The 142701-nt window shown below is 38.6% G+C and overlaps 13 protein-coding genes, 1 long non-coding RNA gene and 3 pseudogenes across 17 annotated transcripts; 7 read left to right on the forward strand and 10 right to left on the reverse strand.

Moving 5' to 3' along the window:
* Positions 1–10913: 10913 nt before the first annotated feature.
* LOC126588180 (uncharacterized) lies at positions 10914–12803 on the reverse strand. The gene is made up of 2 exons (XM_050253247.1): positions 12451–12803; positions 10914–11637 (listed from the first exon to the last, which is right to left on the reverse strand). Exon 2 carries the CDS (start codon positions 11631–11633, stop codon positions 11061–11063), a length of 573 nt encoding a protein of 190 aa, XP_050109204.1. The 5' UTR covers positions 11634–11637; positions 12451–12803; the 3' UTR covers positions 10914–11060.
* A 1949-nt stretch (positions 12804–14752) lies between these two features.
* LOC126588183 (purple acid phosphatase 18-like) lies at positions 14753–19074 on the forward strand. Its single transcript, XM_050253253.1, has 5 exons — positions 14753–14960; positions 16326–16998; positions 17863–18051; positions 18136–18224; positions 18604–19074. Exons 1-5 carry the CDS (start codon positions 14827–14829, stop codon positions 18821–18823), a joined length of 1305 nt encoding a protein of 434 aa, XP_050109210.1. The 5' UTR covers positions 14753–14826; the 3' UTR covers positions 18824–19074.
* A 1100-nt stretch (positions 19075–20174) lies between these two features.
* LOC126588185 (CRS2-associated factor 2, mitochondrial-like) lies at positions 20175–32266 on the reverse strand (annotated as a pseudogene).
* Positions 32267–32522: 256 nt separating this feature from the next.
* Positions 32523–34114, reverse strand: LOC126588176 (uncharacterized). The gene has a single exon (XM_050253244.1). It carries the CDS (start codon positions 34076–34078, stop codon positions 32681–32683), a length of 1398 nt encoding a protein of 465 aa, XP_050109201.1. The 5' UTR covers positions 34079–34114; the 3' UTR covers positions 32523–32680.
* Positions 34115–36187: 2073 nt separating this feature from the next.
* Positions 36188–38831, forward strand: LOC126588181 (protein FATTY ACID EXPORT 6-like). 4 transcript variants are annotated; one of them, XM_050253248.1, is made up of 4 exons: positions 36188–36537; positions 37425–37512; positions 37594–37663; positions 38563–38831. In XM_050253248.1, exons 1-4 carry the CDS (start codon positions 36339–36341, stop codon positions 38671–38673), a joined length of 468 nt encoding a protein of 155 aa, XP_050109205.1. In that variant the 5' UTR covers positions 36188–36338; the 3' UTR covers positions 38674–38831. The 4 variants fall into 4 exon arrangements, with proteins under 4 accessions (XP_050109205.1, XP_050109206.1, XP_050109208.1 ...); XM_050253249.1 differs by having other exon boundaries at positions 37601–37663; XM_050253251.1 differs by lacking the exons at positions 37594–37663; positions 38563–38831 and adding an exon at positions 38229–38543 and having other exon boundaries at positions 36189–36537.
* A 569-nt stretch (positions 38832–39400) lies between these two features.
* On the reverse strand, positions 39401–43769 carry LOC126588173 (uncharacterized). Its single transcript, XM_050253241.1, has 7 exons — positions 43362–43769; positions 42424–42564; positions 41958–42323; positions 41289–41534; positions 40630–40722; positions 40320–40520; positions 39401–39951 (listed from the first exon to the last, which is right to left on the reverse strand). The coding sequence occupies exons 1-7, from the start codon at positions 43665–43667 to the stop codon at positions 39736–39738; spliced, it is 1569 nt and encodes a 522-aa protein (XP_050109198.1). The 5' UTR covers positions 43668–43769; the 3' UTR covers positions 39401–39735.
* Positions 41619–41995, forward strand: LOC126588186 (uncharacterized). Its single transcript, XR_007611354.1, has 2 exons — positions 41619–41752; positions 41909–41995. It is a non-coding gene; the product is annotated as an uncharacterized LOC126588186 (long non-coding RNA).
* Positions 43770–50675: 6906 nt separating the features above from the next.
* Positions 50676–52068, forward strand: LOC126588178 (fatty acid desaturase 4, chloroplastic-like). Its single transcript, XM_050253245.1, has one exon. The coding sequence runs from the start codon at positions 50787–50789 to the stop codon at positions 51726–51728; it is 942 nt and encodes a 313-aa protein (XP_050109202.1). The 5' UTR covers positions 50676–50786; the 3' UTR covers positions 51729–52068.
* LOC126588179 (vacuolar protein sorting-associated protein 22 homolog 1-like) lies at positions 52062–54155 on the reverse strand. Its single transcript, XM_050253246.1, has 7 exons — positions 54045–54155; positions 53851–53961; positions 53477–53612; positions 53211–53365; positions 52621–52728; positions 52410–52499; positions 52062–52296 (listed from the first exon to the last, which is right to left on the reverse strand). Exons 1-7 carry the CDS (start codon positions 54093–54095, stop codon positions 52177–52179), a joined length of 771 nt encoding a protein of 256 aa, XP_050109203.1. The 5' UTR covers positions 54096–54155; the 3' UTR covers positions 52062–52176.
* Positions 54156–58872: 4717 nt separating this feature from the next.
* On the forward strand, positions 58873–59446 carry LOC126590380 (probable ADP-ribosylation factor GTPase-activating protein AGD9; annotated as a pseudogene).
* Positions 59447–64047: 4601 nt separating this feature from the next.
* Positions 64048–66381, forward strand: LOC126590381 (uncharacterized). Its single transcript, XM_050255851.1, has 3 exons — positions 64048–64290; positions 64863–64926; positions 66209–66381. Exons 1-3 carry the CDS (start codon positions 64048–64050, stop codon positions 66379–66381), a joined length of 480 nt encoding a protein of 159 aa, XP_050111808.1.
* A 20554-nt stretch (positions 66382–86935) lies between these two features.
* On the reverse strand, positions 86936–90796 carry LOC126590382 (vegetative cell wall protein gp1-like). The gene is made up of 2 exons (XM_050255852.1): positions 90307–90796; positions 86936–87533 (listed from the first exon to the last, which is right to left on the reverse strand). Exons 1-2 carry the CDS (start codon positions 90691–90693, stop codon positions 87084–87086), a joined length of 837 nt encoding a protein of 278 aa, XP_050111809.1. The 5' UTR covers positions 90694–90796; the 3' UTR covers positions 86936–87083.
* Positions 90797–92459: 1663 nt separating this feature from the next.
* Positions 92460–94539, reverse strand: LOC126588317 (uncharacterized). Its single transcript, XM_050253389.1, has 2 exons — positions 94270–94539; positions 92460–92879 (listed from the first exon to the last, which is right to left on the reverse strand). The coding sequence occupies exons 1-2, from the start codon at positions 94430–94432 to the stop codon at positions 92596–92598; spliced, it is 447 nt and encodes a 148-aa protein (XP_050109346.1). The 5' UTR covers positions 94433–94539; the 3' UTR covers positions 92460–92595.
* Positions 94540–113902: 19363 nt separating this feature from the next.
* On the reverse strand, positions 113903–115508 carry LOC126590385 (uncharacterized; annotated as a pseudogene).
* A 1664-nt stretch (positions 115509–117172) lies between these two features.
* On the reverse strand, positions 117173–120362 carry LOC126590386 (MDIS1-interacting receptor like kinase 2-like). The gene is made up of 2 exons (XM_050255854.1): positions 117665–120362; positions 117173–117570 (listed from the first exon to the last, which is right to left on the reverse strand). The coding sequence occupies exons 1-2, from the start codon at positions 120360–120362 to the stop codon at positions 117173–117175; spliced, it is 3096 nt and encodes a 1031-aa protein (XP_050111811.1).
* Positions 120363–121757: 1395 nt separating this feature from the next.
* Positions 121758–124181, reverse strand: LOC126591050 (uncharacterized). Its single transcript, XM_050256582.1, has 2 exons — positions 122201–124181; positions 121758–121955 (listed from the first exon to the last, which is right to left on the reverse strand). The coding sequence occupies exon 1, from the start codon at positions 124090–124092 to the stop codon at positions 122251–122253; it is 1842 nt and encodes a 613-aa protein (XP_050112539.1). The 5' UTR covers positions 124093–124181; the 3' UTR covers positions 121758–121955; positions 122201–122250.
* A 7837-nt stretch (positions 124182–132018) lies between these two features.
* LOC126588583 (probable serine/threonine-protein kinase PBL23) lies at positions 132019–134875 on the forward strand. The gene is made up of 5 exons (XM_050253692.1): positions 132019–132462; positions 133023–133204; positions 133306–133495; positions 133605–133996; positions 134101–134875. The coding sequence occupies exons 1-5, from the start codon at positions 132339–132341 to the stop codon at positions 134323–134325; spliced, it is 1113 nt and encodes a 370-aa protein (XP_050109649.1). The 5' UTR covers positions 132019–132338; the 3' UTR covers positions 134326–134875.
* The last annotated feature ends 7826 nt before the right edge of the window (positions 134876–142701 follow it).

Genomic DNA, 142701 nt, shown 5'->3' on the forward strand with positions numbered 1-142701 from the left:
AAACCCAATCTTATCCTTTCTCGTGTGCCCATACATCCCACGAAGCATCCTCATCTCCGCTACACCCATTTTGTGTACGTGTTGATGCTTCACCGCCCAACATTCTGTGCCATACAACATCGCTGGCCTTATTGCCGTCCTATAAAATTTTCCCTTGAGCTTCAGTGGCCTACGACGGTCACACAACACGCCGGATGCACTCTTACACTTCATCCATCCAGCTTGTATTCTATGGTTGAGATCTCCATCTAATTCTCCGTTCTCTTGCAAGATAGATCCTAGGTAGCGAAAACGGTCACTTTTTGTGATCTTCGCTAGATTGCTCCGGTCATTAGTGTGGATAAGTATATAAATGGATAGAGATAGGAAAGCAAACACAAGATGTACGTGGTTCACCCAGATTGGCTACGTCCACGGAATAGAGGAGTTCTCATTAATTGTGAAGGGTTTACACAAGTACATAGGTTCAAGCTCTCCTTTAGTGAGTACAAGTGAATGATTTAGTACAAATGACATTAGGAAATATTGTGGGAGAATGATCTCGTAACCACGAAACTTCTAAGTACTAGAGTGTGGTATCGTCTTGACTTTCCTTATTTGTCTCATAGGTAGATGTGGCATCTTCTCTGGAAGTACTCTTCCTCCATCCAGGGGTGGTATCTGTAACTGGTGGAGATGCACAAGGTAATGTATCAATTTCACTTGAAGCTTACTTGTAGTTTCAGGCTTGGTCAAGCGCGATACAAACCATGTAGTATGAGTCCCCCAAGTCGCCGAGCTAGGGGATCTGCTGAAAGAGGTGACAGACAAGGTAAGCAATCAGAGCTCCGGCTGATTGTTCACATTCTCCCTATCTTGCAGGCAGCATGAAGGATAAAAAGAAGAAAAATGAGAAGAGATGATATGGGATACTTTTGCTTTTGAAGAAGTAACTTTCCACAGGCTTATTCTTGAACTGGGCTGGAGGGTTTTCTGGTTTCTTCCAGAGATAAGGCCGACTGAAGAATTTGAGGGTCAAAACAAGTCCATCAAATCTAGAGTACGTTCGACCCTGCTGATATGGGATACTTTTGCTTTTGACAGAGTAATGGATGTATCGGCACGTGTGCTGTTACGCTTGTCTCCACATGCTTCCTTGTATCCTTCTCACTTGCCCTATCTGTTCCTCAGGCAGATGCGGGATCTTCCCTGGAAGCATAAGGTGTTGAAGATGAGTACTCGAGAGCAATGCCAGGTAAGTAATCAGGTAAGGGGTTCCAGGCAGTCAGTTCTTGGCTGGAAGCTTGATTTTAAGTGCTGACTAATTGCTCTCTTTCTCCTTGTCTTGCAAGTAAGAACAAGGCCAAAGGAAAAGACAGGGAAAAAGCATGATATGGGATACTCTTGCTTTTAACCCTGATGATATGAGATATTCTTGCTCTAGTATAGCTTGTTTACAGAGGTATTATCGGGGGGAAAGAAAGCTGAATATTTCGAAAGGCTTCGTTGGGAGTGCCCTCTCAGATAAGATGAAGGGTTGAGCATTTTTGCAGGTCTGCCTGTCCGTTGGGGATGGAGGTCGACATATATAGGAGTCTCCCTAACATCAAGTAATAATGTTATTCCTTTACCCTGCTTGGTCATAGCACGGTAGTGGGAGCTGCCAGCTTCACAAGTTTTAACTCTGTCAGAGCACTTTGAAAAAGTGGTCTGTGGTATCTGGAAAGCTGATGTTGCGTGTGAAGATTACAGACAAGCTTTATCCAAGGAGATCCAGCTCTTGAAGTTGGGAAAGTGGTGCCTCTTCGGTTTTCGAACAAGCAATCCTGTCAGGGATCTGGCTCTCGAGATTCGGAGAACGATGCCTCTTCGATTTTTGAGAAAGCAATCCTACTGGGGGTCTGGCTCTCGAGATTCGGAGAGCGGTGTCTTCGATTTTTGAGAAAGTAATCATGTTGGGAGTCTGGCTCTCGAGATTCGGAGGGCGGTGATGCCTCTTCGATTTTTGAGAAAGCAATCCTACTGGGGGTCTGGCTCTCGAGATTCGGAGAACGATGCCTCTTCGATTTTTGAGAAAGCAATCCTACTGGGGGTCTGGCTCTCGAGATTCGGAGAGCGGTGTCTTCGATTTTTGAGAAAGTAATCATGTTGGGAGTCTGGCTCTCGAGATTCGGAGGGCGGTGCCTCTTCGATTTTGGAGCAAACAATCTTGTTGGGAGTGTTTTCTCGAATGTGAGTAAAGGTTGGGCATGTTTGCTAGTCTACCTTGCCACGAAGCATAGAGGTTGACACACAGGGACTTTCCAATTATCCAGCAGTGGTACTGTTCCTTTACCCTCTCTTCGATTTTTGAGAAAGTAATCATGTTAGAAGTCTGGCTCTCGAGATTCGGAGGGCGGTGCCTCTTCGATTTTGGAGCAAGCAATCTTGTTGGGAGTGTTTTCTCAAATGTGAGTAAAGGTTGAGCATGTTTGCTAGTCTACCTTGCCACGAAGCACAGAGGTTGACACACAGGGACTTTCCAATTATCCAGCCGTGGTACTGTTCCTTTACCCTCTCTTCAATTTTTGAGAAAGTAATCATGTTGGGAGTCTGGCTCTCGAGATTCGGAGGGCGGTGCCTCTTCGATTTTGGAGCAAGCAATCTTGTTGGGAGTGTTTTCTCGAATGTGAGTAAAGGTTGGGCATGTTTGCTAGTCTACCTTGCCATGAAGCACAGAGGTTGACACACCGGGACTTTCCAATTATCCAGCAGTGGTACTGTTCCTTTACCCTTGTGGGTAATAATATGGTAGCTAGACCTTCAAAATTTATGTGTCTAAACTTTGTTAGTGTTGTTTCTTTGCTAATCTTTTACCCTTCTTGGTCAGAGCGATGTAGTGGGAGCTGCAAGCTTCACGTGTCTCAACTTTGTCAGAGAACTTTGGCAAAGTTATATGTGGTACCCATGAGCTACTGTTGCGTGTGGGAAGTGGGTGATTGAACAGTACGATTCATGTGTTTTCTACTTCGCCAGAAATCTTCGACAGAATGCCCATAATTTCCGCAAAGCTGAGTGTGCGTGTGACAGGTGCTGACAGGGCTGGAAAAGTAGGTGCCTCTTCGATTTCTGAGATCGGCCCTCGTGGTCTCTGAGCAGCCCAGCTTTTGAGAAAGCAAGCCTCTTCGATTTCTGAGATCGACCTTCGTGGTCTTTGAGCAGCCCAACTTTTGAGAAAGCAAACGCCTCTTCGATTTCTGAGATCGACCATCGTGGTCTCTGAGCAGCCCAGCTTTTAAGAAAGCAAACGCCTCTTCGATTTCTGAGCAGGCGCCTCTTCGATTTCTGAAGCTTCATCGAGTGCAGATTTTTATAGGGGCAGACATTTAGTTCCAAAGCACACTTGAATATCCACCAGTAGAAGCTCCATTCTTGCACTTCTAAGATCTTGATTTGTCCGACCTCTTCTCTCTTCAACACCTTTGAAAATGTCTGGCCCCTCCGACCGTCGTTTTGACTTGAACCTTGTTGAAGAGGCAGCCCCGCCTTCTCCAGACAACATATGGCGCCCATCCTTCGTCTTCCCTACTGGTCCTCTTACCGTTGGGGATTCCGTGATGAAGAATGATATGACCGCTGCGGTAGTGGCCAGGAACCTTCTCACTCCCAAAGATAACAGACTACTTTCCAAACGGTCTGATGAGTTGGCTGTTAATGATTCTCTGGCTCTTAGTGTTCAGTGTGCAGGTTCTGTGTCTAATATGGCCCAACGCCTATTTGCTCGAACCCGCCAAGTTGAATCATTGGCGGCTGAAGTGATGAGTCTCAAACAGGAGATTAGGGGGCTCAAGCATGAGAATAAACAGTTGCACCGGCTCGCACATGACTATGCTACAAACATGAAGAGGAAGCTTGACCAGATGAAGGAATCTGATGGTCAGGTTTTACTTGATCATCAGAGATTTGTGGGTTTGTTCCAAAGGCATTTATTGCCTTCGTCTTCTGGGATTGTACCGCGTAATGAAGCTCCAAATGATCAACCTCTGATGCCTCCTCCTTCTAGGGTTCTGTCCAGTACTGAGGCTCCGAATGATCCCCCTACGGTGCCTTCTCTTTCTGGGGCTCTACCGACTGCTGAGACTTCTCCTAAGAAACCTTTGTGAAGGCTCCCTCTTGTTTGTTTATTTTGACTCAAGTATATGTACATATTTGTAACTTATCGGGGATATCAATAAATAAGCTTTCCTTCATTTCAACGTATTGTGTTAAATACACCAAAGCCTTCTTCGCTAAGTTCTTTGAATTTTCTTTTGTTGAAGCTTGTATGTTGAAGCTTTGTGAGTGGAGCATGTAGGTTGAGGTAGTGTTCCCTTAATTTCCCGAGTGAGGAAAACTTCTCGGTTGGAGACTTGGAAAATCCAAGTCACTGAGTGGGATCGGCTATATGAATCTTAGAACGCCATTGTGTTCTGTCCTGTGTCATGTCCTCCGTTAGATCCAAGTACTCTAAGTCTTTTCTTAGGGTCTCTTCCAAAGTTTTCCTAGGTCTTCCTCTACCCCTTCGGCCCTGAACCTCTGTCCCATAGTCGCATCTTCTAATCGGAGCGTCAGTAGGCCTTCTTTGCACATGTCCAAACCACCGTAACCGATTTTCTCTCATCTTTCCTTCAATTTCGGCTACTCCTACTTTACCCCGGATATCCTCATTCCTAATCTTATCCTTTCTCGTGTGCCCACACATCCAACGAAGCATCCTCATCTCCGCTACACCCATTTTGTGTACGTGTTGATGCTTCACCGCCCAACATTCTGTGCCATACAGCATCGCCGGCCTTATTGCCGTCCCATAAAATTTTCCCTTGAGCTTCAGTGGCATACGGCGGTCACACAACACGCCGGATGCACTCTTCCACTTCATCCATCCAGCTTGTATTCTATGGTTGAGATCTCCATCTAATTCTCCGTTCTTTTGCAAGATAGATCCTAGGTAACGAAAACGGTCGCTCTTTGGTATTTCTTGATCTCCGATCCTCACCCCTAACTCGTTTTGGCCTCCATTTGCACTGAACTTGCACTCCATATATTCTGTCTTTGATCGGCTTAGGCGAAGACCTTTAGATTCCAACACTTCTCTCCAAAGGTTAAGCTTTGCATTTACCCCTTCCTGAGTTTCATCTATCAACACTATATCGTCTGCGAAAAGCATACACCAAGGAATATCATCTTGAATATGTCCTGTTAACTCATCCATTACCAACGCAAAAAGGTAAGGACTTAAGGATGAGCCTTGATGTAATCCTACAGTTATGGGGAAGCTTTCGGTTTGTCCTTCATGAGTTCTTACGGCAGTCTTTGCTCCTTCATACATATCCTGTATAGCTTTGATATATGCTACTCGTACTCCTTTCTTCTCTAAAATCCTCCAAAGAATGTCTCTTGGGACCCTATCATAATCTTTTTATTGCTTTCTAGTGAAAGAACTTGAAAATTTGGGATGAGTTTCATAAACAGTGTTGTACCGTTAAGTTTCATAAACAGTGTAGTATCGTTAAGTTTCATAAACAGTGTAGTAAATTTCATAAATTGTCTAGTATCATTAAGTTTCATAAATAATGTCGTAAGTTTCATAAACAGTTTGTATGAGTGGCGCGCGAGTCAGCTCGTTGGTTTTTTTTTTTAATATTAAAAATATATTTTTTTGTCCTTTTTATTAAAATTTAAGGATTTTTTATTAAAATTTAAATCTTTTTCATTAAATAAAGTTATAACATGATTTTTTTACGGATGTTTTGAAATAGGTACCTCAATTTTGAATTTTTAAAATGAAACATCTATGCCTTTTAGAGATTTGATTAAACTCTTCTTCTCATAATTTTGGTGCCACATGTATTATAATTAATAATTTTTGTACCAAAATTACATAACCTGCTACTGCTCCACAATTCTTAAAACCTCATGCCAACAATCCCTATAATCTAGCATTTTGATTACTCTCTCCCTGTTTGGAGATCATTGTAAAAAAAAAGTAGTTAAATACAATTTATTTTCACAATACTTCCCACAAGTTAGCAACGATTATCTACGATTTAATATTTTTTTTTTTCAAAACGATTTTAAATATTTTTAAATCCAACGAAATCAAACGTACCAAAAATAGGATTGACAATAGTATAAACGTACCAATTGTTGTGGTCTATTTTATCTGACAGAGGGAGTAGGGCCGGCGGCAGAGAGAGAGAGGAGAGAGATGTGTGTTTGTAGAATTGTAGGGGAATGTGTATGTTGTTATCCCTCCTACATTGTGCCTTTATTTATAGTAGTAAAGGAGAGAAGATATTCCTTCTCCTCCAAGTAATACAAGTTGTAATAGGAAAGGATAACTAGAATCAAATCTTATCTAGGATTTACACAATCATACTTAAACTAGGAATGTTTACAACACTCCCCCTTGAGTGGGTAAATACTCAAGGTAGATTCAGCATCATGCAGAAGTTGAGGAAGTCAACTCGTCGGCATTGATTCCAAGGAACAACGCTTATTCTCAATAAGGTAGGAACTTGCATAAGTAGTAAGTCTCACTAAAAAACCCTAAGGCTATGGCAAAAACCCAAGTAGGGACAAAATCCATAGTCTAAGGAAAAATGCGTGAGAAATGCAAAGTCAAAAGAAACGTCTACAGGACGTCATCAGGGATATGACCAGCCCAAGGTGGGTGCCTCGTTAAAACCTAGTTAGGTAGCAAAAACCCAGTGGGAAAAATGCTCCTAATCGTAGGGAAAAAGAGTACATTAAGATCAAGCAAGTATCTAGAAGATACTCCCCCTGAGTTTGACATAATTCCACAGAGAAATAGCAAAGTTACAACTCAGAAAGTTTACGCATACCAATTCCATGAACAAGCTTCTGAAACGTCGCCTTCGGTAGTGATTTGGTGAAGAGGTCGGCCAGATTGTCTTGTGATCGGATTTGCGTGACTTCAATCTTCTGATGCTCTTGTTGTTGATGTGTAAAGAAGAACTTCGGCGCAATATGCTTGGTGTTGTCTCCTTTGATGTAACCCTTCTTGAGCTGTTCGATGCAAGCTGCGTTGTCTTCAAAAATCGTCGTCGGGGCATTAACGGCGGGATGAAGATCACAGGAGCTTCAAATATGGCCCACTACTGCTCTCAACCAAAAGCATTCCCGAGTTGCTTCATGTAAGGCGAGAATTTCAGCATGGTTAGACGAAGTGGCAACTAAGGTCTGTTTAGTTGACCTCCAAGATATTGCGGTGCCTCCAACGGTAAAGACATAACCCGTTTGAGAACGCGCCTTGTGCGGATCAGATAAGTATCCAGCGTCGGCATAACCAACAAGGCGAAAATCAACCCGATGAGCATAGGGTGCGGCATCATTCGAGGATTCGTAGGGATAGAATAAGCCCAAATCCGTAGTACCCTTAAGGTAACGGAAGATGTCTTTCACGCCAGTCCAATGTCTGCGTGTTGGTGCATTGCTGTATCTTGCCAAAAGATTAACAGCGAAGGAGATGTCGGGTCTAGTGCATTGAGCTAAGTACAATAAAGCGCCTATCGCACTTAGATAAGGAACTTCAGGCTCCAAAATCTCTTCATCATCCTCCTTCGGACGGAAAGGATCTCGCTTTGCATCTAGCGTATGAACGACCATAGGAGTACTCGAAGGCTTCGCTTTATCCTCATTAAAACGGCGCAACACCTTCTGGGTGTAGTTCGATTGATGTACTAGGATTCCATCCGAACAATGCTCTATCTCGAGACCGAGACAATATCGAGTCTTACCTAGATCTTTCATCTCAAATTCCGACTTCAGGTGTGAAGCAGTTCTCGCGAGCTCTTCAGGAGTTCCGATGAGATTCATGTCATCGACATATACTGCAACAATCGCAAATCCGGAATGTGACTTCTTAATGAACACACAAGGGCATAGTTCGTTATTCACATATCCCTGACTAGTCAAATACTCACTTAAACGGTTATACCACATTCTTCCGGATTGTTTCAAACCGTATAGTGAACGCCTCAGCCGAATTGAGAGCGTGTTCCGGGGTTTGGAAATATTTGAACCAGTCAATGTAAGTCCTTCGGGAACTTTCATATAAATTTTCGTATCAAGATCCCCATAGAGATACGCGGTTACTACGTCCATCAGCTGCATATCCAGTTTTTCGGAAACTACCAAACTGATAAGGTATCGAAAAGTAATCACATCCATAACGGGTGAGTAAGTTTCGTCATAGTCAATCCCGGGGCGTTGTGAGAAACCTTGTGCTACAAGACGAGCTTTGTAACGCACAATTTCGTTCTTCTCATTACGCTTCCGAACGAAAACCCACTTGTAGCCAACGGGCTTCACATGTGGAGGAGTAGGAACTACAGGTCCAAACACCTTACGTTTCGCAAGTGAATCAAGTTCGACTTGGATTGCTTGTTTCCAGTTTGACCAATCAGCTCTACGTCGACATTCATCAACGGAACGCGGTTCAATGTCATCGCTCAACATGATCTCAGTAGCTACTACAAATGCTAATGCATCGTCGACAATCATCTCATTTCTACGCCACACATCATCTAAGCTAGCATAATAGACCGAAATCTCACGATTCTCGGGAGGAGGATTCGTCTCTTCAAGGACGCTTCCATAATCTAGAATTTCCTCATGAGTTGGGTAAAATGAGTAAGCGATAGTCGGATTCACGGTAGGCTCTTCAGGACCTTGTGCCGTGGTTTTCCTCTTCCGGGGGTGTGAATCCTTTGAACCAAGGGGTCTGCCACGCTTTTGTGTAGGGGCAGATGATTGGCTAGCCGCTAATGTACGTGGATCACCAGAATTGGCGTCCCGGGCTTCCAGGAGGGTAGTCCGTCGTACATTTGGTACATCCATCTTTGCAGGCGTATTCGCAGCTGGAATATGTGATCTTGTCACGCGCGCTAGATCGGTGAAAGCATCTGGCATGCTCTGAGCTATGCTCTGGAGATCTAATATGCGCTGCACTTCAGCTTCAGACTGAGCGGTGCGGGGATCTAAATGAGACAAAGTGGGAGTCGTCCACGATAATTCGCGTCGTTCATTAGGAACGTTGACGTTCTTATCTCCCCCTAACGACGGGAAGACTGTCTCATAGAAGTGACAATCCGCGAAACGAGCGGTAAACAGATCGCCTGTCAAAGGTTCTAAGTAACGAATAATCGAAGGAGAATCATATCTGACATAGATTCTCATCCTTCGCTGAGGCCCCATTTTTGTACGTAAGGGCGGCGAGATCGGCACATAGACCGCACAACCAAAAACGCGCAGATGCGATATGTCGGGTTCGCATCCGGTGACCAACTGAAGGGCACTAAATGGTTGTGTCGCAACAGGCCTCAGGCGGACCAACTTTGCTGCGTGCAATATTGCATGGCCCCAAGCAGCGATCGGGAGCTTGGTACGTATGACCAACGATCGAGCAATCATTTGTAAACGCTTAATGAAAGCCTCTGCCAGGCCGTTCTGGGTGTGAACATGGGGTACAGGATGTTCAACTTCAACCCCAACCGACATGCAATAGTCATCAAAAGTTTTAGATGTGAATTCTCCAGCATTATCCAATCAAATAGATTTGATCGGATAATCAGGGTGGTGAGCCCTGAGCTTGATAACCTGAGCCAACAGTTTGAAGAATGCAGCGTTCCTTGTGGACAACAAGCACACGTGTGACCAACGTGTAGAAGCGTCAACCAAAACCATAAAATATCTAAATGGTCCGCAGGGAGGTTGAATCGGTCCACAAATGTCCCCCTGAATCCGTTGTAGAAAAATGGGAGGATTCGAACGAATCTTGTCATAAGAAGGCTTAGTAATAAGCTTTCCCATAGAACATGTTTGACATGCAATTTCATGGATCGAACCTAAGCTTCGGGTTAGTGGATGCCCGTGTGAAGTTTTGAGGATACGGCGCATCGCTATTCGTCCAGGATGTCCCAAACGATCATGCCAAAGTGTAATTTCGTGCGCGGTCCCTGTGGTAGGGCCAGCCACATAGTGGCATTCTATGGGGCGTATGGTCGTAGTATACAGACCACTCGGGTTACGCTCCATCTTCTCTAGAATACGCTTCTGGCCATATTCGTAGGAAGTTACGCACAGAAATTCAACTCCGTTTTCTACGTGGGTTTCAGCGTGGTAATTGTTATCTCTAATGTCCTTGAAACTTAGTAACGTTCTTCCGGAACGTGGAGAATAGAGTGCCTCAGCAATGGTCAAGATTGTACCATTGGACAACATTATACGTGCCTTACCGTATCCTTCGATCATGTTGGATGGGCCTGAGAGGGTTGTCAGAGGTGCATTCTTAGGTAAGAAGTTAGTGAAATAGATGCGTTCACGCAAAACAGTATGCGTGGTTGCACTATCTGCCAGACAACTAACTTTCCCACTAGTCATACCTAGAATGAAAAATTAATTTGAATCGGTCACATGCATAAAAGTTTATAAAAACAAGTATCAATTCAAAAGAATTTCATTTATTCAAGGAAAAAAAACTTAATATCCAAAATAAATCGCCAACTAATAATCCAAAACATAAAGGAAAATTGTTCAAAATCAACCAAAAAACAAGGTGGGGTTCGGCCACTAGGTGGAATTCGGCCCCAAATGTCTTATTTTAACTGAAAAATAAGTCTATGTCTAAGATTCTAATCTTCCATAGGAGTGGTATCCTCCTGAAAATCAGAAACCTCCATCTTTGTAGTCTCCGGTTCGTCCACTTGTAGGAAGTTTGATTCAAACTTCGTACGACGAGAATGATATGCATCCACAACCTTCTTGGGAGCACGGCAAATACGGGACCAATGGTCCTTGGAACCACAACGATAACACATATCGTCATTCATTGTGGCAGGTGCTTTGCCCTTATTCTTGAAGTTCGGGGCCTTGGGAGCGAGGTTTGGGCGCTTCTGGGCTTTGTTTCCTCCCTTGGATGGGCCTTGGCTCTGTTGACCTTGGTGGGATGGCTTCTGGCCGCCCTTACCACGCCTCTTTTGGCGTTTTGGGTGCTGATTAGTGCTATAATGTGCTTCAGGCACAACAGTAGCCCCAGTAGGTCAAGCTTGATGATTCTTCATCAACAGCTGGTTCTGCTTTTCAGCAAGAAGTAAAACAGAGATCAAATCCGAGAACTTAGTGAACTTCTGAGCTCTATATTGTTGCTGCAGGACAATATTAGAAGCAGAGAAGGTCGAGTAGGTCTTCTCCAGGAGATCCTCTTCAGTCAAAGTTTCATTGCAAAACTTGAGAAGTGATCGGATTCGACAAACTTCAGAATTATATTCATTCACAGACTTAAAGTCTTGGAAGCGCAAGTGCTGCCAGTCGTGTCTTGCTTCAGGCAAGAATATGTCCTTTTGGTGATCGAAACGATCAGCCAAAGCGACCCATAATGCACGTGGATCCTCCTCAGCAAGGTACTCAGTTTGTAGAGCGTCATGGATATGTCTTCGGATGAAGATCATAGCAGTGGCTTTTTCAGCCTCGCCAACAGGTTTATCTGTTGCTTCTTCAATAGCAGGACGCAAGTTCTTTGCAGTGAGGTGGAGCTTCACATCTTGAATCCACTTGAGGTAGTTCCTTCCAGAAACCTCCAAAGCGGTGAAGTCGAGTTTGTTCAAATTCGACATGTTCCTATCACAAAATAGATGGACAAGATGTGGTTAGTGTAATGGAGAAAAATCAATCCATTCACATAGGAGTAGAACATACAGGTTCTAATAGACATGTATTGGTTTAATTTTGCATGAAAAACTTCGGGTTTTCATGGGTGATATATTTAAGTGAAAACTTCGGGTTTTCAAACAAGGCATGTGTAAAAGAAACTTCGGGTTTCAAAGTAATTATGAACTTCAGGTTCATATATTCCTGCAGGCAAACACAAATATATATGCAAACAAATATGCAAAGAATATATGCAGAAATATTGTATAATGATAAGTGAATTAATTTATTTTTGGTCTTCGGGGCCAAATTAAAGTGTGGGTGAAAATATAAAAAAACCCATATTATTAAAAAAAATTAAATAATAAAATCTCGGGGCCTAAAAATATAGGCCAAGAACCCTCGGGTGGGATTACAGGCCCACGGGGTGAGAAGAGGGGAATGGGCTGCTGTGTGCAGCCCTAAAAAATTGTTTTTTCGTTTTTTTTTTTTTTTTTTTTTTTTTTGTATTCAATTATATTATATGCATGTATAATTTTAATGAATCACATATTTACGTTGATGCATATGCAAATAATAGTTTCAATGCATGTACATATGTAGGATTCAATTCATGACAAATATCAAATTCACATAATTGTAGCAATTTTGATTATGAAGCATACACAATTTACGTAGAATCTAAAATACGTAAAACGTAAAGTTGGGTCATGCATCATGGTGAATGTTCATGCTATCAGGGCTTGCAAAATATCGAGTTAAAAGCCGTTGTTTGGAAAGAACCTGATTGCGTGATGATATGGATGAACTGGTTTGATGCAGAAAAAATTTCCAACGTCAGATTCCTAAGCGCAGCGGTAGGAGCGTGCTGATAACGTGTTGTGGTCTATTTTATCTGACAGAGGGAGTAGGGCCGGCGGCAGAGAGAGAGAGGAGAGAGATGTGTGTTTGTAGAATTGTAGGGGAATGTGTGTGTTGTTATCCCTCCTACATTGTGCCTTTATTTATAGTAGTAAAGGGAGAGAAGATATTCCTTCTCCTCCAAGTAATACAAGTTGTAATAGGAAAGGATAACTAGAATCAAATCTTATCTAGGATTTACACAATCATACTTAAACTAGGAATGTTTACAACACCAATAAATAATGTGTACACCAAAACTAAAAATAAGGTACCAATATATACCAAATCAAACGTACCAAAACTGTAAATAAACGTACCAATCAATGTTCTTTACAAATTCAAACGTACCCAGCGAGAATATACACATAACATGTTGTACCTGATAATAGTTTGTCAACAACTATAAGTAAAAAAAAGTGCAAAGAAAAATAGTTTGACAAAAAAAAATGAAAAAATTACTGTGGATCACCAACAATTTAGAAAGAAAAAAAATCCATAAAAACAAACCATTTGGAAAAAGAGAGAATATTTAATGTTTGTAGGACAAAACAATTTATTTTGATCGAAAGAATATAAATGGAAAAAGAGATATTAGATTTTATAACTAATATCCCACTAAATAAGGAAAAAAAACCTTTGGGAAATTTTATTTGAACCCATCTAACCTCTTTCTATACCCAACTTACTCTTTGTATCCATAGTATTTTTAATTAAAGAACTAATATCTCTTTAAACCCAAATTTACTACCTAAATTACCCTAACAAACCCAATTTAAAATGTAAATTATCTTTACACCATTAGAAAATAAAATCTCAAATGAATAATTTGGTAAAGTTTGTACTTGTTTATGAGAATAAAAGCTTTCTAGAGTTTGAATTTTATGGACAAGTTGAATAATTTGGTGAAGTTTCTACTTGTTTATGAATATTCCATATACATAACACTTTGATATCTTGTTTTCTTGATATCCATGTCCCCACAGTTTTAGTTGCATGAACATAAAGTCCCGTGCTTTCATATGCCTACTTTCATATTCTATATGGGTCTTGCAACATTCCTGCTTGTAACTGATAGAGTGCAAAAACCATATCTGCAATTCAGTCCAAATAGATTGGGTCTCATTAACGGCATAAGAGGATACTTGACATCTGATTTCTTTACCACGGGATTTAAGGTCATGGCTCTTCTGTTTGCTGTGTATGTAACCTGGCCAATGCTTGGCTTTCCGCCCTTGGTTTCTGTCATTCCCTTTCTAGTTGGCTGTGTTGCTCAACTTGCATTTGAGACGGGCTTTCAAAAGCATCAATCATCTTGCTAGCCTCTAGTTCCCATTATTTTTTAGGTAGTTATAGTGTTTTTAGATCGATTCATCAATGTTCTTTGTTTTGGAGTTGGATCCAAGGCTTTTGGCATCTATTGGAATTCTTCTTTTGTCAAGCTTGAAGATTGAACTTTACATCGTCGAAATCAACCACCAAAATTCAAGGAAGATTAATGATTTGCACAAGCTAATCAAGATAGGACCAAAGAATCTCTAATGCCTAAAACGAATTTAGTCTATGAGAGCTCTTAAAGTTTTAGCCATAATTAACGTAGGATAAAGATTGCATGATGGTAAGATTTGATTATTGGGTGTGAGTTTATTGATAAATTTTAGTTTTATTGTTGTTTCATTTTGTACTTGATGATAATTATGTAATAGGATAAAATAGACAATTCACATTTAAAGTTTAAGTTGGGTGTAGAAAGAGATTATATGGGTTCAATTAAAATTTCCCAAAACATTTTATTTTGAAAAAATACATAATGATATGTAATTTAAATTAACTAAAAATGCTAAGGTGTTTATTTGTCAAAGCACTTTAATCAAATCTAAAAAAGACACAAATGTTTAGTCTAAAAGATATAAAAAAATTGTCAAGGATTCTAATTTTCTCTTATTTTATTAAAATAAATTTAGTCCAAACTCTTTTTATAAAAGTTCGTTTCATTTTATTCATGGTAGAGATTCTTTTACAGATCTCATAAAAATAATTTTTTTAATTTAACTATTTTAAATTTACAAAATGGTCATATAATTGTTGAACAAAATATTATCTCAAACCTCAACCTCATCCAAATGCTACCGCCGCCAGAAATATAAAAGTTCAGGAAAGGGACAAATGGGTAATTTAGTCATTCCACTACGACAATCCAAAAAGCAACCCAAAATGGAACCTGGGTAATTGATAACGCGGCAGACAAAGCGGGAATCAATGGACCCCAAGCAGATAATCACGTTCCTTTTCTTAATCTCCACCACCGTCATCTCCGCCCATGAATACCTCCGACCACCGCCTCGCAAGGCCCTCCATTTCCCATGGAGTCGAAAATCCTCTTCTCTTCCCCCAGCAGGTGAGTGAATCACCACCTTCTCGCTCCTCTGTTTCTGTCACTTTCTGGAAATGTCAAGATTTTCTGGGGAAAAATTTGGATCCCAACTCCACTTTCCACGAAGGCCGGAAAATTTTGCTCCGTTTTAACTTGGGTTCTGTTTGGTTTGCCAGAAAATACTTTACTTTCTGTCTAATCTTTGTTTTTGTTTACCTTTTTCCTTGGTTTGGTATGTTTGAGTAATATTTTGTTTTTTTTAACCAACGATATTATCTTCTCACTAAGATGGAGGGGATTTGACTTAGTCTCACAATTGACTAGCAATAATATGATTCAAATTCGTCTATGTCAAGAATTAAACCTAATCCCTCTCGCTCGCTTACAATCGTTTACAAGTAAAAATGAATATCACTAGAACGTGCTACTAAGTGGCTGTATGTTGAGTAACTTGATTCTTATTTGTTTATGCTTAGTTAATAGAGGCAGCTAGTGTAAGATTAAGAGAGCATGGTTGGAAATTGATCGAAATCAAGATGGGGTCGTTGTGTTGGTTCGCTCAGTGTAATGGTAGTTCTTGTTTGCGGTTGTGAGCTCTGTGGTAGTGTAAGATTAACAGGTGTTATTCCAAACTATCATTTTTGCAATCGTAGGCGAAATCCAGTTCCACTAAGAATCAAATTCATTCTGACCAAAGCGACCTATCTCGATTTGAGTCATTACCTTTGTCCACTTGATTTTTCTGTTATTTTCACTCAAACACTAGGTACTGAAAGTCATTTTGTGTTGCACCATGAGCTGCAGCACATTTTGTTCCAATGGCTACTTGAACCAGCACCATATAACCTCCCCATTTGCAGCCAATTTCAATACCTTTTCCCAGGGCCATGTTTGCTAATGCCTCTACCCAATTAAGCCTCGTAATTTCGTTTCAAGGCTTTGCCAATTATGACCATAATTCATGAGCCCTCATATAGCTGGATAGGGCAGAAATAAACATACTTCAGGTGAAAAGTTTTCTGGTCGATCAATTGACTCCGTGCGTTCTGTCTTAAACAGAAAAAGTTTCTAAGGTTTTTGGCTGAAGTACATGTGGGAGTGTTCCTTGAATTTCAACAAATCCTCTTTTATTCAATTAATTGGCATGTTAATGCGCATACACTGAATTGAAATTTGGAATTCTTGGATGTTATGATTGCATAATGAACATGATTATCATTGATAGCGACATAATCAACACGATTTGTGCTCAGGGAAAGTAATTTGTTAGGTATTAGGTCTTTGTCTGATATTTTATTTTTATTGACTCCCAATTTTACAGTTTTCTTCAGGGTTTATTAATTATTTACCCTAATATATATACATTTCTGCACAAATGCCTATTGCAGGTGCACGTCTCTTTGGCAGGAGACAAGCACATGCGAGTGACGTGGGTCACTGATGATAAATCTGCTCCTTCAGTTGTCGAATATGGAACATCATCTGGGACATACAGTTCTGTAGCTCAAGGAGAAAGCACCTCTTATACTTATGTGCTCTATAGCTCAGGAAAGATACACCATACTGTCATTGGGCCTCTTGAACATGACACCGTCTACTTCTACCAATGTGGAGGCCAAGGTCCTGAGTTTCAGTTCAAGACCCCTCCAGCTCAATTTCCAATTACTTTTGCTGTGGCTGGAGATCTCGGACAAACTGGATGGACAAAGTCAACCCTAGACCACATTGATCAGTGCAAATATGATGTGCATCTGCTTCCTGGAGACCTTTCATATGCTGATTACATTCAGTCTCGGTGGGATACATTTGGTGAGCTGGTGCAGCCACTTGCAAGTGCAAGGCCATGGATGGTAACCCAAGGGAACCATGAAAAGGAAAATATACCATTGTTAAAGGATGGGTTTCAATCCTATAATTCCAGGTGGAAAATGCCGTATGAAGAAAGCGGATCAAGTTCAAATCTTTACTATTCCTTCGAACTTGCAGGTGTCCATGCTATCATGCTCGGTTCATATATTGATTATGATGAGTATTCAGATCAATACAGGTGGTTGAAGGTTAGTTAAATCCTCTTCTCCTATCAGAAGGAATAGTCTTTTCTACACTAAGTAATAAACAGTATATTAGTGATAATCATTCTGATTCTTTATCAGTAGCTTCTTGGATCTTGTAACTGTTTACGGTATGTGCCATCTGTTGGATGTTTTCTGTAACATTTTCATATAGGTCTTATATGTGTTTATGTGACATATTCTCATAGATCACACTATGCTTTGATTGGCTAATAGTTTTTTGGATGGGTGCACATGGCATGCCCTCCCCCCATGTGTCTTCGTATCTTTTGTCTTTGGAAACTTGAAAAGTTCAATGGTGGGTAGTAGGGATGGGCATTGGGTGCTAGGGATGTGGCGGTGGCGGTAGGTACCTGTGCTCATCCCTAGTGGCCACTAGTATCTGTGTATATGCCCAGTAAGTAAATGAACCCATTCTAACAATCCATCACAAAATAAGTTGGTACAGAAGTTAGGGATGGTCAAAAAATCTTCGGAGCCTCAACTGTGGAAGTAGAAACATATAAAAAGGAAATTTATTAACATAAATCTCGTTCAGGTGTTGTTCCCAGTGTAGCCTTTAGGTGCAGAAGGTTGGTTTGCTGATTAAGAATTGCCAATCTCTATCACAAAGCAGGCCTTGAACAATGAGGGGTCCATATTTGAATATACCAACAAGGCATTGTCTTCAAGTATTATTACTTCAATACCAGTTTAGATGTACTTTTGGAGTCGTTTACGTTCATCTTCTATCTTGCTTTTGGAGCTTTTTGCTTCTTTCACTGCCTCTCTTGTGTCAATCTTTATATAACATAACCAGTCATTCAGCTACACGTGTGACGGTTATTTGATGTCATTCTTGTGAAACAGGCTGATCTTTCAAAGGTTGACCGACAGAAGACACCTTGGCTGCTTGTGCTATTTCATGTTCCCTGGTACAATAGTAACAAGGCTCATCAAGGTGAAGGGGACAGCATGATGGCAGCAATGGAGCCGTTGCTTTATGCTGCCAGTGTGGATATAGTGTTTGCTGGTCATGTTCATGCTTATGAACGGACGGTATAGCTATGCTAATTTCGCATGTTTTTCTATAGTATAAATTGAGGGCACTCAATGTTTAATCCATGACGCCCTGTTTGACAGAAACGCGTGAACAAAGGAAGATCAGATACATGCGGTGCTGTCCACATAACCATTGGTGATGGCGGAAACAGAGAAGGGTTAGCTCACAAGTATGTATCTGTGCTCAAAATTTTCAAATTTCCAATTTTGGAAAATATAATGTTTGCTCGACTTTCATGTGCTTGGAAAAACAATCCTGAAATCGGTTCTCAATGGCATGAGATCTGGACATTTGAGTTTTTAATTCTCTATGATATACTATTATTCAGCACATATGAGTCTCATCGGCATTAGACTCTTTCAATTCAAACGTGGTGCTTGTTTTAACTGTTTTAAGTACTCCAACATTGGCGCTGGAAAAGAACGAAAGCTTGCACCCTTTCAATACAGAGTGGGGGTTTTTTGCAGTATTCTGAATATTTCAGCTGAAACAGCAGTGTAAAGCTGATTATATATTAAAATTTGATCCAATTTTTCACAAATTTACAGGTATAAAAGCCCATCACCTGAGTGGTCAGTTTTCCGGGAAGCAAGTTTTGGTCATGGTGAGCTGAATATAAAGAACTCGACCCATGCCTTATGGACCTGGCATAGGAATGACGATGACGAGCCTGTAAGATCCGATCAGGTCTGGATAACCTCGTTGGTTAGTTCGGGATGCGTTGCTGAGAAGAGACACGAACAAAGGAAGATACTCATCCAACCATAGAAGATGTAATCAAATCAAGTTTATCAAATCAAGGGGGTCTACATTTAAGATGAACTTTGTGCTATTTGGGCTCTCTCTTCTGGTTGGCCTCTTCGGAAAATTGGCTTTCTGCAGTTCGAATGTGCAAGCGCTTCTGTGTATGTGTCAAACCTTATGCATGCATGCATGTACCATATATATTTATGCAGTAGAATTTTCCCTGTATTTGTGTCATATGTAACATATATATAGTAAGATTATCCCTTTATGTTGTTCTTGGTGGTAAATATTATGTATTTCTGGTTATACATACAGAACTGAGGGTTCTGTTATACAAAACTTGGATTAAATTTTTACCATAAAAAAATGAAATTAAAAATTAAAATAGCTATCAAACTGGCTATTAAACAAAAAACAAAAAAAATGTGTGAGAAGTAACGCGAGCAATGATTAGGTCCCATCTTGGTCAAGGGTGGTGCTGTTTACAATAAATACTTGGATAATAAACTATGTCGTTTTAGGAAGAGAGACTGCCTATTTTTGTAACCAACGTGTCTATTTAGTTTAAGTTATTTTGAATACAATGGTATATTTATACTAAGGAATGAGAGCATTGCGTTAAGTTGTTATCAAATGTTTGTTTCTCTCTCTTCCAGAAGACTTTTGATCTTGTTTAGTTTGTGTTTAAATTTAAAACTCCTATAGTTCTTTGCCCCATGAAGTTTATTTAATACAAATAAATATACTGTTACTTAGTATTACAATCTAGTGATATTCTTCTTCACTTGTGAGCGAGAAGTCTTAGGTCCGAATCATGTGATTAGCGAGTTCACAACCAATTTATTCCCCTAACCCCTTAGTGTGTAAAAGATAAATGAGGGGTGAGGAATTGCACTACGGTACACAATAGACTAGCCATTATAATTGATTTCAAACTCCTTATCCACGAGAGTCGAATCTAAGACTTTTCACTTACAAGTAAAGATGAATAATCATAGTTAGTGGTTGCCCCACAAAGTTAAACATTACATCTTATAATTTACAGATCAAGGAGCAAGGTGGAATAAGGTCCTCGTTCATGGGGTATAGCTAAGTTTATCCCTAAAAGTAAAATGTCATGAAAGAATTAAACCCAAATCGATTCAGTTAAATCCAAAGAATTAAAGTCAACCAAAAGCTTGAAGTGTCTGAAAAAGCTAACCTTAGCCAAGCACGAGCTTGAAATAAATCACTCGCGTTGAGTCCGTAGCTTGGCCAGGCTCATTTACACTCCAAGCATAACGGGCTTAAAAATGGCAAGGTAAATGGTAGTTCAATGGAAAGAAATGATATTGACAAGAAAGTGCAAACTAAATGTTGGAGGAATGGGGGTTGACAACAAATGCTAGTTGGATGACATTTTCTTTGTCCTCTTTGGCATGTAATATTTAAGAACAATGTGTCAAATATAAAATTTTGATATTATGACTTGCCTAAGAGCATTGGCATTTGCATTCGAGACTTCTTTAGAATTGAGTACCAAACCTGACTGCGCTTAAGCAACTGTGGATTTTTCATATCTATCTGTGCACTTGGAGTCTTGCTCTTGATCTCTCTTCCCCCTCCAAAGTATAATCTGCTCATCCTTGAACAAAAGAGGGATGCAAGGCGCTAGATCCTGAATATATAAAGTACAGAAGAAAAAAAAATTAACAAGAATGGGTTAGAGACCCCTAAGTACCACCAAACTGTCTAAGCTTAACCAATAAACACCGTACCCTTAATTTTACGCCTATCCTTTTGCAATCGCTGGTACCAACATGCGTGCAGTCTTGTCTCACTACCTCTTCAGTATTGAAGGCCTCCCTAACTCTATCCACAACATTCACTTACACACCATTTCTAGCTGCATAAGAAAAGGTTTTGCTAAGTGACCACGAAATTTTTCCACATCCCATTTACTATTATAAACAACAAAGGAATGCAGACATCATCCAAAACATCCAACAATCAAAATTCACTTCCTAAGTTCCCTTATTTTAAGATAAGACACTTACTAAGTTTCATTAGAGGTGGACAATTTAGTCCTCTGTTTCTTAACTCCTTCGTTTCTTCAAATGTCAAACCGTCAGCAACATTCTTCACAAGCTTTGGATATATCGGAGGATACGGCTTCCAGAGCATTACAGGTATCACAGGTCGATTCTTCGGATCATAGTTTCTACCCCGATATAATATAAGGACATTAATGTGCCGGTAAATAATCTTCCCACCGCACTTGTCCTGCATATACACTACTATGCCCATCAGCCAACGACGGATCCACATAGGGACCTGGGAGGTCCCAGGACCCGTCGGCGATCCTAAATCACTGCTAGAAATTTTCCTGGGACCCCTCGTACTCAATCATGAGGTCTTTGCAAGTTGTAGGTTGTAGGTTGCAGGTTGCAGTGGCTGTCTTCTTCTCGGAGAAGATGACCGCGCACGGAGAAGAAAGAAAATAGGGATCCTTCCAGCCTCTCTCCTCCTTGCTTCTGCCATGGTCTCATCCATCGATGCCACCCACTTCTCCTCCAACCTTTCTCTGTCGTCTGGCGGGGCAGTACATAAGCCCAAATTTCCCCAAATTATTTCAACCACCTTAGTAATTTTTCTTATGGGTGAAATTTCCTACATAAGGTTAGTAAGATGGATATGATCTGTCATGGGTTGGTGAAATTTGGGGATGGAGCTGCCATGGGGAGGGAGGCGGTTGGTGGAGGTATAGCAGCTGTGTTCTTAGTGAGAGAGAAAGTGAATGTTTGGAAACTAGTAAAAGAGAAAAATGGTGTGTTTGGTTAGAAAGATAGTGGGAGTTTGGGGAGAGTTTTATTTGACCAGTGTTTTAAACTTAGTGGTCCATATTAGATAATCAATAACTTAGGTACTCCCTAGTAACTTATGAAACCTATGATTTTATAATTTGTAATATTGTTTTGCATATGATTTTTGAATGAAATGTATTATATTGAAATTTTCAATGTTGTTTTTGTCTATAAATCTTTTGACCTTTATTATTGGGACCTCCTAAGTTTAAAATCCTGGATCCGCCACTGCCATCAGCTAATAATTTCCGAACAACGAAACTCAACCTATGATTCATTTACGGAGCCTGAGTTAAGTTCAAACCTCAAGGTGGAAGCAAACATTGTCCATGTCAATAGTTGGCACTCCCAAACACTTGATCCTCACCGCCTCGGCTCGCTTCCAATGGTTGTGGATATCATCTAACATGTTATGTGTAACTCCTCCCTTTCCTGATACAAAAATTTCTCATCCAAGTCAATGACTACAAAGCTTAAAACATATATAACCAGTTACATTTAATACTATAAAATGCCTGAACAATTTCAGAATCCTATACCCTAAAGCCAAAAACCCTTACCCATACTGATTTGCCGAGAACAATCACTATGACGGTAGCGTTCCACCAGCTCCGCCGCTTCCTCCTCCGTTAGTGGGTCTCCGAGAACCCGTTTTCTCTCCTCCGCGACCCCGGTCCAAGTCCACTTCTTGCTGGGCCGGTGCAACAGTGCCCGTCCATTTCCGATCAAGCCTACCGGGCCCAAAAGGAGAGAACTTGAAGGACTCTCGGTAAGCAATAGGTTCGACCGCTGGGTTGGTCTCCGAATACGAATAGCTGAAGTCGAAGGGCAGGTCCGATTTGAGAGGCCGGGACGGGTCATTCTTCGGGTCCGGAGCTTTAGACTGAGTCAAGTTCTTTTTGGGCTTTGGGGGTTTGGAAACCGGAGAGAACGGAGGGTCGTATTCGTATGGGTCGTCAGAGAGAGTCTGGGTGAGAAGGCGGGAGATGGAGAGGAATGGTTTGATTGGGTCTAGGGTTAGGGTTAGGGTTTTGTGAGGTGAGTGACGCCCTGAGAGTTGCTTCAGCAATGCAGCAGAGTTCAGTTCGGTTTGGATGCTTGTTTGCTCCCTAAATCCGCCATGGTCCTTGCGGGCCAGCCGGGAATTTACTTCACATACGAGAAAGATTGGTAGGTGCGGGTGTGCCACTACTAGATTCCGCTAGTAGACAAGATCTGAATGATTGAGGTTGCGCATGAGTTTGACTTCGAACCAAGAGATTGTGCTATTGAATGGGAGTTACTCAAATTAAGGTTATTTGTTTGCCTTAAAAATAAGGACTTTACTTATATGGAGAGATAAAACAATATGTAAATGATAAGGTTGCTTGGAAATATAAATGACAGAGGAAAATGACAGAGGAAAGTGACTAATATATTGCAGATTACTTGTAGATTAAATGACTGAAAGAGGGTTGCACATAAAAGCTACAAATCAGATCGATACTATAAGTGAGTAGCAAAGCTAATAAATAAGAAAAACAAAGGATGCTTGGCTAAAAATAAATGTCTACAAGGAAGCTGATGAGCTAATTTGAGTAGAGTTTTGATTGGTTGTTTTGAGTGTCCATAATCCTTGTGTTTGAGCTCATTTAAATAGAGATCTGGAGGAAACCCTCCTGTTGAAGACACTGCATCTGCCCGAAAGAAACTTGGGCAGTTTGTATTTCACTTGCCAACTTGCATGGAGAAATAATATTAAAAGGGAAACTTGTACCTCCACCACATGCTTTTATCATATGTTTTCCCACTTGTAATAAACTAACATTTAAAATAAGTAAGTTGGCTTCTTTCACATGTTCCTTGTCGGAAAGCTCTCAGGGTGCATTCTCATCCACTTGCATGAAAAAGCATGCATTTGTCTTGATTAAACAATTCTTTTGGCAAACCTCCACCACAAAAACAAATGGGAAAAACAATATTATAGTGTCAAACTCATCCACTTGATAGCTAAATATCTTCCAAGTTAGTATTCTTATCCTCCAAATGCCATATTTTACCGAAATTGCCCAAATAAGTAAAAATGGGTATATTTTGAGTACAAACAGTGCCCCCCAAGTTTTACAAATTTGAGCAAAGTTTGTGAAACTTACAACTCCAATAAGCTCCTCCAGAAGATTGATGATATAGCAGGCATAAGAGACATGTGAGCATGAAGAACACTTGATCACAAATTGAAACTTTGTTTGCTATGACTTCCCAAAAGCCTTGGAGACTCCAGTGCTGCTAGAAAGGAAGAGGCACGTCTACCTCTTCGGTCCTTCTGTCGTTGATAAACTTGGCAAGATGAGCAAGGCAATTGGTAGTGCAACTAGCATTGGAAAGAATGTTTCTGTCTAGCTTGTATTCCTTCTTGTGGATACCAAAAAACATGGGAGCAACCTCACTGGTTACATAGATAATAAACTGGACAAATGCCCGAAGTCTGGCAAGTTGGAAAACACAGAAAAAGATAGAGAAGAGAGAAACTTGGGCAACTTTTCTTTTTATTGTTCTTTTTCTATTTTGCCTCTATTCATATATATAATATATAATATATATATATATACATATACATATATGTATATATATACGTGACCTTTGGTAGACAAAAACTGAGGGAGAGACAGGAAGAAAGAGAAAGAGAAAGAAAGAAGAGAGAAAAGAAAAAAAGGAGAGAGAAAGAAATAATAAAAAAGTAAAAAGAAAGAGAGAGAGAAGCACCTTTCGGGCAAAAACAAAAGAGACAAAAGAGAGAGAAAGGTCTTTTCGGGCAAATTGCAAAAGAGCAACCCTATTTTTTATCTTTTCTTCTTTTATTTACTTACATATTATATAATATAATATACTATACTATAAATATATATAAAAAGCCCTTTCGGGCAACACTTTTATTATATATAATATATTATATAATACTATATATCTAGCCCTTTTCGGGCAATACTTTTATAAAATATATTATAATACTATATAAATATGTATATATATATATATATATATATATATTTAGCCCAACATATAATATATATAGCCTTTTCCGGCAGAGGATAACAGAAAGACACGAGAGCAAGAAAAGGAAAGAGAGAAAAGAGAAAAAGAAAGGAAAAGAAAGGAAAGCTCACTTCGGGCAAAGAGGAACAACAAAAATGAGCCTTATTCGGGCATATTCGGGCATATTGGATGAAACCCCTTCATTGCCCAAATGTTATTTTTCTCTCAACACTCAAATCTTTTCCTCTTTTTAAAATTGAGTGTAGAGAGATCAAATCCACCATTTAAATTGGTCATGCTATGTAGCTTGGGAACCATAGGAGGTGGTCATTCATGTTTGATCCCGAGTTTTGCCCTCCTTGAGATCTCAATATGGATAACTGCTTGTGTTGGCGGGGATGAGTGTATGAGCTTTTTTCTTCTTCTTCGGGCTCCACATGAGGTGTGGGCTTGAGCTCCCCGAGCGTTGGTGTTTGGCTTACAATGGCTTGATCTTCTACAACCATATTCATTTTCATGGATTTTTCATTGGGTGGGGCCATTGTTTGGCCTTCATCAATGTGTATGATTTGTTCTTCCTTGGTTGTAGTAGGGTGAATGTGCTTTGTAGAAGGGATTTGACACATTTGATCTATCAACTTTTGTCAAAGTTTCTCCAAAAGTTGTATAGCTTTCCTCCACCCTTTTAAAACACTTAGTCACCTCTTCACCATATTCGATGCTTGCCACATGGAGTTTGGACACCTTCTCTAATTTGCCCACATCCTCTTTGTAGAGCTTTTCATCCGGATGATCATGAGTTAACATCTCATATATTGGCTCTATGTACTCATTGGAAGCATTTTGATACTCAAAGTCATTGGTTGACCTATCATAGTATTCAAAAGTGTGATTGTCTTCAAAAGAATAATAACCTTCATCATAGCCATAAGTTGGCCAATCTTCAAGATTATTATTTATTTGATGGCCATGAGTTGGCCAACAATCATATTCCATGGGACTTAAGTATTCTTCAGCCATGTACCCATAAGTTAGCAACTCATAGGTTGGCTCTATGTGATAGCCATAGCTTGGGCGCTCTTCCACACCATCATCCTCCGAAAAAGTAGAAACATCATGAACATAAGGATTGTTCATGATCTAACTTCATATAAGGATCCCATTGGGCGTGCCAAAATATGTTTGCTCCCTAAATCCGCCATTGTCCTTGCGGGCAAGTTGGAGATTTACTTCACATACGAGATTGGTGGGTGCGAGCGTGTCACTACTAGATTCCGCTAGTAGACATGATCTGAATGATTGGGGTTGCGCATGAGTTTGACTTCGAACCAAGAGATTGTGCCATTGAGTGGGAGTTACTCAAATTAAGGTTCTTTGTTTGCCTTAAAAATAAGGACTTTACTTATATGGAGAGATAGAACAATATGTAAATGATAAGGTTGCTTGGAAATATAAATGACAGAGGAAAGTGACTAATATATTGCAGATTACTTGTAGATTAAATGACTGAAAGAGGGTTGTACATAAAAGCTACAAATCAGATCGATACTACAAGTGAGTAGCAGAGCTAATAAACAAGAAAAGCAAAGGATGCTTGGCTAAAAATAAATGTCTACAAGGAAGCTGATGAGCTAATTTGAGTAGAGTTTTGATTGGTTGTTTTAAGTGTCCATAATCCTTGTGTTTGGGCTCCTTTAAATAGAGATCTGGAGGAAACCCTCCCGCTGAAGACACTGCATCTGCCCGAAAGAAACTTGGGCAGTTTGTATTTCACTTGCCAACTTGCATAGAGAAATAATATTAAAAGGGAAACTTGCACCTCCACCACATGTTTTCATCACATGTTTTCCTACTTGTAATAAACTAACATTTAAAAGAAGCAAGTTGGCTTCTTTCACATGTTCCTTGTCGGAAAGCTCTCAGGGTGCATTCTCATCCACTTGCATGAAAAAGCATGCATTTGTCTTGATTAAACAATTCTTTTGGCAAACCTCCACCACCAAAACAAATGGGAAAAACAATATTATAGTGTCAAACCCATCCACTTGATAACTAAATATATTCCAAGTTAGTCTTCTTACTCATTAATCCTCCAAATGCCATATTTTACCGAAATTGCCCAAATAAGTAAAAATAGGTATATTTTGAGGACAAACAATGCTAACTCGGACTGGGTGTGTTGATTATTGACTCAAACATGTAGTCAAAGTCCAATTCTTTGGGCTACTTTGTGGTAATGGGAGGCAAGCAACATTTGTGCCTAATTTGTGCCTAATTTGTGCCTAACTCTTTTGACTTAATGGTAGGCCTTTGGCCATTGATGTCTTTGAGAAGCTTTTCTTTGGCTATAAAAGGAGAGCAAGGTGCAGCTCATAAGCATGGAGGAGAGACAAGAGGAGAACAAGGAAGAGAGAAAAATAGTAAGAAGCCATTCGGTATAGAGAAGAATTTTCTCAAATTGTCTTGCTTTGTATTTTTTGTTTTCTCTTCCTATTGTAAGTGTGAGAGCTTGGGTTATTCGAGTCTTTGGGAAATTGAGTGATAAACACTATTGTATGTTCTCATTGATTATAGTGGAATACTCCGTCGTCTCCAAACTGGATGTAGGCATTGCCGAACCAGTATAAATCTTGGTGTTCTTGTTGGTGTTGTTTTTTTATTCTGTTCTATTTTACTTTTTCACTTACTATTCACTTACAGTTGAATGCCGCTTCCGCACAACAAGTGGTATCAGAGCCCAGTTCCGTGAATAGTGTTGGCGCTACAGTTCCGTGAACAGTGAATTGCTACAGTATATGTGAACAGTATTGTACCTGTGAACAGTGCCATATTTGTGAATAGTGCTGAGTAGATGGCTGGAGATAAAGATGAATCTGTAAAGAAGGGGTCAACATCGTCTTCATCCAATAGACATCCAACCACTACTACAAGGTTAGAGGTTGATAAATTCAATGGCTCTAATAATTTTGGTATGTGGCAATGTGAAGTTATGGATGTGTTGTATCAACAAGAGTTGGATATGGTTCTGGAAGATAAACCAGAAGATATTGATGACATGCAGTGGACGCGAATTAATCTTCATGCTTGTGCTGCTATTCGATCATTCCTTGATAAGGAGTTGAAATACCCGTATATAAAGGAAACTTCTGCTAAGGAGTTATGGACGAAATTGGAGGAGAAGTATATGACCAAGAGCGCAGAAAATCGTCTCTTTTTGAGGAAGCGACTCTTCCGATTTCAGTATCGTCCAGGTATCTCTATGCATGAACACCTCAATGATTATAATAAAATACTTGCTGATTTAGCAAACCTTGATGTGAAAATTCCTGACGAGGACAAGGCACTATGTTTGTTAAATTCATTGCTTGATGATTATGATCATTTGACAACTACTCTGTTATATGGAAAATCCGAGGTGAAACTTGATGAGGTGTCTGCAGCATTGGTGAATCATGAGTGTCGTAAGAAGGAACTGAAGACTCACAATTCACAAACCGAGGCATTTGTTGCAAGGGGTCGAACAGAGGAAAGAAAATTTGGAAAGCGGGGAAAATCTCGTTCAAAGTCACGAGGGAAGTTTCCTGCTAAAGATGAATGTGCTTTTTGTCGCCAAAAAGGTCATTGGAAGAAAGATTGCCCCAAATTGAAGAACAAAGAGAAGGAGAAAGAGGGTTCTGAAGCAAATATTGCAAAATCTGGAGATGATGATTTCGAGTTTGCTTTGGCTAGTTCATATGCTGATGGTCACTCAAATGAGTGGATTTTGGATTCAGGTTGCACCTATCATATGTGTTCCATTCGGGAATGGTTTTCTAATTTCGAGGAGCTGGATGGTGGAGTTGTTTTGATGGGTAATAATAATGCCTGCAAAACACAAGGGATAGGCAAAATCTGTTTGAAGATGCATGATGGAACAGTCAGAGAATTAAGTGATGTTAGGTATGTACCAGATATGAAGAAAAATCTCATCTCACTCGGTGCATTGGAATCCAAGGGTCTCAAGATCACCATGGAGGGTGGAGTTCTTAAAGCTGTGTACGGGGCACTGGTGGTGATGAAAGGTACAAGACGAAATAACTTGTATTTCTTGCAGAGGAGTACAGTTACTGGTGGAGCAGCTGTCACCGAAGCTGCTGACGCAGATAGCCCAGACACCACGAGGTTATGGCATATGCGTCTTGGGCATGCTGGTGAAAAAGCGTTGCAAGGATTGGTGAAGCAAGGCTTATTGAAAGGTGCAAAGGCATGCAAATTGGAATTTTGTGAGCATTGTGTGTTGGGTAAGCAAACTAGAGTAAAATTTGGCACTGCTATTCACCACACTAAAGGCATTCTTGATTATGTTCACACTGATGTTTGGGGACCTTCCAAGAATGCATCTTGGGGAGGTAGCCATTATTTTGTCTCCTTTGTTGATGACTTCTCTAGAAGAATATGGGTGTACACCATGAAGCGTAAAGATGAAGTCTTGAAGATATTCCTGAAGTGGAAAAAGATGATTGAAACGCAAAGCGGTCGAAAGATCAAGACTCTCAGATCAGACAATGGGGGTGAATATAAGTCTGATCCTTTCTTGAAAGTTTGTCAAGATGAGGGTATTGTGAGGCACTTCACGGTTAGGGAGACACCGCAACAGAATGGGGTGGCGGAGCGCATGAACCGTACTTTGCTTGAGAAAGTTCGGTGTATGTTGTCTAATGCTGGATTAGGCAAGGCATTTTGGGCTGAGGCAATTACTTATGCAAGCCATCTCATTAATCGATTGCCAGCTGCTACGAACGAGGGCAAAACGCCCATGGAGGTATGGTCTGGTAAACCTTGTACTGATTACAAGTTTTTACACATATTTGGTTGTCCTGCTTACTATTATGTCAGAGAAAGCAAGTTGGATCCAAGAGCAAAGAAAGCTCTATTTATGGGCTTTAGCACTGGCGTGAAGGGATACCGACTCTGGTGTCCAGATGAGAAGAAATTTGTTGTAAGCAGAGATGTGACTTTTGATGAGGCTGCTATGGTTAATCAGAACAAGTATGAAGGTGAAACTGAAGCGACCAAGACCATGAGTAGCTCAAAGCAAGTGGAGTTACTGAAGACTCCAGTTGTTCTAGTAAGGTCCGATGTTACAACCACTAGTCCTACAGTTAATTCTGAGGATGAGGACGAGGATGATGAAGAGGAAGCACTTACCCAAGAGCCTCCACAGCAACAAGACTATATTGCAACCAGAAGATCGAGAAGGGAAATTCGAAAGCCTACTCGATTTACTGATATTGTGGCATATGCACTTCTTGTTATTGAAGATGATATTCCATCCGCCTACAAAGAAGCTGTCATGAGTTCAGAGTGCGAGTTGTGGAAGAAATCTATGGATGAGGAGATGAAATCTCTTCATAAAAATGAGACTTGGAATCTGGTACAGTTACCAAAGGGGAAGAAAGCAATTGGTTGTAAATGGGTGTATGCCAAAAAGATGGAATCTTTGGGAAAAGACAATGTAAGATTCAAAGCCAGATTGGTAGCTAAAGGCTACGCTCAGAAGGAAGGCATTGACTACAATGAGGTATTTTCTCCTGTAGTAAAACATTCTTCTATTCGTATTCTGTTGGCTTTGGTTGTGCAGTTTGACCTTGAGTTGGCCCAACTTGATGTCAAGACTGCGTTCTTACATGGTGATTTGGAGGAAGAGATTTATATGTCTCAACCAAAAGGTTTTAAGGTTGCTGGAAAGGAAAATTGGGTTTGCAAATTGGAAAATTCATTGTATGGCTTGAAGCAGTCTCCAAGACAATGGTACAAGCGATTTGATCGATTTATGATCGGGCAGAAGTACACAAGAAGTCACTATGACCATTGTGTATACTTTCGCAAACTACAAGATGGAACCTTCATTTATCTGCTTTTATATGTTGATGATATGCTTATAGCATGTAAGAGCAAAGTGGAGATTACAAGGTTGAAGACTCAACTAAGTAATGAATTTGAGATGAAGGACTTGGGAGAAGCTCGGAAGATACTAGGTATGGAAATTGAAAGAGATAGAGCGAAGGGCAAGATTAGTCTGTGTCAGAAGCAGTATTTGAAGAAGGTACTACAACGTTTCAAGATGAATGAAAATTCAAAACCGGTTAGTACACCTCTTGCCTCTCATTTCAAACTTAGCGCTTCTATGTCTCCTAAAACTGTTGAAGAGAGTCAGTACATGGCTCAAATTCCTTATGCAAATGTTGTTGGTAGTTTGATGTATGTTATGGTGTGTACTAGGCCTGATATTTCACAAGCTCTTAGTATTGTCAGTAGATATATGCATAATCCAGGAAAAGGGCATTGGTAAGCTGTGAAATGGATTCTACGGTATATTCTGGGTACTGTGGATGTTGGTTTATTGTTCCAGCAGGATAAAGTTACTGGTCAATGTGTTGTTGGATATGTGGATTCTGATTACGCAGGTGATTTGGACAAGCGTAGGTCCACTACTGGTTTTGTATTCACTATTGCTGGAGGTCCAGTAAGTTAGAGGTCGATTCTGCAATCTACAGTTGCTTTGTCGACTACTGAGGCAGAATACATGGCTGTGACAGAAGCTATAAAGGAAGCCATCTGGCTTCAAGGCTTGCTTGATGACTTAGGGGTTCAACAAGACCATGTGGATGTTCATTGCGACAGTCAGAGTGCTATTCATTTAGCAAAGAATCAAGTTCATCATGCACGTACGAAACACATTGACGTGAGGTTCCATTTTGTTCGTGAGATTATTGACGAGGGAGATATTCTTCTTCAGAAGATTGGGACCGCTGACAATCCTGCGAATATGTTAACGAAGCCAGTTTCGCTGCACAAGTTTAAGCACTGCTTAGACTTGATTGGCATTTGTAAAATTTGTTGATTGCCTCATGGGGGGTTGGGAGACGACTATTAGGAGTTCTACTTAGAGGGTTTGAGCCAAGGTGGAGATTGTTGATTATTGACTCAAACATGTAGTCAAAGTCCAATTCTTTGGGCTACTTTGTGGTAATGGGAGGCAAACAACATTTGTGCCTAATTTGTGCCTAATTTGTGCCTAACTCTTTTGACTTGATGGTAGGCCTTTGGCCATTGATGTCTTTGAGAAGCTTTTCTTTGGCTATAAAAGGAGAGCAAGGTGCAGCTCATAAGCATGGAGGAGAGACAAGAGGAGAACAAGGAAGAGAGAAAAATAGTAAGAAGCCATTCGGCATAGAGAAGAATTTTCTCAAATTGTCTTGCTTTGTATTTTTTGTTTTCTCTTCCTATTGTAAGTGTGAGAGCTTGGGTTATTCGAGTCTTTGGGAAATTGAGTGATAAACACTATTGTATGTTCTCATTGATTATAATGGAATACTCCGTCGTCTCCAAACTGGATGTAGGCATTGCCGAACCAGTATAAATCTTGGTGTTCTTGTTGGTGTTGTTTTTTTATTCTGTTCTGTTTTACTTTTTCACTTACTATTCACTTACAGTTGAATGCCGCTTCCGCACAACAGGGTGTGTTGAAGAAATGGGCATAACAGTAATTTGCGTGTTGTAATGGAGGGATAATATCGTAATTGCGACGGCCACAGTTAAAAGAAATCCAAATGTAGTATCAAAACCAATGTTGATACATCTTCGTCGTGGAGAAAAATGTATCAGCACATGTTGTCGAAGATGTCGTTTTGATATGCTACATTATAAATACTCCAGGTATGCAACAAACGTCCGTTCTAATTTTGATTCAACATTCCCGACTACTCAAAACAAAAATGTATCAACATGTTACCCATACATTTTCGACAAGCACAGCACAACCGTTTGTCATTATGGCTTACCAGTTGGATTTTGACAAACCGAGCATAAATAATTGAAAAGAGTACGCAAAAATTCATGGTTTTCAATTTCATTGATATCCATGAAACATGGTTTTACACAAACAGGTTCCTTGAAACACAAACCGAGCACCTCCAATGGCTTTCATCGTCAGGTTTCAGGATGATGTTGAAATTGTGTGCAAGAGAAATCGAGGACAAAACTAACCCGGCGAGACATTGCTTAATCTCTCTTCTTTGCATCGTATCTGGTCCTCGACCATAGACCTGAAAACATCCAAGAGGTTGTCCAGCCCCTCAGGGCTGTCCCCTACTGCCTTGAGTGCATACACAATGCTCTCAATGGTGGAGAGAAATCCCGGCTTCGGCTGAAGCCTCACTTCACTGTACAAGCTCATCTTGTCCACATTCAACTTCAAGTGCGGCAAGAGTTTCAACCAGGGGTTTTCCCCATACATTCTCTTTGCCTTTGACCATGTTCCATCCAAAACAATCAGATTCTTCACCTTAATATCCATCGCCTCAAGGTCCCCGACACTGACTGCTTCTTCAGATGGAAATAAGAGTACAGATCCAGGAGGAATCTCTACCTCAAACTCCACATACTCATCCAACTCCACACTTCCCTTCACCGGCTGCTTTTGCAACTTCCGTACAACAAACCCCTCTGCTAGTGCACCACGCGCATCTGCGATGTCTAAAATCGTATCAAATTTCAGATCCTTGCAACAAGTTTGTGGCATCCAATTATGCGAAAGTGAGCTAATGACGCCATGCTTACCAATGGTAGCAGTTATAACAGGATCACCATTACCCATTTCGATACCTTCAACCGCATCAAAACCTACATCAGAATCCCCGGATAATGCATCCAACGCAGTAGAAGCAGAAACCTCATCGACATTGCATTGCCCATCTACGTGCCTACCATCAGTGAAATCTGCACTACTGAATTCATGTTCTTTCTCCAAAAAATCTACATCCCCTATTCGGTTTTGCGAACTACTCATATCACCTAAATCACTACCAAAATTGCATTTCTCACTATCAGTCAAACTACTATTGTTTTTCTCTTCTGCCAAATTTGCAGATAACCCAAATCCCAACTTTCCCACATTTTCTTCCCCTGGGCTGAACCCATCACAATACTCAAAACCCAGCTTCTGGGTCTCTCTACTTTCAACAACTTCATCAAAACCTAAACTTTTCAAACCATTCCGGTCCGAACCCATTTGAGAAACCGATTCCGGCGGCCGGATAACGAACCGGGATTCAAAATTCACATCAGAAACAGTAACTAAACTGAGATTCTTGAGGCCTAATCTAGCAATTCTAGCGGAATTAAGTGGGTGGTTCTTTTCTAAGCTGTGTTGAAGAATGGTCACACTTACAGTGTTATGGAGCCCCGGGTTCTGAATCCGAGTGCAGAGGCAGAGCCGGACCGGTTTGGAGCACGATGGGCAAATGGGTCGTTTGGAAGCGGCCTGAGTAGTCACCATTTTTAGGGTTTGAGGAAGAAAGCAAGGGTTTTGGAGTAGTGAGCAGAGATTGTTGTTTCGGGTCCGAGAACCGAACCAGCGTCTATGTGTTCGAGTAGCCATGGTAGAAAAAGAAAACAAAGGTGATAAGACGACGAGTAGCCTAATGTTTTACAAGACGACGTCTCGTTTTATATATGATTATATAAAGTTATTTGCCGATTTATCCCTAAACTTTCACCTAACTTTCGATTTACTCCCTAAACTTTTAAATTGGAAAATCAAAGATTTAAACTAATTTTTTGGCCGGTTTCCCTCTTGTCGTTAGTTTTCCGTATATTCTATCCAAATTAACGTTAACTTTTATCATGTGCATACCATGCAACTCTCCTTTGAAAATAAAAACATCACTTCGCTAGACATTTAGACACAAAAACTATAGAATCACACAGATTTGCACAAGTCAACATTTTAGAAATCTAGGATTTTCAATTATTTTAAAGAACGAAGCGATCGAACTACCCTCACATGTTGTGCACATATTTTTATATAACGGAAATTTAGATAGAATGAATGAAAAACTAGGAAATCAATCAAAAAAATTAATTTAAATCCATATTTTCTAATTAAAAAGTTTAGATAAAAAATCGAAAGCTAAGTGAAGGTTAGGGAGAAATTCGGCAGTTTAGTCAAAGTTGTTAGGATAAAAGACTGTTTACTATCCTCATGTTTTGTGGTTTTCAACATTTAGTACATCAAGTTTTTTTCGTCTCAGATTCATACCTAAAGTGTAAATTTTGGGACAGTCTCATACATCCGTTAGTCAAACTGTTAAATTTACCGTTAATTGTAACGTGGCGCTATGATTGGACGCCACTTGTCATCCACCTTTTTTTTTTCTTCTTCCTTCTTCTTCCTTCTCCTGCAACTTTTTTTTTTCTTCCTCCTTCTCCTTCTTCCTTCCTCCTTCCTTCCCCTTTTTCTCCTTCTTCCTTCTTCTTCCTTCTCCTTCTCCTTCTCCTTCTTCTTCTTCCTTCTCCTTCTCCTTTTTCTTCTTCTTCCTCCGAATCTGGGGAATTTTTTTTTCTTTTTTTTTCTTTTTTCTTTTTTCTTCTTCTTCCTCCTTCCTCTTTCTTCTTCTTCTTCTTCCTCCGACTGTAACTTCTTCTCTTTTTTTTTCTTCCTCCTTCTCCTTCTTCCTTCCTCTTCTTCTTCTTCTTCCTCCAAATTTGGGGAAGATGAAGGTTTTTTTTTTTTTTTCTTCCTTTTTCTTCTCCTTCTTCCTTCCCCTTCTTCTTCTTCTTCCTTCTTCTTCCTCCAAATCTGGGGAAGATGAAGATTTTTTTTTTCTTCTTTCTTCTTCTTCCTCCTCCTTCCTCATTCTTCTTTTTCTTCTTCCTCCGACTGCAACTTTTTTTTTCTTCCTTCCTCCTTCTTCCTTCCCCTTCTTCTCCTTCATCCTTCTTCTTCATCTTCATCTTCTTCCTTCTTCTTCCTCCAAATCTGGGGAAGATGAAGATTTTTTTTTTCTTCTTTCTTCTTCTTCCTCCTCCTTCCTCATTCTTCTTTTTCTTCTTCCTCCGACTACAACTTTTTTTTTTCTTCCTTCCCCTTCTTCTCCTTCTTCCTTCTTCTTCATCTTCCTCAAAAAAAAAAAAAACCCTTCATCTTTCCCAGATTTAAGGAAGAAGAAAAAGAAGAAGAAGAAGGGAAAGGAAGAAGGAGGAAGAAAGAAGGAGACGGAGGGAGAAAAAAAAAAAGGTTGCAGTTGGAGGAAGAAGAAGAAGAAGAAGAAGAAGAAGAAGAAAGAAGAAGAAAGGAGGAAAAATGAGGAATAAGAAGAAAGAAGAAAAAAGAAAAAAAAAAAAAAAAAAAAACTTCCCCAAATTCGGAGGAAGAAGAAGAAGAAGAAGAAGGAGAAGAGAAGGAAGAAGGAGAAGAAGGGGAAGGAAGAAGGAGGAAGGAGGAAGGAAGAAGGAGAATGAGGAAGAAAAAAAAATTGCAGAAGAAAAGAAGAAAGGAGAAAAAAAAAATGTGGATGACACGTGGCGTCCAGTTATGGCGTCACGTCATAATTAACGATAAATTTAACAGTTTGACTAATGGATATATGAGACTATCCCAAAATTTACACGTTGGTATGAATCTAAAACAAAAATATACTAAATATTGAAAATCATAAACCATGAGGGTGGTAAACGTCTTTTACCCAACTTATATTAGAGTATTAGAGGCATGAGCTTTCCACGCGCCAATACTGACGACAAACACAAAAGTCTCTGCCTGTGAAAAAAAGATCTTTGATTCGTGAGGGATAAAGATAAACCAGTGTGGTTTTTTCCCCGAGAATCTGAGAGTTTTCCCGGAAACCCAGTTGGAGAAGATGCACGATTTTTGCTTCACGATCCCTTACGGGTTGGTGCTGATTGGCGGAGGAGTTTTTGGATATTTCAAGAAGGGGAGCACGGCTTCTTTGGCTGGGGGCGCGGGCATCGGATTGCTCCTCACTCTTGCTGGATATATCAGTCTCAAAGCCTTCGAGAAGAAGAAGAACTCGTATCCTGCTTTGATTCTCGAAACGGGTACGATTTATTGGTTTTTTTTATTTTTTTATTTTTATTTTTAGTTTTAATGGTGTGGATCCCAGATTTGAAATGATACTTTACTGAGATCATAGGAAGTTAAAAGGGGAAATAAGTAAAAAGAAAAAACCAAATCAGAATCCGGATCTTTGTTTGTTGAGATAAAAACATCATGGGATCACAAAGTAGGTAACTTTTATGTAGTTTATTTATTTGATTGCAGTAACTTTGCAGATGTTTATGTTTGAAAGCTGACTTCTTTTTTGAGGTTGTTTTGTTCCCTCTAGTAATCTGGATTCTGGAGGCGTTGTGTTTGTTTCCCGTTAAAACTGTTTCTAGGTTTGTAGTTTTAGCTTCGGTTTCTGTTTGTCGTTATGGAGAAGAACTTACATACAACTCATAGGCTAAGGTAACGGTATCCCGAATCAGTCACGCTATGCCGTGTGAGCAAGTTAAACACATGGTGACTGGTGATAGGCTTGGGATATCGTCACCTTAGAGTAATGCTAGAAATGCCAATGTAAAAATCCCAAAGCTTTGGTTCTCCACTGATGTCGAAGTACGCTATTTCTTTATGTCTAGGCTCATTCCAAGCAAGGTTTATTTATGTCATAGAACTAAACAGTTATGCCTTGGTCAATGCAATATGATTCGACCATGGTACGGCAATTTGAACGAAGTGGTTTTAGGTGTAATGTGCTCAGTGATCGCCTATCAAAATTTCAAGAATTTTAAGAATTGAAGAGATTAAGAAAGATGGTTTTGTATAAGGTCGCATTCGTTGTTTTTCTAGTCCTTTTTTCTGTTTTCATGTTCTGCTTCTGTTACATTGATGCTCAATCTGTGTGAGTCGTTGTTTTGGAACTAATTGATGCGCCTTGTAACAGTTTGTGCTGCCCTACTTACGTGGGTCATGGGACAGCGCTATCTGCATACTTTTAAGATCATGCCAGCTGGTGTTGTTGCCGGTATCAGGTGAGTTCAGATTAAATCTGCCTTTTTATGTGTTTCTCATTCTTCAGTTTGCTGGATTTTTATCTATCAATTATTTACTAGTGCACAGGAGCGTTTCCAAATTTTGTGTGTCATCAGTCTGTCAGGTGTTAGAAGTAACCTTATGCATCCGGTATGACTTTTATTTGTTGCATATGACTTCTTTCCTTCATTGACTCCCTTGTTTTTTATTTCCAACGAGTAAATTCCATTCCTGATGCGTGAATATCTTATTTTCGTCCCTAGCTGGCATTAGCATAGAGTAAATGAACAAATGTACCTTTTTAATTTACTGGGATTAATCAGTTTGTGCACTGGAGGCATGTGGAACATGTGTCGATGTGGTCAGTGGTTTGTGGATAGTTAGTTCTTTCAAAGATTAGCAGATGTTATATATGGTTGTCTTTCGAGAATGGCCTACCTATAGCCCTTCAAATTTTATCGACGTCACTTTTTGGTGACACTTGACTCAGTTGAATTTTCATCCAAATTCAAATCACACACTTGGATATCATATTTTCCGGTCAATCCACCCAATCATGTGTCCCCCCACTCACTGAACGAGTGAAGCTCTCCTGAATCATATTTTCTGTTGAAACTGTTTTAGCGCTGTACAATCAGTGCTATCGGAATATCATACTTGAATGATTAACCTTTTTCTGTCTTCCCGCATTCTCTGCTATCTGTAGTCTCTGCAGAATAGGAGGGGTAAAAGAAGTCGATTAGGAAATGGGAGAGTAATGAGAGCTGGAGTGGAATCTAATTCTCAATCCTGTAACCCTGTTATACGATTGGGCATAAAGGAGGGAAGGCGATGCGCCTCTATCAGATTATAAAGTCACATGTGGTTATCGTTTTGCAGTAATCGTATAGCGTTTCTATCATTGTCATGAATCCTAATTGTGGACTCTAATTTACCTATGATTAAAACCTTTAATTGGAGATCCTAACAGTTTCAATTATTCATAGATCTTCCTTTGTAACAGGATATATTCGAAGTTTTTGACTCTAAACTACTCCATTTTGTTGCAGCGTTGTCATGACTGGATTTTATGTGTACAAAATTGCAACGGGTGGAAACCATATTCCGGCCAAGACCAAGTAATGGTATTTGAGGACTTACTGCCAAAACTTATAAGCTGACATATTTAAATTACACCCTTCCACTTCCACATGCCCATATTTGATGTTACCAAGCTGTTTGTCAATCCAATATCACTAGATACTGTGCTATCAGGTGTGTCAGTGTGTGTACAAAACGAAAGACTCGTCTGAAATTTGTCGAAATCTTGTTTCATTCATTGCCTCGTCCTTTGTTTACCGTACTTTTAATCGAATCAAGTGTAATAGACCCTTTGATTTCTTTGTTTAGCCAACTCTTGTTTAATGGTCGAGGGGAACAGGCTTCAGTGCATGGGATTATAACCCTAGTTTCTCATGAATTGAGGTAAAATTCTGCTTGTTCGAAAACAGGAATTAGATGGATGCAAGACATTATTTCAATGGGAACCTCAAATGAGTCCTAATTTTACTTGGGCCTCGTTTGGTGCTGAGGATTGAATTAGATTCACTGTATGGATTAGCCATGAAGGAAACTTTTCTCTTCCACCGTAGTAGGATTGGAAGCAGTCCCTTTGGCCGTACTCTTTAAGGAATCAGCCTAGATTCTGTAAACCATTGTTTGACATTAACTAAACTCGTCCTTTGCCTCGCGCATGCCAACTTATGGTTGGAAAAACACAACTCTCTTGCAAATTCTACTATGCTCTGGTGTATAATATACACCTAATGAACAAAAGGGTGGATGTGCGGCCAAGAATCTAAAGAGCAAGGGCGGCTAAGGACCCGATGAATACAATACAGTGGTGCATACTGCAAGACCTTTGCACTCTTTGCACAATGTCATCTCTTCTCATTAAATACTTGTTCCAACAATGTTGTGGCTCCCAATTACAGAGAAGAAGAAAAAACACATTCTGGAAAATGAAGAGCTGACCCTTTTGCATTAAAATTCGTAGTCCATTTATCATCTACATTGTACAACAATTGGAAAACTTAAGACTGCTTACCCGACAGATGAACATATTTACAGCTTCCCCATCTTTCATGCCTACGTATCCAACCGTAAAATTATGCTAAAATCAACAGAAACGTGAATAACTTCGACCATGGGTGTAACAAATGTAAACGCAACAAAGTCAGGACTTAGCAATTCTGCAACCGGGAGTACTTGGGGGGCAGTGATGGGCACCTTTCGTTCATATGGGGGTACGTTTCCATGGTGTTGTATAAGGGTAATTCCATTCGATACTTCCCTTTAATTTGACAGAAAGGAAGCTTCACCGTGTCACCATCATTGCACCACTTTGGCAGGCGGCTTGAATTATTTTCAAAGAACTTGAGCATGTAAGCATCTTTTATCTGCATTAATGACAGAAAAAAAAGGTATAATTAATACGAATCAACATATAAATTCCTTATGAGACAACTTCGTTACAAAGTAACAGAATCGAGAAATACTTTCTGATCAAGAGCTACATTAATCTAACAATTTCCTTGTTTATTTTGTAATTGTTACAACACTATCCAGTTATTAAGTAGAAACATTACTACTTCATCAATTCATGTTGAAGAGGAAACAAAAGATATTTGTCATTCATCTTGTGTCTCCCCAGAACTAGTATCAATTCTCCCCCTTTCGAGATTGTGCTTTAATTTTGGAGATGATGCAAAAAGGTGGCCCGGTTATTCAAAGCAAACAGATTAAATTTTGTTCACTATAAACTCACCGTAAATTCAGTGACCTGTATAGAGCTTGCAATTGGACCAAACAGTCCTGCCTCCTTATACATTTCAAGAATGAAGGCCACACACGATGTTGACTTCCCATCACTGTATTCCCAATCATCCTGTTCGGGAATTGTCAGCAGTTGGTCAAAAGATGATCCTCTCTTTTCAACTTCAACTAGAATATCCGGAAAAGTAAGGTTCTGCATGAAATACAAAGGGTACATCAGAAACTCAAATGGATATTAATGACTCAACGATATTGATTAAAAAATGAAAATCTTGACCAATTGATATTGCACGTTCAAACACCTGTGTTCCAAGTCTCTTGTTCAAGGCTTCATTCCACATGTTCGCAGCATATGCAGGCTGTATTTGATTCCAAACAGTCATAACAGATGCAACCTGCATAACCATAAAGCTAACGATCAGGAAAATGTTTAAGGTTTAAGAAAACTTATTGAAGCTCACAGAAGCATCAGCAGAGAGAGGGAGAGTTGCCTCACAAATCACTTTGAACCTAAACAAAGCATTTCTTTATATCTTCTGTTCCAGTGAAAGAACCCACTACTTATAACCCTATTGGAAATGTTTTAGTTAGAAGGAATTTCTACCTTTATCCTCATCATAGACCCCTTTTAGTCCACTATGAAACAGTCATATTATTTCTGCATCAGCACTATGATATACATACCCATCATGTTTATAGAGTTGTTGTGTGTAAGCCAGAAGTTAATGATCATAAATAGAAAGATTGGGGTAAAGCACCTAATAGTTAGCTTTTCACGTCCCCTATTGAATCCCAGGCCTCAACCCATACAGGTAACAGAAACTACCAAGTTCAATAATAACTAAACCAGAACTAAATAATCAAACAGAAATACTAAGGGAAGTAGTTACGATTGTAGCATTTACTAATACTGTAAACTTAGCCACATAATGAAATATTAAATGTAGTAAAGATATGATACCACGTGAGCATCCAAAGGGGGTGGATAGTTGTCTTCTATAGTATCTATCCAGCTGAATATCAAGTTATGAAAACCATAAGGTTGACCTTCCATGCTCCTTGCATACTCCCAGGCAGCAGTCTCATTGAACTTAGCTCGTATATCAGGATGCAAGGGAAGCAATGCAATATGGGGATTGGAATCATCTTTATTTAGCTCAAATTCCCACCATTCATCCCATGGAAGCACAGCAATAATATCTTCCCCCTAGAATATGGAAGGAAAAAGCACCTTCAGCATTAACTTCTTGAGAAGCACCACTTTTAACATTAACAGCAGATTGTATTATATAGAATACTAGAAGAAAAATACTAAAACTTTAAAAATAAAAAAGGTTGACCTGCAAATTCCTGTGCATTAATTGGAAATGAACCTCCAAACCAAAGCCTTATTCTTGAGCGAGAGAATGTGCCACTAGGCCCAAGGTAAAAAAAAGGTCGTACCCAGTGCACAAGGCTCCCGCTTTACGCAGGGTCTGGGAGAGGTGAATGTTGGCTAGCCTTACCCCCATTTATGGAGAGGCTGCTCCCAAGTCTCGAACCCGAGACCTACCGCTCATGGGCGAAGGCACTAGGCCCAAGGTAAAACAGAGGTATAATACGATATTATATTTTACAAACTTGTACTCACCTTCTCATTTTCGTGTCCTGATTCACCAACCCATAGCTTTCCTTCAGAATCCTTTAAACAAACAGCAGAATGACCAGCATAAGCTCCACTCACCCACTTTTCTAGAGTCTCAAATCCACCCCACCGTCCACGAATCTTAGATATTGCTAGGAAATCTCCAGAGTGAATATCATCAATGCTAATATTTGTTACCCAAGGTTGAGGACGCTGATCAAAGGAAGCACCCATGTGCTTCTCAAGAAACCCAATATTAGAGTTCTCACCCCATCCGGTATTCGTAAACAAGGGGAAGACATCCCACAACGCTTGAAGGGTGCCTAACATCCCTGCTTGCATAAGGAAAATAGAAACTCCCCTGTTTTTCACCTGAAAAGGTAAGATTAAAGACCAAATTAATCCCAACTTTTCTTTTCAAAACAAATCAAAATATCAAATAATAACTGAATACTAGAAAGTGGCAACTCACATATTCAAACTCATCTTTTCCTTGCCACTCTTTAAACTCAAGTGTATGCTCCCGAGACAGTAAATAGTAATCCCATGTGACAGTGTATGGAGTTGCAAAGACGTAAATATCCATACACGTCCAACTGTGAGGCTTACTAACCTGCGCACAAACAGATTCAGTTTTTAATCGTTATAATACAAATCAAGTATTTTCTCTACTTTAGTAATCAAAGAATAATAAGAAGTTCAAGTTCATAAATATGAAATTAATGACACCTATATCGACACACCTGATAGGCTGATACCTATTACCTGAACATTCCAAAAAATTAAGCCAACATGAAATGTTTTGGATCATAAAACCCAAAAAACAATCTAAAGAAATACAAGAAGCTCAACTCAAAAATGTAATTAACACCTCAGGTCCGTTTGAGAATCATTTCAGTTTTCAGTTTTCAACTTTTAAATTTTAGTTTCTAGTTTCAGTTTTCATTTATACAGTGAAAATGAAACCGAAAACTGCAATCGAAATGGTTATCAAACGGCCCTTACCATCCAACTTCCCCAACTCTGATATTCTAGAATATCCAATAAACTTACCAATTGATTCAACCTAAGAAAAAACCAACAGCAGTAAACCCACAAGCCTAAGCTCCCACTAAACAGTCAACAACTCCAATAACTCACAAACCCAATTATCCAAATGTATACTAATTTACCTACAAAAAACATCTAAAATCCCTAAGAAAAACCACAAGTTAGTCATTTTCGAAACAAGAAAGTAGAAACCCTCTTAAAAAAATCAAATTTAATGTCCTGGTAACCAAAACTTCAAATTTCCACAAACCCAGCTAAAGAATCTCAATACCCAATCATCCAAATACTCAAAAACTACAAATTTCCAAAAACCCAACTCCAAAATGTAATTTAATAAAAGCCCAAAAATTGATCCGAGACCTTGAGATGAAGAGTTCCGCCGCCAAATTCGCTACCAGTCTTGTTGTGGAACTCCATCCAAGCTGTGTTCAGGTAAAAACACGCGCCTTTCCACTCGAAACTGTCGTTCGGAGACGACGCCGAGCCGACGAAGGTGGGCAGGAGATCGACCGCGCCGTGCAGAGAGTTGAGGATTGGCCATGAAATCTGTCTGGGCAAGAGAGGAAGGACGTCGCGGGGGTGAAATGGTAATTTGACGGAGTGCACGGAGAGAAAAGTAAGGATGGTTACAGCGGCTGCGAACAGTAGAGAGGGAGAGGAAGCCATGGCTCTCTCTCTCTGTTAGAGGAGAGAGATCCCTGAGGTAGTTGAACCTGAACCCGTTCCGTTTGAGAGAGAAACGGTTTCTACACATTGATTTCGTATCACCATTTCCAACGACCAGTTTGTTTTGTTTTTATATTTATTTTGTCCTTTTTGATAGATTGTTTACCTATGCCCTCTATTTTAATCTAACTTTATCTCCTATAACTCAAAATTACCATTTTATTTTCTAAAACTCAAAATTTATCTATTTTGATTTGTGGATTTTCTCTTCTCTCTGAAATTTATAAGTCGCCTCTTAAAACATATGTCGAATTGAATGCCCATTGCTCCAATTATGTTAAAGTTAATGGACCATTGCTACAATTTACTCTATGTTCATTTGAATTGGACATGAATATGAACCATTATGTGGTGATATTACGAATCATATATGAGTTTCGAACCTTAAATATGTGTTTCCAAAATTATTATAAATTCAAAATATTATGAGTTTCCAAGCCACTCCAAGTCCGCCTATAATCCAGGCGAGGACACCAAACGTGTCGAAAAAGTGATATTACTTAAATTGGGTTCTACTGAGCTTATACAAACCATCTTAAGTAAATTCGTGCAATTAAAATGATGTTGTGAATAGGGTTGTCTTCTTTCTCGTGCGAGGCCAGCCCTGCGACAAAATATTTCTAAATTCCAGCTTTTACATATAAGTCTGCATTGCTCCCGTCCATCCTCGTCCAAACCCGCCTAACTCCGCCTAAAAATTGGGGGCCCTTCCGAAGTGGGGCCCTAGGCCGGCGCCTACTCCGGCTACCATTAGGGTCGGCTCTGCTTATACTAGTGCCCTAACTAAATTTGTATATTAATTTGCTATTGAGCTGCGATTAAGAAGAATGAAACATGAAATGCTCAAGTTCCAAAACATGAAATATTGTGGCTTGAATTGAATGTAATACATTTTACTTTTGTATTCCTATTCTTTCTGGTTGTTTATGATAATATCAATTGACGAGCAGATTTTATATTATATATTTAATCTTATTCTTAGTATATTTTGTTTATTATTTTCGAAGAATTTTGATATTTTAAATTGTATTTTCATATAGGACTTTCCACTTCCTTTGGAGAAAAACGTGTTCAAATAGATGAATTTTGGAGTAATTCTAGTTAAAGGATGTTTGTGAGTCGATTAGCTTGATCGTGTCAAAATATCAAATTTTTCCACCAAGCGATTATTTTCTGGCAATAGAATAAAGGAGTAGTGCGTGACGCTGGAAAAGTGACGTTTTGGGCTTGATTGCAAGTTTTGGAGCCCAAGATGACCTATTTTGGATTCAATCCCTTCTGGAGATGTGTTTAGAATGTTTCGATCTTTAAAAAAAGTTGTCATGGGCCGGATTTGGAAGAGATTTGAGGCTAAAACGTGGCTGGACAGTTCCTTGGCAGATTCTCCTAGCTTAATTAGGACTTTATTTTCTAGTATATTTTATTAAGGACACTGTAGATGCGGTCCCTAATTATCAATATTCTTTAACTGAAACCTTGTTGGTTTTCAATTTTTTATCGAAGTCCCTGAAACTAATGTGATAATGTATTTCTATGAAGGTTACTATATTTTTTAAATTAAAAATTGAAATTTATAGTTGTTTATATTAATGAGATTTTAAATAAAAAAACCCATAATTTGTGGAATTAAAATTAAACACTAAAACAAAAATTATACACTTCAATATATTGTGTGTGTGTGTGTGTGTGTAACCATGGTACATTCATCAAAATTAACAAAAAAATTATTGTACCAAGATATGGGTACATTCTTCAAAACCACACAAAAAATAATAGATATTAGGCTTAATAACATTAGTAAATTTCTTTGATTAAACTTGACATGGATATATTCTTAAATCAAGAAAAAGAATGTACCCATATAAGTTTAAAAATGGATTAGAAAAAATTGAATAGATTTTATATAAAAAAAGGTACATTTTACATACAACAAATTGGTATATTTAAGAATGGGTACATTTTTTTTAACAAACAATATTATCTACACTATGGGGGAGGGGGTGGGCTTTACCTCACAATAGGCTAACAATAGTGGTTTAAAGCCTTTAGCGAGAATCAAACCTAAGACTTCTCACTTACAAGTGAAAAGGAATATCATTTCACCGTAGTACCAAGTGTCAGGATTGATACATTTTAAGATTAAAAGTTTGAAAAGTTACATGAATGGGTACATATAAGATTAAAAAATTGAAAACCTTTTTATAAAAAATTAAGGGGTACAAACTTATTCATTTTTTTTTTTGAAAATGTTTTGAATTGAAAATTAGTTAGGAGTTTAATAAAGATGTGAGTATTAAAATCTTAAATCAATTATTAATTTTTATTTTAAATTACGTAATTGACATGTAAATTCATTATTGCATTAATGCTAGGGACTTTGATCAAAATCTAAAAACTAATAAGGTTTCAGTCAATGAATATTAGTAACTAGGGATCAGATACTAATTTTTCTATTTTATTATTATTTGGTTTCCTAGTTGGAACAAAAGACTTTTTATTAGGGATTATCGTATAACTTATGGCGAGCAATATAAGCCTTGGTCAACCCTAGTTTTTACTTCTTTCATGCGACTTAGAAGATTTTAAGATTTTTACTTTAAGGTGTTTTCAATCTTTTTCTTCATAATAATATTTTCTTTGATTTTAATTATGAATATGCGTAACTAATCTATTTTGCTAGGGTGAAGCCTTGAGCCTTAGCATGAATATGTAATTTTTATTTGATTGCTTATGATTGATTGCATGTATACTTTGAATTATTAATCATTGTGCTTAAACTATCTAATTGTCTTAATGCTTGATCACTATTAGGATCTTTAGAAAAGTAATTTGATGCAATTTTGGTCAGAAGGTTCCCTGAAATTGACGCTAGCCTCTTGTGGTTGATAATTGTAATCTCGCTTAAGATGAACACTGTGTCTTAAAGGTTGCATGGTTTTTCAAAGGGTTTTCACAAAACATAATGAGTCTCCCATGTTCATAATTGATCTGAACGTCCAGACGGATTGTATGTTAGATATACTTTCTATGTTGGAGGTTCCAAGTAGAATATATATTAGGAAAACCTAACATTCAAAGTGGCATGTGTAAATCATAAGTAATTGGTAAAAGTACATAGGATTGCTAGGTGTTGGTGGAACCCTAGTGCTTTTATAATTTGGTATTTAAAAGCTCTTTTCTTTTATTGTATTAACTTTGGCTGAATTTATTATTTGTTTTTAATATTACCCAATTTCCAAATCATATTTCTAAATTTTTAGTTTTAAGTAGTTAATTAGGAATTGCTTTTACATTTATTATTTAAATAGTCCTTGTGGAGAACAACCTTCCATAAGCATCTATACTACAACATCTTTGTATTCTTGCAGGTATTTTGTGTGATTTTAATCTTCTTTTCATAGGTACTAAAAATCCTATCATCAATCTTCGCAGAAGTCCAATTAAGCAATGTCTTGTTTATGGTGTTTAGTTAAAACTTTTCAAATCCACGACACGCACAAAAGTTTCTGTTTTTGCATTCAGCTCAACGTCATGAGAAATTTTTCCAGGTTCCCGGCTCATTAGCTGACCTAGAGTTCCACCAATCTTGAATTGACACCTATACACATTTTAATACCAACCCACCATTTAAAGATTAAAAAAAAACATATTGGGGTTTGGATCCACTCCTTCCTATCTCCCTTCTTCGAGAAACTGAAAGGCATTTTATGAATTCAACACCAACCAACCTTCTCTCTTCCTCTCCCTTTGCCATCTCCATGCACACCGGCAACCAAGCAATCTCCGATGAAAACATCCAAGATTTTTGCATTTACATTATTCAAAATTATAACTCAACAATTAATTTCAAAAATTATGCCATCTGTTTTAAAATCATATTTCAGCTAGGTAAGACTATAGAAGAAGAAGATGGTATCAAATTCATATTTCAGTTGGGTGATAAAGACTGGAGTTTAGGGTTGGTGTTCATAGTGGTGGGCATGATGTGGTTGTTGGGTGGAGGGCATCAACATCGAGTGGGTGATCTTGGTGGTGGCAGTAGAGGACGTTCAGATGTAGGTGTTGGTGACGCTTTGGTCGGAGATTGCTTGGTTGCTAGTGTGTATAAAGACGGCGATGGAGAGGGAAGAGAGAAGGCCGATGTTGTGGTGTTGAAAAGGCCTTTCCTGAATAAGGGAGAGATGAAGAAGAGACTAGTGGGGCCCAAACCCCAATATGTTTTATTTTTTAATTCTTAAACAGCGTGTTCTGTGAAAAATGTTTACAGGTGTCAAGTCATTATGGGTGGAACTCTAGGTTAGCTAATGAGCCTGGACCGTGGAAAAATTTCTCCAACATCATAGTTTGGAACATCAATAATATTGCTTTGTTTAGGAAATCCATTATTCTTCTGCAAATTTAATTAAATTTTAAGAGATAATTGCAGCAGTGGTCTATATATTTTAGTCTAATTGGAGTTTGTATCTCTAAAATAAAATTAAGTGAATATTGGTCATGAACTTATTACAATGTGTAGTAGTAGTTCTTAGGTTACTCTTTTAGAATTTTCATCCATGTTTTACCTTTAAAACTCTTATTTAGGATGAATGTATAATTATGCTACTCTAATGAACTATAACTCTTTTAGAATTTTCATCCATTGTTTTGCCTTTTAAACTTTTATTTTGGAATCTTGGATGAAATTTATTAATAATATTTTCATTTTGTGAATCCTATAATACTTTTATAAATTGGTATTTAAAAACTCTTTTCTTTTATCGTATTAATTTTGAGTGAATTTATTATTTGTTTTTAATTAAAATTCGTTTTTAATATTACTCAATTTCCAAATCATATTTCTAAATTTTTAGTTTTAAGTAGTTAATTAGGAATTGTTTTTACATATATTATTTAAATAGTCCTTGTGGAGAACGACCTTGGATGAGCATCTATACTATAACATCTGTGTACTCTTGCAAATATTTGTGTGATTTTAACCTTCTTTTCGTAGGTACTAAAAATCCTATCATCAATCTTCGTAGAAGTTCGATTGAGCAATGTCTTGTTTACGATGTTTACTTAAAACTTTTCAAATCCACGACACGCACAAAAGTTTCTCTTTTTGCATTCAGCTCAACGTCATAGTTTGGAAAATCAATAATATTGTTTTGTTTAGGAAATCCATTATTCTTCTGCAAATTTAATATAATTTTAAGAGATAATTGGAGCAATGGTCTATATATTTTAGTCTAATTGGAGTTTGTATCCTTAAACTAAAATTCCGTGAATATTGGTTGATAAACTTATTACAATGTGTAGTAGTGGTTCTTAGGTTACTCTTTAAGAATTTTCATCCATGTTTTACCTTTTAAACTCTTATTTAGGATGAATTTATAATTATGCTACTCAAATGAACTATAACTCTTTTAGAATTTTCATCAATTGTTTTGCCTTTTAAACTTTTTTATTTTGGAATCTTGGATGAAATTTATAATAGTATTTTCATTTTGTGAATCCTAGAAAGCCACATGAGCACCTGTCTCATATCGCATTTTCTAACAAGAAGATTTGAATTTTTAGTTTAATGATCAAAGCTTCAATTGCCAAAATTCAAGAACCAAATGCTCTAATTCTTTTTAATTCTAAATGATGAGCAATTAATTCTTTTTAATTCTAAAATTGATGAGCAATTAGTATATATTGACATGAATTTTCATTTGAACGATGCCGTATAAATGGTGATCTAATTGGAGAATCATGCTAGTTGTAGATGCTTTTGAGGAAACGAATATCCGACATCAACTGCATGCCAAGTGTGTCCTTATCATTTACTTGCAATCCTTTAATTTGCAAGAAGCTTCTCAACGAAGAGAAAAGGACCACCACCACATCTCCAATCCTTTGCTTATGAGGTGAGAGTTATGAGCCACCACGCAATTAAAATGCCATCTTTGTTCTTTATTTTTTACGAGAAGCGATAGTGATTTTTCATTGAGAAGTGATACGATTAAAAAGATCTAATTGTTTAAAATTAGGTTGATGCTGGAGGACTGATATTCGTCAACAGCTGAGGCAAGTGTGCTATTATCATTACTTTGAGTCCTATAATTTACAAGAAGCTTTCTCAAGGAGAAATGAAGGATTGCACCACCACATCTCAAACCTTACTAATCAACTCCACACACTCATGAGCCACCGCACAATTCAAAGGACTGGGTTTTACTTCCTTCGCACTCGTCCCTTCAGTCAAACCAATCCAACGGCTTAGATGATTCCACGTCTGTAATCTGTAATCTGTCATATGTCAAAGGTAGCTCGAGCTGTGTGAGAAGCATGACATGAGTTTTCAATTTGATCACCATTAATAAGAAGATAATGATGCTCTCTTGTTAATGAGGTATTTCCAAGCTGCCAATACCTCGGGTTTTTAATTACTTGAGCTACAAGTTAATTGAACTTTCGCATTTAAATACACCATTTAAATTAATAGCTTTTTATTTCTATAGAAATACAAATTAAATCTTAATAGTATAACATGTTTGAGTGCATGAAGATTAAAATGATAAAAGAAACCTCAAGGGGTTGGTCTAATGGAACGCAAGCAAGGGTTTGGAACCCCCAACCCAAATCCAAACTCCCACGAGATGCATTCCTTAGGTCACAAACTCTACATCAATGTACTGTTTGCCTTCAGGGCCACAAGTACGCTACCATTTCATGTGGTACTGGGACTGTATAAGAAATAAAATTAGTCTATCATCAATGTGTGGTGAGATACATTCTATATATGTATTAAAAAAAATAAAAAGGACATCATGAGATTAATATTTGAGTTGTTTATATTGGGGAGGGTGACATTTTAAGTCCAAAAGAACATTATTTGTGACAAATTCATTCACAACAAGGAGGTTGAGGAGTTGATAACCCCACGCTACCCTATGCCTACCACAACATCTCTCCTCAGCTGCTCACCACCACAAGAACCACCTACTTCGTTCCCAACCACTCCTCCAAACTTGACAAATATACATATATTGCCTCCAGTTAGCCCCTTATACCGTTTCTCATTAGCACCCTCCAATGGCTATCTTAACCCAAACCAAGTTCTTCCCAAGTTCCATAAACCAACTCCACACATCCCACTCTCCAATCCGCCGCACTAGAGTGCATTGCTCCGCCGCCACCACCAAGGTGAACCCCGCCGCTGAAAAGCTAGTCCTCAAACCACCACTGCAACTGCTAGAGCCCTCACACTCGCCCTCACCCGCCCTACTCACGGACACCACCATCCGTCCTCCTCAACCCAATGACCCAAGTTTGCTATCGACATGGTCTCACCGTGCATGGGTGGCTAGTGGGTGCACAACAGTCCTAGTTTCTCTAGCCAAGTCCGTAACTTGTGCAGCTGATTCACACATATGGCTCGAGCCCATTTTGGCAGGCTTGGTTGGGTATGTGCTGGCAGACCTCGGGTCCGGAGTGTACCATTGGGGCATTGACAATTATGGTGGGGCCTCGACTCCAATTTTTGGTCCCCAGATTGAAGCGTTCCAAGGCCATCACAAGTGGCCTTGGACGATCACTAGGCGCCAATTTTCCAACAACTTACATGCCCTAGCTCGTGTGGTGACTTTCTTTGTGCTTCCTATAGACCTTGTGTGTGATGATCCAGTAGTTAATGGATTTGTTGCAGTGTGCTCTGGCTCCATTATGTTTAGCCAACAGTTTCATGCCTGGGCACACGGCACCAAGAGCCGCCTGCCGCCAGTTGTGGTGGCCTTGCAAGATTTAGGCGTCTTGGTTTCGCGGCCGCAACACGCGGCACACCACCGGCAGCCTTACAACAACAATTACTGCATTGTGAGTGGGGTTTGGAATGAGCTTTTGGACCAGCAGAAGGTTTTCGAGGCATTGGAGATGGTCTTATTTTTTAAGTTAGGGTTAAGACCCAGGTCTTGGAGTGAACCTAGCTCTGAATGGATTGAAGAAACTGAGACTGCTTCACAACTTCAAGGCCAATGAACCTTTTTTTCCTTTACATTCTTTTGGGGATTTTAATTAAATGGGTGATTTCCGCACTCACATTTTTACGTCCAACTCGCCTCTGTTTTCTCTAGCCATTGCATTGAATAAATCAAGGAAGAAACAACGGACGGAACTAAACAAAGGTGTGTTGGAGGTGAATAGGGGAGTGCGGAAATCCTTCCCTGAATCGATTACCCACCATTCATCGGTTCACAGTATTATTTACTCACTGCAGTATTTCTTTCAAAAGATTAGGTGATGTCTGTGTATATGATCACCAGCTATTGTATCGGCTTCATCTAGTTCAATATTCATGTACCAAGAAAACACTTTCAAACGCAAACGTCTACTTTATACGATGAAATACATTGTCCAGCAGCACTGTTGAACCAACTAGTTTACAAACGGAAAAATAAAGAAATAAGCAATCTTTGGGTATGCACATTTAACCCTTCGAACTTCCGTAACCGTCGGCTCCTACTGGAGTGGAGATGGAGGATACACAGGGAAACCAGTATCGGCGGACACCATCTTTGTGACCATCATCAATCATTGCAAGACCCTCCTGAGAAAATCAATGGTTTTATTAAGCCAAGGGAATCCTACTATACATTTAAAATAGACTAAGGGGAAAGAGAGGATCCTAAATGAGTCGATTAGTAAATGTCATCAACTTACATCTAATAAAGTGTCAAAGGCATCGATTGCACGGCCAGTGGTCCAAGATAGCCATCTCTCCACCTCAACAACAGTCACAAAGCCTTTAGCCTAAGAGAACAGAAGCAGAACATAACCGCAAATATCAATATAGACGATAAAAAGAAAATTAAGATTATTGAAACTGTTATTCCAGGTGTAGTTCGGAGGACGATAAAACAAAAATTGGAACCTGGGCTAGCTCTAGAATTTCATTATGATCTTTGTTCAACTCAGTTGGAACGGAACGAACGAGCTTTCTCTTTCCAATAGAAATGACCTCATAACCATTACCCAATACCTGGAATCAAGTAACAGATGTGAGTGCAATGCAATGCATCACTAAGCTATAATCATGCTAGTATGGTGCTGCCTACTGCAGGGATATGATACGATGAACTGCTTAAGAGAAAGTACATGAAGTTCTTAAGAGTCGATAGCGTGATAACAGATCATGAAATACAGAGTTTGAATATCTCAAGGTCAAAAATTCTATTTCCTATTAGAAAGAAGGAATTGTAAACTTTGACATGTACTGAATGAATTGCGATACAGAGGAAAGGGTATCACATAGCTATCAGTATCGTACTGCTAAATGTACCTAATCTCACAACAAACCAATTCTGACTAAACAACACCACCGATTACTTACAGCCGCAGTAACAAACTTAAAGCTAACTCTTCCTTAAAATGAGATTATACTCGAACAATTGCTACTGTCAACAACCCTGGCAACAAAACTTAATCCCCTACGTTATGCAAGGACAAGCTAAGCCACATTACCTTGAGCTTGCTTATAGCACGGAGGCAATCATCCTCGGAAACAGCTTCGCGATCACTCTTCCGCCTCTGACGAAGCAGACCGCAAAGTTCTTGCAGGTTGATCAAACCACCATTGTGGGGTCTTGTTGCCAAGCAAATGTCAACAATTTGCACCCCTGTCTAACCAAATCCGCTCCCTTTTAGAACACACATACATATCCGAAACAACCATAACAATTCACACCCAATCAAAGATATACAAGGAGATTAAGAAGATGGGTACCAACCAAGTTCATAGTAGAAATCACCAATCCCCAAAAGCTCGGCCCAGAAACCCTTATTGGATGCCAATGGATCTACTCCTACCTTGGTGCACATGTTATGAAATTGTGATCTGAAAGCTGGGTTCTTTCGAATGTCATTCTGCACCATCCATATCAAACAGTCAATATAAATTATTTATCATGAAGCGATATTACTACTCTAAGCTACACTAAGGAGAGGGGAGAGGGTTTGAACCCGAGACGCAATGGATCAAAAAGAAGGCCTATCTGCCAGGGCAATCCAGCACTTGCCAAACGGCCAATGTAAATCGAATACAACATAAAAATTTTGACATAATTTGGTAATGAAAGTGATTGATTGAGGAGAAAAATGGGACCTTGTGCTTTCGAGCGAAATCTTCCAATTGGGTTCGGAAAGTGGTGAGCTGCTCCTTCATGAGATCGGTTCTGATCTTGGCAACATTCTCCCCCAGCTGACGATATTGGTCCTGCAAGAAAAGCAAGGATTGGATAATTGAACTCGGTAACAAGTGGCGGCAATCAAAGGCGAAGAAGAAGAAAAATCACAAACCCTAGCGGCGGCGGCGATCTGCAAGCCGCCGATTCCAGGTCTCCTCCTCATGGTTCTTCTTCTTCCGCGACCCGCTTCGGTGGAGTTGAGAAGAGGAAAGTAGTACGGAAAGCCAACTGAAGACTAATAACTTAGTAAACTTAAATTTGTTTAAATATATTGTTGGGAGTAAAATTCTCACTGATCAGAGTGGCGCAGCGGAAGCGTGGTGGGCCCATAACCCACAGGTCCCAGGATCGAAACCTGGCTCTGATATATTCCATTCTATTTTTTATGATTTTTTTCCGTCGATTGAGCATAATTAACGGGAGGTGCCCTCCCATTTCCATACTCTTCCCATCCCTTGTGTAGTCATGATTAAATCATGTCAACATTTTATATTTCTATTACTTTTTGTTTTATTATTTTTATAAAAAAATCAATATAAAATGTTGACGTGACTTAACTGTGACCACACAAACAGAAAGGAATGAGAAGAGTATGGAAATGGGAGGGCAAACAATCCACCTCCTAATTAGTGGGCTATTGCGGATTTGCAGAAACTTTAAAATCTAGAGAGTAAGAAAGAAGTTGTTAAGAGCCTTTTATATGACAGTTTAGAAATGGTTTGGCCTTTATTTTAAAAAAACTAACAATTTCAACTTAAGTTACAAATGTCGATACACTTGAAGAAAGGAAAGTGATTTACACAAATTTTTTACCCCACACGTACACTCTAGTACATGAAATGAGAGTTAAAAAGGCATAGATAAATAGTTTAAAGAGTAAATAGGTGTACAAAAATTAGTTCGCAAACTAAATCATCTGTATGAGTAAAATTAAGTATTATTCTTATTGTGAAATATAGTGTGAATGTCACATATGAATGCGCGAAGCAAACTAACATATGAATGCGTAAAGAAGCAAACCAACATGTCATAGTAAACTTTGGTGACACCAATTAAAAGCGTAAGTCCATGAAAACGGGGAATTCAATCCACGACTGAAAACTAAATAAATTTCAGCACTGCATGTTGTAAATATGCATTTGAAGGCACATTGCTATAAGCTTACTTCTTGCTTGATCCTCGGTAAGAAATTGCATTCGGGTGGTCAAGTATGACGAGACTCTCTATATAAGAATCCATGAAATAGTACTCACATCCATCCTTTCTAAAATCTTTAGCTTCCTCGGTCTGAGGGTCGACCAGTATTACCCGGCCGTCGACCATCTTGAGCACTAGTTCACCACACTTACTAGAAATAAATGGCTTCTGTATCATGTTCTGCAGGCAAACAGTGAACGATTTTGTCCACGATTCCACCACGCCATGCTCTGTCATCACCCACATGTGATAATCATATCCGTTTTGCCTTACAGATTCGACTACAAAGAACGCAAGGTTCTCCCCATAGCTCAAGAAATGGTAGAGAACTTCTTTTGTCAAACAAACTTGGGGAATCATTATTGTGGAGCCAAAAATAATCAAGAGGCGACACGTGGATTTTTGGGCAAAAAATGACAAAATTACCCTTGAGAAGCATCAAAATTCCTACGTGCGAGCAGTGGACAAACATCCCACAATCAAGTCAAAAGTGCCCAAATAGGTATTTATTTTTAAACCTATTTCAACCATCCTCATCAAATCATCTCCATAAGGTAACCCCCAAAATATTTCTTTTATATTATGTTAATAGGCTAATTAATGAATTTATTATCTAATTAATCTATTAATGGCCAATTAAACCACTAATTACACCCAAAAAAATACACAAAAGGCCGGTCACCTTCTCTCCGAAAGGTACCGGCCATGCACTATATATTCAACCTTATTTCCTCTAAAAACCTAGGTCTTGACTCTTGCTAAACACTAAAAAATTCCCCAAATACTTTTATCTCAAAATTCTAATTTTGGCATAAGAGGTTCAAAATTCTAATTTTGGCATAAGAGGTTCTTCGGCCAAAGCCCCCATTCATCGTAGGCGAGTGAGGCTCTTGGCCTAGACCAAATGTGTTTTTTGTTTTGTAGGTGCAATTTTGTCTCATATCAAGGAGTAAGAAATTTGCATCCACAGTTATCTCCCTAAATGATTCATTGACCATGTCAAATGACATAATGCGATTCGCCCTATTCTTCAGATAACGCTGAGTCCAATGGAACGCGCCATTGACGAAAGCAGGTTCGTGGAACAAAACAAAACCTTTGATGAAACTGACACTTCTCCAGGAGGAATTGGCTAACGACCAAACCTTAAGTCGGTAGGTCCACTAAAATGACTTATAGTTCTCAAAACTTTGTAGTCATTGTCACACGAGTCATAGGCAAAGGCATAACTTGCTACACGTTTAGTCGAATTCAGCCTGGTTAGGGTAACGCTAGGCCTCGGCAAAACCACGAACTTTCCAACACTAGGGTTCCAAACTACGATTGCTTCCCAGTCAAAACACCAACGCTCGGGGGGCTTGAACTCACACCTCATGTGGAGCCCGAAGAAGAAGAAAAAAGCTCATACACTCCTCACCGCCAACACAAGCATGTTATCCATATCGAGATCTCAAGGAGGGCAAAGCTCGGGATCAAACATGAATGGCCACCTCCTATGGTTCCCAAGCTACATAGCATGGCCAATTTAGATGGTGAATTCGATCTCTCTACACTCAATTTTAAAAAGAGAAAAAGATTTGAGTGTTAAGAGAAAAATAACATCTGGGCAGCCAAAGGGCTTCACCCAACTTGCTCGAATGGCTATCTCTTATGTTATCCTTCTGTGCATTTTCACTCAGTTCTTTTCTTCTTTTCTCTTTCTTTTCCTCTTCCCTTTTTCTTTTCTCTTTCTTCCTGTCTCTTGTCCCGCTGCTTTCTAGTTTGCCCGATTGTGTGCTATATGATATACATATTATGTTTTATAAAATACTTTGCCCGAGTGGGCTTGTCATATATATATATATATATATATATATATATATATCTATTATATTATAGTTTTGAAAAACACAAAGAAAAGATATAAAAATTAAAAATTCCAAAAACCACAAAACACTTTGTTTTCTTGCTTTTGTTTTTCTTTCTTGCTTTCTTTCCCTTTTTGTTTTCTTGCTGGGGAGCTTTACAGAAAATATAAAAAGTTGGGCAGTTTGTGAGTAGCCATTTTTACCTTTCTTTCCACTTTTCTCTTATCCAATGGATGTATTTAGCCCGAACCCAAAAAGTTGAAATTAGAAAACCATCCAGCGGCTGTACCTAAATTCATAGAATGAGGAGTTTCATAAAAAGCCGAAACTATGGCTTTTCTACTGAAAAGCATGTCATCTGTTTCTCAATGGCTATTGCAAGAAAGCATGGGGCTATCTTGCCCGACTGATGGTGCCCGCTGGAACCATAATCATGCCTGACGGGAATGACGTCTTCCCTGCTCACCACCAACAGACTCTGCATGTCTCCCTAACTCTCACCAGCTCCTATAACCAAAGGTCGAGCTACTTCGACAACTACCATTGGAGGCCACAATAAGAGCTTTTGATATGGCTACTATTAATCACTGGAGACTAGTTTTCATGGGTAAGAAAATAGAAAAATTGAGCTGCATCTAAATGTGAAATTCGAAAGCTGGAGGAAGATGACAGAAAATTATGTTGCTGTGGCTCAACGGAACTACAATTTTGCCTGAGGAGCAGGACATCTTCTCCACTACAATTGATTTAGATATTGTCAATCAAATGTGGGGCCCCACATTCGATCTGGCAAACATGAAGTGTTCTTGTTACATACTGCGCTTGTTGCTCTGCTTCCTGCACACCCTTTTTGTTATGGTCCCTTGATAACTGCTGGTCATCCCCCTCCAAATGCCATTGTCTGAGCTTCATTCGTGGATCAGGACTCAGTTTCTCTGCGGGTAGTGCGTTTGCAATAAACTCTTCATTCGTGAATCAATGGAAGCTTCAGCAGATCCATCCCCGACTGAAATAGACCCTGAAAAGCAGAAGATTGTTGATATACTAACAACTACAACAGCAACCGCAACAAGAGCATCTGACTTTGCTGCCCATTCTCCTCACTTTGTACTACTTGATGTGTTTAAAACGGTGGAACGAGACATAAGCCATCTCGATCCCTCAAAACTTCACCATGGGTTACCACAACATGCAGTCATGATATCTAATTTTCCCAGTTATCGTGAAGTAATCTTGGTCAGAATATGGAGAAGGATGCAAGAGATGATGACCAATCCTCAGAAAGAAAAATCATCTCAAAGTGAGCAAGGACCTTCCCGCAACAAGATTGGCTTACTTTAAAATATAAAAAAAATGTTATGGCTGCTTGCGCATTTGATCTCAAGTTCCTTTATGTCTTGGCTGGTTGGGAAGGATTTGCATCAGATTTACAAGTTTTGAATTATACTCTCACAAGACAAAACAATTTGCAAATGCTAGAAGGCAGTCCATCTGCTTCTGTTCTCCCATTGGCTTCATTGGCTGCAACTTACAGCATCCAACCAGCAGCTCACAGCCGCCTATCGTTACCTCCTAACATGCAGCTAACATAGCAGCTGCAGCTTCAAAGCCAGCCACTACACTTCAACCGTCATCTTCAACTCACCACTAGTTGGATGAGGTGTGCAGAAATTTACTTTTGTAGCTCACCCAAATGCCCAACCTGGGTTGAGAGGTAAAGTCAGAAAACAAGATGTGTTTCCATTATAATGCAAAGAACCAGACTTGGGCATCAGTTACATATGGGATCTTTCTCTGCATCGATTGATTTGGCTGTTCATTGCAGTCTCGGCGTTCATATCAAGCTTTGTTAGATCTACAAATTGAGACTCGTGAACTCTTAAGCAGCTGAGAACGATGAGTTTCGGGGAAACGATTGTGCACAAGAAAATTGTGAAGACTAGGGGACTTGGTGCTTGCAAACTTACTGCACAGACAAATGAAAACCTATATGATCAGGAACCGGAAATCCAAGTGTCCCAGTGCCAGTACCTTTCTCAACCAACAGTACTTCAGCAGCTGGATCATCATTTGCATCTCAATTTGAATTTTGGAATAGACAGTGACTTTCCCAAGAGAACTAATTTAAATACCTCAAAAAGTTCAAATTCAGGAGCAAGGAAGAAATTCACAATTGCAAAATCTATCTCTTCCTCACCATTTGACCAAAGTAGATATGCTAATGTTGATGCTAAAAAATTCCTTGAAGAAGTTCTTGGGTTCTGCAAGCCACCTCCGTTGTTGATCTATTTGTTGTCAGGGGAAATAATTCAGCCATTGATCTCTTACTGCAAGTGACCTAATCAACCGACTGTCCTTCCAGGCACAACATGATATCTCTTTCTTAATGAATATCACTGGGAAGATTGGGAATAAGCTTAGTTCCTTGGCGTCCAATTTAATGAAGGATCTTCAGGACAGAGTCATGTGATGTTGATATGCTATGCCTCCATTTGTTAAAGAGCTCACCTACCGACATCATGTGGAGGGATTGTAAAAGGGGTTTGGCTTTCTTTTTTATTTTTTTTATTTTCTTGTCCCTTTCTTGCCCGAAAGGGCACCTCTCTCTTTCTCCCCCCCTTTATTTATTTCTCTCTCTTTCTTTTTCTTTCTCCTTGTCTCCTTGTCTCTCTCTTTCTTCCATTTTGCCCGAAAGGGCTCTCTATATATCTATATTATACAACTTGAAAGGAGACAAGTACTTACTCTATATATATATATATATATATATATATATATATATATATATATATATATATATTATTACAGAAAAAGAGTTAAGAAAAAGAATCAGGGCACTTTGCCCGAATGGGTTTATATATATATATATATATATGTGTGTGTGTATATATATGTGTGTGTGTATATATTATATTATATATGAAAAGAGGCAAAAAGAAAAAGAAGAATAAAAAGGATAGTTGCCCAAGTTTCTCTTTTCTCCATCTTTTTCTATGTTTTCTAGTTTGCCCAACTTCGGGCATTTGTCCAGTTTATTATCCATGTAAACAGTGAGGTTGCTCCCATGTTTTTTGGTATCCACAAGAAGGAATACAAGCCAAACAGAAACATTCTTTCCAATGCCAGTTTATTATCCATGTAACTAGTGAGGTTGCTCCTATGTTAGTTTTCCAATGCTAGTATTACCCAAAATTGCCAAAGTTTATCAACGACAGAAGGACCGAAAAGGTAGACGTGCCTCTTCCTTCGACATCAATCCTGGCAGCATTGGAGTCGTAAGTTTCACAAACTTTGCTCAAATTTGTAAAACTTGGGGGGCTACTGTTTGCACCCAAAATATACCCATTTTTACTTCTTTGGGCAATTTTGGGTAAAATATGGCATTTGGAGGATTAATGTGCAAGAAAACTAACTTGGAAAGATATTTGGCTACAAGTGGAGGGGTTTGACACTATAATATTATTTTTCCCATTTGTTTGGGTGGTGGGGGTTTGTCAAGCCTTTGTTTAATCAAGATACATGCATGTATTGCAAGTGGATGAGAGAGCTTTCGGATAAGGATAATATGAAAGAAGCCAACTTGCTTCTTTTAATTGTTAGTTTATTACAAGTGGATGAGACATGTGCTAAAAACATGTGGTGAAGATGCAAGTTCCCCTTTTAATATTGTTTCAACATGCAAGTTGGCAATGAAATGCAAGTTGCCCAAGCTTTTTTCAGGCAAGTGCAATGTCTTAGCAGGGGGTTTCTTCCAGACCTCTATATAAAGGATCACAAGCACAAGGATTATGGACACTCAATCAAACAAACAAATACACAAACTCTGCTCAAGCCAGATTTGCACACGAAGCTGTAGTCAGCACCAAGCTTTCATCTTTTTCAGGATCAACCTTCACCAAAAGCCTTCTTTTATCTAGTTTATTAGCTCTGTTGCTCACTTGCAATATCAATCTCCTTTGTAGTTTTCATGTACAACTCATCTTCAGTCATTTAATTTACAAACAATCTACAATATTAGTCATTCACTTTCCTTTGTCATTTACATATTGTTCTACCTCTCCATATAAGTAAAGTCCTTATTTTTAAGGCAAACAAAGAACCTTGATTTGAGTCACTCCCACTCAATGGCACAATCTCTTGGTCAGAAGTCGAACTCAGGTGCAACCTCAATCATTCAAAATCCGTCTACTAGCGCCATCTAGTAGTGGTATGCCCGCACCTCACCAATCTCGTGTTTGAATAAATTCCCGGCATGCCCGCAAGGCCCATGGCGAATTTAGGGAGCGAACATATTTTACTGGTGTTCTCTCTCTTGGCTAAAGCCATCGATAGGAAGGGAAAGTCGGGTAGGTTTGTTTGGATTGTCCGGCTGAAGTGTGTGCAAATGAAGGTAGGGTTTCTAACTAGAGGCCGCCATGAGTTGCACACCAAGCTGCATATGTTTAGAGATTTGACGGGCAAACCAAGAAATATTTGATATGATATTTCTTCGGGGAATTTATCTGACAATATATAGCTTTGAGTTTACTCATGACTTTGCTCGTATTTGAAGAATTAGGAACAATAGAGGGGGTGGTCGGTTCGGTTTATAAACTTATGAGAAAGAAGAGTCGGTGCATTCCGAAGCTCTTTCTTCGATTATACTACTGGAAGTAGAGAGATTGGATTATACCATTGGAAGAGTTGGTGCATATGAAATAGATAGATAAGTGGCGAATAAAGAATTGAGTACATACTTGAATTGATTGATCGCATCACCGAGAGCTGAGCCACAAAGCACCACAATTTTATCTGATATGTCGTAAGATTTACTCGAGTGACTAGAACCATATCTAGGAGTGTCAAGATAGACAAACCAACACGAGACAACCTGCATGGATCACGACCAAAACACAATTAACATAATAACCCCAACAGAAAGGAATCAATTGGCATTAGAAAGATTAACGGAAATACATTGTACTTGCATGAGGATTCTTCTTAGTTTTGTTGAAGATCAACACCAACCCAATTGGTGTCTGGATTCTAGAGTACTCTAGCAATAGCTGGTGCATGCATATTAAGAAAATGTTAGATAATTATAGCAAGTTGTTTAGTCGGATGTGCATGCATATTAAGCTAAAAAGTTCTAGAAGCTTGTAACAAATGTGTGAAGCAAAAGCCCATGTTGGTGGGCTATTTGTAGAAACAATTAGAAGGATAATTATTATGAAAGCCCAAGTCAGTTGGGCACTTAGAAAGGTCGGTTAAGCTCACCTATAAATAGGTGAAGTGCTATACTAAAAATGTAACGAAGTATGAGAGCAAATCAAGAAAGTAGGCAACCAAGTGAGAGTGAGAAGTAAGAGTAGTCTTGTAAGAGTGTGAGTGGTCTAGAGTGTGTCTCTAGAAAATGAGAGTGTCATAACTTATAAAGTGTGTCATTGAGAGTGTGTTGTAATATTTTGTAAGTGTAATACAAGTAATTTGTTTACTTATTTTGTCTCCCCAACACTTATGTCAAAGTTGTGTACTCTAATTTTTCCTTAACAATTGGTATCAAAGCGGTACGATCAGGGACCGTCTCTAGTGAAGCTTCCGAGAATCATGAGAAGTTTATTATTTCGCAAGATTGTTGACTAATCTTGTTCTGCTTATCAAAGTTTTGCCAACAAGATGGGAGATCTTCAAGTTGTTGGAGGAATCAAGAAGTTGAACAACAAAAACTACAACACATGGGCAACATGCATGGAGTCTCACCTACAAGGCCAAGATCTTTAGGATGTCGTCGGCAGTAATGAAGTTACATAGCTGGAAGAAGACACCAGCCGCACTTTGCGGAAATGGAAGATCAAGACAGGTAAGGCCATGTTTGCCTTAAAAACCACAGTTGAAGATGACATGTTGGAGCACATAAGGAAAGCCAAAACACCAAAAGAAGTGTGGGACACCTTTGCTACACTCTTTTCAAAGAGGAACAATATAAGACTATAGCTTCTCAAGAACGAGCTATTATCAGTGGCCCAAATGGACCTGACGATTGCCTAGTATTTCCACAAGGTAAATTCTATTTGCCATCAAATTTCTGAATTAGATCCTAGTGCTACAATTGTAGAATCCAAGATAAAAAGAATAATTATCCATGAATTGAGACCTGAATATCGAGGCTTCATTGCCGTTGTACAAGGATGGCCCACTCGACCATGACTTGTTGAATTTCAGAATTTGCTTGCCGATCAAGAAGCTTTGGCAAAGCAAATGGGAGGGGTCTCGTTAAAAGGTGAAGAGGAAGTGCTCTACACCAAAAGTAAAGGCAGCTTTAAGTAGCGTGCTGGTGGTGGATCTAAAAGAAATGGTGACAAGGAGAAAGGTCATCGAAAATAGGGGAGTTCTCGGCCAGGGGGAGCTTCAACGTATCACTACAACCATGGTCAGTCCCAGAATAATAAAAAGTTTGAGGGAAAATGTTACAATTGTGGAAAAAAAAGGGCCACATGGCGAAGAATTGCTAGTTCAAAAAGCCTGCATATAGTAACATCGCCAACTCAGAGAAGAAAAGTGAAGATGACTGGGATGCCATAACGTCTCCAGCTTTGGAAGAAGAATGGGATGCTGAAGCACCTTCTTGGTGGTGCTCAGAAAATGAGGCATTGCTTGACTTGAGAGAGTTTGAAGATAAGCTGCAGCAGAAGATGAGGGAGCAAACTGCTCAAATCCAAATAAGTCCAGATGAGCCTGAAGATTTGCTTGCTGAACAATATGTCAAGCAAGAAGTACCTAAGAGTCCTTGGCAAAATGGTGTGTATCAACAACCAGGAGAAGTTAGACTTAGTGAAGTGGAAGTATCAACTCCACGATCACAACTAAAGAAGTCAACAAGAATACGAAAGCCAAATCCTAAATGTGCCAATGCTGCAAAAGTTGATAGAGCAGCAAAAAAACCTGAGACATTTGAAGAAGCATCACAGAGTTTTGAATAGGTAAGAGTTATGGAAGAAGAAATCACTGCGCTTAAGCAGAATCAGACTTGTGATTTGGTGCCAAATCCAAGGAATGTGAAACCCATATCCTGCAATGGGTGTACAAGATAAAATGTCGTCCTATGATGAAATATTTAGTCTAGTGGTAAAGTTTACGACCGTACGAGTCTTACTTGCACTTGCAGCTAACAAAGATTGGAACATGTACCAGATGGATGTGAAAAATGCATTCTTGCAGGTAGGGTTAGATCGGGAAATCTACATGATGCAGCAAATGGGCTTTGAAAGCAAAGCTCATCCCGAGTACGTGTGCAAGTTGAGTAAAACACTTTACAGTCTGAAACAAGCACCAAGGGTGTGATACGGTAAGATTGCAGAATTTCTAACACAAAGTGGTTACTTAGCGATGCATGCAGATTCCAGCTTATTCGTTAAAGCTAATGGAGGAAAGTTAGCTATCGTGCTAGTGTACTTGGATGACTTAATCATCATTGGTGACGATGAGGTAGAAATTCGTCGAACAAAGGAGAATTTGTCGATTCGGTTCAAGATGAAAGAACTTGGACAACTCAAGCACTTTCTTGGATTAGAGGTTGACCGCACATAAGAAGGGATATTTTTGTGTCAACAAAAGGATGCAAAAGACTTGTTGCAGAAGTTTAGGATGCTTGAATGCAAGCCAATCTCAACACCGATGGAACCTAATGCCAAAATGTGTGCACATGAAGGCAGAGACTTGGAAAATGCAATAATGTATCGACAATTGGTAGGTAGTCTGATATACTTGACTCTAACTTGACTTGACATTATGTAGTTGGTGTGATGAGTCGGTACATGCAAAATAAAAAAAAAAAGCCTCATCTAGAAATGGTTCGACAAATATTGAGATATGTAAAGAGTACAATTGACTATGGTATCTTGTATAAGGAAGGTGGAGACGGTAAGTTGGTTGGCTATTGTGACACAGATTTTGCAGGAGATCGACCACTGGGTATGTCTTTAGAATTGGTTCTATAGAAGTTTTGTGGTGCAGCAAAAAACAACCAACAATGTCTTTGTCAATCACAGAAGCAGAGTATAAAGCAGCAACAATGGCAGCTCAAGAGAATACATGGTTGGTACAGTTGATGAGTGATCTACATCGATTAGTAGATTATGCAATACCATTGTACTATGGTAACCAATCGGCAATTTGCTTGGCGGAAAATCCAGTCTTTTATGCGAGAACTAAGCATGTGGAGGTACACTGTCATTTCATTAGAGAGAAGGTCTTGCAAGAAGAGATTGAGATGAGACATATCAATACATATGATCAAATTGCAGACTTGCTTACAAAAGGCTTGAGTACCGGCAAGTTCAAAAAGCTCTGTCATCAACTTAGCATGGAGGAAATAATGAGCTGATGTTGAGGGGGAGTGTTGAAGATCAACACCAGCCCGATTGGTGTCTAGATTCTAGAGAACTCTAGCCTAGTGCATGCATATTGAGAAAATGCTAGATAATTCTAACAAGTTGTTTAGTCGGTGGTGCATGCATATTAAGCTAAAAGTTCTAGAAACTTGTAACAAATGTGTGAAGCAAAAACCCATGTCGGTGGGCTATTTGTAGAAATAACTAGAAGGATAATTATTATGAAAGCCCAAGTTGGTTGGGCACTTAGAAAGGTCGGTTAAGCTCACCTATAAATAGGTGAAGTGCCATACTAAAAATGTAATGAAGTATGAGAGAAAATCAAGAAAGTAGGCAACCAAGTGAGAGTGAGAAGTAAGAGTAGTCTTGTAGGAGTGTGAGTGGTCTAGAATGTGTCTCTAGAAAGTGAGAGTGTCATAGCTTCTAATGTGCGTCCTTGAGAGTGTTTTGTAATATTTCGTGAGTGTAATTCAAGTAATTTGTTTACTTGTTTTGTCTCTCCAACCCTTGTGTTAGAGTTGTTGAGAGTTGTCCCACATCGGTAAGGGACAAGGTTTGCTTATATGCTTATATGATTTTGGGCTACTCCTCATATTGTCAATTGGTTTTATGGTGAAACCCCAATTTCATCATGGTATAACAGAGCCCTTGACTAATCATCCAATTTTTTTTTCTCTCTTCTCTACTGTCTCCTAATGGCTGCCACTACCAAGACTCCCTCTTCCGCTGAACCTTCCACCTTCCCCAATGTTTCCCATGTCATCACTATCAAACTTGATACCATCAACTACCATCTCTGGCTTGCTCAGATTGTACCGTTATCAAAAGTCGTCGTCTGATGCACTTTATTGATGGTTCTTCAGAATGTCATCCCTCTTTTCTCAAGGATGATGCTGGAAAACTTACCACCACTGTCAATCCTGATTATGAGGATCGGATTCAGAAAGATCAGTTGGTTCTTTCTTGGATCAATGGGTATCTTAACCTCCAGGCTTTTTCTGCAACTGCTTGTCACCAATCTGCTCATGATGTCTGAGCTGCTTTGCAGCACCGATATGCTTCCCACAATCAAAGTCGCATCATTCAACTTCGTACCGCCTTCTTCTAAACCAAGCGTGGCAATTCTTCCATTGCTGACTATCTGGATCACATCAACTCCCTTGCTGACAGTCTGGTGCTCGTTGGTTTGCCAATCACTGATATTGATCTTGTTTATATGATCATGTCCAATGTTGGACCCAAGTTCAAAAACACCATTGCTGCTACCCAAGCTCGTGAAACCCAGTGTCGTATTTTGATTTAGAAGCCCTTATCCTATCTGCCGATTTGGAAGCCCTTCATGGCCCGATTCCATATTTGACATCTGATTAACGAAATTCTATTTTTTGGTCATATTTCCGTTAAGGGCCGCCACTTGAATATTATAGCAATCGACGATCCGACGGTTGGATTGTTACTAAACTTTAATACGTTATAGTACGTAATATTTGTGGACCATATAAACTTACAAATTGGAATTTGACGTACGGATCTTCTCGAATTAGATTTGTAAGTTCATAAAATAAAACGTTGACCGCCACTAAATTTTAGCGACTGGTGGAGATCCGACCGTTGGACTTTAGGATGTTGTTCTAGCAGCTTATTGAAACTTTTGGAAAGCTACGAATTGGAAATATAAGGTGCGGATCTTCCAGATCAAGTTACGTAGGGTTGTGGACCCTACCGTCTTCTTTTAACCAACGGTTGACTTTTGGTCAATGGGTTTCAAATCATTCTAGAATAGGGGTGGGTTCGAAAAATCGAAAACATAAAAAAATGGGATCGAAAATTGAACTGAGGCTGAAAAAAAACAAAAGAAAAAAACCGAACCAAAAAGGTTAAACCGAGCCAAACCGAATCTAGTTCAGTTCGGTTTGATTTTTGGGGTTTGGAAATCAGACCGAACCAAACCGAATTGAAGTATAAATTAATGATTCAGTCTTCAATCATATATTGGTTCGTCGTTCAGTCCGAATTCTGGAACCCTAAACAATAACATCGATCCATTTCCATTTCGTTTCCTCTGTACTCTAGACCCTCTCATTCCCACTTTCAACTTCGCTGCTCTTCCTTTTCATCTTCTTCTTCCTTCATCTCACTTCTCACCGTCGACGCGCAAGTGTCGCCGTCTCACTCTTAGTCTCGCTCCCAGTGACCCGTGGCCATGACCCGCGACTTCCTCTTGCCATTTCGAGTCTCTACCCACGACTTCCTTCCTTTGCAAGGTTAGTCTCATGGTAATTTCTCTCATGTTCTACATATTTTGTTTTCAATTTGATGTGTTTTGCAGATTTTGTTTTCAATTTCATGGGTTCTGTAGCTTTTCAATTTCATGGGTTTTGCAATTTGTTTTGGGTATGTTGGATTTGGTTGGGTAACTTCATTTCTGAACACTATTAGTTAAGGTTTGATTAATTTGTGAGAAATTTTAGTTATGCAATTTGTTTTGGGTATGCTGGATTTGGTTTTGCAACTTTCACTCTAGGGTTTTCTTTGCAGCTTTCACTCTAAGGCCATGAAACCAAGCTAAAACCCACAAAAATATGCCCCAAAAAATAATTGAAATGGTCAATTTTATATCACCAAATCCTTCTCTTTCAATTTACTCACAAAAATATGACCCTAAAAACCTAATTTTTATTCATAGTTCTTGGAGTCTGAGAGGAACCCATCTGGGACTTAAAATTGTCAACAACTTATCTATAACTGGATATATACTCCTTTGTGTCATCTCTAGTCATTTGATATCACAGAGGAGTTCTTGTCATCATCTTTTGTATTTGTAAGTTTATACATATACCGGCCTTTTTTTTTCCTTCAGAAGCATGCTTAATTTGAGTGTCAGATATTGAGCAATTGGATTGATAAGCAGTTGTACTGTTGTAGTATAAGGGTTTAGCTTTTAAGATTTTTCAGGTTGCCTTCTGTGATTCTCTGAGCAAACTGGGCAAAAGGGTAACTTAGTTGTGTAGTCTGCATGAGTGGACAAGTTTTTAGAATATAGTTTCTAATTTCCTTATGCACCATCTAATGAAAACCACTATGCAGTTTCTAATTTCCTTGTGCACCATTTAATGAAAACCAGTCTGCAACTCTCCCAAAACGTATACATTTATAATTTCTTCAGTTTGGTCATCAATAATATTGCAGAGATTGAATAAGGATTAAAATTTGGTGGTCCATCTTTGTTCCATGCACTCCTAACACCATGGTGCAATATTTAATGTAACCGATTCATGTGTGAAAATTTAAGGGGACTTAAAATTTATGTTTGTTGCACTTTCTATGTGTTTGTGTGTGCCTTTACAGGTTTTTGAAAGACAATTTCGTAGCTTTTGCATGTGCATCCTACCTTTGCTTTTATATAGAAGGATTATATAAAAGCAAAGGTAGGATGCTATGTTGCCTCCTAGGCCGCCTAAGCGTTGAGCTTGAGCTTGAGGACTTGAAGATTTTATTTGTGCAAGACATGAAGTGATGAAACCTTGAAGGTTTATTTGACTTGTGTGATGTTTATTTTAAATTTGGACTTTTTGAAGACTTAAACTTTGATGTTTATTTTAAGTTTGGACTTTGGAAGACTTAAACTTTGATGTTTATTTTAAGTTTGGAATTTGGAAGACTTAAACTTTAAATGTTTATTTTCATCGTCTTTGCTTATAGTTGGAATTCTTATGTTATGTTGGAGATGTCAAAAAACCAAATCGTTCAGAACCGAACCCAGCCCTATTCTATAACGTCCATAAAGATGTGTTTTATGTAAGTTATGTGTTTTATCGATAAGAATTCTGAGATGTGATTTGATATTGTTCTAGGCGACGATCGTTCGTGATGCCTCGATATTCATGCTAGGAAGTTGTAGCGTGGACTTCAAGTGAGTGGGTCTTTTCCTTTTTATAGTATATATATATATATGATTGATAGTTTCCATTTATGCATTTGAAAAGAATTTCTTACGTACGCCTGGATTAGACTAAAGTTTATAAGAATTAGCGAAATGATGAAATTTATGAAATATGCTACATCCTGCGGGATGCATAGGTATGCTTATAATCTTTGATGCCATAATTATATCTACGGCAACGAATGTTAGTATGTTGATTAGAACTATCGAATCACTGTGGCATGCTTATATTTATGTAGTCTGCTCATCATTGCTGCACTTTAGTTTTAGTCCTCACCCAGGGCCAGGGCCAGTCTTTCACGTGTATGTTCACCTCCGCACCGCACGCTCGCCTTGGATCCAAGTAGGTGCCAATCCTGTCGTACATGTTACATTAGGCAACTCCAACTCGTAGGTGACCGCGAATAGCGCCAATCTTCACGTGATTGTAGCACTAGAGCATATATTATGATTCCACCCAGTCCTGTCGTACAAGTCGCATTAGGTGACTCCAACTCATGTGCTAGTATAGATTGATGAGCATCAGTTCAGTCGTACAAGTCGCATTAGGTGACTCCGACTTGTGTGCTAGCATAGATTGTTTGAGCACCTGATTTTACTTATATTAATGTTGAGATTTTGTGATTTTGGATATCCTGCCCGTAGTTACGAGATATTGTGCTGTAATGAATTCTTGAGATTTTGTAAGCTACGGTAAGTATTTTTATACTATACGTAGTAAGTATATTTTGGAAATTATACTTGTTTTATGACGAGGGGTTACAATATTTTCATAAAGGTTTTTATAAAACTTCATTTTCAGGCCCACTCACCCTTGTTTTTTTCGCTGCTTTAGGTCTTAGTAGCTGAGCTTTCATATCGGTGAGGATTCTTGGCAAATCTTGATGTAGACGATTACTTTCGATGGTATAATTCTCACCTTATCTTATTGTATTGTACTTATGCTTTGACATCACGTGTGAAATAGGTTTATTCCCGCTCACACGCACTCTTATACTTAGATACTTTTAGGTTTAAATTTATTCACATTTTTCCATATCACTACACTTTATGGCTTCATCACCTTCTAGATGTCGGCCAGCACAACTCGATTCGGAATCCTAGTGGACATTCCGAGTTGGGGTGTGTCAGTTTGGTATCAGAGCATAAGTTTGGGCAATATTGCATTCATCACACGCATGATGCAAGCGTTCTCGATTCTTGAGCCTAAATGTTGAATTTTGCCACCTCATCGACTATGAAAACGTGTTAGGTTCCCTAAGTTTTGGGCGGACTAGGTGACTTATTGACATTCGAGAAAATCGTTTTGGCAACCGCCCCTAGACTTAAACGAATAACCTCCCTGTCAAGGAAAAATCCCGAGTTGAGACAAGTTGATGACCCTAAAGCAAGGCTAATGTATGGATAATTGTGTGCCACCAGAGACTTACCGATCAATTCGACTACCATCTAATCATTTCTACCAACCTTTTTGAGTTAGGAAACCCGAAATGGTTTTGATTCCTTGATAGTACCCGTTAGCATACAATCCATTTGAATCCTTACTAAGTTTACTTCGTCGAGATTCTAGTGATAGGAGCATATTTATGTGACTTAGTTAGCTTGTTTTCTTGCATTTTCATAGTTAGTTTGTGTTTTTTATAGTGTTTTAAGCTATTTTCGTGTGTTTGTAGGTCCATATGACGAAGTTGGCAAGAAAGTGCAATTTGGAGCATTTTGAGGCAGTTTTGGGCACCAAATGGATAGCTTATGAGTGGAGCAAGATGGATGGACAAATTTGAAGTTCAAGAGGCTAGGAATGTGCTGAAAAGAGTGAAGAAATAAATCCAAGACAAAGAAGATAAGGAATCAGCTCAAAAGAAGAAACATTATCCAAAACCTTATCCAACCTTATCTTATCTTATCCTATCCCAATCTTATCATGCCTTAAATCCAGCTGCAAGGGGGACTCCTTATCACATTAGAATGCCTAATCTCTGATTCTAGAAGCCCTGAAATAATGCAAATAACCTGATCCTTCTTCCCCCTAGAAATCTGACGAATTTCCTACTCCTTTTCATCATTGGAATCTGATGAGAATTGTCCTTGTTCTTTGCTGATTTGGAGTCCTAATTCAACCCTTTTTGTTGTGCCTTTTCTCCCTATAAATACATATTTTCTACCACAATTCAAACCACCACCCTCTACCATCAAATCACCACACCATCCACCACAATTTCGTGCACCACACATATAACAGCCAAAACATCAGAAAATACATACTTGTGCGCAGATTTGCAAGGAATGAAGGATAGGAGACCATTGGAGTCGTGCCCTGCCATTCAAGCTTGGATTGCTAGACATTCCTAGGTGTATTCTATCCTTAGTTTTAGTTCAATTTTGTTTTAATTTGGTTTTATGTTTTCAAAGACATGAGGAACTAATTTCCTTTAAGTTAGAGGTGAATTCGAAGCCATGATTATATGTTTTATATGAACTGATTACATCCAGTTATTGTTTCTTAAGTCTTGAATGTGATTTGCTTATCTGAGTTATCAAAACTTGTTTATGTATGTTGATTGAGGATGCATACTTAGTTTGCATGCATGAACTTGATGCTAGAGTATAAGGGAGTTTCACCTAATCATTATCAATTTATATTCACAAGTAGTGAAGGTTGCTAGTCACGATCGTGTTAAGTAAATCCTTGGAAGGAGTATTATGCTTTTCATAGTTACGAATGCCTCGTCAATGCTTATGATTTTCAAAGAACTTCATGACCTTTGATATGTTTTCTATCATGTTTTTCATAGTTAGGGGACTTGAGAAGGATAATTTGGTTGTGATGTGTATCTCGTCTAATTCAATGAAATAGGGAAAATCTAATGGTTAATTTGTGTTGTCACGGTTAACTTGGGGTGTTGTCATTCATGGTTTAAATGAATAATAACTGGAAATTGGTTTGTTTGCATATGTCATGTGTGGAGAAGGACCCTCTAACTAGCCTTTCACCCTTTTAAATTCACCAAATTCGTTTTATTAAAGTGTTTTATGCAAAGTTTCTGTTTTAAGTTTTAAATTTGTCAAAAACAATCCCCCATTCATTAAGTCTTGTTAGTTGAGTCATAATCTGTTTTCTTTTAGTCTTTTAAGTCAAGTTAAAATCAATTTTCGTCCAATTCACCCTCTAGTGTCTAGTTTGAGTCTATTTGATTGTTTTGCGCTGTTTTGAGTCTTTTTAGTTTGTTTTGAGTACTTTAAGTCGGTTTTGAGTCTATAGAGTCTAGTTTAGTGTTTTTAGTCTTATTTGCATTGATTAGCAGCCCTAGTTAATCCCCGGTCTAGAACGATCCCTACTTACATCTTTACTACAATTGTCAATAATAGGGTTTAATTTGTGTGTCGAGTTAATTTTCACATCATCTAGAAACGTCATTAAGTGACAATCTGGTGCAAAAGTGGTAGAATTTGATGGAAGAAAATCTTGGGGACAACCATTTTTGGTCCTTGAGGGTGCGTTTGGTACGTGGGATGGGACGGAACCGTTCCGTCCCACGTTTGGTGCGCTAAAATTATGTGGAACGCGCGTCCCACGGAACGAAAATGGGTTAGATTTTGGTTCCCCCTCCCCCCCTGGAACGGGTTTTTCCATCCCGTGGGACACAAACTTTATAACTTTTTGGACAACAATACCCCTCTTATTTTTCATTAATTACATTGTCTACCTCCCTTTCTCTCCCGTAACCTCCTCTCTTCTACCCTTGTCTCTCCCGTAGCCCTCCTCTTCCTCCACCACAAACCTAGTAACCCAACTGCTAACTCAATCCCAGCAAACCCATCCGACGACGACGACGTCACCATAGCAAACCCTCTTCTTCTCCGGCGCTGTCTGGCGTCACGAACATGACCCGTATCTCGTAATCTCCGTCCGTGTAAGTGAGGTGGATCTGATCCGGAACACGACCCGATTCGAAGCTAAGCTCGTCATTCCTAATCTGAGGTGGCGAGCAGGTGGGCGGTGCCGGGGAAGGGGTTATGGTCCTGGTCGAGGTGGTTGGCGAGCAGGTGGGCGATGCCGGGGATTAGGATGAAGTCACCGATTTGGAGAGGGAGGTTGGGGAGAGAGAGAGTGAAACAGTTTGGTGGGTCGGAGGGAAGAAGGTGGATGCTGCACGGAGGACGATTGAAATCAATTTTGGGATTTTTCTGTGTTTGATTTGAAGAGAAAGAAATTGTTTGGGGGTCTGATTCGTCATTTTTTTTCGTTCCGTCCTATGCATACCAAACATAACACGAACCTCCATTCTGTTCCGTCCCGTCCCGTCCCGTCCCGTCCCGTCCCGTTCCGTTCCGTTCCGTCCCGTCTGCGTACCAAACGCACCTTGATAGCACAAATTTTCTCAAACGCACTAGTTAAAATGTTGGATCTTCAGGAGGAAGATTAAATCTCTTTAGATATGTTCCAAAGTAAGTTATTAGAAATTTCTTTTCTGGCCTTAGGACATTCTAACCAATACTAGCTTCTAGAATTTCTTGTGGTGTTGTACTTGTCATTTTGACAAGCATAGGCGCAGGTGTACGAGTTATTATGCTTACGGTTAGTATAAATCCCCGAAGCAGTAAGTATTTCCCCTAGAATCAACGAAACCACCTCCTAAGACTAGTTCCTTACCAATCGTCCAAAACCATCCACCCAAGTGAGCTCTAACTTGTAATCAGCCTATGGTGGCATTACTAATTGTCCGATATCCAGAAGTTGTCAACCAATATTCAGGCAGTATTATTTCTGATACCGAACACATGCTAATATCTGGGAGTGATACCCTTATGCCAGAACACTGGTTCACAGTTTTAGGGTAGCGAACAATATCAAAATATTGTATATGCGTTAATTAGTGGCGCGACTGATAGACTGATTAACAGTGACTACCTGAGCCGAGGAAACCAAATCATGGAAACTGAGGAGCAAGTTTTGTATTAGGACAGTAAACTCATAGTTGTTTTTACCTGATCACATATCTAGGTAAACAGAACCTCTCCGACTAGTCACATTTTCGATCACTTCCACAAGTAAACAGTAGAATCGAAGTATGGGTTAATTTCTCACTGTTAGAGTGAATTGAGTATCGAGAAAGTTATGAAGACCTATTAGAACGTGGCATAGTGAAAGGAAGTAGTATGGTACGTTTCAAAGATGAATACCTTTGGCGTCATTTCCCAAAATTTTACCTGGGAGACCATTAAATGGTGAAGAAGTACATCATCGACCCACTTCCTAGTATTACACCAATTTTCCTTGCTTCATATTGAACATTTCCGACGTCATTAAGAAACTTAGTTACAAAGATTGTAGCAGAAGGGAGTTGAAACTATCACAAAGTGTTGTGAAATTCAAGATATCTTTGGCCTTGTCAATTTTATCGACAATTTGTTAGCAATATCTCAGATGTGTTGTTTTTCTTCACATATCAACTGATGAAAGTTAGTTTAGTTGAGATGTTGAATATGAGTAAAGTTTCTGACAACCGAAGGGTTGTCTCACCTCACCTCTATTTTACTCCTTTCCATGACATTGATCATTTTGGAAATCCATGATGATGTGTTCTTTGGATGTTTCGACTGTACAAAGGCAGCATGGTGGAGTATAATCCCTTTTATTTGGAATTCACGAGCATTGGTTTGACTTTACTTACATATCATCAAGAAATCGTTCGAGTGGTTATAATCCCCTTTTGCATTTGAATGAAAATGGGAAATCTCACCATAAGCTCATGGCATGAGTTATCATGTTCATGTGGATATTATGATGATGCTTCAGTAATTATCGATTGATTTGACAAATCAACGCACTTTCCGTTGGTCCAGAGTGACTACATTTTACACCATTTAGTAAAATTACTCATTCTTGAATTTTTTTCAAATTTTCTGGTGTTTCGATCAACATTTTCTCTGTTTGTGATTCCGTATTCACCTCTTTGTGCCAGAAAGCACTTTTGTTTACCCTTGAATACATATCTACCCTACTGAACTTCACATTGTTCTGAAGTAGATAATCATTAAGGAAAATCGCTTGGATATCTAATTTTTAGTTTTGACCATTAATGCTTCAATCACCCAACAAATATTGTGATGAACGAATTTTACAATTGGTGATTAAATCTTCTAGAAGCTACCGTTGTAGCGAGGTGTCATGCATTCACTCACAGTTATCTTGTATCCTATATTTGATAGACTTGTTTTGACCCTCAAATTCTTAAGTGTTGCTTTAGCCTTTTTGACATAGTTTTTCACTAAATTCAAGAGAAATTCAATATGAATCTACTTGCTAAGGCATTGTGGACTACATGGTTCGGCTATATTGTGTGCAGGTCGCTACTGTACCTCACAGTGATACGTGTTTCACTTCCAAGTTTTGGGAAGTGATGCGATATAAACTAGCACTCAAATTGAACCCTCTTATTGACAATTGTAGTAAAGACGTAAGTAGGGATCGTTCTAGGCCGGGGATTAGAAGGGATTGCTAATCTACTTAAAACTGACTCAAAAACACAAAACTAGGCTTGAAAACACTTAACTAGACTCAAAGAACTCAAACAAACTAAAAAGACTCAAAACAACACAAAACAATCAAATAGACTCGAACTAGACACTAAAGGGTGATTTGGATAGAAATTAATTTTAACTTGACTCAAAACACTTAAAAACACAAGTTTGGACAGATTCTAACTAATTTGACACAACAAAGTAAAGGGGATTGGGTTTTTGACAAATTTAAAGTAAAGACAAGTAGATTAAAGACTTAAACAAGTTTAGCACGAAATTGGGGGAAATTATGGGTGATTGGCTAGCTAGAGGGTCCTTCTCCACACATGACACACTTGCATACAAAACGATTTCCAGTTGCTTTTCCAATAAACCATGAACCTCAACGCCCCCAGATTAACCATGAACAGCACTAATTAACCCTCAGATTTTCCTTAAGTCACTGAATTGGATGGATAACGCAACGGCAACCAAATTATTCTTCAATAGTTCCCTACATGAACAGCATAATAGAGATACAATAAAAGATCATTAAGCTTTATGAAAATCATAAGCATTCGTAACTATGAACAGCATGATACTCCTGCCAGGAATTTACTTAACACGATTGTGACTAGCAACCTCCACTACTTACAAATATAAATTCATAACGATTAGGTGAAACTCCCTTATATTCTAGCATCAAATTCATGCACGCAAACTAAGTATGCATCCTTAATTGACAAACAAGAATAAGTTTTGAATCAAACAATTAAGTAAATTGCATTCACGATTTATGAAATCACAACTGGAAGTAATCAATTCATATTGCAAATATGTTCATGGCTTTGAATTTTCCTCTAGCTAAAACGAGTTTAGCTCCTCATGTTCGCAAAACAAAGATAATTAAACTTAAACATTGAAAATAAAAGATAGATCACACCTAAAAATGTTCCAGCAATCCAAACTTGAATGGCAAGCAGGTCCAAGGGTCCTCCTTCTTCTTCTTTGTTGCGACACAAGGTGTTGGTGAAGGTTTGAGTGATGAATTGTATGGAAGAATGGTTGAAGGTATCAATGGTAGTGAATGGGTAATTGAATGGTGCGGCAAGGGCCTTTATTTATAGGTTTTAGAAAAACAAGGCCTAACTTAAATTGATAAATAGGTTTCATCCCAAATCCACAAGGAAAAAGAGAAATAAAATCAGAATCCCAGAGAGAAAGAGAAAATGATATGCGGCATGATCCTAGAAGAAAGGGGAAGGAGTGCACGACAAGGAAAAGGGAACTTCTAGAAGGGATAGGTGCGGCACAGATCAGGAATGGGATTAGGTCTTCTAGAATCATTTATTTAGTGTCCTAAAATAATTAGAGAACCTCCTTGCAGCTGAAAATTAAGTGGTGAAGGATTAGGAAAGGTTAGGACCAAATAAGGTAACTTGGCTAACATTCCTTCTTTCTTGCTGGATTCCTTGATTTCTTTTGTCTTGACTTTATTTCCTTCATTTATTTGGTCATTCCTAGCCTCTTTTGATCTTCAAATTCATCCATCCACCTTGCTTCAAGCATGTGCTATCCATTCCAAGCCCAAAAATTACTCCAAAAAACTCCAAATTGCACTTTCTTGCTACTTTAGCCCTTTTGACCTACAAACACACGAAAATAGCTTAAAATACTAAAATAACTAGGAACTAATAACATAAATGCAAGAAAACAAGCTAACTAAGTCGCATAAATATGCTCCTATCAGGAAGTCTTCTCAAAGGCCATGAGTACAAGTAATTGTCTGATACCACACTTCATCCTCACACTAACGACCAGTCGAAATGAATTATCCGGACTTTTGTGGACATGTTGTATTGATCCGTTCTTTAGTTTAGCATGATTGTAGTAGATACTTATCTTTGCTAGAGTTACGTGTAACTGCGGTTACACTTTCGGTTTTAAGTATGGCACCACTTGAGACGTAGTACAGAAAATCTATGCATATTACATAATTGATAGTTGGGTACTGCAAACAGGTATTTGAATGATCGAGTGTGCGATATAGAAAATTTCATAATTTTGACGGTGTTGCCCGAAAGGGTAGTACGTGAGCACGATCGAGGCTTTGTTCAAACGATGAATGTGTATTTCCCAATGGGGGGCATGATAGTAATATTTCACCCTCAGGAATTGTTACTTTCTTATTGAGACAATAGTCAGTTGTCAATATTGCGAGCTGCAGACTGTAATATCAATAACTTATTCGTTGGGTTCGTTAAACAAGTAAACAAGTAGGTCATTCTAGGTTAGCATTTGTATTTACTTATTTAATTAGTTATTTATTGTTTGGGCTCAACCCAAAGATACTACATACTTACCTTTGGAGTACGTGACGCTACGAGTGCGTAGGTAAAACTTTTCTATGCTCAGTTTTGATTTCAGTACAATTATTTCTTCGTTATTGCATATACGTATTTGGACGTTTTTCTTTTATAAATCTATTTTTGACCCTATGCTTTTATAAAAGTATTATATTTTGGGATTGTACAGAAACAGAAGTAAAGTTTGAGTTTGGGGGCATGAAAGAGGACTCACTGCACTCCGATTGTGAAGGAATGGCATTCACTTTTATGCAACTGCTCTATCTTGATTTCTTCCTTATATATACTTTCTTCCTACCTTTTGGAGTATATATTGTATAGCAAATGATTTCAAATTTCGGGGATGAATTTTTTTTTTAGGTGGGTAGATTGTGACAACACGTCCCTAATTTTACGATTTTATTATTTTAAATGAGTGAATTAATGAAAATACCCTTAAGGCTAACATGTTGACTTTCGTTGACCTACGAATTGGGAGATGTGTCAAACATTCTTTTAGTGTATCCTCATAGTGCTCATCACTATGAACGTGAAGGTGCAAGCGGAATCAAGATTGGAATTGCAATGAAGATTTTACGGAACTACGAATCTGAGAAATACTTTTGTGAAAAATTACTAATTTACATTTTATACATTTGTTTTGAAATCATTATATTATTATTTTATTATTAGTTGAGAGAAGAGTGGGAGCATTGGCCAATCTGAAAGATAAGGAAAAGATAAAGAAATGAAGGCATTGGCTGCCCAATCAGAGAAAAAAGGGGACAGATTAATCAGGAGAAGAGGAAGTCTGAACAATGAGAAGAGAAGAAAGGAGAAAGGAGGAAGGAGAGAATGAGAGGAACCGGCTGGGTTCCCCTTCGACCTGCAACCCAGTTTCGACCCGGAAGGTTTTTCGATGATTGTCATCCATTTTTCCTACAAATTCTACCCAACCTTTACCTATATACACAACCCTAACCTCCATTCTCTCATTTCCACCAAAAATCTGAGGGTTTTAGCCTCGATTTCGCAAGGAACAAAGCCGAATGCTTCGAGGACACCCTGCGGCAATTCACCTTTTTCTACAACCCTTCCTGTCGATCTCCACCATCAAACAACTTCCCTTAAGCTTAGGAACAATGCCCAATCAGTGGTTGGAGGGTCGGAGTTGATTTGAGGACGAATCAAGAACACCCATATTTTAGGGTTCCGTCGGGTTTGTGGCGATTTGAAGCCTTTCCCGGCTAAATTGGACTTGGCCACAGGTATAAAACTTGCTTTACTCATTAACATCTTCATTCTTGTAAAATTTGAGAATTTTTAGAAATGGTTAAATTTTCCAATGAGTTGGAGCCGAGACCCCACCTGACCTTCCTAGGCAAATTTGGATGTCACAATTCCATTTTTGACATTCGATTAACGAAATCCCATTGTTTGGTTATATTTCCGTTAAGGGCCGCCACTTGAATATTATAGCAATCAACGATCCGACCTTTGAATTGTCACTAAACTTTAATACGTTATAGTATGTAATATTTGAGGACCATAGAAACTTATGGATTAGGAATACAAAGTACAGATCTTCCCAAATTGGATTTGTAAGTTCATAAAATAAAATGTTGACCACCACTACATTTTAGCGATTGGCGAAGATCCGACCATTGGATCATTCCAAAACTTTAGGATTTTGTTCCAGAAGCTTAAATAAACTCTTGGGAAGTTACAGATCAGAAATCTGAGGTGTAGAACTTCCGAATTGAGTTACGTAGGGTTGTGGACCCTACTGTCGATCTTCGACCGACAGTTGACTTTTGGTCAATGGGTTTCAAATAATTCTAGAACGTCCTTGGAGATGTGTTTTATGTAAGTTACGTATTCTATTGATAAGAATTTTGAGACGTGATTTGATATTGTTCTAGGCAACGATCGTTCGTGATGCCTCGATATTCGTGCTAGGAAGTTGCAATGTGGACTTCAGGTGAATGGGCCCTTTCCTTTTTATAGTGTATATATATAAGATTGATCATTTCCATTTATGCATTTGAAAAAGAATTTCTTAGGTAAGCCTGGATTAGACTAAAGTTTATAAGAATTAGTGAAATGACGAAATTTATGAAATATACTACATCCTACGGGATGCAGAGGTATGCTTATAATCTTTGATGCCATAATTATATCTGAAGGAAAAATTTTGTTCTAGCTAAGAACATGTGAGAACATTTGAACACATATGCAAACTAATAACACTTTAAAGTAGGCATGCATTCAAAAAAAATTCTAAAACCCATGACTTTCAAAGCCTAGTGAATAGTGAACCATAAGACTCTTTAACAACATTGAAGAGAAGAAAGGATTTTGAGATTCATTACCCTTGAAGCTCATCCTTGTTTACACAAGGGATTCACCCAAGTGGAAGACTTTCAAGTCACCTCCTAACTCCTTAGATCTTCCTTATGTTTTCTTCCTTTTGATACTCATTTGCTCCTTGAGGATGTAAGGAAAGGATCTCCAAGAACACCAAAGATTTAGTGTCTCTAAGTCTCCGCACCAAAGATGTAGTGTGAAGAGAAGATGGATGACTTAGAGAGATATTTGATGCTAGTAAAATTCTCCCTAAGTGGCCGGCCTCTATAGAGAAAAAGAGAGAAAATGTTTCTCTTCTTTGCCTCAAGAAAACCCTAATGGGGTAATGGCTATAAAGTTGCCTTTATACCACCTCACAAGTGAGTGGCAAACTTGCAGTTAAGCCAAGTTTGCATCCACTCACCCTAGGCCGGTTTTGACTATGCTTTTGGGTTAATTTTCATTTAGTTTTAGTTGTCACACAACCTAAACTCAATAGGCCTTGTGGACCAAAAACCCTTTTGGGCCCTGAAACCCAAAACCAACTTAAAAGTCCAATACGAACCTTTCGTAAGATTAATTAACTAATTAATTAATCTTGACCGTTCTCAATTAAACTATTTAATTTCTTATCCATCTCATATATATTTCTTCACTTTCATCCTTACTCGGTGTATGGTCCATTAGGTTCCAATTAGCGAGGCAGTGGGCGATTGTTACTATTAACGATCGATTGTGCATTGAAACTACATTTCAATTCTCCCTTTGATGAAGATTAGTGTTTGCTAATCCTCAGGGCTTCCACAAACCATGAGTGACACCTAGCAGTATGTCATGGCTACCCAAGCTAAGTAGAAGTGGTTAGAGAACCTATCCAGTTACAATTACAATGCAATGTGGTCATTCTCTAATACAATACTCTTAATCACATGTTTGAGTGATAGTTTGTTTCATGTCTACTATCCAATGTAATACTTCTCTATATAATTCAATTGAATATGATTTGGAACAAACCTCTTAATTCATATTCGTATGTTTTGGCCAAAGACTCCCGAATCATATCTCAGAGTATTCTCCCTCCACCATGGAATGTTAGAGATCCCTTGTTGTGCATTCATATGCCTACATGACTAGATAGCTTAACCCCAACAATGTCGTGGACACTCTCGATGGAATGCCTTTGACATGATCAAAGATCAAGGACCTAACCATTAGACATCTATAATGCCTCAGGTCAAATCACTACTTTGTATATTGCAACTTATGAGTTCTTACATGACATGTATGTTCGAACTCCTTTTTATTGTTGTTCATTGTACTCAATTACCTATTGAGCACCTATGTGTCTGTCTTAGTGTCCAACACTAAATGACTTGAGACTAGTCATACTCACGCTTGAGTTAACATAACACATACTAACCTTAGCGGATTGTCAATCCTATGGCTAGGAACGTTTTAGGAATGAACATAAGAGAAAGGTCTCGTTAATCTAACTTACTTAGATCACTTCTCACTTAGATTAAATACATTCCTTGGATTCCCTTATCGCTTAAACACATAATACAATAAATAGTAATTAACAATAAGCTTTGCCCTTCATTAAACATATAATAGTTTAACACAATAAGTATTCCAAAAGCTATTACATTAAATGAGTGGCTTTGTGGGCATACTTCCAACAATATCTACGACTATGAATGTTAGTATGTTGATTAGAACTATCGAATCATTGTGGCATGCTTATATTTATATAGTCTGCGCATCATTGCTGCACCCCGGCGTTAGTGCTCGCCCAAAGCCAGGGCTAGTCTTTCACGTGTATGTTCACCTCCGCACTGCACACTCGCCTTAGATCCAAGTAGGTGCCAATCCTATTGTACAGGTTGCATTAGGCAACTCTGACTCGTAAGTGACCGCGAATAGCACTAGTCTTCACGTGATTATAGCACTAAAGCGTATATTATGATTACACCCAGTCTTGTCGTACATGTCGCATTAGGCGACTCCGACTCATGTGCTAGCATAGATTGATGAGCATCAGTTCAGTCGTACAGGTCACATTAGGCGACTCCGACTTGTGTGCTAGCATAAATTGTTTGAGCACCTGATTTTAATTATATTACTGTTGAGATTTTGTGATTTTGGATATCTTGCCCTTAGTTATGAGATATTATGCCGTAATGAATTCTTGAGATTTTGCAGGCTACGGTAAGTATTTGTATACCATACGTAGTAAGTATATTTTGGAAACAATACTTGTTTTATGACGAGGGGTTACAATATTTTCATAAAGGTTTTTATAAAACTTTATTTTCGGGCCCACTCACCCTTGTTTTTTTTCGCCCCTCCAGGTTTTAGTAGCTGAACTTTCATATCGGCAAGGATTCTTGGCAAATCTTGGTGTAGATGATTACTTTCGATGGTATAATTCCCACCCTATCTTATTGTACTGGACTTATGCTCTAACATCATGTGTGAAATGGGTTCATTCCCGCTCACAGTGCGCTCTTATACTTAGGCACTTTTAGGTTTAAATTTATTCACATTTTTCCATATAACTACACTTTATAGCTTCGTCACCTTCCAAGTGTCAACCAACACAGCTCGATTCAGAGTCCTAGTGGACATTTTGGGTCGGGGTGTGTCAAAAATTTTAGCTCGAAATTAGTGAATAATGATTTTAACCTAGTTTTTTTTGTTTTGGTAACTTTTTTAAAAATAAAATTCATGTAGATTATTCTAATTTATTTTTATGAACATTTTAATCTACAAATATTTAAATTCCGATAAGTAATTAAAAATCATACAAACATAAGTATTTATAAAGTTTTAAGTTAAATTTGATTTAAATACTTTTTCTTTAATTATTTTAGACGTTAGATTTAATTTTGGGCTGTCAATTTTTTTTTTTTTTTTACCCTTAGACTTGATCTCATTTGATCTTAGCCGTTAGATTATAAGTGAAAAACAAAATAAGATTTGAAATATGACAGTTTGGTAGATTCAGAATAATTTAAGACAGATTTAAATTCTAAGGGGAATCTAGCCCAGAGATATATTTTATCCCCAGAGCTTATTTTAGCCCAATGATTGGAGATGGTTTGGGGGGTTTTAAAGCTTATATTTTAAGATTTGTCCCATAGGTTGGAGATGGTCTTAGGGCTTCAAAAATGACATTGGCAAGAGAGAGATGCATCAAAGTGCTGTTGAGATTATGAATCCCCCCGTCAGCAAAAAAGAATGGATTTTGAATATGTGTTTTTAAGTAATTGAGCTACTCCTTATATTGTCAATTGGTTTAATATTGGAACCTCAATTTTCTTTAGGGTAAATCACCAAAGTGGTCCCTGAGATTTACATAACTCATCACTTTGGTCCCTGAGATTCCAAATCGATAAAAGTGGTCCATGAGATTGTCCACCATCCATCATTTTGGTCCTTCCGTTAAAAACCCGTTAAGTGTCCCAGAACACTTGGCAGGAAGTTTGGGCAATTTTCAAAGCTTCATAATTCAATTGTTTCTTAACCAAATTTGACCCATAATATATCAAAATGAAGATAGGAAAGTATAGAATAAGATTATACTATTTCGAAGGTAAATGGTTGCCGGAGATTACCGGAAAATAGCCTCAAAGTTTACTGGTCCGAGTGAAAACTTGAAAACTCACCAGAAACTGGGTAAACTTTAAACGTTCATAACTTCTTCAATACTCAACGAAATCAAGTGATTCAAAGACAAAAATCATACTTCGCAACGAGACAAGGAGAATGGTTCCTTTTTCGATGGCTAATGCGCCGTGGTTTGGCCGGAAAATGGCTCGAAAATGGCTGTCTTGGTCTCAAGTTAGCCACTTTCGAGCCATTTTCTGGCCAAAACACGGCTAGTTAGCTATTTTAAAAGGTACCATTCTCTTTGTCTCGTCGAGAAGTATGATTTTCGTTTTTGAATCACTTGATTTCGTTGAGTATTGAAGAAGTTATGAACGTTTAAAGTTTACCTAGTTTTCGGCGAGTTTTCAAGTTTTCACTTGGACCAATCAACTTTGAGTCTATTTTTCAGCAATCTCTGGTAACCATTGGGCTTTGAAATAGGTATAATCTTATTCTACACTTTTCTATCTTCATTTTGATAAATTATGAGTCGAGTTTGATTAAGAAACGATTGAGTTACGAAACTTTGAAAATTGCCCAAACTTCTGGCCAAGAGCTCCGGGACACTTAACGGAGTTTTTAACGGAAGGACCGAAATGATGGATGGTGGACAATCTCAGGGACCACTTTTATCGATTTGGAATCTCAGGGACCAAAGTGATAAGTTGTACAAATCTCAGGGACCATTTTGACGATTTACCATTTTCTTTATGATATTAGAGCAGGTTGCCCCATGTGCAAAACCCAGCAGTCACACGTGCTCCATTAGGTCTGTGGGCTCCATAGTTTGAGACATAGCGAGGATCTCAATTCAGTCGTATTGAGATTGTGAACTCCACATCCGAGAAAGAAGAGACCTCCTTGCATGTGCTTATAAGTAGTTAGACTACTCTTCATATTGTCAAATGGTGTGAAACCTAAACTTTCTTCAAGTGCTTTTACAACCTAAGAAACTTTTGTTTTGATTGAGTTTTCTATTTACACACCACAAAACATCTTAAGTTCACCCATTATTTTTTGTATCTTTTGAAATCCAATTTTTACCCATGTTAAAAAAGGGTAGTGATATCTGCACACTCATTTTTACCTTCCACTCATTACTTTCCACTTTCAATTGTCAAATCTGTGATTTGAAGATGATCAAGTAACAAAAATTAACAGGATGTGTGGAAAATAAAAAGGAATGTATGGATAATACTACCCTTAAAAAATTAAGAACCAACACACAAAAATTAAGAAACCCACAACCATGTCATCATTTGCAACCATCCCCCTTTCATTTTCTCCCCTCCTCTCACACTTTCCTTTTTGTCTTTACCTCTATGAAAAAATCAATACAAGATGTTGACATAGCTAAATCGTAACAGTTTAAATAGGAGGGGAGGGAATGAGAGAAAGATTACGAGAGAAGAGAATCATATTCCCCCTACAAGCAGTGCCGGCTTGGGGGAGGGGGTGGGGAGCAACTTGTGAAATTGCACAGTGACACCAACTTTTGGCTGATATATAATTATGATATTGAATAATTATGATATTAATACATGGTAATTTTCTTTATGATATTAATATCATTCGTTGCTGAAGAATTTGTCTTTGGATAGTGAATAATTATGATATTAATACATGCTAATTTTTTTTAAGATATTAATACATGCTAATTTTTTTTTATGATATTAATATCATTCGTTGCTGAAGAATTTGTCTTTGGATAGTGAATAATTATGATATTAATACATGGTAATTTTTTTTATTATTTTAGTACATTTATTTATGTAATAAAATACAAAACCAAAAGGGGCCGTTTATAATTTATGCACTGAACTCTCAAAATTTCAGAAACGACCATGCCTACAAGTCTCGCTGCTTCTAGCTTTATCCCCGTCTATCTCTCCCTCCTTCCGTGAGCCTTAATTGAAATTAAAATTGGGTGTTATTCAATTTTTTTCCCTCTCTTACTACATCCTTGATTTGGTTTATAGTTTTTTGTTGATGCGGTGCGATGGTTAAGAATTTTGTCCAGCATCAACTTTTGTATTACTAATTGAGTTAAAGTGAGACATCAAACAGCTCCTCAATGGTAATAATGCCCTATTTTTAATGTTTTAGAGAAAGTGAAGAGGCCAGCAATCGGACTGGTGGACGAATCCGGCATGGTGGCAAGCGAAGGTGCTAGGGTTTCCAATTTTTTGAGTAGGAGGTAAAATTGGGTTTTGCACACTTGTTGGATGAACATGTGTGATGGGGTTGTGACTATTGACTAGAAAAACTGCTTTTTAGCCACTCGCATCAAGATGATTTGTTACCCACCAATTAAAGATGGTGTTTGTACTATTAATCCAAGAGTTTGGAGCATGCTTAATTTGACCTACACGTGAGGCGTCAATAAATAAGTTACACATTCAACTCATATAACTAGCTTGGGATGTGCTTAATTTGAACTCGACATGAAGCGATAATATATCACACTCATTCGATTCATATTAATTTAATGTCTTACTTAATTACCAACTCACTTAAGCGAATAATATGTACGTTTGTGTTTTTTGAAAAGCAGTATGGAACATGGACAAAAAAAAAAAGGTAATGATAAAGAGACAAACTATTTAAACTAAATTTTATAAACCATATAACGTGATTGTTGATGATTAAAAATGATGTGATTGTTGATGATTAAAAATGATGTGATTATTTCAAAATGATTGCAAATGTAGCTTTTAGTCAGTTAAAGGGCCACAAAAATCAAATTGCAATTCTTCAATAATTCAGGACTAATTAATAAAACCAGATATACTGAAATGATAATCGATAGAAAAATGTCCCCTTATATTTCATACGACAGTGCTACATATTTGATATTATGGAAAATAAATTAATAAATGAATCCATACACAATAATAAATTGACAAAGTTAACTAAAACTCCATAAACACCTCCACTCTGTAGTCCGATTCTCTACATAACCAAAACAGCAGCGAAAATCCCAACGGCCACAGACCCGGCGGCGGAGAACCTATTCAAAACGGCACCGTTCGCAGGAAGGGGAGCCTCGGTGGGAGAGTTGGCGACGGGAGATGTCGAAGGAGAAGTAGTCCGAGACGACGATGGGGGGGGAGGTGGAGAGTCGGCGACGGGAGATGTCGAAGGAGAAGTCGATGGTGAAGTGCTCGATGGAGAAGGAGCGGCGGCCGTAGGTGGAGTGCTCAAAGGAGAAGGAGCGGCGGCAGTAGGTGGAGTGCTCGACGGAGAAGGGGCGGCAGGAGCTTGTTTGGGAGAAAGCGTAGGAGACTTGGCTGGCGACGATGCAGGGGATTGCGCCCCGGTCGAGGCCAGCAACAAAGCAGCCATAAGCACGAAAACGACGCCGCTGAATCGAGCCATTTGTAGAGAGAAAAAGAGAGAAACTCAAACAGAGATTGTGAGAGAGAGAGAGAGAGGAGTCTAGTGAGGGTTAGAGGCGAATAGCAGATGGGTTTTAGGAGAGCAGATCGGGGTTTATATAGAGGGAGGGGGAGGAGACGCGTGGCGTATAGCATACCGTTGGACGGTGGCGATTTTCTCGCTGTGAGCCTGTGATGATTCAAGGTCGGTTGGGGTAAAAAGAGAACGTGTTACCAACTCAGAGCCGAAACACGCTTTGTTTATTGGACTGGGCTGGTTCTTTTATGGCCGTTGGATGTATGCTTTACAGCCTATAACGGTTAACTATCCGACGGTGCAGATGGTAGGTTATCTGGCAGATTCGCTTCTTTCTTTTGTTTTTATTTTAGTTGGACTTTTCTTTTTCTTTTGGAAATCTTTCTTTCTTTCTTTTATTTTCTGGCTGTACAGATTGTTATCTTAAAGCAAACGGATCCTTTCTTTCAATCTTAGGTGCCAGATTGGAAAATTTGAAGCTAAGGTAGGGCATGTCAGCTAGGTTTTTATCGAGGTCATTTATGCACATTATCTTTCACCTTTGTAAGTTTTATTCTCAATTAATGAATATAATACTTTTTTATATTTTTTATAAAAATAAAAAATAAATAAATCGAACAGTTTAACCATTTTTTTCAACTAACAATAGCGTTAGCAGGTTAAATTATTCATTTTTAGAAAGAAAGAGAATTGGTGGGGGTCGAACTTGCACTAAAGTGATAAACGTGATTGTTTTTCGTCATTATGATAAAATGTCATCAGCACGATTAAACTATTTTTTACTTGTTTGATTTTTATAATATTAAAATAGACAGATTTTGATAATTAAGTAGACATATCATTTTTAGGGCAAGCATGAAATTTAGTCCAAGTGAGATTTTGAAAAGAAGGAAAGAAAGTAGAAAGTGTCTTGTGGAATTGACTGATTCTCTTGTAAGACGGGGTATGGAGTCCTTGAGTCAGTCCACTTTTAACCCTTCAAAGAGGGCATAGAAGCCTTGATAGGTTATAGCGCGTTCAACTTCCATTCTATTGTTAGGTTTTGACTCGATGTATTTGTCTTGCTATGGAAAATAATGCCTTACCAGACACTACGTATATGATCTAGCTTCCGGCAATTGCAATGGCTTCTTTATTTTTTTTATATATTAAAAAAAAGAGTTCTTAGATACAAAAAGGACAAATCTTATATATTCAAGACTTACTTAATACAATAAAAATCTCTGTTTGGAAAATTTGAAGCTAAAGTAGGGCATGTTAGCTAGGATTTAGAATTATTTTGTACATGAAGAAATAGACCGAATGGTTAAATCATTGTTTTTAACGAACAATAGCTTTAAATTTAACTTGTTAATTGTTAGGAGGGAGTAGGATTGGTGGAAATCGAACCTGCACTAAAGTGCACAAGCATGATTACTTTTCGTCATTACGATAAAGTGTCATCAGCACAATGAAACCACTTTCTTCTTCATTGATTTTTATAATGTTAAAATAGACGATTTTGATAATTAAGTAGACATATCATTTTTAGGGCAAGCATGAAACTTTGTCCAAGTGAGATTTTGTTAAGAAGGAAAGAAAGAAGAAAGTGTCAAGTGGAATTGAATGATTCTGTAGTAAGAAAGGGAATGGAGTGCTTGAGTCAATCCACTTTTAACCCTTCAAAGAGGGCATAGAACAATAGATAGGTTATAGCCCGTTCAACTTCCATTAGGTTCTGACTCATATATTTGTCTTGCTGTGATAAGAATGCCTTACCGGACACTACACATATGATCCAGCTCCCGGCCGAGGTATACGTTTTATGATAACTTTCAACAGTTTCTGCTCCATTTTTGTACCTTTAGTTGGCCTCAATATTTTCGGCAATTGCAATGACTTCTTTATCTCCTTATGTTTAAAAAAAAAATTAAAAAAACAAGAGGTTTCATATACAACAAGGACAAATCATATATATATTCATGACTTGTTTGGATCATAACACAAATATCTATTTAGTATAATATCGCATGGAAACAAACAAGGTTAAATTGATACTATAGAAATCTCTAGTAAAATGTCTACCCGTAATCTACATAGTTCATTTTAGGGATTGGCCCCTGCGTTTGTGGTTTCACCCTTTTGGGTGTAATAGCTTCAAAGTTTGATAGTTTACGTTAAAGACAGATCCGCTTCTTTTTTTGTGCATGAATTTGGTGTATACAACAACACCCATATTTATGTCACTTCTAACTAGGTATATAAATTTCTTGCTTAAAAATGAAATTTGTTCATGTCTCCAACGATTTCATTTATGCCGATTTTATTGTTGTATGAAAATTTTAGCTGAGGAGGTGGGAAACAATATTAGAAACATCTTTCAAACTTTAAAAGACAAGACAAAAGACAAAAGTTGGTACGTCTCATGTTGCTTTACTGACAAATTTGATTGGATTCAGGAATTGATGCTGATACTTTTGTTGTAATGTCAATTATGTCGAAACATAAGCTACTCTACTTTCAAGTTGGTTGTATTCAAAACCGCTTTTCATCGTTTAAAAGCGTTTTCAGCTATCTCAAAAGCATAATAGTGTTCATATTCTACTAACAGAGGTTCTTGGACATGAATGCAGGGCTAATTTGGTGATAACACATTGAAATAATAATCGAAAAATAATGTCTCTTTATATTCTCATATAACCGCGCTACAAATTTAAATTAATAAAAGAATTTAATACAATAATAAGTGGAAATTCAAAAGTCCATAAACACCCCCACTCTACATAACCAATACAGCAGCGAAGATCCCAGCGGCTACAGACGCGGAGGCTGAGAACCTGTTCAAAACAGCACCGTTAGCAGGAGCGGGAGCCTCGGAGGGAGGTCCAGAAACTGAAGATGGAGAAGTAGCCGGAGACGACGATAGGGGAGAAGGTGTAGAGTCGGCGACGGGAGATGACGAAGGAGAAGCGGATGGTGAAGTGCTCGATGGAGAAGGAGCGGCGGCAGTAGGTGGAGTTCTCGACGGAGAAGGGGCGGCGGGAGATTTTTTGGGGGAAAGTGCGGGAGACTTGGCTGGTGACGATGCAGGGGATTGGGATTGGGCCCAGGTCGAGGCCAGCAAGAGAGAAACCATTAGCGCCAAAACGACGCCGCTGAATCGAGCCATTTGTAGAGAGAAACAGAGCTCAAACAAAGATTTTCAGAGAGAGAGAGGAAGAGAGGAATTAAGTGATTGAGATGCAACTGAATGAATGATGGCTTAAGGAGAAGGGCGGGGGGTTTATATAGGGGGAGGCGGAGGACACGTGGCTTTAAAGTACCGTTGGACGGTGAGATTTTCTGGCTGTGAAGGTTGGATGGTGGGGTTGGGAAACGTGTTACCAAACTCAGGGAAGATACGCGGTTTGTTTTATCGGGCTGGAATGTTGACCGTTGGATGGGTACTTTAGGTTATAACGGGTAGTTTTCCTACGGTGGAGATTGTAGGTTATCTGGCAGGTTCGCTTTGTTCTTTTCTGGCGGTACACATTGTAGTTTCAATTTTAAAAGCAAACGCGGCGCCTCTTCCAATTTAAGGGGTGACTTTTAAATTCATGTGTATTTAATATATGCTTTTATGGAGCCAATAAAAATTACTTTGTATTGAATAATTCTTTTTTATAATTTCTAAAAAATTTATAAAAGTCTTGTAGTATTCAATTATAACTTTCTACACGTTTAAAAACTTTATATTCAAAAGTTCATTAATTTAAAAAGATTTTAAAAGGTCATAAACTTTCATAGATGTTAAGAATTTTATGTTATATTTTCATCATAACAAATCCAACCTCGTTTCTTAAGATTTTGATGGACTTTCAAAGACTTTTATACGCTATCACCCACAATGATGCAATGAAGATCACAATTTCCACTTCTGCCACACCTCCACCTAATTATGACCATCCTCGCCACCATATTGCCGACATTGCCTTTATCATTGCCGCCACCACCACTATCATATCACTTTTTCTACCATCATTTTGTCATACTTATCATCACAATCTTTATGCTGCCATTGACACGCCTACCATGATCCCACCTATAGTATGACCATGTTACCTTGCCTACTACCACCACTCCCACCACTCCCACCACTACCTCTACTACCCCTTATCACGGTCATCAACACCATAACCTTCTACGACCACCTTATTGCCGTCACCCCCCACCCATGACCACTACTAACACCGCCATCATCATGATCGCCACCTTTACTCCCGTCTTACCTTGCCCATCACCACCACCCAAACCCTCACTCCACCACCCAAACACCACATTTTAATTTCCTTTTAAACTCTACATATGTCTATCGTTTTTGTTTTTTTTGTTTTTTCTTTTGTCAAAGTCTATCTTAAACTCCATAAAATTTGTAGAAATCTAGCATTAAAAAGTTATTAAATTTCACGGAATTTTTATTAGTCAATAGAAATTTACAAAATCTACAAAAGTCTATCACATTAAAAAAATAAAAAAATAAATAAAAAATCCTTGCAAAATCTATATAAATCTTAATACAATACACACCCGCAGTGCAGAATTGAAAAATTGGAAGATAGCGCATTTGTCGTCTACAAATATTACTTTTAATTTATATATTAAGAAATAAATTTGATTCTTTTAGTTATAGGATTTAGTTGGATCCATTCATCAATGAATTTGATTTAATTGGATTCATTCACATATTTTTGTACTGCATTTAACAACGTATTGAAGGTTTGGGCCTAAGGATTGAAGGTTTGGCCCAAACAAAGAAATTTAAACGATAAATGTGTTGGGCGATGACTTGATGAACACGAAATCTGTTGCAATCGATCGGAGTTCCTACGAGAGTACCACGACGCGTCGGATGCTTAGCTCGGATCGGTGAAAGCTACTTTCCAACAGCTAAGCGTATTTGTAAGCAGAAACTAGAAGCCCTGTAATAAACACATTCTACAGCGATTACATAATCTCTTTTCCCCTTTCCTTTCAGTTGAAGCAAAGTTCGTACTGCAACCGCAGAATAAAGATGTACATCGATCTAGAGTTCTCAAATGCAGTATGCTGGTACGCTTGCTGGTCGATAGACGAAAGTTCTAACCGTGTGAGAATAGCCAGATGGGTGATTATAAGTGAACTTAACGCCTGAGCTACCACCCCCAAGATGGCTGCAGTGCTCATGGAAGCTACTGATAGGTCGTGCCAGGCATGCATCCCACCTGTCACTCTCGGGCATCGTCTCCGCCACTGTATATACCCCCTTATCATTCGTGAATGCCTGGTAATTTAGAACTTCACCTGATTTCGTAACGCATAGTACAGCTACCTCAGCACCTGCACCACGATGAATCAAAGCTCAAAACCATTAATTTCTCCCTTCTACATTGTAAATGCACCCTAGATAGCGGTTAAAAGCTTAAACACCCACTATACCATTTTAACTTTCATTACCAGCTTCAAATGATCAAAGTCACCAGAAGATCGCACGGATGTGGACTTATCATAGTATCATGTATCAGGTGGACACAAAAACTAATAGACGTAATCACCAACGAAGAGGTTTTAGAAAAGCACATTGGGACGAATAAACTACATTTTGTTTTCATGGTTTATATATTATAAGTTGCTAAAATCCTAAACTGTATCAGAGTCATGAAAACAAATACCAACTTGTATATTGTGTTAGTGAGGATGTCCTAATGCTTTAAAGGGTCCAACTTTATCCAACTAGATCAACCTCCAGATCAAGTGTAAAATGATGCATGAACATGATGAAATCGTAGTTATGGAAACGAGAGACACAATTTTGTTTTCCTATTTAGCAAATGTGAAATGCAATTTCTTATTTCTAGGCATTTTTATGCATTTAATGTACATGATCACCACTTCTTGATTATCACACGGTATTCTTGATGAAGTACAAACGCATAGAAATCAAATTGTTCAAGTATAAGAATGGTACAGTAGCGATTTTGGAATGATATAAGACCTACTTTTCATTGTGTGATCCACCTACTTTTCATTCTTTGTATGTTAGTAAACGCATGATATGTCAGGAATGAGAATGATAGCATCCCTTTCATTCCCATTACTAACAACCAAACATGCCATTAGGTGACAAATTCAAATTGGAATATGAGAAGACTTTGTGCTGTACAATGACATAAAATCATTGCTCTAGCTGTGTGACCTTTAACATAAGAGGTCAATACCCGGGTTTGTCAATACAAAACCTATAAGTTAACTTCCAAAGATTTGCTATTGTTCCAAGGACTAGGCGAAAACCAGAAATTCTAATACATCTTCATATCTATGAAGCGAAAAGTATTCCAAACCCGTTAATCATATCGCTCAAACTAAACCATTACAAACAAAAACCAATGGAGAACAATACAATTACATAAACTCAGAGTAGGCAACACAATATAACCAGAGATATTTTCAATTTTTCTGTCTCAGAAAAATCATGTCAATACAATCTAATTACGCTCTTAAACAAGCTCGCAAACCACATCCGAAAAACATCAATGGAAAAAATGAACAATGTTTATGATCATCACCAACCCATAAAAATTACAGCCCAGTTACTTGAACAGATGAACGAGAAATGATCAAAAACTAAAAATTAACAAGCCAAAGATAAAAACCCAGCTCAGAATTTTCACAACTAACAAATAAATAAATGGGTATTGGGTGGGTTGAGCAAGGAGAGACAGAAGATGACCTTCTAGAACATGATCTTCGGGTCCGATGGCGGAGTCGCCACAGACATCGCAAACAACTCTGCCGTGGATTTCACCGGTCCAGGCTCCGACGCCGGAAATCAAGACTGTGAAGATAACAAACCCCACGGCCACCGTCAGCTCCTTCTTCGTCTGCGCTTCCATGGCTCTGCTATCTCTGCTCTATCGGGTTCTAATTCTAAACGCCCACAGCTCACTGTTTCTTCGAAATATTAATACGCAAAGCAAAGGGAAAAGCATTGTCTGCCCTCACATTTTCGTGCTCTCCTGTGTTCATAGTTTTATATTATTATTTATTTTTATCTTATTCTTTTTATAAAAAATAATATAAAATATTAACGTGACTTAATCGTTACCATACAAAACAAAAAAAAACATGAAATAGCACGGGAAATAGAAGGACAGACAATCCTTGTCCAAGCAAAGGTATGAGTCTACACTTCGGCTCTGTCCCACTGGGCCCTACTCTATGGTTACGGAACCTACTGTTCCTTTTGCTTTGTTTAGCCTTTAGTGTCGATAGCGTGCCCTACTCTATGGTTACGGAACCTACTGTTCCTTTTGCTTTGTTTAGCCTTTAGTGTCGATAGCGTGCCAAAGTATACATAAAAGGGGACACAGATCCTCTCCGGGCCTATCCATCCGGAGCTCAAAGATCAAATAATTCTGGTTTTAGAATTTGATTCTATGGTTAAAGATTGAAAACTTTTTAAAGTTGTAATAATTTTTTATCGTAATATCAAATTTTAAAGGTCAAGATTATTTGATTCTTGGGCTCTGATGTAGTTCTGGAGAGGATTTGCTCCTACATAAAAGATGTCAAGATGATTTTTTTACCATTGTCATTACTCATTATATCAATTATTATTCATTTTTTGTACCCCCTTTGTTTAGCGTTTTGTCTTATTGGGTGTTGGGTCCCACATATGTTTCAGGAGGTGACTTATAAGTTTTGAGAAAAGAGAGTTCACAAGTCAAAGTGAAACAAATTTGAGTTTTAAGAAGTAAAATGATGACTTTTGAGTTACAAGGGGTAAAATAAGATCAAAATAGAGTTCTAAAAAGCGTAACTAAAAATAAGCATGGAATATAATAGTTCTACAATATTTATATTCTTTGAATGCTACACATTATTGAAGCTACATCTCAATTTCGTACTCAAAAAAAAAAAAATCACATGTTTTATTTATTTTTAAGATGAAGGGGTAGGCTTACCCTCACAATGAACTAGAAATAATGTGGTTTCAATTTGCATTTGGCGAGAATCGAATTTAAAACCTCTCACTTACAAATGAAGATGAATACTACTAAATTGTAGTACTAAGTGACAATTTCACATGTATTAATTAGCTTGTAACACAATTTTTTTTAACGTGGAATTTGGAAAAATTAAATAACAAACATGAACAAAGGAAAAAGAGTGTGATTACCCTAAATATCCTCATTCCTATTGAATAGGAAAAATCATCGTACAATATTTAATAATAATAGTTTCATTATGTATAGGTAAATTTTATTTGAACCCATATAACATTTTTCTACACCCAACTTATTCTTTACACCTATATTATTTTTAATTAAAGGTTTAATATATATTTAAACTCAAATTTACTACCTAAACTACCCACATAAACCCAATTCAAAATATATATTTATATTTACACCCATTCCTTACCAATTTTCTTGGTGAACTTGGACTTCGCGAGCTTCTTGATCACCTTACTTCTGGGGTTTGCTATTACAAGCTAATAGAACAGAAGAAAGAATAAAACATAAGCTCATGATCAAACAAAAATATGAACCATATCAAACAGAACTAGTCTACCATAATATCATACCTTGAGACCCTTTCTATCTACATTTTTCTGGACCTCTTCAAGCATGGTGATCCCGCTAGTATCGATGGTTCCAACAGCTGTAATTTGATTTTAATTTTAGCATTAGACTCGTAGTAAAGCTTAATGGCAGATATCGTAAAAGTTTAATTTGTGACCGTTGCAGATTGATCACTTACTGCCAATATCTATTATAACATAGTGTAAGCTTGTTTCTCCCATTTTATCTTGTCTTCCTCCCCATGTACCACTTTGAGATCCTGTGAACCAGATTTTGAGCATAGATTAAATCTCTATCTCGCTGACTACGTTGTTTTCATATATCGATATCTAACTTGTATTTTATTACCTTTCCCTTAAATAGTTTGCATTAACAAAAGTAGATATTAGTGCATCAATTTGAAGAATAAGAACTCGTGGAATATTATTCACAACGTATGATCAATGCTTCTACAAATCGACGATGGGGTCTCATCACTGGACAAAGAGGATACTTGACATCTCCTTTCCTCACCACGGCATTCAAGGTCATGGCTCCTCTGTTTGTTGTTTATCCAAGGCGTTTGACTTCCATTGGAATTATTCTTCTGTCAAGTTTGAAGATTAAGCTACTTCCTCAAGATGAAATAGATATTGAGCTTTATATGCTTGGAAAGTTCTGGATGTCTAGTTTATGAAGAATTTTACGGTTCCTGATTTTCGATTTTTCTAAAAGATGTTATTGCTATTTTTAGTGCAGACAACACATAATGATGATTTCTTGCAAATAAATGGCTCAGATAAATGTTGATTAATTGCGTGATGAAAGTAGGATAAACATTGCGTGATAGTAGAATTTGATTATTTGGGATGTGGGTTTACTGATAAATTTTGATTTTATTGTTAATTTCATCTTGCATTTGGTGGTAATTATGCAATAGGGTAAAAAAAAAATTCACAATTAAAACTTAAGTTAGGGGTAGAAAGAGGTTATATGGGTTCAAATAAAATTTCCCTTATGTTTATTACTATTTAAATATTATTATTCTTTAAATCATTTAATGGAGATAATTTAATCATCATAACGTATCATAATGTATTAAATATGCACAGGTATATTGACAAATAGCATCCTTAGAATAAGTCATCATTTTAATTGCCAGTGCATCCTCCTCTACCATTGCCAGTGCGTATGCGAGGCTTTGGAAGCACCTTTGGAAGGCTAACATTCCTCCCAAAGTTAAGAATTTCACCTGGACGGCATGCCATGATATTCTTCCAACCAAAGTCAATCTCCACAAGAAAGGTGTAGGAGTGGAGGTGGCGTGTGGGGTATGCCAAGGGGAGGAGGAAACTGTAGCTCATGTGCTTCTTACATGTCCGTTCGCCAGAGCGGTGTGGTTTAGTTCTCCGTTTGGTCTTTGGTTGTCCGGGAGTATTCGAATACTGCTTAAGGTTGGTTGCTTGTGGTGCTAGAGACTAAAGAGGTGGACTTTGAGTTGGCTTGTTTGATTATGTGGGGCATATGGCAAGAGAGGAACTCATGGGTGTGGAGGGGTTTCAAAGCGTTACCTATGGTCGTGTAGCAGAAGGTCTCTTCTTGGTTATCATCGTTTCAGGCAGCGAATTGTGAACCTATTAGGAGGGGGTACTGCCCACTCCACGGTGGTCTCCTCCTAGTCAAGGGTGGGTTAAGATTAATACGGATCAGGGTCGGCCCAAGCCCAGTGTGAGCAGGGCGACCTTCCGGGGCCCAAAAAATTGGGGAAATCAAAATTATTAGGGTAGTATATTTATATATGTTTTTATAAGAGTATAAATTTATAAAATTTGGTTTAGTGACAAAGAAATTTAATTAGAACTTGTGGTTTTGTTGTTTAAAGTTAATGAAATGAGGAGGTCTTTGGTTCAAAACACCATGGATGTTTATCTACATTCCAATTTTTACAAATATTTTGCATAACTGTATAAATTTATAAATTTGGCTAAATGATCAAGAAGTTTAATTAGAAGCAATGGTTTTTGTTATTTAAAATTAACGAGAGGTCCTAAGTTTGAAATGCTATGTGCATGTTTATTTTTTTCAATTTTTACAAATTTTTGTTTGGTTGTTAATTTATTTACTAGCTAGTAGTTATGTGGGTTGCTATTTTTAAACATATGTTCCAATTCAAGTCTAATCTTCAACAAAGAGTAACGCGTAGACTAACTTTTTAGACCAAATTTGCAAATAATATTAAGTGTCATCAAAGGGTTTAACTTAGTGTTCATTCATTACTTATACGTATCCTTGAAAACTCGAAATCATTATTATTATTTTAGTCTTATATATTGACGAGGTTAGTAAATAAGAAAAAATATCTCACGATTTATACAAAAACACTTTAAAAGTTCAGATGGAAAACAAAACTCATAATCTATCTATTTATAAGCCCGAAGTTTTTTGGTTTCCTTCTCTCGATACAAAATAAATTAGTTATTCCGTGTTTCTAATTTATTGAGTTTGAAGTGTTTTTCTAAATATAATTTTATCGATGTCTTGCGTGTGAAAACAAATATTTTTTTTTTATATGAAGTGAGGGCACATTTTTTGGCGTCGCTCCAGGGCTCAAAAATCTCTGAACCGGCCCTGATATGGATGGGGCGGTGAAGGGCCATACTAATATAGGGGGTGTTGGAGTGGTGTCGCGGGACTGGAGGGGAGGATTTTTAGCGGCAGGGGAGCAACAATTTTCAGGGGTTACTTTGGTGCCGCTCCTGGAGCTGTTTGCAGTGCGGTATGGTTTGCAGGAAGCACAATTGCAAGGCTTTCAACAGGTTGTGGTTGAAAGTGATTCGCAGAAGGTTATTGCAGTTCTTAATGGGACCTATGCAGATTCATCGGCTTTAGGTATGATCGCGGAGGATGTGTTGCAACTAGCTTCCAACTTTTCTAGGGTGAAATTTATTCATGCCTCTCGTTTATGTAATGGGGTTGCCCACCATCTTGCTAAGTTTGCTTTGTCTAGTAGCAATAATCTAGTTTGGATTGAGGAGCCTCCTACTCTCATTCATGACCTCCTCCTCCAAGACATATGTAACTCAAAATGAGTTTAGTTAATCAATACAATGCTTCCTTTAAAAATTAAAAAAAAAAAGAATAAGTCATCATTTTCTTAAAAGTATATGAATGTCTTCGAATCAAATTAATTTTTCTGAAAAAGAAATTTATATGAAAATAAATGATTCCATTTATAATATTTATACAATGAAATGACACATTAGTAGGAAATGAGAACTTTCCTCCTTATCCTCTTCAAAAAAAAAAGAACTTTCTTCCTTATTTGAAATATCATGGTAAATCAATTATTTTTTAAGAGATCGATCCAACAAATATTTCCATTTGAGGGACAATTCTACGGACCACACTCTTCATTGTTTTTTTTTTATGATTATTTTTGGGCAAAAAATGTATTTTAATGATTCGAATCATCTATCTGTAGCACTTGTTGATTTATGAAGTTTGACGATCAAAATAGAAATTTCCGGTTATTTTCAATTATTTGATATTTTTCTTGATTTTTCTATGACATTTGTATATTCAATAGCATTAGTTATTTTCAAATTGAGTAGGGCCTATTTGGAACGACATTTATAAGAATTACTTTTGTTCATAAGCGCTTTTAACCGAAGTGCTTAAGGTCAACTTCTAATAGAAAACCAAACCCATAAGCAATCCAAATTGGCCAAATTTATGTTTTTTCAAACCAAAATAAAACAAAACCCAATATTCGCATTTCTCCTGTCGATATCTTCCTCTATGGGAATGAAACAAGTTAGAATTTGAGCATCCAATCCAAAAGAAAACCGGATAACCATATTTCTCCTCTAAATAATCTTTTTAGGAAGGACAGTTTTACATATTTCTGCCAAATGATCTATTTGAGTTGGGGCTTTTTGGAGCCAAGTATTTGTGCTCATAAACGCTTTCGGTAAAAATGCTTTTACTAGAAGCATGTTGAAATTTTGATTCAAAATGCAAACCGAGAAGCAGTCCCAAACACATTCCCAAACAAATTATGAAACAGGTTAGGACGCTAGCCTTGGGTGCCGCTTGGTTGAGAGGCCAAAGATCTCTCAAGCCTTTGATCCAAGGTTTCTGTATCGACCAAAAAAGCAATTAACTTCTTTGATAGACAAACCACATTGTTAATTTGCTCACTGAGATCAAAAGGGTGGGTGGTTATCAAAACATGACATTGTTTGGGCCCAAAATATTATTTTGGGCCGAGCTAGGAATTGTTCTCAGCCCAATAATCTTCTTCTAGAATTATCATGGGCCGTCCAGTCATTGCAGGTCGTCCAGTTAGGATAGGCCAAATCCTATTGTAGGATGGATTGGTTTAGATAAGGATGGAGTAGTCGAGACCTAGTGCAGTGAGGAGTCTTACGAGGCTAAGGATGTTGAGACTTAGAAGATGAATCTGGTTTAATGGTTAACTTGGTTCAAATTCCTTTTGGAATTAGGATTGGCCGAAACCTAATTAGATTAGGTTGAGAAGTTCTAATCCGAGTATGATTTTAGCCCGGCTATGAAGGGTTTCACTACTATAAATAGAGGGGGGAGCATACATTCAAAGCCCCTCCAATTCAACACACAAAACTACCCTGCGCAAACTCTCGCTCTACGCGAAACCTCTTAACAACCTTGAGATTTTTATTTTCTTTTTTTCCGCCAACACATCTTCAGTTTGGATAAACAACACTGTGAAGGTAACCGGCGACATCTTTAGTTTGGATAAACAACATTGGAGTCGTAGAATCAGCCGATCAAGGAGCACCTTCAGTTTGGATAAACAACACTGCTTTGAGACCGGCTGGTTATTTATCCAAGTCTCGGTCGACAAGGATTTTTGAGTCCTTGTTGGTAGAGGTCATCTCATCAGTCTTCTCGACGAAGTGAGGTGTTACTAGGTTACTACATTCGGCACATTGAAAGCCGAATTTGATATTGAGCTTCGCAGAACTAGCAGCCTTGTCTTCAGGGTCTATAACTCGAAGGCCGAGATATGTTCCTTCCTCAGCCGCAGTCGCAAGATCAAGAAGTCAGCAGTGCGCACAACGCCACATCAACATATTTGACTCCCTGAGTGAGCTTGGTCGACGAGTTGGCACGCCCCACACACAACCGAATGACGTAGTTAGCTTATTAATTACTCGGCCTGAGCGCCACGTAGGCTTGGTAGTTTTTAAGGTCAACATTTTTTGCACGCCTAGTGGGGCACAATGCTAAAGTTATGAAGTTCATGACCATTGAGACACATTCATTAAAAAAGAAAACAGTCATAAGAAAGTCAACGACCAACCTTTCAGTCCAGAACCCAGGACAATATGACTTGTCACAGGCATATAATCCTTCTGTTGCCACGACATCTGAGGCCACAAGCGTGACACGCTGAGAAAAAGAAGTTAATCTCGGCGGTCAGCCACGTGGTGCAAAAATTCCTAACAAAACCAAAGGCGTTTTCATTGAAAGGATAGTTGAGGATTGCGATGAGGATGGTGGTGAAGGCTCTGATCCACTAACTAGGTCGTTTCTTCGGGGACAACTTGAAGAGCAATCTCGTTTCTTCGGGGACGACTTAAAGAGCAATCTCGGCAAGTTGAACAGATATTCAGCAGAGAAGTAAAAAACATACTCGAGGAGATGCGTGATAATAACGCTATACAAAATAGATGGCTTGAACTATTGGTTAATAAAGTCCACGAAGGTGGACTCGCCGATGGTTCCCAACAACCTCCACTTAAAAATAATCTGTTACCCACGATACAGGTCGAGACAGGATCTGCTCGGCTCAAAACAATCGACTTGGAAAAAATAGGAGGATCAAGCAGTAGATCAGACAGATTCGACCAGAAAACAAAAACGGCATCGGTTAATGTGGTCGAGATCCAAAAAATGATTGATTTAGCCTTAAAGAAGGGGCTGAAGTTTACAAAATTCATTCACCCATATCCAGCCTTCTTGGAGAAATTCGAATACCCCAAGGGATTCAAAATTTCGGACTTCAGCCTTTTTGTTGAAGAATCATCCCTATCGTCATTAGAACACGTAACTCGATTCATGGCTCAATGTGGGGACTTTAACAGCGATTTCCATAAGCTACGATTGTTCAACTTCTCACTAACCAACTTAGCCTTCGCGTGGTAAATCAACCTCCCGCTGAACTCCATCCAAAGTTGGGAGGAATTAGTCGAAAGTTTCACGAACAGTTCTATCGTCTAGGGATGGACGTATCATTACCTTCCTTGGCCAGGATGGCTCAAGCCTCTGATGAATCACCAATGGAATACCTTACGAGGTTTAAATCGGCCAGAAATTGGTGCCGAGTATCTCTCCCTGAAGTAGAGTTCGTTAGGCTCGCTCTAAACGGCCTGGATGTGGAGTACAAAAGAAATTCTTGGGGGTAAACTTTCGAGACATGCACGAACTGGCTCAACATGTCGAGCAATATGATTATTAGCTTTGAGAAAAAAAGATCTCGAAGCCTCAATCCCGAGGAACGATTTACAAAAACCCTATGGTCAGTTATGCATCGGCTGAAAGCGAAGAATCTCAATATGCCAGTATTGACGCGACCAAAATAGTAATCGATAAACCATATGTATGCAAAGCATTGGCCCATGCTAATCTCAAAGATGCAAAAACCCGCTCGGCCTCTGAGGAAGCTGTCGTCAAAACAACAAAAGTCTATACTTTTGACATCACCAAGGCTGATGCCATCTTTAATCAGTTGTTATTCGCAAAGATCATTAAGCTTCGACCATGGCATAATATTCCTAAGGCTGAAGACTTGAAAGGAAAAACTTATTGCAAATACCATAACTCGAACAAACATACGACAAACAACTGTGTCGTATTTCGCGATGCCATTCAAAGTTGGATCGATAATGGTAAGCTCAAGTTTCCCTAGAAACAAATGGGTATTGACACCGATCATTTCCCTACCGTGATGGTAAGCATGGTAGATGCTCATCTACCTAAAAACAAAGGAAAAGGAAAGGTCGAGTTCATTCCAATCCAATTCATCCCAAAACAGAACTCTTGACCACTATTAAAGATTGATTTGTTTTCAAATGAGTTGCCCAAAGACTTTTCAGGACCGACTATCGTCGAGTCCATGTCAGACTCCAACGTAGAGGAAGCGGACAGACCGATGGTTTTGTATAGTCGGTACAAAGCAAACGTTATCTTAACTGAGCCAAAGGATAAGCCAATTCGAGCTACAATACCAGAACAGTCATCCACGGCCGCAATGATACCTCAAAAGGTGTTTGGCGCAGGCCAATGCCAGAAAGTTTTCGATTGGCTTGGTCCTCAAACACAGAATGACAGGCCACCTTCAGCCAGACCGCGACTCGACTTCGACGCACCGTTTTATAATGACGATTATTATGCGCGCAACTCCAATAGTTCGAGTTCATCCGCAAACCAGAAACCTTCAAGCCACCTGAGCCACGCGACCAACGTTGGTATAGTTATAACTCTTCTACCGGCATATATACCGCACTGTCTAAATCGTAAAAACTCCAGCGCCAACAAATAGACTGCATGGCTTACCGACATGCGGCCCAGGCTACCTCAGCTACCAAATGGTAGCCAAAAGAAACAGCAGGTAGCGAAGATGATCGACAACCTCTGGCAATCATGGCCAAGTTACTTCAAGGAAAAAAGGTGATCAATCATGACTTTGAAACCATAATTGAAGAATCTGATAATCGCATCAAACTCCTTCTTCAGCCTGGGGAGATGAAAGATCGATTCGAGCACTTCAGAAATGAAGCAGAAGGTTTGAAAGATCGATTCGATTCCATTACCCTCACAAGAACCATTAATTAAAGTCCAACGAAATCTTCACCCACCATTCCTCGGCGAAGCTTTGAAATACATGCGGGAGTTTCACAAGAAGCATTCCGCTAATGACCTATACGGCTTACCAAAAGCTTGCCAAGAGGCTCTTGACCTGGCACTAACTTACCCTGATACCGAACAGATCATCTAGAAGACAACAGATCCGAGGATGAAAGCCAAGTTCTAACATATCCGTGAAGCTCGAGTTCTCGGCTTCGAGGTTGAACCATATACTGGTATAGATACTGCCGAGCTCACTTTCTCTCTCGAGAACCTCTAATATATGCGATATCATTTTGAAGTTTTTCAACTGTCCCTCTTCGACCTTACAGCTGACAAAAAAGAGCGTGTAACACGTTTAGATACTTACCTGGACACAACGGACACCCTCATCGCCTGTCAAGAGCGGACTCGTAAGGCTTCACAAGAGCATAACCAAATCCCAATGTCGAGCAAGCTCAGGGATGACAATCAGGATGAAACAAGTTCGATGGATGTACCACAGGAACAATTACTCGCTGAAGCAGAAGATGAACAAGCAGAGGATACCCAATAGTAGGATGCCTCGCCCGAAAATCCACAAGACGAAGATCACGACCCGATGGGCCCTTCGGTTCTCAAAAATATGGAAATCAACATGGTCCACGTTTTACCCGTTGAGTTTCAACCAACCACGTCCCAACCAAATTTCCTGGATGGTGACGTGGTTGCTGAGGAAGCAACACAAGTCTACTTCATCGCCACCGAGGTGACCGAGCAAGTAAGCAAAGAAAATAAACTTAAGGCAACTCTTGCCGAACTGTTCCCCCGCTCTTCTTCCGTTAATCTTCAACATTTAAATCTGTTATATGTTACAACTCATATTAAAGGCTATCTGGTCTCCAAAATCTTTGTCGACTGTGGAGCGACGATCAACATCATGCTCGTTACTATCATGAAGGCATTACGTCATTCCAATGACGAACTCATTCTATCAGGGGTCACCATGAGCAGCTTTGTCGATGACAAATCCCAGACCAAGGAAGTGCTTCCGCTGGAAGTAAATATCGCAGGTCGTAATCATATGACCGTGTTTTTCATAATCAATTCGAAGACCAAGTATAATGCATTGCTCGGTCGTGGCTGGATCCATCAAACGAGCAGCATCTCCTCGTCGTTATATAAAATCCTCATCTTCTGGGACGATAAATCAATCGTGGTTCATCTGGGTAATAATCAGTCGTTCGAGGCTAATATGATTCAGGCTCGCTATTACGACAATCACGTCGGCTACCTTACCTTGCAAGGTTTTAACGAGGAAGGACGACCGACTCAGATCTTAGTTCAGAAAGCCATCGAGGTAGGCGCTGAGACTGTTCACTAGGATTCGGCGAGACTAGGGTTGGCCAACTTGATTACCGACCCTGATGTCTGATACTAAACACAACAGGCGCCGGGCCGTGGTTTCATCCACCATGGAATGACTGCTGGCCCATTAGTATGCCATTTCCAAGCAACCAAATTCAGGCGTAAACTTAGTAGAGTTTTTGGCCGAATGAGACAATGGTCCAGTTCTATCACTAGACAAGGTTCAAGCTGCCTCAGCCGAGCTCGAAGACAGTCGACCCCAAGTCAAGGATCGATAAATTTTTCGACGTAAATCATAATAAATCCCGAAAACAAAATTCTAAATTTTATCTAATCAAATTTTCATAACCATAAATCTATTTATTCTCGATTTAACATATTCATATATTTTTAATTTTCAGGGTATTACAGTTATTCATCGATCAGTCATGTCTAACTTGAGGCACAATCCCTACATGAATTTCTCCTGCTTCTAATAGAATGTGACTATTCAGGCAGAATGAGGATTGCACAACCGTGCTGAAGAACATCAATGAACGGAAGCCGTGACATCCATATGAAATCAAGGCTGACACACCACTAGAATACGAGAAGATCCTACATATGCTCCATATGCTCTGATACCAAACAGACATGCCCTAACCCCGATATCCTCAAATATCAGAGTAGGCACGTGCTAGCTGACACCCGAGGGGGACAAAGCCATTAAAAATATGCATATCGATAAAATATGTAATTAGAAAGAGATACACTAGTGTAGAATCGTGTTCAAAGCATACAACTAATCAAGAATAAAGTGATTAAATTATGATAGAAATGTATGAACAGAGGAATGGGTCCTACACAAAGGAGGCTCGAGATGCTTAAGTGGAAGTATCCTGAAGCAGAGATCGTATGCCTCGATTCTAACTTCTGAGGGGGCACAAAACAGAAAAGGTGAGTGGACCAAGTTTATAATAATACTAATAATAAGAAAACCATTTTATTTATGAACATACTAACCCCATGTTTTGAAAACATATATAATAGTACATATAGTAAGGTTTCTGAAAACTCTAGCATGCCATGCAATTATTCGCAAAACAAGTGCGTGTAAAACCATGCTCGATAACACCGATAACGGTGTTATCATCGCTCAAAGGCAAATCCATAAATCTCATCAATATTGTACTCTCTAGGGGTATCATAGTCGCTCAAAGTCTAAACATGTCCATCACCCGAAGGTGAAGCTGTACGACATTGGGTTACACCAGTGAATAAGCATGGTAGGCCCTATCACCTGAAGGTGAAGTTGTACGACTCCGGGTTACGCAGGAGAAAAAATATATACATCACACATCGATAGTAGCCTCGAACCAGTGAAGTTGGGGGTATATCATCAACTCATCATTTTCGTAAAGGTAGTACCTGTCCATCACCCTAAGGTGAAGCTATATGACTCCGAGTTACGCCAGAAAAGAAATCTATCCATAAATATCCTCAATTGTATCCTATGGCCATAGACATCTACATACCCCGTGTTCTGTGGATGTGCTGTATGATAACCCGCTAGATAAGTACCGAAAACATACCTTAGAAACTCATATCCAAATCCGGAGCTCACAAGCTCAAGCCTTCTTTCACAAATCCAAGATAATTCACATTCGTAAGTTCAAATAAATCACAATCGTAAATCCATGAAATTTCATAAGCGAAAACCCAATATTTCATAACCTTTCATAAGATGTAAATTCGATAAATCATAAATATCTTGTAAATCATAAATATAGAAATCTGGAAAACATAATATAAAGCATATTCGATGCATCAATATCAAATGCATGCAAGCCTAATATTTTGTGAAAACATGCAAGTTTAGAAGGGGTCCACTCACAGATATTTAGTTGCCCGAGAGTTGTTCGAACTAGCGAGGATGGTGTCACTTCCCACCAATGCACCTAACCACAATTTACGACCATTTAGTAAAACTATATCTAAAAGATAGAATTTGGGAAAACGGACGGTGAATTCGGATTTGGCATGTCGAAAAACCTAAGGAGGGACCTCGAGTTTTCCCCCTAAGCGCCACCGCACGAGCCGCCACAAGGCGGCGGCTCGAAAGGCCACACGTGCCGCCGTAAGTGGCGGTCGGCAGCCCCGACTCGCCGAAAATTTCAACAACTCTAAAAATTCCTAAATTTTATAATAATGAAAATCTCAATGAGAGGAACAACTTTTATACCTGGGCCGAAGTCCAATTCGGCTGGGAAATACCTCAATTCACCCTCGATCCATCGAAACCTGTTAGGACCTCAGAAATAGTAGACAACTGTTAGTCTTGGTATTTTGTCTTATCCTTGTTGTAGATGGTTCCATTCAATGGTAGTGAGGGTGGAGATGTGTTCCAATCTGGGCACCCCCCATTTTAGGGTTATATATAAACCCATTTTCACCATTTGGGAAAGGCATGAATGAAAATCAAATGTCTTAGTTTATTCCTTTCCCTTTTTCCTTTATACTCTCTGCATTGTTTTATCATTGGGTTCTATCATCTAGTATCAACGACAGATTGTTGCCATCCATGGGCAAAAGCAAAGCCTTCATGGTGGTGGCCGACGTCACGGAGGCCGACCTCGAAATGGAATACCAACAATATCAAATCTTGGAGCAGCTTAATGGGTTTCAAGACTCGGTGTCCTTGTTAGCCACTCACCAAGAATCGTTCCAGTCGAATCTGACCGACATTCAGGCTTCCTTGGCTAATATTAGCCTAGTCCATAATCATTTAATGGAGGAGATCCGTGCTTCCAAGCAACAACCATCCCCATCCACCATTCCTTCCCAAATCCCAATCGGTTCCCTCCACATCCCCTTGGGTTCGACATCCACTCAATTGCCCCTACCCTCCCAACCCTTTCCATTACTCATCCTCCAACATGAGGCACCCATTACTCTCACTCTCCTTCTATTCCTTATACCCCCAATCACCGGTTACCCACAGCCGTCCCCTATCCACTCAACATCTACCACCACATTCCGTCCCCACCTTCCATCCTCTTCCTTTCACATTTCCCAATAGCCACCATTCAATCAAAGGCCACCACCTACCTTCATTGGACCGAAACACATAAAGATTGAGCTATCTCGAATCTTCAACAATGTCCCGTACAGTTGGCTAGGCCTAGCAGAGGAGTACATGGATTACCAACGGGTCAATGCCGCCAACCAGGCCACCATTGTTGGCCTCTACTTTACTGGAGATGCTACCCTTTGGTTAAAATAATACAAGCTGCATATTGGGTCTGGGCTTTGGGCCACCTTTACCGAGTCCCTTCTCCAACGGTTTGGGCCGGGCGACTAACTGGACTTCAACGTGTCATTTTCCCATGTATCTTAGAAAGGCCCACTAAAGACTTACATCGATGATTTCATCCAATTGTCATGTCGGGCCCAAGGTTGGTCTGATTCCCAACTCTTAAGAGTTTTTCTTGGTGGGTTGAAATATGAACTTTAAGATAATGTCTTAGCCGTGACCCCCTCCACTTTGGCCCATGCTATTGAGTTGGCCCGTATTTATGAAAACAAGCACCAACGTCGTAAGAGTCCATTCCGCCCATTTCTTACCCGGCCTTCCTCCACCCAACCCGTTTCATCGTCATCTTTTCCACCCCCATCTCCAAGACCATCTTTGCCCTCTACGGCAAGGCCACCATTGCGTATTTCCCCCGTCGAAGTTCGAGAATGCCACGCCCGAGGCCAATGCCTTTATTGTCCCAACAAATACTACTCGGGCCATACCTATGCCACCCCCCCCACCTGTTACTTTTAAACGTTACTGCTATCTCCGATATTGCCGTCGAGCCACCTCTTGACGACCCTCTGCAGGCGCCCGATGAGATTTCGTCAGAAAACCCTATCCCTATCACCCTCAACGCGCTGGCTTCTTCTAAGCGCACTTGTGGTCGGGCAATGCGCCTGGTGGGTCATATTGGGACGTTACCCATTCAAGTATTTTTCGACTCAAGGGCTAATCTCAACTTTCTCAACCCCCTCTGATCTCGCGCCCTTCGGCCTTCGCATCGACACCTCCCTCATAGAACCTATTACGGTTGCTAATGGTGGCATTTGTCACACACAAAGGCTTGCCTACAATGTCTCAATTCAGTTGCATGACTACATTTTTTCTTCGAATATACAGCTCTTGCCCGTTGTGGGGTGCGACTTAGTTCTAGGAGCTGAATGGTTGGAAACCTTAGGGTTTATTGGCTGGCACTTCAAGAATAAAATCATGCAATTCCAAATCAATGGCACCAACTATATACTGGTGGACCTGCGCACCATAGAGTCATCACCCTCCTTAGTTTCTTCACGGGTGATCTTGAGTCCCTTAGTAGCCTTCATGATGCACACTTCTTCCCCTCTTGAAGGCTCCCTTGCTACACCACTACCGATCAAACCGATCCTGCATACGTACTCAAACCTTTTCGACCCTTCCACATGGTCAACTAACCATCGCATCACTTTATTGCCCGGCTCCCATCCGGTGAATATTCAACCGTATCGCTACGCCCATGCTCAGAAAACAAAGATTGAACGTCAGGTGGAAGACATGCTCGCTGCCGGCATCATTCACCCCAGCTCGAGCCCCTTTTCTTCACGTGCTTTATTGGTCCATAAGGCTGATGGATATTGGTAGTTTTGTGTAGACTACCCCAAACTCAATCAAGTTACCATCAAGTTCCAATTTCCCGTCCCAGTAATTGACGAACTGTTAGATGAACTCTAGGGCGCCACAGTCTTCTCCAAGTTAGACCTCCGATCGGGTTTTCATCAAATTCAGATGTATGAGCCTGACATTCCCAAAATAACGTTTCAAACACATGACGAACACTTTGAATTTCTGGTGATGCCATTCGGGCTCTGCAACGCCTCTTCCACTTTTCAGGCCTTAATGAATTCTATCTTTAAGCTCTTTCTCTGGAAGTTTGTCCTGGTTTTCTTCAACGATATTCTCATCTTTAGCTCGACCTTGCAAACCCACCTCACATATTTAGTTTCGGTGTTTGAGGTCCTGCGTGCCCATAACTTGAAACTCAAGACTTCGAAATGCTCTTTTGGACAAACCACAGTCGCCTATGTGGGATACATCATCTTGACCAAAGGAGTAGTTTTCGACTCTAACAAGGTTCAGTGTATTGTGGATTGGCCTTAGTCTCGCACCATCAAGGGATTAAGGGGATTTTTAGGCCTTGTGGGCTACTACCGCAAATTTGTGTGTCACTTCAATTTACTCGCCTACCCACTGACCAAACTACTGAAGAAAGATAATTTTCAGTGGTTTCATGCGGCGACTCAAGCTTTTTCAGCTCTCAAGCACACCATGTCCTCCACCCTGGTGTTGGCCCTCCCTGACTTTACACATCTATTCACCATCGAATGGGACGCATCCGACACCAGCATTGGGGTTATCCTCTCCCAAAACCAACACCTCATTGCTTTCCTCAGTAAGCCTTTAGCGGAAAAACACAAAGCTTTATCGGTCCATGATAAGAAGATGATGGTCATTGTGTTCGCAGTACAAAAATGGTGCCCTTATTTGCTCGGGCACCCTTTCAAAATTATGATTGATCACCAAATCTTGAAATTCTTCCTCAACCAGCAAATCATAACGCCCACTCAACAGAAATGGCTCCTCAAATTATTGGGCTACAACTACACACTTGAATATCGCTCGAGTTCTACGAACTCAGATGCCAATGCCCTATCCCGGCAACATGAGTACTTGGCCCTTATGGGTCTTTCCCAACCTATCTTCGATAGCATTTCGGAGATCCAAGGTGAATACACACAGGACCCGGATGCCTCTGTCATCCTCCAAGCACTACACAATTCCAAACCGACGCAATCACATTTCTCTCTCTGAATAGAGTTTTTCTATTACCGTGATGGCATTTTTATGGTGGCCTCTTCTCTTTGGCGTAATCACATCTTATAGGAATTCCACTCTTCTCCAACTGTAGGGCATTCGGGGTTCCTCCGCACTTACATACAAGTTCGCTGTAACTTCAATTGGCTAGGTTTAAAGAAGGCAGTTAAATCCTTTGTTGCTTGCTGCGATACCTGCCAGCACACCAACTACGAGTCCATTAAATCACCGAGGTTGCTTCAACCACTTCACATCCCTCTCAAATTAGGACAAACATAGCTATGGATTTTATTGAATGGCTTCCTTCCTCCCAAGGCCACAATGCCATCTTGGTTGTCGTCGATCGCCTCTCCAAGTATGCGCATTTTCTCACCATCAAACACCCCTATTTGGCAGCAAATGTGGCTGATATCTTCCTCCGTGAGGTGTTCCGCCTCCATGGCATGCCCTAAACAATCACCAGTGATCATAACCTCATTTTCATCATCCATTTTTAGGAATCATTCTTCAAACTCCACGGTTCTCAACTATGCTACAGCTCGGCTTACCACCCTAGTCGGATGGCCAAACAGAGGTTCTGAACTGCACCCTGGAACACTACCTGCATAGCTTCGTGGGCGACAAACTAAGTTCTTGGGTTGATTGGCTGCCGTGAGCGGAATGGTGTTATAACACCATCTTTCATTCAGCCACTCAGATGACCCCCTTTAAGGCCGTCTATGGATATCCTCATCTACGTGATTAAATTATGATAGAAATGTACAACCCTTTGTGACCGAGATGCCTTACTCCGCCTCCTTTGGGAAAATCTGCAGCTCACTCAAAATCGAATGCGCTACTACATTAATAAAAAGCGATCGACACGTTACTTCACAATGGGAGATTGGGTCTTCCTCCGCCTCTAACCTTATTGCCAATCTTCGATCAATCATAAAAACTACCCCAAATTGGCACCCAGGTTCTATAGTCCTTACAAGGTTCTTGCTCATTTTGGGAAGGTTGCCTACACCTTGGACCTGCTTCCCGACTCTCGCATACACCCCACCTTCCATGTTTCCCTCCTCAAACCTAAGCTAGGTTCTAATGTGATTGCTGCCTTTGTGCTTCCTCCTATGTCCGACAAGGGACTTGTGACTTGGAAACCGGAAACCATTATACAACGAGGCATATTTAAACGGGGGAACCATGCGGTCACGCGATGGCAGATCAAATGAATGGGCTTACTGGAACACGATGCTACCTGGGAGGATGCAGACATCATTCTTGAACATTTTCCCGACTTCAACGCTTGAGGACAAACTCTTTCTTAGGGAGCAAGATTGTTAGGACCTCAAAAAATAGTAGACAACTATTAGTCTTGGTATTTTGTCTTATCCTTGTTGTGGATGGTTCCATCCAACGGTAGTGAGGGTAGAGATGTGTTCCAATTTGGGCACCCCCCCTTTTAGGGTTGTATATAAACCCCTTTTCACAATTGGGGAATGGCATGAATGAAAATCAAATGTCTTAGTTTATTCCTTTCCCTTTTTCCTCTATACTCTATGCACTGTTTCATCACTGCGTTCTATCAAAACCCTAGAAATTGGTGGTCTCAATTCATCACCAAAATGAACTCTGATGCCTCATCCAATGCTTAAGCCTTTCTCCTGGGGTTGAGAATAGTCTATTGGTAATGGTGATCGTCAGTGTTAGCTTCAGAAACGGTGGATCGCCGCCATGGGTGATGGAGAAGACGACGTTCGTTCGTCGTGAAATCGTGACCCACAACCATCAAGTTTGGGTAGGAATGGAAGCTAGGACGATGCTGAGTTGATTGGTGGTGGTTATTCCCCGTGATTCGATGGAGAAACACTGTGAAAGGCGTCAGGGTGTTCATAGGAATCGGGTCGGGTCGCGAGTCGAATGGAGGTCTGGATTCCCTCCTTTTCTCCTCCCTCATTTCCCCTCATTGCCCTTTCTTCTGATTGGTTAGTCTATCTTCCCCTTCTTCTCGATTGGGCAGTCCCCCCACTCCTTTCTCTCCTCTTCCTTCCATCACAGCCACACATGTGGCACCATCTCACTGCTCTAGTAATTCTGGAGCCTTCCAGATTTATGGTCAAATTATCATTTTGCCCTCAACTTCAATCGTTTATAACTCCAAATTACGTTCCATTTGCACCCACGCCTTCGTAGCGATGAGTACTACAAGAATATGCCAAGAAAACGGATCTTACGTGACACGACAAGGCAGTTAACAAAAGTCAACGTATTTATCTCAAAGGGCATTTTCGTAATTTCACATTTTAAAATTATAAAAACCGTAATAATTGGAGACGGATCGTTACATTTTTGGCTCCACATAAGCAAGAACTTGATGGTCAATCTCAATTGTGAATAAACCAAGCGAAATTAGCTACACAAATAAAGGGCCTAATTGGGTAAGTGATCACCACAGTTATAGGCTTATAGGGTAGTCAAAAGATAGTCCCAGTAGTAAAAAAAAAAAATCGGATTAAATCCTTATGGTGAAGTCCTTTAGGAATAAAGCTCAAAACCAAAATTTTTATTAGTTTCTCCATTAAGCATCGAGTGACTATTCTTCAATATGTTTCTCATCAATGTTCCAGAAACTTACCGGCTCAATCTAACAATAACAAACTTGAATTCCAACCATCCTATATGGTGGGGTGGTCAGCCCTCAACAGAACCAATTGCTACTCTTTGCTTTCTTTTTTTGCGGCACAACAGCTTCACTTGCACCTTTGAGACCGGACACTGTTTGCTTCCTTCATTTCAAGTACCTTGTGCTAACATCCGCCTCTGAAAGCCTAGCTGGAAGATACAATTTTACATTCTTGATTTCCTTGATTTAATTCCTCCAGGCAACATCAGAATTGTAATTACGTCGATGTGGAAGGTACTCCTAAGACTTAAAGAGTGCCGAGTCCAACTAGCTCAGTGACCCTCAAACATCTAACAAATGACAGTAATTCATCATCTAAATCAGGACCAACCAAAACTAGTAATCCTTTTGTGGATAGTATTCAGGCAAATTCCAGTTATTGACTGCCATTGCACAAAGGCTCCACATGAACAATTCCCCAGCTGAGTCTAAAACCATTCTCAAGTTTTGTACTTTCAGACCATTAACACCTGCCCATCTAGCCAATCTTGACTCAACATAATTTATAAAATTGGGCCTTGGCCTAAGTTCAGAGAATTGTTCCCATGCCAAAACCTGATCCAATTGGGAATGAGACTTGAGGGTGAGTTCTAAATCATCACCACCTATTTTTACTTCGTCCAAAGCTACAATCTTCCTCTTTAACAAACCCAAATCTCTGTAAATGCTAGCAGGAACAGTGGGTGCAAGCGCAATTCTTGTTCCCCAAGCTAAATGAATTGCAATGGGAAAACATATATTATATTACCATCATGAAAAACATACTCTGACAACCAGTAAACAAGAAAAGCTTTGTGCTCAAATTCATGCCCGCCCTGATGAACTTCTTCAACCACAAGCATGTGTGAGCCTTGTTAGACCCTCCTCTATAAAATTCCTTTTTCTCTGCTAGCAGTTTCTCTTCAAATTGTTTCAGCTCTGTGGTTTTTAAAGGGCTTAAACAGAGTGCTCCAAAATCAAAAACCGCCCTAAAACCATGACATCTTCTAATGTGATTGTTGCTTCACCCCACGGAAAGATGAAAGTATTGGTCCCAAAACACTATTTCTCTGCAAACCCATATGCCAAATCGGTCTTTCTTCCTACATGGTACATCGAATTTAGGATAGCTTCATAAATGCCAGCCTTCTTCCAGGTAGATTGGTGAACAGATGCCATATGATCGACCCAAGTTTTCCAATTTTTTGGCTGTAAGTCCATCCAAGAATTTCAACTTTTAAGGGCCATTTCTTTGGCTCGAAATGTGATGGGATGAAGGAGAAAAAAGATGGGAGCTTGAAAAGGGGTTCATCAATGGAGGAGTTCTGCAAAATGGGTTTTAGAAAGTAGGCTTTTTTGAGAAATGGGTTTCCACCAGATGGGGGAACCATCAACTCCTCTCTTCCACCATGGATTTTTTGTTCTCTCTCTCTCTCTTCTGCTTGAAAGCTTCGGATTTTTTGGGGGTTTAGGATGAAATATGATTCCAAAATGTCTAGAGCATTCAAAAATGGTTTGATGAGAACGAGTCCACAATTTCCGTCGATGGAATAAATTAGAGTTTGCGTGAGTAACGGAAGTTGGTCCGAAAATATGATGAGGGCTACTCTATTGTGCATATCGGAGGTGAATGTCCGATCATAATCCTAGCTAGCTAGCTATTTTTTTGCTTAATCGGAATCAATTCTAATATTATTATATTTTTTTTAGTACAACGATATATTTTACACTAAGGGAATGAGGAGTTCGGCTAAGCTACAAAATGGGCAATCTAATTTGATATCGAATTCGCCATCCAAAGATTCAAGCCTTAGACATTTCTCAGTTACTTGTGAAGATGAATACTACCAAATCGTAGTACTGAGTGACAATTCTTTTATTCAATAGCAGAAATGCTCCTAAGTATAGTAGTAACTCGAACCTTCTTTTTTTTCAGTCAAACATGAACTTCATTGATAGAAGAAAATGTTACAGATGTTTAATAAGATAAACATAAAAATAAGCTGCAATTAGACCGAAAAGACAAGGAAGTCCAAAGAAAAAGCACATGATGACCAAATCAGATCAGTCCGTTGATAGAAACCGTCACCATCACAGTCACTATGCAACTCGCCATTCCAGTGCTCAGGTCCGTCACCACCAACAAAAACCAAAGGCCCCAAAACAAAAACACAAATACAAGGCAGCCCCAAATGAAATACAAAATAAATCCCTAAATTCGCAACATCAAAGATCCACAAATAGTACAGTAAAATTATCCAAAAACACTCAACGGACCAAAGAAACAACCAAATCCAGCAACCGTGTCCACCACTCGAGGACCAGCAACGGAAGAATTCTGATACCAACAAAGCAAGTAGACAACATAATCAGAACCGCAGAAGGAGGCGAGGCAAAGACCCAAACCACCAAAGTGGTTTTGCACACCTTCATTTGTGTGACGGACGACTCGCTCTCGAGGTGGGTAGCAAACACAACGGCCAGAAAACTTTTCTCAATTGAAGGTAAGCATCTAGCAGGCAATTGGAGGATATGTGGGTGAAGGGATGGAAAGACAGAGGAGAAGAGATGTATGAGACACAAAGTGGGGAAATCTGAGATGTTGTAAGGTTTAGGGATTTGAGATATTTTTTGAGCTAATTTGGATTTGGTGCAACAAAATGAAACAATTGAGAAGAAACAACTGAGAACATGTCTCTATAACAGTCACCAAATCTGACACGCGAATGGAAAGATGAGTGATTTTGATGGTGTGGATGTTAATCCACGGTATGAGAATTTGTTGGGGACAGTTCTCACTCCCTTGAACATTTTGTGAGAATTTGTAGGAACCTTCGCCTTTGGGTGAGGGTCGACGTTTTCATGTCCTACTCTGAGGAGCTAACCTCGCATAATTATTTTAATTAAAAGAATTATGTAATATGAGGAATGAGGCCTGATTAAAACAACTTTCAAATTTTCTAGGAATTAGCAAAAAAAATACATGTTTATGAAGGTTCTCTTAAACGTAGAGTTATCTAACTAGCTAGTATTTTTTTTTTAAGGACCTCGGCGGTACGAGAAAATTTTATTGTTATGAAAAAATAAAGTTACACCTAATCAGGGAGGAAATAAATCTTACCCCTCATAAAGCAAGAAAAGCAAATACAGGAAAAGAGGGGGATATAAACCTTACCTTTCTTGAAAAAGAAAATACAAGAAAAAGAGGGAGGACATAAACCATGACCATTTTGAAAAAGAAAATACAAGAAAAAGAGGGAGACGTAGGACAAGACCCCTCTAACTAGGTAGCTGTAATATCATTCTTTTTAATATGTAACCCCCTCAGCTTGTTGATGGTTAGCATCCCAAATGGTTCGGAAAGGGAAGGCAGGGTTTGAGCAGATAGTTTTTGTGAGACAAAAAACATTGTCGGTCGAGACCCAGGATGCGTATGCACACAAGCCAAGGATAAACTCATCACAAGCACCACTGCCTTTGCCAATGCATTGGTTGGAGGGTCCAACCTTTGATCTAACAAATCTTTAAGAAGCAACTCTGCATTTTCATTCATTGATGTTGATGCTGATAGTTGAGACTCAAGCATATCCCCGGGGTGCCTTCCCATCATGACTTCTAGTGCCACCACTCCAAAGCTGTATACATCACACTTATCTGTGACTCGCATAGTGAATGCAAGCTCTGCATATCAAGGAAAACAAAACAAGCAACCTCAAAATATATCTCAATCAACGAAACAATGCCAAACATGCAGAGTATTGAATTGCTACATTACCTGGTGCCATGTAGCCAAATGAACCAGCAATATGTGTCCAGTTGGATGAGTCAGTACTCAATAGTCTTGCTATCCCAAAATCAGAGATACGGGGCTCAAAATCCTGTTCGAGCAATACATTGTTGATGGTTACATCACGGTGCACAATTGGTGGAGTGCAGTCATGGTGCAAGTAAGAAAGTGCATTAGCAAGTCCCTTCACAATTTTGACCCTTGTAGCCCAGCCAAGTTCAGTAACCCCTTCAATCCCATATAAAGATTTTCCCAGACTGCCTCTCTCTAAGAATTCATAAAGCAAGAATATACATCCCCTCCTGGAACAGAATCCATATAGCCTTATGATGTTGCGATGCCGGGTATTTGTCAAAGTTCGGATTTCATTTTCAAAACTTCGAAGATTAATTCCTGGGATATCATTAGAGTCTTCTGTGTTAAGTCTCTTAACTGCAATAACTTGACCTGATTCGAGCTCCACCTTGTATACTCTACCAAATCCTCCTCTTCCAATGCAATACTTCTCGTGAAAGTCGTCTACGGCCTTGATAACTTCCCGAAATGTAAATTTAACTTCTTCTTGCATTATCATCGACTCAATATTCTCAAATTCTTTAGAACTTTTGATTTTCTTAAGAACGGCCTCGGATTTCTTCCGAAACTTTAAAATCAGAGCGATGGCAGCGACAACCATTGATAGGCCACAAACCGGTACAAGGACACCAATTAGAACTGTGCTGTTATTCTTTCTGAAACTACATTCCTTTAGGCCTTCAGCATGCCCACATAAGCCAGAGTTTCCAGAAAAAGCATTTGCCAATGCTTTTCGGAAAATGCCACCAGTTGGGATTGGACCCTTCAAGTTATTATAAGAAAAGTCATACCGTTCCAAACGAGGCATGCTGGAAAGTGCTGATGGGATTTCCCCTAAGAGATGGTTGTGTGAGACATTGAGAACCACTAACATCGTGAGCTTGTCCAGGTTTGAAGGTATTGCTCCCGATAGAGAATTGCTGCTAAGATCCAAGGAGTGACTTGTGTATATGTCAGTAATCACCGCTGGTATTTCACCCGATAAATTGTTGTGGCTTATGTTAAAGCTTGTTAAACAGCAAAACGAGCCCTGTCCGCCTGGTATTTCGCCTGTCAAATTGTTATTTGACAAATCTAGTAGCTGGAGGCTACTCAAACTGCCCAGACTCGTTGGAATCACCCCTGTCAAGTTGTTCTGGCTTAGGTTCAGAACCTCCAGTTGTTTCAACTGCGAAATCTCTGGTGGGATTATCCCTGTGAGATTGTTTTCCCGAAGCCCTAAGTTTTGAAGACTTGTTAGATTACATACTGTAACAGGAATTGACCCTGATAGCCGGTTGGTTGAAAGATGCAATATTATCAAGTCTTTCAATTTTCCGATCTCCGAGGGAATCGCAGCAGAGAAATAATTATCGTATAGATAAAGGTGTGTCAGTTTTGTCAACAATCCGATTTCATCTGGAATATTTCCATGGAAGATGTTCCCTTGAAGCTGCAAAGAAACCAATTCAGTCCAATTGGAGATAAGGGAGGGCAAGATTGGACCAGTAAATGAGTTGAAAGCCAAACCCAATTCTGAAATCTTGTTCAGATTTGACAGGGACAGAGGTAGATCGCCGCTAATGGAATTTTTGGCCAAGGCCAAGTAGGTGAGGTTGGTACAAAGACTGAGTTCAGAAGGGATCGAAGAGTTTAAGAAATTCACCTCAAGATTAAGATACTGGAGTTCTCTGAGTTGGCCTATCGAGGATGGAATTCTTCCTTGTAAGGAATTTTGAAACAGGTCAATACGCTGAAGGCGAGACATCAAACCAATATCTTCAGGAATTTGACCACTGAAAGAGTTTAGTTCTGAATGGAGATGTTTAAGCTTGGGAAAGCTTGTTGGAAGTCGCCCTTGGAAATAATTGTCGCTGAGATTGAGATACTCAAGCTTTCCCAGATTGGTAAATACTGCTTCTGGTATTTGGCCAGTCAAGGCATTCTCAGACAAGTCCAAGAACGTCAAGTTCCAACATTTAGATATAAACGCTGGGAATTTTGATTCCAGATTGTTTTGAGAAAGATCAAGGTATGTCAATAAAGGCATGACGGAAAAGTTAGATCCATCAGGGGTTCTTATTAACTGGTTTTTTCCGAAAAGCACATACCTTACCCGTTGGAGATAGTTGAGCTGGTCGGGAATTGTACCATGGAGATCATTGTTGTAGAAGCTGAGATACTCCAACTTCGTTAACTTACCTATCTCCTCGGGTATTTCTTGAGTGAAATAGTTGTTGCCCAAGTCTAAGATAGTGAGCCTGGAAAGCTTGCTAATGGCAGATGGTATAGGGCCGGTGAAATTATTGCCATTAAGGTTGAAGTGAGTGAGACTGAGAAATGGGGTGAAGTTGAATTCGGTTAGTGTGGCAGTGATTTTGCGGTTGGAGAGGTCTATTTTGGCAACTGTTTTGGTGTTTTGGTTGCAGACAATGGCAGTCCAGTTGCAGAGGTTGTTGAGGTTTGTACGAGACCATGAACTGAGGGACGATGGTGGAGAAGCAAAGCTACTTTTCCAGCTTATCAGAGCTTCTGCCTGACTTCTTGGGGGTGACGTGGCTTTCAATGGAAGCAATGAGAGCAAGAAAATAGGAAGGAGAAGAAGAAGAGGCAATTTCCGAACTGATTTCATGGTGTGTTGATAGCTAGTTGCTGTTATGTTTGATAGCATTTGAAGTTATGTGTTTTATCCAAGGCTCTAAGCTCTATATATATATAGTTGCAGTTCTTTATGCAGACCAGATTTGTTTGTCTCATTTTTTCGTAGTGCATGTCCTCCCCCTCCCCCTCGGCTTAGCTTCACCGAACCTTCACAACGACGGATAGGATGGTGCAACCGCAGAACACGCTGACGGCCAAGCGAGCGAGTCTTCCCGTTCATACTGCCGAGTTCTCTCTTTGTGTAAGTGCTTAATGCACAAACCAATTGTTTATGTAACTGCCATGATTGTGCTTTAGCCTTTTCCAATTGTTTCTCTTGTGCCAATTATATCATTTTTTTTTTATTCATTATCATATACTTTCTATTGTCAATGTCTAATATGTTAATTTTCCAATTCAAAAAAGAAAACTAACTGTAGTTTCTTTACTTTTCCGTTAGCTTCTCGAAGCCGACATTAGCTTTTTTGTACATCAACTCAGTGAATCTATCGGTGGAGAGTGAATTCCATATCAAGGAAATTGATGTCTTGCATAATAGTTTAAACAAGAAGTTTAGCCCACGGGTTGCAGCAGAGATTAACGATAGATCTTAAACATCATCTGTATAGATATATAAAAGCTATTTACATAAAATATGAACATAGTATTTACATAAAATATATAGTAATTGTAAATAGCTTCACCGTCTACACCAGTATTATATACGCACAAAGAGTCGTTCAAAATATAACTACTATTTTACAAATGTATCCCCGGAATTGTGGTGCTTTGACCACTCACTGCTATTCCAAAATGAACATTAAAGAGTCTATAATTCTCCATTTCAGGTACTTTTTTATTCTTCTTAAATTTTATTTTCTTAGATAAAGAACATCTGCATTTGGGTTACTTTTATAAAGCCAAAAATTTGAGTGGCGAGATGATTATGAATTCATAGACCAAAACTTTAATAAGTCATTGATCAAGTTCACTTTTAGAGAACATTTTGATGTTGATGGTCAATTTTAGGGACCATTTTGATGTCGTTGATCAATTTTAAAGACCATTTATGAGAAAAATGACTTATGGGATCTATTTATGTATCACATCAGCACTTAACATATTTTTTTAACATAATTATGATGGAAAGACCGCATTAATTTGCAACACCTATTTTCAGGAACTACATTGATTGATTTTCAATTTCAGAAATCATCTCGATGGTGATGGTCAATTTCATAGGCCATTTGTGATAAAACCCCATAAAAATATGCATGACAACTTAGTACCAAATTATATCAATGTCAATACTGCGAATTGTTGCGTCATGGAAGTTTAATAAAACAAACAACGAATTGCAGGAGAATTTAACAGAAAAGAGGTGCATAGTTTTAAACCACAAAAACCTTTCAAGTTGTAAACTGGACAAACCGTGGTTCCTTCAATTTTTTTCGAAAACGGAATAGCAGTCGAAGAACTACTCAAAAGATAAAAGCCCTCAATTTCTATGGTTGGCAAACCGCAGTTTTTTACAAAATACCAAGTTCCTGCTATTCCAAAGTGCGATTCACGTCCTCCGTTTTTCCTGCACCAAGAACAAGAGCACACAAAAGAAAGCATTTACTCCACGATTCCAAAAGGTCGCTACCATGTAGAATAACAGAAATACAGTGTTACTGTAACGCAAAAAGAAATAAGATTGCCACTGGATAAAATATTGAACACAAAATTTTGCAAAAATGAGTAATAAAAGAAGAAAAAAGAAGGCACTCATCACTGATTTAGACAAAAAAGCAGTAAATTATAAGTTATAACAAGGTTTGGAAATACCAACTGATAGGAGAGCCATCTTTCATTACATTCTCCTAAAACTTGCTCCCCTACACATCTGCATTTAACTCATCTAGCATGCTTTCAAGCCTCTTAATCCTAGCCGTAATCTCTGAACCTCGCTTCTCAAACTCCAAAACTCGGCTCTCAAATAAAGGGCCACTGCTGGCACTTTCTTTACCAACGACTCTTCCATTGTCCTTATCTGACTTGGTACAAACCGAACTTTCTCCTGCAATTTTAGATTCCAAACTCGGAACTCCACCCGATAATTTCTCACTGTCACTATCTTCTATAATCACAAAATTCTCGTACTTCTTATTTCTTTTCAAAAGTTCTGGTATTGTTAGCTTATCATCATCATCCATAGGATCTTCAGCTTCCAGAATGTTGCAATTCGGAGCAAACCCAGGAGTTACAAGGGGGTGGTTAACCATCAATGGCAACCGATCAGTACCCTTTGCTTTCTTTTTCTGTGGACTAGCAGCTTCACTTGCATCTTCAAGGCCAGACACTGATTTCTTCCACCACTTGGTATACTTTATGCTAACATCAGCCTCGAAAAGCCTACATGGAAGATATAATTTCACATTCTTGATTTCATTGTTGTAATACTTCCAGGCTTTATCAGAATTGTGAAAAAGTCGCGTAATAGAACATGGAATGTCTTGATCAAATCCAAATTGCATAGCTACACGATGCGGTAGGTAGTGCTCAATGGTACCAAGACCAACTAGCTCACTTACGATCAAACATCTAATGAATGACAGTAATTCATCATTTGAATCAGAACCAGCCAAAACCCATGTTTCCTTTTGTGGATAGTATTTAGGCAAATGCAAGTTCTCAATGACATCCAAGGCGTAAGGGCGCCACTTGAAATCTCCTCCGGCTGAATCTAAAACCTTTCTCAAGTTTTCAACTTCCATGCCATTTAATTTATCCCATCTAGCCAATCTTGTCTCACCAAAATTTATAACATTCGGCTTTGGCCTAAGTTCCAAGAATCTTTCCCACGCCCAAACCTGAAGTAAATGGAATGGTGACTTAAGGGTGACTTGTAAATCAGCACCTCCTATTTCCAATTGGTTTGAAGCTACAATTTTCCTTTTCAACAAATCCAAATCTTTGTAAATGCTAGCAAGAACAGCGGGTGCAAGAGCGATTTTAATCCCCCTAGCTAAATGAATTGCTATGGAGAATACAGGTCTATGTGTTATATCATTATGGTTAAAAACATACCTCGACAACCAATACACAAGAAATGCTTCATGCTCAAATTTGTGCCCGCTCTTAATGAACTTCTTCAACCACAAGCTTGTGGTAGACTTGTTGGCCGAACTCCTGTAAAATTCCTTTCTCTCTTGAAGTAGCTCCTCTTCAATTTCTTTAAGTTGTGTGGTTTCGAGAGGGCTTAAAACAGAGTCCCCCAAAACCGAGAAACTGCCTAAAACCATGACATCCTCCAATGTGATTGTTGTTTCACCCCATGGAAAAATAAACGTATTGGTTTCGGGACACCATTTCTCTGCAAGCCCGTATACCAAACTGTTTTGCCTTCGTATTTGGTACGTTGAATTAAGGATTGCTTCATAAATACCAACCGCCTTCCATGAAGATTGGTGCACAGAAGCCATTTGATCAACCCAGGATTTCCAATCTTTTGTTCCTTGTTTCCATCCGTGGAACTCAACTTGCAAAGGCCATTTCTTTGGCTCGAAACGGGAAGGGATGGAGGAGAAACTGTGAGGGAGCTCAAAAGGAAGTTCAATGGTGGAAATTGGCAAAGTGGGTTTTAGAAAGTAAGCTTTTTTAAGAAAGGGGTTTCCGCCGGATGGCGGAACCATCAACTCCTCCCTCTCTTCAACCATTGATTCCAGTGGGTTCTCCATCTCACCAAAGCTCAAGACCTCTCTATCCCTCTCGTTTTTTTGTTCTTTTCAGTTTTATGGGTTTGAATAAAACCTCAGCTCAAGCACAAAAGAAGTGTGGAAGGGGGTTCGATTGAATAATACGAAAAATGGTTTATATGAGCGCGAGCGTCCAATCGTATGCCGTTTAGAGCGCCCTTGCGGCTTCTACGCAAAACAAAAACAACATGAAACACGCCTTCATCATTCGTTCGAATCACGTTGGTCCTTTTTTTCCCTTTTTTTTTATTGAGAATTCCAAAAGTTATATCACAGATTCACAAATACATGAATTTAAATTAAGTGCACACTCATTTACCATATTTTCTCATCATTTTAGGATAATGGTAGAGAGAATAAATTTGAAGACAAAATTTGTAAAGGAAGTGATGTGTCAACAATAGAAATAAACACATTTATCAACGCTTAAGTAATAAATCAATCATTAAATTCTATATCCTTTGGTTTTCAAAATTTTGTCTACAAATTTAGTCCTTCTAAGAGCATCTTCAAAAAGAAATGTCTAAATCAGCAATAATGGTAATAAAAGAAAGCAGTAATGTTTTCCAACTGAGAAGCCAAATCTGATGTGGCATGACATGCAAAGACATCTCTTCTCCTTGCTGCCAAATTTGACAGGAGCATTTTTGTCACAACTATTTAGTGTGGTGTATGCTCACCATGTAAGACATATTCTGAAATCACAACAACAAGACATTAGGATCACGAATAAATCAAATCAATATATAAAATAGAGATCGACTAATTATATTAAACTTATCTGTAGAATACGGAAGACATTGCAGAGTTCTAGGTCGTCTTCTACTTCCAGTACTTCAAAATATCTCTCTGCTGTGAATAGGGTTTAGCGTATTTTTTTTAGAGATTGAGCGTATGGAAGCAGGGACTTAACCATAGTATTTATATCATTAGGGTTTAATCACAGCCGGCCTATTATTGGTTGTGAAAATCAAATCCTATCACTTAAGTGTTTAAGTCCCACCATGATACTATATCTTTGTAGTGAAATCCATCAGATTTCTTTAAGTCAATTGCAAAGGTTTAGACTCCATAATCCTTATTATGTTAGGACTATCGGATCACTTTGGTTGCTAACAACTTGATAGACAAGTGGCTTACAACAAAACGATCCAATACAACATTCATTATCATTCACAATCTTACATTCTCCCACTTGAATGTCAATGATTCATCCTAACAAAATAAGAACTCATGGTGATCACTGAGTCTTCATAAGTATGCAATAACCTTTCCTAGCAACCTGTCACTTTGAATCGAATGCAGAACCAAAGAAAACAAAGAACAATTTGGTTTGTTCCTTGCACTCCAAGATCACATACACATTCAACTTAAAGCACTTTGTTGCTATCTAAGTCATGGTGTCAAGAGCTAATAGTCAAAACATTAGCTCACAATAGTCGAACTGAAAATATGAAAATATATTTCAGTACAAAAGTAGTTCATAAAAGAACTCAACAACGTTGGTAACAACATCCAACTTTTCTGTCAATTTAGAATATGATAAGAGAACGAGTAAAATACGGCATACTATTTACAAAATCAGAACCTCTTATTAAAACTTATGAACAAAACTTAAACAAAATTTACTCTTAAAATATCAGCCACTAACACTTCAAATTTTTAACACAAAAGGTAATCTCTTACTCCCACTGATTAGTAGAGATAAACAAATTATTACTCCCACTGATTAAGAGAGTAAAAAAAAAAAACTTTATAAATGCCTATAAAATGAAACAGACACCTTTCAAATACTCCCATTAGCAAAACATTAGTCATGGGATCTAAAACATAAAATTTATGAGCTCAACATCTTTATTTTAGATATTTGTAGGGAAGTGATTCTCATGACTGAAAAACTATACAAAATTATTTGGTCAGTTTTGTTCATCTAACAATTGACAGAAATAGAAAACTTTAACTGAATGTTTTCTAATGCATCAAAAGCATATAATTCTAGAATCATCTTTGGACAGAAACTAATTATATTAGGTTTGCATAGCTAAAACATAAAATACAAGGGCAAACATATATAGCTTCAACACTTTTGAGCAGATGAAGTATATACAATCTTGTCAATTCCATGCTTCACTATACATTGATTTATAGTTGTACTGAATAAGAAAACACTTTTGAGCAGATTAATTATTCATCAATAACATATAAATCACAAGTTCAATTTCTTGAACAACATACAAGAATTAATAAGCAAAACACTTTTGAGCAGAATATACTCATTAACCCTTCTTGAATTTCTTACAAGATTAGTTGCATATGTAACAAATAAAATATAAACAAGTATGATAATGTACGTTTTATCTACCAAAACTATGATCATTAAAAGCATGCAAAATTGATGAGTGTGAAGCCCATAATACATTATTTCTCCCACTTGGGCAAACACTCAAAATTGCAAGATTAAACACTAGAGAAAGTGGTTTTCATATAACAAAATATAGGCTAGTTGAATCAATAAAGATAGTGTACACAATCCATTAATAATATAAGATGACAATTTTTTACAAAGTTTGGAGTTAGAAAATCTATCAAAATTGTAATCAAATAGGATTTGTTGCAAGGTATGTAAAAACTCCATCAGTATTTCCCAAGCTCTACCAAAATTTCAGATTTAATCATAATTTAAATAAAACCAATTTACAATCTTTAATATGCTCAAAACACAAAAATTTCTTAAATAAATTTGTGGAGTAACAAAATAGTTGGTTTGGACATAATAAACCAATCTATATGTATCAAAATTAGGCTTATATAAGGAACAATATCTCAACATTATTAATCGATCTAAAAGTGACAAGTAATTAGATAAACCAATGGCTACAAAATTTATTTTAGTGTATGAGAGAAGACCCGCATATGTGTTAAAGATTAGGTAATAAGAGAATCCAAACTCAAAATTTATGTTTTAATTCTAAAACAAAGTCGATTAAAGTAAACATATAGATATCTCAACAACATTAATTTTTCAACAATAATTTTAATCCAATTTAGAACTCACAGAAAATTAAGGCAAAAGATTGGCAAATTTACCTATTCATTCTCAATTTTGCAAGATTCATCATGGAAGTAGTCGAGTTGTGAAGGATCGAACCAACTTCAAATTGCATGATTGTTACACCTTTGGGCAGAAACTAATCATGCAAAGAAAATACCTGCATAGCTAGCCAAAACATAAAATACCCAAAATACATATAGCTTCAACAACTTTGGCCAGATGAACATATGTTAAAAGTATTTTATGATTTGTTATAATACTAATTTATAATTGGTGAGTGATTTCCTAAATTTCCCATTGGGACAAAAGTATTCACCATATAAATTAGAATTCTGATTTTTCAAAATAATCTTTTAGAACAGTATTAAATAACCGTTTTGTTGGATATTCAATGATTCTCAAAAGATTCAATCAGACACAAAAAGTATGTCGTTGTTGACATTGAACAATAGAGTTCTCAAAAGAGGAAACATGGTTATTCAGTTATTCGATAGGGACCAAAATGATCAATTTAGTAAACTGATTCCACTTTCCAATTTTCTCAAAAGACAATTATCATCATAATCAGAATTGAAGACCAAACAAAACATTGGTTTAAGCAAAACAAACCAATACATCTTTAAATCAAAATTTAATTAGTGTTGTTTATAAAATTCATTAGTATTGAGAATTTGCATAACATAAGGACATATTGGAACCATAAACTTGTACAATAATTGATACCAATAGATGTACACAAATCAGTGAAACAATATCACGTAACAAAATTAGTTTTGAAGTACCAAAATTCAGCAGTACTACTTTAGTTTGCAAATTCACTAAAAACTCAATTCTCTTTAGATTGTCATGAAAATTTTTAGGTATGCACTAGACATATATGGCCACTATTTCGAAAAATTTCATGATTTTAAAATTTTTAAGCGAGCCAAACATGAATTCGAAAAGAGAGGTGCTTTAGAAACTGCAGAAAATGTTTAGTATAGACCTGAGACTTCAAATTCACCAAATATTCATTGTTCATCCGATATGCATGAAAATTTTCAGACATAAAGTAAACATAAAAATATGTTATTTCCCAAAATTTCATAATTTTTTAGATTTTACAAGTGTACTAAAAACAAATTCGAAATAAGTTGTGCTGCTGAAACAACAAAAATTCTGCAAAACATACCCGGGACTAAATAATTCACCAAAACTTCAATATTCCTCCAATGTGTATGAAAATTTTCAGAAATAAAGTAGACATGTAAATTTATTGTTACCCAAAATTCCATGATTTTTTTGCGATTTTAAAAATGGGCTAAAAATAAAAAATCGAAATGGAATTTGCTGCAGAAACCGCATAAATTCTGCAGGACAGTCCCCAGATTAAAAATTCACCAATAATTCATTTTCGGACCACTGTTGGTGAAAATTTCCAGATTTAAAATAAACATCTCAATGTATATCATACTAAAATTTCATGAATTTATGAGTTACATTGATATATCAAAATAATATTACAAACAGACTATTCTGCAGAAGTCTGCAGAATTCCGACAACATGGTATCACACTTAAAAATTTACCATAAATCCATTTATGGTCCAAAAAAAAAAAAAAAAAAAAACGTGAAAAAATACCAGCGTCTAAAATCCATTTAATATTACGACAAAATTTCATAAAATTTGAAGTTAGGGAAGTCTATCAAAAACTAGAGTGTCTATCAGGCCCAGGTTATAGTGACGACATGAATGGGTTTCCTTTTTATGTGAGTTTCTCACCCTTTTCTACATATCACATTTTTAAATGTAAAGTCCTTTAATTGATTCCTCACTCCAAAACATATTAACACAGAGAATACTTATGTGGAGCAAAAATATTAAGCCTAAATTGAATCATAAGTTGTCCAGACTTATAGGTGATCAACCATATGAAATATGCACTTATACCAAACAAGAGTCTGCAAAAGATTTACGACGCCATTGAAGAAACTCCCGAAAATTTCAATTAAGAATTGATAGTTCCGAACTACTCATATATACATGAATTTCAAATTTGTCAAAATAACTAAAGTCCATTAGAATTGCAAGATTTATGGTTCGAAAATAATCTAATTCATTGAAAGCCCCAATAAAAGTTTCCTTCTAACAGATTTAATCAAATCATGAAATCAATGCAGCAATATAATTAACAAATACAATAAACCTAAAGCCGTGTTGTAATCCTTCTCTGCAGCACAACAATAATTATTCTGGAAAAAGAAGACAACCCTATATACTCAAGAAAACTCCAGATTCTACCGAAAGGAAGGAAAAAGGCAATTAGCCGGCAACAAATTATGAACTCCAAATTCACCGTGTAATTAAATTATTTACCTTTTAATTTTCTATGCCCAATTTCAACCAAAATTGCAATTTTTCAGAGATCATGAAGTCAGGGAAAAAAAAATATAAAAAATACTCTAAAAATTAAGCGGAAGCCTCAAAACAAATTTTCATGATATGGAACCGTAGAAGGCATCCATCTAAAACAATAAGCAAATTTTCTTTAGTATGTGAATCATCTTCAATAAACAAATTTGCTTATACCTTTAAATCGGACCCTAAGCTTGTTGTGCGGCTCTGATACCACATGTAAGACATATTCTGAAATCACAACAACAAGACATTAGGATCACGAATAAATCAAATCAATATATAAAATAGAGATCGACTAATTATATTAAACTTATCTGTAGAATACGGAAGACATTGCAGAGTTCTAGGTCGTCTTCTACTTCCAGTACTTCAAAATATCTCTCTGCTGTGAATAGGGTTTAGCGTATTTTTTTTAGAGATTGAGCGTATGGAAGCAGGGACTTAACCATAGTATTTATATCATTAGGGTTTAATCACAGCCGGCCTATTATTGGTTGTGAAAATCAAATCCTATCACTTAAGTGTTTAAGTCCCACCATGATACTATATCTTTGTAGTGAAATCCATCAGATTTCTTTAAGTCAATTGCAAAGGTTTAGACTCCATAATCCTTATTATGTTAGGACTATCGGATCACTTTGGTTGCTAACAACTTGATAGACAAGTGGCTTACAACAAAACGATCCAATACAACATTCATTATCATTCACAATCTTACACACCATCCTAAGTAAAGGATGGAAGATTCCCTAGGTAAAGTGGAGCGAATGGGTCGACAGGTTGGCCAGTAAAAACTTCTCCATCTAGAGCTAGTCTGAAATTTGTGACGCAATTTTGAGCTCCAGATATATCATCAGGGGAAAACAACAAGAATATGGTTATTGGGTTGTGAAGAATGTTGAGGTCCCACGATAAAATTAATCGGCAATATGGAAAATAGTCCAACTACTTATAAGCATATGCAAGATCCCTCTTATTATTAATGGGGAATCTCATTCTCAACACGTCTCCTCACCTATGGCGAACATGTAGCTTTTCTGTCGTTGTGGCTACGAAGGTTTGTTTTTGCTTCTCTTCCTGAGGATTGCATTGGTAAGAATGTTTTTCCAATTGCAAGCATGTTTGTCACAGGGGAAGAGGGATGCTCTTGCGCCCGCCGTCCTTTCAAGTCTTTACAGAGACTTGGCTTAAGAAGCAAGCTCTTTCTTGTGGGGAGGAGGTTGCGGTTACTGTTCCGTTTCAGTTCTTGCACTTGTGGACTTCGGAGAGGTTTCAACCGCTGATAGAGAGTCCCCCGAAAGCTCTTAAACCTCGCGACGCGAGCCTAGGGCCACCCGGTGGCACAAAGTAACTTCTAAATCAATTAATCTGCCTCTTGTGAGAACTGTTTTTATTAACAAAGCCTGAAGGGTCTCTCCAGGATCCTATGGGGATTTGATGACCATGAACGCAAACAACAAAAAAAGGTGCTCTGGAAGAAGTAAAGAAAACAAAGCCTGATGACTGCATGGAGAGTGCTACGTATCAAACTCAGAGAGTTGGATTATTAACGAGGGTTGCGAATCTGGAGAAACTTCTGGGGGTAAACCCAAAAGAGAAACAAAATCCTTAGGCCACAACTCTTCATTATTATTAAATTTAAACTATGACAGTCGAAACAGGGTTGTTTGATATAAATTGTTGGCAAAGACTGTTCTATAATCCAGGATCGATTTTAGATATAACAGAACTGAAATGTTTACTGATTTGCCGTTTTGATCCTCTCATTTTGATTTCACCCTTGGGTTGTTTTATTTATTTTTAATCTTGTCCAATAGAAGCTTCATTGGATCTAGAAACTTCGGTAAGGAGCTCTCACACCAGGCGGGATTAGCGTCGGATCAGGTGAGACCAAATTCAGGGGAGTCTCATGCTTTTGTGAGAAGCACCCTAGAAATGACGTGATCTGACACCCCTAAACCAAGTTTTTTTCCCTACTCAATGGCATTTGTGTCATTCGAATTGCACATATGATAGACTTCATTCATGTTTCCGACTTCAAATTCCCTATCAGCACATAAGGACATTTCATTCTAAATTATTCTAATTCACAGAGAGGGGACTCAAACTTGGTGCAAGGTGGGCGGCAAACTGGCTGGCCTAACCCACGTATGCAAAATGAAGTTGTTTTTTTACTACAAATTGCATAATCTCTTTACATCCCCAGAAAATTGCTGGGAAGATAAATGTGGATTTGGTTGGAAATTCACTGTGGGATTTTTTCCAATTAAAGGAAAGGTTAACTTTTGGTAATGGAAATAATAGGAGGTTGTTTCTCTTAACACAAATAGAAGAACAAATTAATGTTGAAAAAACAAAACCCATTTTTGGTATGGTCAAAGAAAATAGAATGCCCGGCTGTCCCTCTATATTTAGCAAACTTGACCTTGTCTGTTTTGGCTGTCCGAACTCAATGGTTTGGATAGAGAGAGCAAGCAAAAGAAACAATGTGTGGGATCAAGCTCTTGGTTCTTGAAGGACCAGAAACTAGCCTTCTGGTTTTTCCAGAGCCGAGGGTGTTTTTGTAACGTATCAGATCGATATCCCCCATTTGTCTAACCAATTTCTCAGGCTTGTTTCGTCTGTATTTCTTGGTTTCTTGGATCGAGTCGCGTACCAAAGTTTTGAAATTCATTTGGTATGTTATGAGTGGTTTTTTCGAGGAATCCATGCAAGATTTGGTATGACAATTTGAAGGTGGTTGCGATCGGAGTAGAGTTGACAAGGCAAAAGGAAAAGATGAATTGCTTCCAATGTTGCATGTCAGAAGAGAAAATCACCAGGAAGTCGTTAAAAAAGAGTATCAAGGAATACCATGACACCAAAACTTTAGCCTCTTTTGCTAACATTTCCTTCAAAACAGGTAAATTCTTCTCTTGCCGTACATCTTCCCTAAAAATCAAATGACACCATTACATCAAAAGACAGACATACATACATATAATATACATGATTACTCTCTAATAGGGAATGGATCTGCGACGAGGACTTACTTTCCAATCGTTAAATCATGTTAGGGATTATATCATGCATTCGTATATCAAAGATTTATGACGTCTTTCAACACTTTGGTCTATCAATCATGTATTCATATTCAAGAGCTGCAATTTATCAGTTTTTTTTCTTTACATTTATACATATACATACATATATTTATCTTTATGTGATGTGGAAGATTTTACATGAAATATCCCCAATTTATTTGCCTTTGGTTTGATGGAGATTTGTCCCTTTGAAGGCTAAGATTGGTTTTACCGTATAAAAATCGACCTTCTCTCCTTGTTATATTTATCACAAATTGTCCAATCTTCTGAAATTGAAAGTTGGCTGCAGATCCTAATATATAATTACTAGTAATACTTGGCAGTGTGGAACAGCTAGTTCGAACTGTTGGCCTCTAAGTTTGAGAATTTTAACCTGCAGACAGCAGCAGGAGGAAGTACATAGCCGAAGAGATAGCAAAGGTTGGCAAAGGAAATATTTCGGCTCAGATTTTTGCTTTCCGGGAACTTTGTGTTGCAACTAACAACTTCCATCCAGACAAATTGATAGGCGAAGGCGGTTTTGGGAGGGTTTACAAAGGGAAACTTGATGGCACAGAACAAGTACTATTTCCATCCATCTCTCGTCAATCCATCCTTTTGTTTTTCCCCTTAATAAACAATAATTTAGTTGAATCATAACCCCTCCTGTTCGCTCGTTTCAGGTTGTTGCTGTTAAGCAACTAGACAGGAATGGATTCCAAGGAAACAGAGAGTTCCTTGTAGAAGTTTTGATATTAAGTCTTCTTCACCATCCCTACCTCGTCAATTTGGTTGGGTATTGCGCGGACGGCGATCAGAGGATTTTGGTGTATGAGTACATGGCGAATGGATCCCTAGAGGACCATCTTCTTGGTAAGCACCAATTTACTTATTTGCATTTGCACTTTCCAGGCACTTAGTATACATCAGTAACATTTCTTAACACTTGTTTTCTGATCAACAACAAAACTTCGGATCTCAGATTTAGCTCCAGGAAAAAAGCCCTTGGCTTGGAATACTAGGATGAAAATTGCAGCAGGGGCAGCAAAAGGACTTGAATACTTGCACGAACAAGCGAATCCCCCTGTGATATACCGGGATTTCAAAGCATCCAACATACTTTTGGATGAGAACTTCAATCCAAAACTCTCGGATTTTGGTCTTGCAAAGTTAGGTCCAACTGGGGGTAAGACTCATGTATCCACCAGGGTGATGGGAACCTATGGCTATTGTGCACCTGAATATGCACTCACAGGGCAGTTGACAACGAAATCCGACATTTACAGCTTTGGAGTTGTGTTTTTGGAGATAATCACAGGACGGAGAGTCATAGACAATAACAGACCAACTGAGGAGCAGAATTTAGTTACTTGGGTATGTCCATAATTTTATAACTTCTCAAGCTATTTCGGCAAAACTCTTTGAAGTCCTTCTATAATGGCCAATTTCCCTAAAATTAATAACACGATTTTTTGCAGGCACAACCATTATTTAAAGACAGAAGGAAGTTTACATTAATGGTAGATCCATTGCTAGAAGGGAAGTACCATATCAAGGGTCTTTACCAAGCTCTTGCTGTTGCAGCAATGTGTCTCCAAGAAGAGGCTGCTACACGACCGCTGATCAGTGACGTTGTAACGGCGTTAGAGTATTTAGCCGTAGATGGTGAAGCAGATGATACGAATGGTGATGGAAATGTCTGACACTACTGATGGTGTTAGTGTTGAGGGTAAGGAAGGTACATGATGAGAGAATGAGCCTATGGATTCTAATGTTTCATGAAATCGAAATGTGATCATATCCTGTTGTGTTGTAGCTAGCTAGGCTGCTCTGTAAAATACCAACTCCGTGCCATTACCCAAAAATCACTTCTCTTATCCACTTTTGGTGTTAGCATGCTGGTGAGATTTTTGGTGATCATTCTTTGATTAGAAGTTTGAACATAAAAGAATTGGGGAAGGGTGAGGCACTTTAACTAGGCAGGCTCAAATGGCCCAAAAAGAGATCAAGCTTACCCCAATTCAAATGGGAGCGAGGTTCAAACCAGGATGCATGGGGTGGAAACATGGTTCTAAACAACTGACCTAACTCACATATGAATTTAATTCTTGTACAAACTTATGCAAAGATAGTATGATTGTTTAGTTGGTTTCAACAACTCTTTCAGTTTGTGCTAATTGTTGTACCAATGTCAAATTGCAGCCATCATTACTCTTCAATATAAAGTATAAATATTTAGGTGTGTTTGATTCATAGTGTGCATGAAGGATTAAAGGAATGTAGGAGGGTGAGACACTTATCCGTATTGAGAATTTGATATGGCAATATTTGGGCTCAACCTGTGCCTGTGCCCACCCCTATGTCCAATAAACTCATGTATTTTGATCCGGATTTGGATCCTCTCCTGAGCTAATGGAGAGGATCCTCCTGACCAAGTGTTATGGGCCGTTGGATGAAAATCCAACGGCTACAAACAGGTGGGTCCTTTTAAAGTTATAATAATTATAGCCGTTGGATGAAAATCCAACGGCCCATAACACTTGGTCAGGAGGATCCTCTCCGTTAGCTCAGTAGAGGATCCAAATCATTTTGATCCTATAATTAACAATTCACTATAGTAATATAAATACAATTATTTGTTTAATTATTATTCATATAATATTGTTAGTACTATCATAGGTGTGTGACCTCTTAAGTTTTAACTAAGACTAAGACTGGAAGTGAAATTAACTATAAGTTAATTTAATTTCACAAGTCATGAGTGACACCTAACAAAATGTCATGACAACCTGAATTAGATAAAAGTATTCATGACTAATCATGATCCTTTTTCAAAACTTGATTGTAGTTACTATGCAATTCGGTTCTTTTTTATCAACATTATCTCGATTAAATGATATGGAATAATGTCAAATCACAAGTGAATATTTTTAATCACCATGAGGTATCTCATGTTGAGGGTTCTTCTTGGAACAATTATAATAAGGCGATAGATTTCTTGTTGCCCATTCATATGTCTCCATACTTATACATATGGACCCAAACAGTACACAAAACCTTAAGCTTAAGAACTATTTGCATACTACAACCTTTTAATGATTGGTCATAAAATAATTGAGGAAGGGTGAGGCACTTTGAATAGGTAAGCCCAAATGGCCCAAAAAGAGATCTAGGGTGCATGTGTGCATTTATTTTTGTGTAGATTGATTTATAGACAAGGTTCTAAAAGATGTTATGTCACAGCCCGTTCCGAAATACTTTTATCGAAGGTGTGAAAAGACTATAATGCCCTTGGGCGTTGAGATGAGTCGTATGTGACATGATTCTAGAAGTGGACCGATATAATTATTTTCCTAAGTTTTTGGGGCCAATGAGAACTAAACCTTGGTTAGTTGTGATTGGTGTGTAGATTGGACCACACACACACATCCACATTACTTTATCTCTCTCTTCCCTCCCGTGTTCTCTCTCTATCTCTCGGACTCTCTCTCTCTCTCTCCTTCTTCTTGTATGGACAAACACCAAGGACCTCTCAAACCTTACTGATCGAGGAAGAAAATGGTACCATTGTGTTCGTGAAGCCCAGACGAGTCGATTGATACCCATTTCAGGTAAGGATACATTCGAAAACCCTAGTTTTTCATAACCCCTGATTTGTGCATTGTTCATGCACACGTAATTATGGATTTTTTTGAGAGTTTGAAGCTTGTAGGAAGCTTAGTGAGGTCCCAAGGAAGCTCGAAGTGCTTCGTTTGAAGGTTTTGGATGTTGGGATCGTGTGGACAAAGTTTGGCCGATTTTCTTGGAATTCTCCGGTGAGATCCCGTGACTTTTAGAGCTTTAAATTAGTATGATCGTGTTCTACAAGTTAAGAGCTTCATTTTGGTATAAAATACGTGAAAAATGGTGCAAAAACGAGTGAGAAATGGGCAGTTGTAGGTCTGCCCAAAATACGACGCCGGTGACACAGTTCTGGCATCTGGAGGTTGAAGACAATGCGCGTGGGCCGCGCGTGAGGCCGTCCCCTCCCCGGCGCGTGAGCCACCTAAAAATTTATCAAAAAATATCACGATGTTCGTGAGGTTGTATAGGTCATGTTGGTATATTTAAACACCAAAATTGAGCAATGTATAAGAAGTTATTAGCTAGTTTTGCTTATGTGCTTTAAAATAACATTTTTATAGTTAATTCGCATATAGGTGAGATTTATCCCGAGGACAAGCGTATCCACGGGCGACTCGGGGCCTACGACCCTTCGACATACCAATGAGTAGGTTTTTGTTTTCAGTATATACTTATATACTCGATATATTTCCCAGAAATGCATTTTTAGGTAAGTATGCTTTGAAATAATATGTCAAATGCTTTTATATTCTGAATATGCATTTCATGATTGCATATATATATAAATGTGGTGTTGTGGAGGCACAGGTAAGTCCAGGTAAGTTATGTTTGATTATGTGAATCATCGATGATGTAATATGTGATTGAATAATGTTGAGCTCATAAAACTGCACCTAGGGTGATTGTGATTTAGCCAGAGTTACGAAGTACATGCCTGTTTATTTACGTCACCTCTCGCACTATATGCTCAAATTGGATCCAACTTAAGTGCACAGTCTTGTTGTATATACCTTATTCATGGTTCCGACTCGTAGGTGACTAGCGATTTATCGCCCGACTATTATGAGAAAATAGAATTGAGCATAATTATATTTCACCCAATTTTGTCGTAAATACCCTTTTCAGTGGTTCCGACTTATGTGCAGTATATTGCCGTATAGGTCATAGTAATGACTCCGGCTAGATTGAGTTTGAGCTATGAATTCAGCCGTACAAACTATCACAGGAGTTCCGGCTAACATATCATATTTCTATGAACTTATTCTCACCTGCATTGCTTACTCTGTCATATCTTGGCATGTCATATATATGCTTATGATTATGTGAAGTATGATTTAAATTGATATATTTTCATATTCAATTATGTATATGCTTATATTCTGATTCTGGGAAAATATTATACATGTTTTACAGCGAGAGGTTAGTATATTGATAAATGAAATGATTTTGTAAAACATTTGTTTTGCCCACTCACGTTTTCTGTTTTGTGCCCCTCCAGGTTCTAAGTAAGCTTGTTGTTGGTGGCTCGAGACCGTCGGCTGTTCTGACTTATCTAAATAATAGTAGGACATTCCTGGTACTGTATAACTAGTACTTGTCCTACTGGACTGCACCTAGACTTTATGCTATGATTAGGAGTGTTTACTATTGTAACTAACTCCTATCACTTTCTGTTTAGTAGTGCACTCTAGTAATGTGGTTTGTTAATTATTCGTATATTTGTTATCTTTATCGCTTTCGCACTGTGCACATGGTTACGTCACTCTCACGTGACGGCCAACATGCCTTGACCTCGGTCGGGGTGTGTCATGTTAAGCGCTAGTTGGGCGGTGGGCTAGAGCCTAGCGCTTATTGGCTAGGTGGGGCCTAGACTACTAGGTAGATTTAAGTAAATTTATTATTTATTTGTATAGATAAGTGTCTATTTATACTTACAAAAATGCATAATTGTATTAGGGTACACAAAATAAAATGACATATAGATTAAAGTGTTATAACATATTGGAAATATGGGGAACAAGCAAATAATGAGTGTTCATCTAAGTATTCAACAAGTCTCTTACAATTTATTTAACAAAAACAAAATCTAAAATGAAAGTTAACGATTATCTGTCTAAATGAGAGTTGCGACTTAGGCGAGTGCCTAGGCATGTCTAGGCGGGCTAAGTAGACACCTAGGCAAACTAGATGGACGTCGAATGGGCTTTAAACACCCTTTCTTAATTTTCAAACGCCTAGGGATTACCTGAAAAGGTGGCCAACCAACTAACGTCTAAGTGGGGCTTAGGTGGAGATTTTTAGATCAGCATGCATAAATGGCATGATTTCATTCATTTGGTTTCAAGATTATTTTCAGTTGTGTGCCAATTGTTGTAGCAATGTCAAATTCCATGCATTTTTATTCTTCAATATTAAAAAAAATATGATTTCTACACACTTATTTTCTCTTTCTATCATTCTTAGTTATTTTTGTTTTTTATTTTCATTTACTTTATTTAAATTGAATGCGAGAAATAAACAGGGATACATGAAAAGAAGATAGTGTATGAAAATTTTTATAATTAAAAAAAAATGATATGAACTTTGTTGATCGGGAAAATGAAAAAGGCACGAATTATTATAAGGTTTGTGTGTGTCCGGTTCAAATAAAAAAAGGTGCTTTCAAATGGATGCAGCGGGTACTGTTTGTTTGTGGTAGTAAATTTCTGTGGCAGCGAAACTATGTTTTTTGCTGCTTGCTGACTTTTACAGTGCCAGGATTTCCCGCCAAAGAGCAGTAGGGTTTTGAAGACCGCGAAAAAAGGCACTAGGGTTTTGCACTTTTTTTCCCTTGCCATTTAAGAAAGAATAACGTTAGGAAGACTACAATTTTAAACAAATTTTACAAATCAAATGCTATATCACCAATAGAAAATAAGCATGTTAATCAACGCTTAAGTAACAATGCAATTATCAACAACCACATCATTTAGTTTGTCGATTTGATTTAAAAAATTTGATCTCCAATTTTAATAAATGATTCAAATGTCTGAACTTAAACATGCATGAAAACACTAATCCTAGGAAAATTCTAGCCCTAACCCTGAGAACAACTCCAACAGTTGGGGTTAAAATTTAGGTTTTAACTAAAAAACAGTTTTCCTCCTCCAATGGTTTTGGCTTAAATTTAGTTCGAGATTATTAAAGAATAAATTTAAACTAATTTTTCTTTTCGGTAAAATTAAAAAAAATCAAATGTATGTAGATTGCCCAAGTTTATTTAAACACTTTAACCTAAAAATATTTAAATTCTGATAAATAATGAGAAATTACTAAACATACCCGATGAAAATATTTTAGATATTTTTTTATTGTTAAATTTGTCTATATTCGATCACAGTCATTGGATTTAATATACTTGTAAATTAGATTTAAAAAAAAAGAATTTGAATGTGGACTATAGGATCAACCAACGACCCATTATTTCCAATCATTGGATCACAAAAAAGAAAAGAAAAAAAAAACTGTTTGCTCGTGCAAGTGACCGACATGCGTCAACCTGCTGGGCCCTTACGCTGACTACCTTGTCGCCTATGTCGCGTGGAAGAGCATTGGGCACGTTAGTGCACCGAGACTGGACTTGGGTCCGGCATGTCCACGCGCAGTGGTGAGCTAGAAAAATGGTTTGGCCCCTTTTTTGGGCTAAATCTCCCCAAATTTTAAGTTATCTTAAAACTTGTTTTAGGACCAATGGTTGGAGACAATTTAGATGGATTTAAAACCTAATTTTAGATTTTAACCCAACAATTGAAAATGATCAAACTTTATAAAGTGACCAATAATGAATCCCCAAGTCACCAGTAATGAAAACATAATGCTTATTATTATTTTTTTAATATTTAGCAAGTAAATAATGACTGTTCATTTTATTGTAATATAGCCTTCATCTTTTAAGCTTCTCATTATCCGTAAATGTCCCACTGCCCTTAACACTTTTTTTTAGTACTCCTTGAACCTACTGATTTACAAGTTTGCAATCACCCTCACTGAAGACTTTCTATATGTTTGCCTCCATCCAATCAAACGCTAGGCTCTCAGCAACCAATGGAGCTCGCCTCTTACGAGACTAGGGGCTGGTTTGGTATTGCTGTTCTTTGAAAAAAAGCTGCTGTGAGAATAAGCGGCTGTGCTGTGAGAATAAGCGGCTGTAAAATAAATCAGCAGAGCGTTTGGTAAACTTTTTTTGTAAAAGTGCTTTTGGAAAAAAAAAACAGTCAGATAGTGGGTCTTTTCATTAAAGGAGCACTGTAGTTCCGTGTGCTTTGAAAAAAAACCAGTTTTCCAAAGCTGCAAATAGCAGCTTCAGCTTTTTCCTTTGATTTCAGCTTATTCTCACAACAGCTTCCAAAATAAGCCCTTTTTTTTCAGTTTACCAAACACCTAAAACCCTCACAACTTTTTTTCATAGGTGCTTTTTTTTAAGCACCTCACTCCCAAACTAGGTCTAGGCCTATCCCCTTGGCGTAGGAGGACCAAAAAAAAAAAGATGAATTTTTTGCTACTCAGTTTAACTTTTTATCTCTAGCAACACTTTATATTTTAACAAATTTTGAATAATTTTTTATTAACACTTTAAACCCAACCCACTCATTTTTTAAAACGGAAAGGGATCATTTCCGAATCCCTTCCACCTAATCCTCCTCATCGAACAATCTGAGTCTTGAAATTTGATTCAATGACTAAAGTTATTATAACTTTTAAGGTTTTTAGCCGTTAGATCAATTTTCAAGGATTCAGATTGTTTGATGAGGATGATTAGGTGGAAGGGATCCGAAAAGGATCCATTTCCTTCTAAAACAACATTCTCTCTCTTCCTATTCTCCTTGATCAAGGGTCCACTCTTAAGTTTGATTATTTTTTAATATTTAGGAAGTGAATAATTGCTCTCTAAATTTAAAGAGTGACGGTTTATTTTCAATATTGATTATTTTATAACATCTATTGTGATGATTTTTTTGAATTTAGCTCGTCAAAATAGAATTTTAATTGTTTCACAGCATCTCTTGAAAATACGACTTTCGGACAGTAAAGTTTGTTTGTGTTCATTAAACATAGTCTAACCAAACAAATTAGCAATTCTTCATGATTCGATTATTGGCCAAGTTTCATCATCAGTGACAAGGTACAGCAATTAGCTTTGGTGGCCACAAAGTACTTTTAATATTTTAGAATATAAGTTGGCCCGAGTACTCGTCATTATAATTAAATTAATTTATATATGAAATTAGGAGAGAACGTTAATCCCTAATCATCGTAGTCACTTCAAAATTACAGTTCTATCCTCTTTTCCTCTTCATCAGTTGTCAAGAAAAATAAAAGAAATTTGTTAATGATTATTTATATAATTCGTAAAATTACGATGTTCACCTTTTTAACTCTAGTGTTAGTGGACTCAGAAATCTTTTTTCACCTCCTATGTTTTTTTTTTCTGGACATGAAATTAAAAAAATTAATGAAAATAACAAATAAAAATAAGGAAACACAAGATACATCTCATCGAACTCAATTAATTTTGAATCATTTTAAAAGGGACAAAAGTTCAAACCTCAACAAACCTAAACCCGAAATAAGTAAATTAAAATTTTTAAAATTTCAACCGTGTCCCAATAGACTTGTCCAGAACTATACCATATGTTAACATCTAATTCGGGTGCAAGAGGCGAACACACTGACATTAGTTGGCCTAACCGTGTGTCTAAGGAAAAGAAGAAAATCCAATAAATCACATGTTTAGAATTAGAGGACTACAAAAGTGGCACATCTGAAAAACTCCAAACCTCTTAGGCCTAAAATCGTAAATTCAGTGTATTCTTTTCAAATTTTAATATTAAGAAATTGCAGAGACAATTATTTGCCAGCCGTATATAATATTATTCTAAATATTTGGCTTTCTTCCTAAATTTTCCGAGGCAGAAAACCCCAGGGTTTAGAGAGCCTCTGCAGTCTTCACCTCCTTCAATCTCTCTCTCTCTCTCTCTCTCTCTCTCTCTCTCTCTCTCTCCCCCCCCCCTCCTCATGGGCATGCTCTGCTCTTCTGCTTCGAACTCAGACCCACTAGTCCCAGACCTCAAATAACTCCCCAACAAACCCCACCTAATTTACAGGTTTGCCACGCAAAGCTTAGCAAGACGGCCGCTTCTATAAGCCACAGTTGGAGCAGTAAGCTGGGGAAAGTTGCTCTTTCCAACTTCATGGCTTTGGGGTTCTCCTCCATCCAGACCAGCCATTTAAGACCATCTTGCCCTTCTTATTTCTCCTTATTCCGCTCCTGTCCCCGGTCGTCCAGGTCCCTGTGGACTAGTCCCAGGTGAAATTCAATCTTCACTCAAATTTCACTACTTTCTGTTCTAGCATTTTCTATTTGGGTTTTTTGAATATTCCCCCATACGCATGTGAATTTTTTTTAATTTTTTTTG

The sequence above is a fragment of the Malus sylvestris genome, chromosome 11, assembly GCF_916048215.2.
Source record: "Malus sylvestris chromosome 11, drMalSylv7.2, whole genome shotgun sequence".
Classification (NCBI taxonomy): Eukaryota; Viridiplantae; Streptophyta; class Magnoliopsida; order Rosales; family Rosaceae; genus Malus; species Malus sylvestris.

Coding starts and splice junctions, on each gene's coding strand:
- LOC126588180 (XM_050253247.1), bottom strand. CDS start 11,633: ATGTCGAATTTGAACAAACTCGACTTCACCGCTTTGGAGGTTTCTGGA.
- LOC126588183 (XM_050253253.1), top strand. CDS start 14,827: ATGGACCCCAAGCAGATAATCACGTTCCTTTTCTTAATCTCCACCACC. Junction 16,999..17,862: donor ATCAATACAGGTGGTTGAAG/GTTAGTTAAATC, acceptor CTTGTGAAACAG/GCTGATCTTTCAAAGGTTGA. Junction 18,225..18,603: donor AGAGAAGGGTTAGCTCACAA/GTATGTATCTGT, acceptor ACAAATTTACAG/GTATAAAAGCCCATCACCTG.
- LOC126588176 (XM_050253244.1), bottom strand. CDS start 34,078: ATGGCTACTCGAACACATAGACGCTGGTTCGGTTCTCGGACCCGAAAC.
- LOC126588181 (XM_050253248.1), top strand. CDS start 36,339: ATGCACGATTTTTGCTTCACGATCCCTTACGGGTTGGTGCTGATTGGC. Junction 37,513..37,593: donor GGTGTTGTTGCCGGTATCAG/GTGAGTTCAGAT, acceptor ATTATTTACTAG/TGCACAGGAGCGTTTCCAAA. Junction 37,664..38,562: donor GAAGTAACCTTATGCATCCG/GTATGACTTTTA, acceptor ATTTTGTTGCAG/CGTTGTCATGACTGGATTTT.
- LOC126588173 (XM_050253241.1), bottom strand. CDS start 43,667: ATGGCTTCCTCTCCCTCTCTACTGTTCGCAGCCGCTGTAACCATCCTT. Junction 40,723..41,288: donor CCCCTTTGGATGCTCACGTG/GTATCATATCTT, acceptor ATGGTTATGCAG/GTTGCATCTGTTATGACTGT. Junction 39,952..40,319: donor TACAGGTCACTGAATTTACG/GTGAGTTTATAG, acceptor TCATTAATGCAG/ATAAAAGATGCTTACATGCT.
- LOC126588178 (XM_050253245.1), top strand. CDS start 50,787: ATGGCTATCTTAACCCAAACCAAGTTCTTCCCAAGTTCCATAAACCAA.
- LOC126588179 (XM_050253246.1), bottom strand. CDS start 54,095: ATGAGGAGGAGACCTGGAATCGGCGGCTTGCAGATCGCCGCCGCCGCT. Junction 53,366..53,476: donor TGATTTCTACTATGAACTTG/GTTGGTACCCAT, acceptor TTGGTTAGACAG/GGGTGCAAATTGTTGACATT. Junction 52,297..52,409: donor CCTTTGACACTTTATTAGAT/GTAAGTTGATGA, acceptor TGATTTTCTCAG/GAGGGTCTTGCAATGATTGA.
- LOC126590381 (XM_050255851.1), top strand. CDS start 64,048: ATGTCGTCCTATGATGAAATATTTAGTCTAGTGGTAAAGTTTACGACC. Junction 64,291..64,862: donor GTCTGAAACAAGCACCAAGG/GTGTGATACGGT, acceptor ATCTTGTATAAG/GAAGGTGGAGACGGTAAGTT. Junction 64,927..66,208: donor TGCAGGAGATCGACCACTGG/GTATGTCTTTAG, acceptor ATGGTTCTTCAG/AATGTCATCCCTCTTTTCTC.
- LOC126590382 (XM_050255852.1), bottom strand. CDS start 90,693: ATGGCTCGATTCAGCGGCGTCGTTTTGGCGCTAATGGTTTCTCTCTTG. Junction 87,534..90,306: donor TCGCTGCTGTATTGGTTATG/TAGAGTGGGGGT, acceptor ATCTCTGTTTGA/GTTTCTCTCTTTTTCTCTCT.
- LOC126588317 (XM_050253389.1), bottom strand. CDS start 94,432: ATGGAAGCGCAGACGAAGAAGGAGCTGACGGTGGCCGTGGGGTTTGTT. Junction 92,880..94,269: donor CGAAGATCATGTTCTAGAAG/GTCATCTTCTGT, acceptor ATCGTGGTGCAG/GTGCTGAGGTAGCTGTACTA.
- LOC126590386 (XM_050255854.1), bottom strand. CDS start 120,362: ATGAAATCAGTTCGGAAATTGCCTCTTCTTCTTCTCCTTCCTATTTTC. Junction 117,571..117,664: donor ATTTGGCTACATGGCACCAG/GTAATGTAGCAA, acceptor CTTGATATGCAG/AGCTTGCATTCACTATGCGA.
- LOC126591050 (XM_050256582.1), bottom strand. CDS start 124,092: ATGGAGAACCCACTGGAATCAATGGTTGAAGAGAGGGAGGAGTTGATG.
- LOC126588583 (XM_050253692.1), top strand. CDS start 132,339: ATGAATTGCTTCCAATGTTGCATGTCAGAAGAGAAAATCACCAGGAAG. Junction 132,463..133,022: donor TAACATTTCCTTCAAAACAG/GTAAATTCTTCT, acceptor TTTAACCTGCAG/ACAGCAGCAGGAGGAAGTAC. Junction 133,496..133,604: donor CCTAGAGGACCATCTTCTTG/GTAAGCACCAAT, acceptor TTCGGATCTCAG/ATTTAGCTCCAGGAAAAAAG.